Source organism: Patiria miniata, unplaced genomic scaffold, assembly GCF_015706575.1.
Source record: "Patiria miniata isolate m_02_andy unplaced genomic scaffold, ASM1570657v1 HiC_scaffold_26, whole genome shotgun sequence".
Lineage (NCBI taxonomy): Eukaryota > Metazoa > Echinodermata > Asteroidea > Valvatida > Asterinidae > Patiria > Patiria miniata.
Window position 1 is genome coordinate 7,496,072 of NW_024037065.1, and position 144,179 is coordinate 7,640,250.

Sequence of the window (144,179 nt, forward strand, 5' to 3'; positions counted from 1 at the left end):
AAAGTCTGTCCTCTTTGATAGAACCGTATAACTTCTTGTACCGAGACACTTTGGAAAAGTAAGAAACTTGTTGGCGTCCAGCCAAGTGATGAAGTGTTTCCAAAAAGAATGGACGGAGGACTAATGAACTATTATTCGCTATCAAGGGAGACAGATACATCAATACTGGTTCCAGATTTGTTGTGGTTTTTCTTCTGCTCATTTAGTCATTGTGGTTAACAGATCTTTTCACGAACTGTCCAGAGTTGGCGACATGTTTGGTTTTTGTGTCATCCTCTTCCGAAGTCCTTTTTCAACCTTTATAAATGATTGTTACCTTAAAGATCTGTGTGCTTATTCATGAAAGTTTGCAGCTGAATTTTTTTGTTAAATGATGATAGTAGATTTAGTAATGGCAGTCTGAAAGAAAACAGATTTGAGAATGTTTGAAAAGTTTTGGGTTGGGGGAAGGGGGTGAGGCACATGCAGATATATTGAAGTTGAGTGGCCCAAACTGCTAAGGTGACACGTCCTTGGTAGATGTGAAGGTTTTGAGTGATGTTGGAAAATGTGAAATGTGACTTCAGCTGAAGTGAATACCATTGCGTGTGAACGTTTGTGAAATTGATCTGTGTAATGAATGGATACCCTGGGAATGAAATGACTAATGTGAGTGAGATCATGGCACACATTAATGTGTGCTTCCGTGTGTTCTTTTATTTTCAAGCCCCTGCACGCATGAATATTTTGATCTGATGCACTACATCAAAATTTTGAAATAGATATTTTTTTTAACCAATCACATCACTTGTTCTATAATTTTGCATATCAGGTGGTAATGAACTGCCCAATCAGCCGTTCCGTCTCAACTGGTCTTGGATCTCATTGGAGCGCGAGTACTACGAGGTGAATGAGACTGATAGGACTCTGGAGCTCAAACTCATCAGGCGTGGATACCTGGGCGAGACCTCATTTGTCGGTGAGTAGCAGAAAATGTTTTTTTTTTACATATTTAAAACGCTTATTTCAGAATAGTTTTTGTTGTCTAGAGCGTGTATGGAATTAGTTTAAAAATACTGTCTGAGACAATATACAGGCATGCAACTTTTCCTCGGATCCGCTGATTTCCTCGTTATTTACTTCTCATGAATGCCCTTACAAATTAAAAAGTACTGCCCAAAGTCTAGTGTGGTTTGGAGTTTCCTCATTTTTTCCCCCAAATTCCCAGTTGCATGCCTGAATATAACCCATTCTTTTTGTTTGACATAAGCAACAACATGGCTCCCTGATCAAGCCAGAATTTTGAGTTGGCCCAGAATGTGTGATGAATGTTCCCCGCTAAATCCCCAGTCGAAGAGCTCGGAATTCAAACGGAGTGTGCCAAGCCCCGTATCCGTAGCAAAAGCCTCATCAATCAAGTCTTACCTCCGCTCTCTCCCTCCCCCCTTCCCTCCCCACAGGCATCAAGGCTGTTGATGGTACCGCCATCGTCAACGAGGACTTCCGCGGCAAGTCAGCCCGCCAGGTTCAGTTCAACCCGGGTCAGGAGATGGGCTTCTGGCGCGTGCGCATCATCAACGACAAGAGCTACGAGCAGGCCGAGGTCTTTGAGGTCATCCTGCATGACGCTGTCATGGGGGCACTGGAGTACCCCGACCGCGCCCTCATCAGGATCCTGGACTCGGAAGATGGTGAGTTCTGAACTTATCCCTCAGACTTGGGGAAAAATAATCTGTCTCAAAACCTCAGAACCAGAGTTTAGGCGTGATTAAGTTCAGTTGATTTAACCCTAAATGTCTAGGCATGTCTTTACTAGGACTAGGATCCTTGCTGAATCCTACAAAATCCACCACTCTATGGTACAGTCGTACTTGAATTTCAACAGGGCATCAAGCCTTCATGTAGAGCATAACAGTGGCTGGTCCCACGTTTTTTTAATCCTTCGAAATCCTACAAACCTTCTGGTGGAGCTTGAAGAATCTCGGAGGGTTAATATTTAAGTATGCTTAAGTAGTCTGTATACCTGTAGTTAGAAAAAACTATAACTGTGGGTACCTACTTTGTCTGAAGTTCTAGTCGTTAAAGAGTCATGAAGGAGATCATTGAAAAACTATTAAAAAGGAAAACTTATTTTGGAAACAAATTGGAAAGAATGTTGCAACCTGACGCCACTCTTTTCTTCATATATCATCTCAATAAAGGTCAGTCATTGCAAAAATGTTGAAAAGACATGAATCTAGGACTGAGAAACATTTCCAATTTTGTTAGGAACTACTTAGAAAAATTTCTTGACTCTCCATAGACTTGGTACACAACCGCTGAAGTGGCGTCTGGAGACTACATTCTTTCCAATAAATCCTTTGTGTTAGAAAGTAAAAAGCTCCTGACTATGACGAGTATGACCTGGTTGTGTCTGGGTCTTACAACTCAAAAGGGCACAGGAAATAAGACTCTGCATCAGATGATTGTAGAGGGCTTGACTCATCTTGCGGCCGTCATTGTGTGAAAAGAAACCAACCATAAGCCCCAATCAAGGCAGGGAGTAACTGTCCCATTACCGCAGGGAACGCACAATAAACTGGAAGATCTTTTAAGAGATTTGCTTGGGATGGGATTTTAGACTCAAGAAACCACCGTACCAGTGTACTACACTGGTGGATTTTGATGGACTCAGGACCCAACCTTTTTTTGCATGACAAAATTTATGGATTCTGGCAGATTCAGGATACTTTCTAGTAAAAATACCCAAGGGGTTAGGGTTAAAGTGGTGTTATGCAGCCTGGATTTGCTGCAAACATCTAGTTGTTTCGCTTTTTTGCTTGTAAAGCAAGGGGCAAATTGAAGTGTTTTTGTTGGCATCCCAATTAGAAGGGGGTTCAGTATAGGATGATGAGGGGCTTATGAAGTCCTGGTGCATCCTGCCCTTGAGGCTTTGAAAAATGATGAATGCCCTGCAATAAGAGCAGTCCAGGGTGCTTTCAGTTAAAGATGTTTACAGTTCAGGGTCGTTTCAGTTTATTCTCCTGTATATATATATACAGAATTTATTAGGCATTATAAAAAGTAGGGAGATTTTAGTACTGAAATCGCTTTGTGTAGCAGTTGTTCTTTAGGGGCATTTGTAGGGGAGGAAATGGGATTGACAAACAATTGTGTTCGGTAATTGTTTGGGAAGAGGTTAAGGGAGGATAAGTTAGGTAATTGAGTGGGTGAAGTGCCCCCTAGACTGAGGATGGAAAAATCAGAGCCTTCATTTGTGGTTTTTCTATTAAAAGCATTCCGCAGATGGACATCAGCCTTGTTTGGATGCTTAAATTAAAAATTGGAGACTCGGTTGGAAGATGATTAAAAGGCCGCTGACCAAAAAAACCTCTTGTTAAGAGGTGGAAGGAGATGGAATGGGTGAATTTACTTGCATTCAGATCTGTTGAGTGCACAAAACCGAGGGATTAGGCGGGCGTCCAAAAGGAAGAGTGGGCAACAAGAGAATAGGGAATTGGTTGGGGTGGATGGGTGGGGTTAAAAAAAAAAAAAAACCTGAAAGAATATAATGAAAGGCCAGTAGGCAGGAACCTGACTTTTGAACCAATTTGAAGGGTCGATGGAGGCTAGCTGTCTGCCTCCCTGGGCATTTAATCACTGTCTCCTTCGAAAGTTGCTCCTTCTCCCCGGTAATCCAGGTTTTGTCCCCCTTTCTTGGGAGGTTGTTAACCCCACCAACACTATCATTAACCTGGGCCTCAATGAAAGAAGCCATTGTAGTCTCTGTGGAATTTTGCTGCAAGGGTTATTGTTTTGGTATTGAACATAAAATTGACAATTTGGAGGAATTGATGAGAGGAAGATTGGGTGGGGGGGGGGGGGGGGGGTGGAGAGGGGACCAAACATGACTCGGAGTAAGATAATGAAGTTGTTTTGCGTTACTCATTTAACGTTTTGTGTTATCCTTATTGATTGGGTTGAAGCACAGAAATGCACAAGGGCTTTGGTTGAAACACAAACAGGTTGACATCCTAGTGTGGGAGTTGGATGTTGATAAAAAAAAAAGCAAACACTTTTTTTCAGATGAAAATACCTTTTGCAACTGTTGCTCCTTCCTTCCTCCCGGGAAGGTTATAGAAGTCCGAACGAACAACGAAAAGTTTGTAAGGAATTTTTGTTGTACTGAATCCTACACAGTGCATTCCCCGCCAAAAAAAAGAAGCCAACAGCAGTACTATCTACACAAGTTTTTTCACCTTGGAACGTGTTTGAATTTGTTAGTTTGATCCGGCATAAAGTAAACAAGGGGAGAGGAGGGCAAACATATCAAGAGATTCGGGGCGAAACAGTCCAGGAAGAATTGTCTCCCGTTAATGATAACAGTGCGTTGTCAGTTCAGGCACTTGTAGAGATGCCTGCAAATAGACACATCTAATGAACTGGAAATGAGATCCTCAATTTGATTGTCATCCTTTGGAAGGCGAGGCGGGTGCCCGTATTATGAAAGCATGAAAAGCCTGTTCTGAAACGTCAGGTACTCTTACAAAAATGTCAGATGAATTAAAACTCCCAGTGAATTCATTGATACTATGCTACAGTAATTTAGGGAATACACAACAGGAACACCTAGTGTGATTGTTCAAATTATTATTTTTTTTCTTATTTTTTTACTTTACTTTATTTTTCTACAAACAGAATCCTTTGTGTTCATCGATGCCGAGAGCCCCTACATCATCAACGAAGACATCGGCGAGGTGCTTATCCCCATCCGACGAGGCGGTGACCTGTCCGAGGAGATGATGGTCCTCTGCTCAACGATGCCAGGTACCAGACTAGAGCACATTGTGATCCTAAACGGTCCAGATTTAAGGCTTGAAAAGTTAGGCTACAACATCACTTAAAAGTTTAGAAACGGGGGGATTGGTAAACTTTGTGGAATGGTTTTTCCCAACAAGTTGAAGACAATTTTACGATCCTTCTAAGCACGGAAATTTGCTATAGGCACAAAAAATATTTGCCAAAAAAAAACAGGTTCCAAAAGTCATGTGTTGGATATTGATTGTGGCTGGTTCTGTAAGTGGATTTTTTTTCCTTTTCGGCCAAACACTGGAAATTGCGGCCTGGTCCCAATATGGTCTGATGAAATTTTACTTACTGCAAAAAAACTGTAAGAGTATGCGATTATAACACAGTATTAGCACTTGGTGCATATAACTGAAGTGTTAGGCACAATTAGTTGGTGCTCAACATATCTGTGATCTGTGTGCTGTGTGATAATCAGAGATTCAGTTTTCCAGCTAAACTCCATTGATGCGTACTGGTATAATACAAAAGCATTCCACACTGTATTTTTGACAGTGAGCGCACCGATGTTCGGTCAAGTGATTTTCAATACAGTTGTGTGGAAAGACATGGGGATTCAATCATGCAAAAGACTGCATTCTGCAAACTTTCACACAGTTTTCCCTTTTTGTGTTTAGTGATCAACCAGAAAGAAATAAAAACCTGCATTCTTTTTTTTCCCCTCTCGGCAACACCCACACAAAAAGTTCCTAAATTTAAACCCCATTTGCCAATGTTTTGATACGAGTTCAATCTGGCAACAAAATGTATTGCACATTGGCACATATGGTTTCTATTGTCCAAGCAGATGGTCCCACTCAAACGTACTATATTTAATCACCCAATGTGGAATTCAGTTCATCATGAACCTATTCCCTAGGTCTTCAGTTTCATCTCAAAAGGCAGAAACTGCTAAAAGATGACTCATTCTGACATTTTATCAACTCTAAAACAGAGATTCTGCACTGAAAGGATTTAAAGATTGGTTATCACCCGACTTTATTGTCCCAGTTTTTTTTCCACTGATCTGGTGTTGGTAGTCTGCCCTGTAGGCATTTTTATAATATTTCACCGGTCCCCTGTGCTCGACCCAAAAACCCACAACTCTTTTTTGTGTGTGTGGAGACTTATCCCTGAGCTATACTTCAACAAGACTCCAGACATAATAGGCTACAAGGTTTAACACACACTTGGGACGGCCGACAGTAATAAAGTTATTCCATAGAACACAGTTCATTTTTTTCACCACTTGTTCCTCATTATTGTTTTCTCCGAGGGGTGATATACAGGTTTCAGATTTTCCCAAGAGCCCTGAACTGTTGTTTTCCTCATACTTCTCCAACAAGCAAACCTCACAGGCAAATCTCGCAGGCATTTGTTGAATCAAAACCAATTATGGGCCATCACAAATTGTCAAGACTTTTGTTCAGAGCACCAGGGGTGTATTTTGAGGGATATTTTTTTGTTGAGAAGCGTTGGCGGGTGTGGGCAGGTGAAGAACAGGTTGTTTCAATCGAGACTGACTTGGTAAAAAAAAAAAAGCCACCCACCACAAAATGACAAAATTAACTAGTGACAACTTCACTCATTCTGTTCATCAATCGCAAACCTCCAAACCGTGGGAGATTTTTTTTGGGGGGGGGGGGGGAGAACAAAACTTGCATCAAGCTTGGAGATTGCTGTACAGGGGTCTATTCAGTTCTTCAATGAATATTGTTACAAATTTCAATAGCTTCAAACCTTTCCGGATCTAATTCTGGTAGTAATTTCAACCTCCCACACATGTGCATTTTTGGGATTGAAAAAGAGCCAAACACAAAGTGGCCAACAGGAAATAAATTTGACTTTTTGCACTCAGCTATGAACTGCCTCACTGATTTTCAACTAACTTTACTGTTTACATTTGGGTTCAGCGCAGGGTCTAATTTAATGGCCCTGCTGAATAGGTTGCTGAAAGTGAAAGCTTTTGTGAACTGTGGTAGAAAAATGGTGCTTATGAAATGCTTATACTCGTAGGCACTAGATATTCCTACATATTCCTATTATTATTGCTGTTGTTATTTGTTTCTGGTAATGAAACTAAGGATTCCTCAAAAGTGCCCAAGGCACTGTAGCTCGCAAGCCTGAAGAAACCTGTGGAGAGAAGACAATGAGAAGAATTACAGTTTTAGAGGTGGGAGGCAAACCCCAGAAGAATATTCTGGGGGAAACCCACGGAATCAGGTTGGCCCCGCGATGGAAGGCCAGGAAAGTACCGCTACTCGAACCTGACTCCCCAATTTTTAAACCTATTTAAAGCAAACTGTTATTCAGAAATTCTGCTCACTGCTTCGCCTACAATCTCAGGGAAAAGGACAAAGGTTCTGTATGCAGTAAATCTTGTGCATAGTAGCATGAAACATGGTCCAGAACGTGACCAAAATGAAAACTGAAATGTCAAAGACTGAGCATCACATTTAGTGCTCTGTTCACAGTCCGTGTAAACCATGTGGGTTGAACTATGTGACCCTTCAACACAAAACCAGTCAGAAGTATTTTGAGATGCAGCCTATAATACAATCTGTAATGCTTAGAATATTGATGAAAATTGGGAGCTGAAAATACCTATAACTCCGTCAGATTTTGTCTGATTCCCATATTCATTGGAAAGCTTACTCGGTGTCCTTTTCAATGAGCTTAAAATCCCAACTTTCAAGAACAGGTCCAAGTGACTATTTTTGTTGATTTGTTACCTTTAACCTTTGAACCCTTGCACACAGGTACAGCCACCGGTGCCGACCCCTCCCCGGTCCACTCTTTCAACGATTACATCAGCCGTCTTGAAGACGACAATGACAACTTCGTCCGCTTCGACAAGGGCGAGGACCTGGCCTACTGCCGCGTGCTGATCATCGACGACTCGCTGTACGAGGACGCCGAGGACTTCCAGGTCAAACTGACCATGCCCATGGGAGGTCGCGTCGGGGAGCCAGCCCAGCTCAACGTGGTGATCGCCGCCGATGCTGCAGATGGTGAGTTTCAAGAAAATTTGTCTGGGTACAAGTCAATTTAAGCCTTGAGTTGCATTTTCCAAGTTGGCTTTTATTTAAAATGAGAAGTTCAGTTTAGCAGTCGGCGTTTGTAGGTCTGGGTTGCGATTGATTCAGATACTTTTGTTGGTGAAACTTCCTTGGACTTTAGCTTTTTGGGGGCATTAGTTGCTTTTTCAATCTATGTTGAATGGATTTAACTGGATTTAGTTGGGACCAGTGCTAAATGACCAGCGGACACAAAAAGATAAATGAAGTTTAAAGCTCCAGCATTTTTATCGGATTATGTTTTTCACAAAATGAAATAATCTCCGAGCTGAGAAATATGTGACCTACTGAGGAATGTCCCCCAAAACCTTGTTTTGCGTAATCGACGCCTGAAGTCGGATATACTAGAACAATTATGCCAAAATCGATATTGATTGTTTTGTACTTTTGAGTAGCCAAGGTATCCAAGATTCACACTATGAATGTTTGTTCGGGAAAAAATACCCACAAAAATCAGCCATCAGAAAGCGATGACATGTCCTGAAAAGTCAAATTTAGCAGAGAAAACATTGAAGCATTTACTGAGAAAACACTTGGAATTTTTCAGACCAGTCTCATAGGGTTTGTGCACAGGGCGTCAAGTGATGTCCAGGTATGGAACTCTTTCCAACCATTTTTATGACTGCACTCTGACACAAAAAACCCAAATAATTCTTTCATGACAACAGCACATTCTGAAAAAGGCACGAACCAAACCTTCGTTGAGAATAATACATGTAGTATAATGTACATGTAGCCCTTGTAATTCCAGAGGGTTTTTTCTAAGGGGGGCTCGTTTCACATTCCTCTCACACCCTGCGTTATGGTCTACTGGGCCTGTGTGTGTCTGGCCTTGTGGTGACCTTACACCCAAGTATGCCCGCACGCTATACAGCCCTTATTCCAGATCATCCGAGCTTGAATTGAATTCGCAAAAAAAACGCTGCAGGTGTCGTATGACGCTGCACAAGGGTGTGTTATAGAGCTCAGGTGTACTCGGGAAAACTTTGGGCTTGGGATACTGGCTATTGTTGAAAAGAAAAATAGCCTGCTTTGTTTAAATGGAGTATCCTGTTTCGGGACTGTTTTTATTATGCATGCATAGTCTGCATCGGTTAACTGCATGGATACTCAGTGCACAGTGAAACAACTTAGTATTCTGTCTCCAAAGTCAATGCAAATGATTCCTAAAACTGAACTAAAATGATTCCTAAACCCAAAAATGTGAGTTCTCTGCTCGGAAGTGTCAGCATACTTTGTGTTGGCGATCCAAAAATTTGCATCATTGCACAGTGCACGAAAACCCAAAAGTGAGTTTAACAAAAGTACCAAAAACAACCTTCAGATATTGACTCTAAATTCCTTCAGTTTTTGACTGAAAATATCGATTTGACTCGTCGAAACTTTGAATTTAGTTTTGGCATTGCAAACTTTAATGATTTCTTTTTATCTGAAGTTCGGTGCTCATTTCAAACGGAGTGGGAACAAATTCAGTTTTGTAGCAGAAATGACCTTGCCGATAATATTGGCCAAGCCTACACACCCCTAAAAAAAAAAAAATCAGTCAAGCGCTCTGTATAGTACCTAGATTTGGAGGGAAAAAAAATAACGTGCATGTGAACGGACAGCTTGCTCTAAATTCACCCTGTCTTCTGCATTCAATATACTTGCTTGTCAATCTGTCATGTAAAAGGCATAATCCAAATAGAAGATGACAGCCTAGCTACGGCCCCCCCCCCCTCCAACAATGTTTTCCTCGTTTTCAAAGTTTGATTCATGAATCACCACAAAACTTCTGTCATTCCGTTGGATTTGTTCTTTTATTACTTTCTTCCGTAGTTGAAGAATTTAATTTCCATTTGCAAGATTAGGTCCTCCTAAAAGCCGCATCGGGTATTGGGAAAAAACGCACATGACGTTGAGAACAATTTTTTTTGTCGGGCTGGGGGGGGGGGGGGGAGGACCATACGGGGTGGTCTGTATCGGCTACAAATGCGCTGTTGTGAGGCGAGAACTCTAGCGGCCTCGAGTGTACTCTAGCAGAAGACAAATGCATTCTCACTTTCGGAGAGGTGTTTACTTAAAAACTATTGGGTCTTGGCTTTTCTGACCAGCAGATTATTCAGATACAGCCGATTTTTTTTCTCCCGTGTAAATCTGGGTTGAATTTGTGGCATTGAAGGCAAAAAAAATTCTCAACCACGGCAAGTTCAAAAGGGATTACGTGTCCAGTTCCTTTTTTCAGGATGCACTTGTAAATATTTCCGAATCATGCGCCCTTCTGAACAAGGCAAACAAAAATTGTGTGCAATTTAATCCCTGTCCTACTTATTTTCATTACCGACATTTATCTGTTGCTGCACCAACCAAGTCCAAGTTATGAATATAGGCCTAATATCCAAAGCACCTCTGTTGATGAATTTTCTTCTTATCATAACCACCTGTATCGCACAGGTATTAACACAAGAACTAAAGAATGAATGAATAACAACAGGGATTTTTAAATAATTGTGTCTTCAAAAGGGGGATTACATGCAACCACCAAAGACCCCATTCAGACCAATTTCCTAATATTTTGGCGTTCCATTCAATCCACCGTCCCTCCTGTTATTCAGACCTTCTTAGCAAAACACGGCTACACGTGTAGCTCGTCCAACACAAACAGGATTTGCAGAAAGATATTTTCAATACGGACTAATGAAAACTCGCCCCGAGGGTTCTGGTCTGTAGTATTAAACTTATCGCAGGGCAAAACTTGAACTGACCCTACAACTCAACCCAATCTCAAACTTTCGGCTATGTGGCTTTTTTTGTTTGTAGGAAAACTCCCAGGGGCTTTAACGCATGATTTGCAATGTCTCGGATCATGTTAACTTCTTGCCAAAAAAACATCTGCGACATTTCATGTTGTGCCTAAATATTCCCATAGGTACACTGCATACTTCTTGTCAGTGTACATTCCTATACGACCAGTACCCTGTTACTTACCACACAAATTATTATCAGGGCCTGTGAGTTTGGGTTCTTTCAAATTGTAGCCAAAAATAGCCTTCCCATTCAGATTCATTGTAACTCCTACTCATAAATTCACGCCGTGAACTCCAAAGAAACTTAATTGTGTTTCGGGTTTTTTGTGTGTGCTTGGCTATAGGAAGCCATTTCTAAACAAACAAAAAACCAGACCCCACTTCAAAATGCCGGTGGCAATTCCTGGACATCTATTCAGGGGATGCACTTTCACACACAAAATAAATGAATATCTTCAAATGAAAATGCATGTACTGACAAGGTGTAAAAAAGGAAACAAAGTATTTACATCTTTTGAAACTTTTTGTATCTTTTTCTCTGAGAAATGTTCATCATAATTCATTTCCAGTTCCCTTTCATCGGATGTTCTTTGAGCACAATAAGGCAGTGAAAGTTTATGAATTTCAATAGATGACATTTTTGATAAGTTATAGTTTCCCCGACGTCTAGGTACAGGGACAACCTTTTTTTTTTTTTACCCAAAAGGAGAAAGAAAAAAAAAGCTGAGCTCAAAAAGTTGATTGATTGGTTGGCGTGTTTCACCGGTGCCCGGGGATTAAGATATGTGTGGGGAGGGAAGTACGTCATACGGGGTACCAGGGATACGAGGAAAAGGAAGGGGAAAATACTGGCACTGATAGGGGGGGGGGGGCGGATTTGTGGTCCCTGGAGTACGTAAAAATAAGGGGCCGACTTTTGCTTGTTAAATTTGTTAATACCACAGCTAGCCAGTTTTACGCCAGTTTTTCCATTAATTCCATTTGCGTGTCCCTTGAAATATAATGAAACTTCAGAAAGTCAAAATATGAAATAACTGCCATCCACTGCTCAGAAGTTTTGGTGTGCAATGAATGAGCAAAATGCAGGAAGTAAAACGATTTTCCAGAAGTTGATGGCTTTCAAATACTGCAGAAGTGGAAAAACTGAGGAATTTGTCAAAGAAACACACACTGGAGACCTTTTGCCACTATCGCACGACCCCTCTCGATTCAGCGTAATTGGAAAATTAGCCACAAAACCAACTCCGAAATCCGTGGTGATCGCACCGCACACCAGAGGTGTGCATACCGCAATTCAAACATCTCTCTCAACCCCGGCGGGTGGTCGGTAATGCGTTCTGCTTGGGGAGCCGTCGTTATTTTCAACAATTCTTCGTGACTAAACGTAGCAATTTTTGAAACAGATGATTCCAACAGTGAATCCAAGCTGTGAGGCCGTGTTGGACACACATGAACTGGCCGGAGAAGTGTTTTTGCCTACAAAGTTGCAAAGTGACTCAATTAAGGAATCTGTTGGCTAGTTTGCAAATTTGATGTCCAGCAAACTTTGGGAAATACATTTTCATATCAGTTGGAGTGGGGCGAACACATTTGTTTTTTAGTTTGGGCAATTCAATAAAAATCAATTACATTGCTTGATTTCTAACTCAAACAGCACAGCATGGAAGAGACAGCTGGCAGTATAGGAGTCAAAGGTCACAAGGCAAAAGTTGTCCCTGAACGAAAATTAGCTCACATGGCAGTGCTGTCTGCAGAGTTTACAACAATTACTAAATCTTCAACAAATTTGACGTCAAAAGGAATCCAGCTCGGAATGACCGAATCCAGCTGCTGTTGGGAAAATTGATTCCCCACCCAAAGTTTTTGAGACGGGTCTTTGCCTGTGTTTGGTGACCGTTAACCCTGAATTTAAAAAGAAGAAAAAAAAGGCAGGAAATTGGAAAAAGGACCTCAGTCAACGGCAGGCTTAGTCAGTTCATTGGCATGGAGACAGGGGGACCATCCATTCGGTAGAGTGATGACAGAAGTTGACAGTAATTGAATTTGCAGTGCATGTGCAGTCCTGCCCCCTAAAAAACTCCCGACAAAAAATCCAAACTCACATTGTACAAGTGACCCTGAGAAATGTGTTGCACTTTCCAACTGTGTACATGTATGACCAATGAAGTTTATTGTAAAAGTATATTTGAGATTCACATTTGGGAAGTATTACTTCAGAATTGCAAAAAAATAAGAGTGTATTCAGTCTTTTACTTTCTACCCAAATTCCACAGTATTTACAATATTTTTCTCCTAATTCATTCGTCAGCTTATTTGTCACTTCTCATGAGAGTACATTTTAAATTGGCTTCCAAATTTGGTGGACAATTATATCGGGCATTGTTGTTAAGAATAGCTGTAATTAATTCTTTCTATTTAACAGACATGCAACTTTTCCTCGGATCAGCTGATTTCCTCTTTTTTACTTCCCATGTGTGCCATTGAAAATAGAAAAACACTGTACAAAGTCTGGGAAAGATTTGAATTTCCTCTTTTTTGTGTGACTTCCCAGTTACATGCCTGATTTCAGACAATCTTTTGTGGTCTGCACTGTGTTCGTTTTAAAAAGATGTAGCCATGGTTTTCTCTTACAGTCCCATTGTTTCGTTTTCACGTTCCGTACTTTGATTTTGAGTATTGATTTTAAATTTGGTTTGGTCTTGGGTTTTTCTCCCACACAGAACCATCCTTCTACTTTGGAGAGGCCGAGTACCGTGTTGACGAGAGTGACGGATACCTGGAGGTCCAGGTCTGGCGTACCGGCACCGATCTATCCAAGATGGCCAGCGTCACGGTCCGCTCCCGCGCTTCCAACCCGCCCTCTGCCACCGGTGGGTATTATGCGACGCGTCCATTCCCCAGAATGGATTGGGTAGCAGGAGGGAAGGGGAGTGGCTCTTGCAAAAATCATCAAGGCTGTTTGACAGCTTTAGGGTGTAACTTGTCTTTAATCCTTTGAACCCACTCTGAAAGGGTATGAAAGTCTTCAAGGCAATTGTACCTTCGCAACGCCTCTTCCCCATGCCCCTTGAAACAAAAACATTTTTTAACTTTTTGAGATAAACACCAAGCCTTTGACAGTCCTCGCTACGTGCCGTGCTGAAAACTGTCTAGCATGCACTCAGAAATGTACTAAGCATGGGTAACACTAATTATTTATGATCTAAACTTCCTTTGAAAAACATTGTCTTTTATGACACACAGTGTGGTCTGAACTAACCCCCCCCCCCCCCCCCCCCCCCCCCACCCCCACAGCCTCTCCCTTCTGCTGCTTAGGGGAGGGAACATTGACTAACCAAGTACAAGTTGGAAAAAAAAAAGTCTGGGTTACATGTTTTGTCCGTTCAAACATTTTTTAAATGTCAATCTTCGGAGTCCTGTGGATCTTCTTATCCAGAGATCCATCCGCAAATTTTATATTTCCTGTTATGTGTTTCATCTCCGCTCGACACGCGAGTGTCAGCTCTAAGTGAAAAGTTCCGCCCACTAACGAGTGACTTATCGTCATGTATCACGTAACCTTTTTTCTTTCTCGTTCATTTTTATCCTGCTTTGCTTTTTGCCTGGCCTTTTGACCCCATTGTAACAGGACACAAGGTAATGTCACCGTGTTTGTCTTGGCTATTCTCATTTTCTGGGGCAATTAATGGCAAGAAATGGGTTTGGCATCCAGACAGTCAAAAGAGTAGAGTGTGTATCACAGAACAAGTTTCCAGGTGTTTTTTTAAAAGTCAGTTTCAGATAATTAACAAAAACGCCCTTTTTTTTGGGACACCATCAGATGCAGAAACCAAATTTATAACAGCATGTTGCCTTGGAAACCACTGGTATTGCTGTTAGTCGGTCCCCACGACTGCAATGCTTGAAAAAAACCCTGAAAACCCTTATTAAAGCAAATTGATTCTAAAAATAATGCTTAAGTATTTCTCTTCATTCAGGAAAAAAAGAGACGGGTATTGAGAATGTTATGCAGGCTTTTTAGCCTCTATTGCATGTATATGAGTCTAGAGACAAGACCAGGGCCCAACATCATGGCTCTGTTAACCACAGAATTCCGCGCTTACGATCGCCATTCTGTGCTTATGATGGCTAGCAGAAAAATACTGTGCTAACCCTGTAAGCACAGAATTCTTTGTTACAGGAGGTACCCATGCGCATAAGCCAACATTTCTCAATGACCTGTGAAATATGTTTCCCGTAAGCATGAAATTTTCTGCTGTAGTAAGCAGGGATTTTTTTGGAACTTGTAAGCAAATCGATGACACTGGGCCCTGCAGTCAAAATCGTCGGGAATTGTACATGGTTTCTGTTTGGGATTCTTGGGTGCCTCAAAGTTCATTTTTCTTTTTCTTGCACATGTGTAGAAAATATTTCTAGTAGTTTCAGTCGTCACCTTCCTCTGTCTTGCGAAGAGTTGTTTGTCTAAACCCGTCCGTCCCATTTCCACTTTCGCTCATGCATGTAGCCTCTTCCGGCTCCAGAATTATTTATGTTGGTTAATGCATTCCTTTCCACTGTGATTCTGTTTCCCTTTGATGATATCCTATCCAATTTTTCCCTTCTTTTTCTGTCCATTTTGTCATTTGTCGTTTCGCTCCGGTGTTGCTGCTGAAAGTGGTTCACCCCGTACTAGTTTTTGAGTTCTGTCCCATCTTTTTTTCAAAGCAAAACAAAAAATTATTCACTTTTGAATGAGAAATCACATTAATATAAACCACCCACGTTTAGTTATGGAATATTTTACTTAACAAGTTCCAAACTATTTGCGGCCCATTAATAATTCAGACGTATCTTTTTGTCCATTATAAATGCTAAAGCAACTTAAAATAAGTGTAGTTTCAGAAAAATAGGTGGGGGGGTTTGGGGAATTCCACTTAAAGGGCCAAGACATGAGTCTTACTTGGAACATATTTTGTGCAACTTTTTACTCCTTGTAAATGTATGAAAATTATCTGACATCCCTTTTTGGTTGATTTTATTGAAAGTGCACTTCTTTATACATTAAAAAAATGCCTGTGCTTTTCTGGACAAGTGAGGGCGCTGTTGCTGTGATGTCATTTCAGGAAGACACTGTTTAGGGGTTTGCTGTTCAAATTGTGAACCCAAAATGTGCTCATTGAAAGCATTTGTGAGAAAACTTTGTTCATTGACTGTCATGTACTGAAACAACGACAAATAACCGAAACAAATATCACCACAGCTAAATATCCAAAATTCTGACGAATGTTTGTGCTGAAACAGCTGTAACATTGAGTTTTCTGCCTAAAATGACATAACATTTTTGCTCATGAGTATGCAAATTTGCATTTGCATAAAATCTTAAAGGCACCAAAATGCCCTTAAAAATGGCAAAATGAAAATTGAAAATAAGGTTAAATGGGACACAAAGTTGCAGTTACAAGGACTGCATTAAAAAAAATTACATTACATTTCATTGGCACATTACAATGTATATTGCTTGTTAACTGGTACCCAGCTGCGATTTGCTTGATGTCAAAATGAGCTTACCAGTGAAAGTAGTTTTCAAGATTTTTTTTTTACTTCGGTCGTGCTGGCACGCGAACATCACTCGGAACAGGATATGGAGGAAGACATTCTTGAGACCACATGTGGCTGGACCTGTAATGGAAGTGGGCATGATTAGTGAAGACAACTTAAAAATAGTCGCAGGAAATCAGGGGTTGGGGGGGGGGGGGTTCGAGTGGTTCCAGCTAAATTGGGTCAAGTTATCTTTTTTTTTTAGTTTAAATTGTAAATAGAGGGATGCATTTTGATATTGGGGTGAGAAAATGGGCCGGGTCAGAGTATAGTACATTGCAACATTGGTTGCTAAAACCGCTGAAGGGAAGCTGTATACAATAATGTATACGAGTTGCATGCTGGTGACATGCATTGTTTAAGCATATCCGCATTCTGGTTCATCCTAAAGTGCACTGACTTGCACCGAGTGTTCCTTGCAGATACCAAAATCTGCAGGACACAAAGACAATGGACAAGTCATAGACTTGTGGGAAATCTTGTTGTGTCCAACTGAAATCTTTTTGTGTTCAATGCCCCCCCCCCCCCACCCGCTTCATTTGTCTTTTGTCTGTGTCTACAGTATTTTCTGTAAGTTCATGTGTTTTATTTATTTTGATGTGGTGTCAGCTGGGTTCATACTTAGCGCGAACGGCGAGAGCAAATGCGAATATGTGAATTTGTGACATCACACAGGCAAATCTAACTTTTCCTCGGATCAGCTGATTTCCTTGTTTTTCACTTCACACTTATGCCGTTAAAAATTGAAAAAAACTGCACAAGTCTTGTAAAGCTTGGACCTTTTCTGCATTTTTTGTTACTTCCAAGTTGCATGGCTGATCACAGCAAGTTTTCGGACTGTGAATTTGAAAGTCACTTCAGCTCCGACACAATTTTTGCAGCCAATGTTTCGTGACGCCAAATTCGCTTCGTGTGAATCGCCTTCGCGTGAAGTATGAGCATGCATTTAGTCAGACTTAGTTTATCCTCCACTTCCTGTACTTTTCAGTCAGCATGAAATGTTGAGTCTTTTAAGTATCTATGATCTCTTTTCCCCGGGCACATTTGTCGGGACTTGTCATGTACCATGGGATTTTGAGTCACCCCATGTGCTAGTTAACATTGTGTTGAAACAACCAGAAATGTCACATTTCAACAACTATAAGCCTGCAAAGACATAGGTTGTCACACTCTTTCCTTGGAGATTTTAAAGGTCAAATTTTGTAACTAATGTTTTGGCCAACTTTCAAGACTGGTTTCTGATCAATCTGAACTTGCTGTATCAATCTGAACTTGCTGTCTAGACGAATCCACGGGCACGTTATCGCTGTACACCCATGAGGCCCCCTTTCATGGAGAAATGACTGTGCAATGCTATTGTACAAAGCAACTGCCCCCTAATGGATTATCTGAACAATAGCTAGCACAATGCTTTCACCATTGAAGGGGGCCTTCGCGACAGAATTGTTAGCATGCCCAGATTAGTCTATACTATTTTTGAGTTCAAAGATCTGGTGGGACACACTTGTTTTGACCTTCAAAGTTGAAAGCATTTCCCTAGTGACAATTTGGGTTTTTTTTGAACATTTTTTTTTAGAGTGGGCAGTTGATATCAATTACTCGTGTTCCTGTTCGGTCCACAACTTGTCAATCCATCAAGTTTTGCGTGACATTTCAGCCATTGAACTGTTGACCTAAACAACCTCTAAAAAATCCTTTAGAGACCTTCCCTCATTTAAGAAGGTCACTCTTCCTCAAAATATTGAAGTCGAAGTTTAACCTAGAATTTATAGATCACAAGTCCAAATTTTGTTTTTAAAGGAAAATGTTTGTGAAGTCTGGCTGCTTTTAGGTTGGTCAAAGGATTAGGAAAACGAACGGCATTTTGCTTGTCAATTTTCCTACTCTGGGGTTCCCAAAGCACACCAAATCGTTCTTAGAGACCCAATTAGTTGTGATGGAATCCTGGTCAGTCTGTCGTCTCACTGTGACGTTATTTATTTTTTAGGCTTTATTTTTCAGTCAAATTGATCAACCATTTTGGGGCTTTTCGTTTAAAAGGTAAGGGGTATGGACAGTGTAACATGTAAATGACCTGTCAGAAATTTTCGGTCAGTTAAGAGGAAAACGAAAGGAATATCAGGTCAGGTTTAATTACTCGTCTAATTTGTTTGTCAGAAAGTGATTTTTAAAATTTTTCTCTTTTTTTTTTGCGAATAGGTGGTGTGGACTATGCCGGAATCAGCCGCAACCTTGACTTTGCCCCCGGCGTGACTATGCAGAACGTGCGCGTCTACATCATGGACGATTTAGGCCAGCCCCTGCTGGAGGGACCCGAGACCTTCGAGCTGGTACTCCGCATGCCCATGAACGCCGTCCTCGGTGCCCCGGCCCTGTCTGTGATCACCATTAACGACACTATCTCTGATTGTAAGTATTCCACGTTTTCCCCGAGGCCACTTCCGAAACCATGGTTTAGGTTTTTCAGCTTTGGCTTCATCTGTGGCTCAAAAATCATGTGGTAACCTGTAATTCCAAAACCGAAGGAAAAACTAAAAAAAAAAAGCATTTGTTATACTTTTTTTTTTTCAAATTTACTGAAATCATGTGAAAAAAATTCAAAACTGATGTTCCCAAAATGTTTCCACTAAAAAAATTATAACAATGTTAATTTTTGAAAAATAGTGATTCAGTCTGCTTTTGAATTATGCTTTATGTTTATTTGTTGGTGTTTTTTTTTCTTCAGTGCCCAAGGTTGAGTTCCGTGACCTGACCTACGAGATCAACGAAAATGACGGCACGGTCACGGCGGTTATCGTCCGCAGCGGTGACCTGTCCATCACCAGCACGGTCCGCTGCTACACCCGGCAGGGCTCCGCCCAGGTCATGATGGACTTTGACGAGCGGCCCAACATCGAGTCTTCCATCGTCACCTTCTTGCCTGGTAAGATTTATTTTTTCGACGAAGACTGATCCCGTTTTGTCTCTAACGAAACCTTTCTGCCTGTCTACAGGTTTGAGATTTTTCAAACTTAAGTCCAAAATCTGATTTTTTGACTCTGACAGAATGCCATTATCAGTATGGAAACAAATGCATCTTTTAGACCTCTTATCCAATTTTAATACTTTTTTTTCAAATTGACATTATTCCTGTGTCGCATTGACAGCATGTATTGGCAAATTAGATCACCAGCATTGGGCAGGTGTCCACAGAAGCTCAGTCAACCTCGGTCACAAGTTATGTGGGAAATGCACACAAACCAAGGACAGGCAGAGCTCTTGGCCACAACAGGAACGGTGCAATAGGGTTTGGTAGCGCGTCAAAACATCTTCTGCATCTTGGAAAAGCAACTCGTCTAATGGAAAAAGCCACCAAAGCAAAATCCATAAAAGAATCCTTGATTTTTTTGCAAAGCTCTGCTCTATATCGGATTCTAATTGGCCAACCCACCCTAGCAAACTCTGTGGTTAAGACTTCCGCAGTTGTAAGCAGGAGGTAGTGGGTTCGATTTCAACCCAAGCAGCTTTTTTTTCTTAGCTTGTCTTACAGCACCGTCGGTAAAGAGCAAAGTTCAAGACTAGTTGTGTGTGGCTGCTCTATTAAGACTAATTGAGAGGCGGCATAAACATCTCGTATTTCGGCACTTAGGAACAAGGCACTCAGAGACACATTCATGCTCTTCCTGTAGTCATTAATGTTCGGGAAGGGGACCATCAAACTGGTTTCAAATGGCCCACTGAGCATTTCCCCGTTTTCAACCCCTGAGTGCTTTGTTCAAGAAGAAGTGGGTCATGCGTGGAACGTTTTTTTTTTTTTACATCTTTTGCTCATCCGGTCACGGAAGGAAACACATCGATAACAGCTGGCCTGCGTGAGATCACACCGTCCGCATCTGTCGTCAGTAATGTGTCACTGTGTTTACACGCGAGCATGAGAGTGTGTTAGCCAGCAGGCAACATTCAGTGAGCAAGTATTTTTTTTGTCGAGGGTCGCCGCACATTTCAAGAACTTTTAAGAAGGGTTGTTAATAGGTTCTTTCCTTCGAGACGTTGGACTCCCCGGAGTTCCTATTCCGGCTTTCATCCCCCTGGTATTGTGTGTTATAATTACTTCCTATTTTCATGAAGGCAGAAACGAGGGAATGTGCACGTAGTCCTACGGACCTGATTTAGTCGGAAAATAGTTCCGTGTTAAAACAAAAATCATGAAGAGAGCCAAGAAGCTGCTGTTTTTACCGTTAAACTCAAGAAGATGCTTTGTATCAACATATCGTGTCGTAATAATTGTATGTCCTGATAACGGGGAACCAGTGAAATGTAGTACCTGTATATCACATTGCATGGTTAACTGGTAACCTCATGGAGGTACCAAGCTGACAGGTGTTGCCCACTGATTACACGCGTCATGCAAATTAATCACCTTTAACTCTCCGGTTCAGCAAGCCGATCTGTCGTATTCATTCAAAATGTCGGCGTCTGTGAACTGCAAGCCAGTAACCCAATGTATGAGTATTGGCTGGAACATTGGTGTATCATTTTATTTACATTTTATAAAGACAGTTACTTCAATACTGGGCAATTCCGGCATCAGCAAAGGACGTGTAATGTCCGTGACAGAGCCAATTAACCATGATATCCGAATAATGATTCAGAGAAACGATCCAAAACTCCTAGTCTGTAATCTCCTTGACCATTACTAGATGATGGATGCATAAGATTTATACACTTGGCTCTTAAAAGCACCGCCATGGACATTATATAGCGCTTGAATTGCCGCACTGGAAGAATGAATTGGAAAAAAATGTTGCAACCTGACGCCACTTTTTTCTTCATATATCATCTCAATGAAGGTCAGTCATTGCAGAAATGATGATATGACATGAATCTGGGACTGAGAAACATTTCCAATTTTGTTACGAAATACTTAAAAAATTTGCTTGACACTCCATAGATCTTATACACAAAGTGGCTAAGGCAGCATTTTTTTCAATGAATCTTTCATCATTCAGATGTACTTCACAGGAAAATGGTGCTCACCAAATTCATACCCACATGCTAACCTGTGAGAATTTTTAGAACTCTTGGAACGACAAATTGCCTGACATATTTTTTTTCTTCTTTTCATTCCTTTCCAGGTGAGCGTTCCAAGGAGTGCACAGTCCTGCTGATGGACGACAACGTGTTTGAGAACGATGAGCAGTTCCGTCTGGTCCTGGGCAACCCGCGCACGGACTCCGGTCTGCAGGCCATGGTGGGAGAACAGAACGAGACCACTATCACCATCCACGATGTCGGAGACAGTACGTACTCACTTCTAGGGAAAAACGATAAGGAAAAAAGCACAAAAGGGCTCAAAAGAAATTTAAAAAATCCTCCCAAAAAGCAAAAACTGTAGAGACAGTACGTACTCACTTCTAGGGAAAACGATAAGGAAAAAAGCACAATAGTGCTAAAAAGAAAGAAACAAATCCTCCCCAAAAATCAAAAACTGTAAAGAATTAATTTTTGTGTGGCATGTGGCTAAAAACAGATAGCAAAGATACCTGAGATTACCTAACATAAATTTGGTTTGTTATTTTTATTTATTTTTTTGGATCCTATTTCCAAAATTTCTCTGGAGATTCCAAAATCTTGACTAAATTGTACGAGGAAAGCCACTTGTCTATATTTGAGGTTTCAAGTTTAATTCTTGTTCTGTCAAATTTTGTCATTTTATGTTTGAGAGACATAATTGTTTAAGGGTTTTTTTAAATTTTAAACAAGGAAGCATATCTGTAGAAGTGTACAAAAACCATACATTTTATTAGGAAAAACTGGAAAAAAGTTTTTCTCAAATTTTCCTCTTGGCATTTTCTAACTTCATCTGGTGATTTTAATTTTTTTCTTCTTCTGTCCAGGGCCCATCATCAAGTTCCCAGAGACCCGCTTCACCGTCAACGAACCAACAAACGAGGACGACATCAGCACAGTGCGTATCCCCGTCATCCGCATGGGCGATACCACCCAGGTCTCCATCGTTCGCGTCTTCACCAAGGACGGCTCGGCCAAGAGTGGCATCGACTACAACCCGCTCTCCCAACGTACGTACATTTTCGTTTTAAAATGTCCTTGTATGTTTGTGTGCGTTTGTTAATGGTGTGAATCGAGGAAACACACACCTGCAACATCATCAGTGAATCGAGGACAGGAACCAAATCGAGGACGACCTTGATTAGAAAACGTGTACAAAACCAATGAGAGCTGTTGCGAAAAAGTTAAGGTATAAACAAAGGAAAAGGGAAGAGGAACAAAAGAAAATTCTTGATTTACACCATAAACAAATGTGCGTGTCTGTGTCTGTCTGTCTGTGTTTCATGTGTTTACGGTTGATTGTGCGTAGAATCTTGCCCAGCTTTGCCCTTCATCCTGTTCTTGTTAGTGTCTCAAAACGGAAAGCAGAGGTCAGCTTAATCCAAACTGTCAGAAAACGTCATAAAATTTCCATATTGAGACCCGTCACATTTTTCCTGCCAATAACAAGAAACAGCGATTACGTCTTCAGGGCAGGAAGTCAATTTCCTAACGAACCTGAGAGAGAAAAAAAGTCTGAAAACGTTTACCGATTTTGACATCTTTGAGCTCAGGGTGCAGTGGGTAATCGTAGTGCAACACGTTTCTCCCTTATACAACTTATACAACGTTTCTATGGCAGTTAAAGCTGGAGTGTAGGAGTGAAGGTTTTTATCTGGACTTCTCCAGAAGGGGTCGGCCTATCCCCGGACCAACACCCTATCCTGCTTTTTAATTATAACTGAAAAACAAGTTAATTAAGACCTTTCGAGAAAATCACGGAAGCCTTTATGATTAAGTAGTTTAGGAGTGGGTTTTGTGAAGCTGAATAAGGTTGGGCCGTATTTTGGTCTCTGCTTATTGGGTAGGAAAAGCGGTTTAAGGTAATCTTAAAAAAAAAATTCTGTTAGTAGCATTTTGACAATCATCATTTCAGTTTGTTCCCATTCTCTGATAATTCTGACTTATTTTTTTGACAAAGGAGCAAAACTTTTTCCCAGTGGTTTTTAAACCATGCCTCTCCAAAAAACTTTGAACCATTTAAAAAAAAAAAGTTTTTGAAATCAAGTGTCACTATTTGTTGAAATTAGCGTGATCGAATGATTGATTGAATGATGGTAACAAGGTCCCCATGGCTACCAGGATCTGAGGTCGTGACCCTGGATGACCTTAGACCTGTCAGTGTCTATTGTCTTAGACACTGAACAGTCTACCTGTCCCAGGAACTTTGACCTTCCATTCTTTTGATTGGTGGACAAGAAACTGTCAATTTAATTGGTCAGACCTTGTGAACAAAAAACATTCTTTCGCAATCACCAAGAAATGGATGAAGCTTCACTTCAAAGGCTTCAGTCAGAATTTTTCCCGTGTAGTTAAGACTCTTTCAACCCAAATTTTAAAAGCTCTTTCAACCCAATTTTTTTTTCTATGATTCCCTTGAGTGTTTCTCTTCATTTTGCGACAAATAAACCTAACCCCAAAATGCCTCTAAACCTGTTTTCCAGAGAGGGGGAAACACTGTGTGGACGTGGGCAAGTCCACACAACATATCTGAAACCTGGTTTATGTGGACATCTTTTGTTCGGAAGTCCACACAGTGAATGTGTTGCTTGTACATTCCTACCACTGGGATTTTTGAAAGTGGCGAAAAGGGCCATCTACAGTTCAATCACAACCCCATTTAAACTCTGTCCGACCCTCGTGGCTTGTCAGCAAGCTCCAAGTCTGACCTTAACAAAGACCCCCAATCCCATGTCTGTCATGTATTCATTGGCCTTAATACACCTCCAGCTGCCAGTACAGGGTTTGACAAAACAAACAATCCCTAGTCCCAAAGAACTTGTCCCTTGAAATGTCATCAGGCGACCCCCAAAACCCCCCTCTTTTGATTTCAACAGAATCAGTCCGAATAGAATAGTTGAGATATAACTAAGGTTTGCCAGACGCAAGGCAGCTGTCAGAAAAATAAAATTGGCCTTATTTGTTAGGTCTTGAGTGGAAACAGACAGATCTTTTTTGGACAAGGTCTAGTTTGGCATGCCAAATTTTTTTTTTTTCGCTCCAAAGGTCACTCCAGTTTTTGGTTAAAGTTTACTGCGCCACAAATACTCCAAATGCTAATTTCCCCAGAGAGGTTTTAACCTTGATAAGATCAAGTCCTGAAATCTTTTTAAAAATTTAATCAGCATTTTGTAAGAGTGGTCAAATTTTACATCGGAAAGGAGAATTAAACCCATCCATGTTGGGAATTGAATTTTATTGAGACGCTAAGCAGAAATATCTGCTTACGCACAAAAGATGTAAAAAAAACCAAAAAACTGGGTACCAGTCGAGGTAATGTACATTGCATGACATTTTGGCTGGTAATCGTTTTTGCTTAGCAGAATTTGTCTCTGCTTAGTCTATGGTCTATGCAAGTCTATGGTAAGCGGCTGCAGCCGCTACCATAGACGTATGCGTAATTTCAAGCCGCAGTCAAATCATTCTTACACGGCCTACTTTCCGTGCTCATCGATTTCATAACCTTTTACCCCCAATTAGAAGCAGCTCTCCATCGGGCAGTTGGGAATATCTTTGCAAGCATTTAATGCCAGATTTAATGAGTCCCGTCAGTTTTAAATGTCCACGTCTATAAAAAAAAAAATATGGAAATTAAATTATATTGTTTGGCTTAGCAAAAGTACACAAGGGATACGCGTGCTTTAGTGCAAGAACAGCTTTTGAAATGTCATCTATTTTGGTTGCAAACTGAGACAAATTTCATTTCCCTGCCCAAACTGAAAAATGGAATGAAGCATGAGACAGATGTCAGAGCGTATTAATGAAAAAAACAGTGAACAACTTTGTGCCATAACTTGGCAATGTTACAATCTGTACATCTTTGGCAGTTTAAAACTAACACATTCTGGAGTCGAACTTAAACATAAAACGCAAGTTATTAATCCAGATTTTTGTGAGCTGGACAACATTTTAGAAAGTAAATTTAAAATGAAATGAATTCTTCTAGAGTTATTGATTTTAAATGATTTTTTTAGATAGTTCTACTACTAATTCGGTTTTCCTTCCATCTTTACAACTCCTGCAAATTCCTAAAGACAGTAACTGTATCAGAGACTGGCCGGCAAAAAAATAAAGCAAAAAAATTCATGGCATAAAAACCTTAAAGACCTAAATCCAGTCAGTGTTTTTTCACTGGCACCCAGCCCCCTAGTCCCTTGGGTGCCTTCTGGTTTATGCACTGGAGACTTGTTCAATTACAAGAGATGTAAACCAACTATGACCCCAAACTTGTCAGGCCACTGCCAAATAACACGGCCCTGCTGTTTAACCCCATTTGGTTTAGGGATATTCTTCAGATTAGGTTACGTTTTTAAAGGAATCACACAGTCTTTTTTTCCTTCTTTATTGTTTCTTATGTGTGATTCCACAAAATGAGTCTTAAAAGTTTTTTCACTGACTGGTTTTTCATATGCATTAGAGAGAACGCCCTCAGCTTTTCATTTTGATAACAATACCCAGTTTGACATCCTGGTGAATTTTGACATGTGGTGATGAGCAGTATATATGTGGTATAAAACTCTTAATGTTTTGGTACTTTGAAATACAGGACTTGAGTTTGGCTCCAACGTGACGGAGTTGTTCGTGGACATCGAAATCTTGCCGGACCAGGACAGAAACGAGATGAGGGAGGCCTTCACCGTTCACCTAACCATGGACGAGATGATGGTGGCTGAAATCCAGGTAAATAAATAAACAAACAAACAAACAAACAAACAGTTGGCCAAAACGAAAATAAAAGATTGGCAACTCACTTCCACCAATTAGTCAATAATATCCTAAACTCTCTTGGTATGTTTGCTTACAAATCTCCTGAATCCTCAAAAAAAAAATAAACACAGTTATGGAGGTAAAATATGCCATGTTCTCTATTTGGGCAATCCCATGATGTAATGTCCGTGAGGGAGCTTTGAAAAGCTTCAGTGAATAAGCCTGAAAAATGTAGTTGTCAAATCTTTAACATCCATCATCTGGTAATGGCCAAGGAGATTACAGACTAGGAGTTTTGGATTGTTTCTCTGAATCATTAATTAGATATCATGATTAATTGGCGTCATCATGGACATTACACTTCCTTTCATAACGCCTGAATTGCCCGTGTCACTAACGACAATTTGTACATGTTTTTGTGTCCGTCGCAGATGAACAAGGCTCTGGTGTACATTGAGCAGGAAGGCCAGCAGTCTGGTGTCACCTTCCCCTCCGCACCGGTTGTTGTCTCCCTCCTGGACTACGACACCGTGGAGCTGGCCAGGGACTTCCCACCACGCGGTTACCCCGTTGTCTGCATCACAGTAAGTTTCCGTACTCAAGGCTGAATGGATCAGCAATTCGCAGAACTTATTAAAAGACATGTTGATTTTTGAAATCTCAACGATAATTTTAACCTTTCAATATCTCATCTTTGCCCCCCTCCCCTACCACAGCCTTGCAACCCCAAGCACCCCGACTACGCCACCACTGGCTCCATCTGCACCAACGAGGGCGTCAACGACACCTTGACCGAGTTCCGTTGGCTGGTGTCCGCTCCAACGACCGCCGCTGGGGTCACCTACCCACTCAGAGACGTTGAGAGCAACACCTTCTTCACCGACTCCAACATGGTGAGCAAGAAATGACGAGCAGCTTTCCTAACTGAAAGGCATCCCTATCTTGGCATTCATTGTGAATCGGTTATTCTGAAGCTTGTTGTAAAATATCTTGCTCCTGGACACAATAGCTTTGAACCACCTGCTGGAGTTATTTAGACCACTTGTCAGGGGTTCTCATCTTCAAATCCTTTCCCTTTACTCCTCGCTTCTTAGATCACCCTGGACAGCATCTACTTCGGCCCAGGATCCCGCGTCCAGTGCGCTGCCCGCGCGGTCAGCAACCAGGGCGACGCAGGCCGTGAGCACAGCAGTCTGCCAGTCACCATCAGCACAGAGGAGGGCGTCTGCCTGCCACGACTGGCCGAGGCCATCGGAGCCGAACCCTACACCGCTAAGCTGAAGTACACCGGACCCACGGACCTGGAACACCCCAACAAGCTCAAGCTGAGCATCACCATGCCTCATGTTGGTCAGTATCCAAAGTTATTTCAGCCGGTCTCAAAGGGCCAGCATACTGTCCTCGGTCTCACTGAGTCACTGACTCATTGTGTCACTGACTCACCGAGTCACTGATTCACCGAGTCGAGGAGAATGAATTCGCTGTTGAAATTTCCTTATAATGAACATGAACAAAATTACCTTGCCCGCTTAAGGTGCTGCTGGACTAGCCAAACTAGTCTTGTTTATCTGCGGTAAAAGATAAGTTCTTGGAAGTTATGATCTTCTGTTCTTGCCAAAGCATTTCTAATTCCACATGGGATGTTAAAGTTGCTCTGCTTACCGGTGAATTTTGTGCTTATGATCACCAATTCTTTGCATACATTGCTTGCACTTAAATTTTGAAAAATGAACATAACTTTATTAGTCTGAAAGTTGTTTCAACTTCATTTTGTTTTTCTCAAGCTTATGAAAGTGGTTGGACTGTTGAAAAAAAAGGACCTTTAAACAACGAAACAGTTCTAAATTTTCTTCTTTTCCAATTTTTCAGACGGTATGTTGCCGGTCATCTCCACCCGCCAGCTGTCCAACTTTGAGCTGGCCCTGAGCAAGGACGGCTACCGAGTCGGCACCCACCGCTGCTCCAACCTGCTGGACTACAACGAGATCCCCACCGAGTACGGCTTCATCAACAGCGAGACCAAGAACGCCAACGTCATCGGCCAGTCGCAGCCGTACCAGTTCAGCACCGAGATGCGGGGCGCCGCCACGCTGCGCTTCTATCGCAACCTGGACCTGGAGGCCTGTCTGTGGGACTTCACCACCTACTACGACATGTCGGAGCTGCTGAACGAGTGCGGTGGGCAGATCGGTACTGATGGACAGGTAAGATAATCAAATTTTGAAAAACAAAGTTCGAAGATATTTGGAGAAAGCCTCACGCCTTGAAGCTCATCCACATTAAAACAGAATAATAATGGCCAGTGTTCACCTGAATTTCCTAGACCTTTTGATATGCCCACACATGGGCTCACTTTCTTTTTGATGAGTGATTGCAACTGATAAAGTGTCTTGCCCAAGGACACAAACACTTTGATTCCACTGACTGAGCTTGATACCACATTTCAAAGAATGTGCATGATAAATAGGACTCTCGCAGATTTGCAACCCAAAAAAAATCAATAATTTGTTAAGAAGTTTGTTTTGATTTCTAAAATCTGTTTTCGGCTCAAATCAATCCTAATTTCCAGTTGTATCCCAAACTCCAATTAAAATGTTGACTTTTTCTCCCTTGGTCGTGGTAGGTCCTAGACTTGGTTCAGTCCTACGTGTCCCTGCGCATGCCCCTGTACGTCTCCAACGTCTACCACTCTCCGGCCAGCGTCGGCGGATGGCAGCACTTTGACCAGACCTCCAACCTTCAGCTCACCTTCGTCTACGACACCTCCATCTTGTGGCAGAACGGCATCGGGGCTCAGGCCATCTCGGATGACACTGTAACAGGTCAGTTCTGCTCCCCTGGACCCTCTCTCGCTCCCTTGTCAATTTTTTAGAGTTTTTCTGAGTCCTCCAAAATCCGCCATTGTCCACGTGCCACATTCTTTGTTTTCGAAACTTTAAAGGGCATCGATTAGTCCCTTAGTGAAGAATATACTGGCTGGCCTGTAGCTTTCTACCCAACAAAATCTACCAAATTTCTTGACGGATTTAGAAGGACTTTGGAGCGTCTTTAAGGAACAGTGTCATTTCGGCTCAAATTTCTTCAACAAATCGTTAAAAATTAACCAGAGCTATTGTAACTTGAAACTAAGTGGAGACGAAGAAGTGTTGCATTGCATGACATACTTTGAGATCCTTTATTATAAACAAATACCAAACCTCCAGTTTATACTTCTTATTTCTTCACAAGATCTCCTCTCCAAAACTCATGCACTGCTTCAAAAGTCAACTTTTTGCCGAATTTCTTGTCATTGTGTTTTCAATTGATGTTGCATTTGTTCTCGTTCAGGTTCCCTGTTCCCGACCAGCATGCGAATTGACGAGAACGGCCGCCTGGTGGTCAACTTCCGCACGGACGCCCAGTTCCGTGGTCAGTTTGTCCTGGACCACCCGTCCATCAGCGCCACCTCCTCGGTCATCTCCGTGGACCGACCCGACCTGACCTTTACCCTCAACCTAGTCCGGACCGAGCCCACCTTCGCCCAGCCCGAGCAGCTCTGGCAGTTTGTCTCGGATGTTGCTGTACGTATCAAGCTCCTTGTCTTTCACCCTTTCTTTCGCCCTTTCTTGAACAAGACGTGAAAAGAGAAAGAGAAGCTGACAAGAAAGCTACTCCAAGTGTGCTATAAAGAAGAAGACCTCATTATTATGACAATTTTGGGTTTTCCAGGAACTTTGACTTAGTCAAATTTGGGAAATTCCTTGCGTTAGTCCAAAAATGAAGTTAACTCTATTTCTTTTTCTTCTCATTCTTTTATCCCAAATATTCATAGACGTTGTACATTCCGAAGTTCATGTCTTGTTTTTATTACGTTTACTCAATTTCTTTCCTTCTAATTCCTCTATCCCAAATACTCATAATCATTGTACATTCTAAAGCTCATGTCTTGTTTTTGTAACATGAAGTCTTTTTTTCCCCTTCTAATTCTTCTATCCCAACTACTCATAGACTTTATGCATTCTAAAGCTGACATGTTATCTTCATTGCGTTCTGTGTTTCAGATTTCCGACTACAGCGGCATGTACACCATCCGCCTCATCCCTTGCACCACCACGCCCACCCAGGAGTACAGCCTGCCCGTAGTCTGCAACCCCCGCGACATCATCAACTTTGACCTCCCGTTGCGATTCCAGCAGGTCAGCGACCCCGTGCCGGCCGAGTTCAGCCTGAACACGCAGTTCATGCTGCTGGGCAAGGAGATGCTGTGGCTGTCCGACGGCTCCATGGGCTTCGGCGAGGGAACCGATACTGCTTTTGCTCCTGGTGAGTTGAACATTTTACTTGAGCTTGGGACTTTTCCCAAATTGAGGATTCGGATTTGGCCTACGGAGATTTTCTTTAGATTTGTAGGCACCTGATTTGGGGTCTCAGTGTTTCAGACAATATTCTCTGACCGTCGCCAGGGGCCAATTTCACGGCGCTGCTAAGCACAAAAATTTGCTTAGCACCAAAAAAGTCTGGCTTATAAGAGCAGATATCAGCCAAAACTGCATGCGATTTTCATGCTAAGCAAACAATAGCTGAATACTAATCACGAGCAATATACATCACGTGGAGCTTTGGCTGGTAACCTGCTTTTATAAGCCAGACTTTCTTTATGCTAAGCAAATTTTTGTGGTTAGCAGCACCATGAAATTGGCCCCAGGAGACTTAGTTGAACCATGGATCCTCTACACTAGGATAAACAACTCATCTGAGCTTGTGTACAAAATGCACGGAACGGATTGTCTACATGCGTGATACTACGCGTCCGCGCATAGAACAACGATTAGAACATGTAGAACAATGCGAGCCCCATGATCGCCGACAGCTGGCGCCGGCCTACATGCAATCTCGTTGAAATCCGTCAGAAACTTGACTGCAGTCGTGCGACGAGTCTCGCATACGCACACGTACACAGGCTGTATCACGCATGTAACCAGAAATTTGGGGAAGTCATTTATCCTCGTGTGGAGGATCCGTGGTTCAACATTCTCTGTCAGGAAATCAAATCCCATGTTCCATTTTGTTTTGACAAGAAGTCTTCTTGATGATTTTTAAGCCAGAAAAGAAAATAAACCTGACAAGGAACCCATCAAGATTACTATTACTCCTATATATAAAGAAGTATTGGTTCTCGAAGAACCTGTTTTTCTGTTGCAAACGCTGTCTTTAAGAGAATGCTAGACTGTGGTTGACGCTTACACGCAACATTTTGAGACGAGTTTCTACCATCCGTGTATGCCATTAGACGATTCGATATCTGACTTACTTTATGGTTGTTTTTTTATTCCTTAGGTGACACCGTGTTTGGTCGCATCCACGTCGACCCAGTCCAGAATCTCGGAGATGGCTTCAGGCTGAACATTGAGAAGGTCTTCCTGTGCACCGGTCGCGACGGCTACATCCCCAAGTACAACCCAAACAACGGGGAGTACGGCTGCGTGGCCGACTCGCCCAACCTCCTCTATGCCTTCAAGGTCTTGGTAAGTTAAAAACCACAAAACCTATAGACTGATCCAGCCAATGCAATCGTCATCCAGAAGTCGTTATTATGGTGGAACCACAATTAACCAATCGTAGAATCCATCAACGCAGCTTGTGAAATATTGTCCAATCACATGATATACAAATGGACGTGGAACGTGCAAACTCCGAGACAAACAAAACATAACGTACAAAATTCCATAGGCTTGTCTAAGGGCGTTGCTAACACGCAAACGGCGATAGGTCAATTGCACGCAAGTCTTACAGATTCTTAAACCCTTTTCGTAAGCCTTTTGGTGGGGGGGGGGGGAGGGGGAGTAGTTAAGGTTGCTGATTTGTGATCAGAGGGTCAGGGATGCAGAACCAAATGCTGGCCATATTTTGTGTCCTCAGGCAAGCTACTTTACCCTAACCTGCTTCTCTCCACCCAGGAGTATAACTGCCGTACCGATGAATTGGTTGTGCCAGAAACCCATTCGGAATCGAACTTATATTTTGCTTTTCTTAATTTTTTAATTTGAACAGGACCGTGGAGCACCGGACACGATCACTCCCCGATTCAGCGGAATTCCGTTCAACGCTGCCCTGGCCATTGACGACCCGACTGCCCTGGATCTGGTCAGGCAGTCTGGAGCTGACGGCTTCAGGATGAGCAGTGATCCACTCTTCCAGGTACGGACATGTCTGCACCATGCAAAAAAACAAAACAGCCGAGTACCAGTTGACAATAAACATGCCATGACAGTTTGGCTGGTGACCTGTGTTTGCTGAGCTGATCTCTTCCGTGCTTAGCAAGAAAACACCAAATTTGTGCTTAACTACAGCGTGAAATAAATTCTCCCCTGGTGCAGTTACTAGTAATCACAATTGTCGATATTGGAAATCCCTGAAGAAGGAGAAATATCGCGGTTTGTCGCTGATAAACTTGTTACATCCAAAACTCTAAAGTCAAGTTAGTGCATGAAATATGCAAGTACCCAGAATGCCAATATTCACCTGTTTACGTGTTTCCAAACTCAAGACCTCAATATTTTACATGCATTATATCCTTAAATTAAGCAAGAGGCAAATTGTTTTGGGGGTTTTGTTTTGGATATGGGTGTACATTACAGTTGCCTTGCGATTTCTTATCTTGGATCCTCTTTTAGAGTTTTGTGATCTTTCAGAACTGTGAATGAGTTGAAGAGCATGTTGTACTCATTTCTCTGTTTTTGGTTCCTATTTGCAGGTGTCGTCTGGCCGTCAGTGGTACGTGCACTCCATTTTCACCGTGCGCTCGGCCGAGAACAACAACATTGGCAAGCGCAGCGTGGAGCACCACAGCTTTGCCGTGGCTCCGGCGGCCAACAGGCAGCGCCGCCAGGCCATCAGCTCCGTCTCCGGTGACGACAACGACTTGCAGCTCGGAGAAGGCCAGGGCATCAACATCAAGTGGCTCGCTCTGAAATCCAACGATCTGTCGACCAACGATATTGACGACATCAATGTAGGGGGCAAATCGAACAGCGGTAAGAACCCTACCCCTGGCGAAGGCGGATTCCCCGTGGTGCCCATCGTGGCCACCGTCGCGGTCCTAATCGTGCTGCTCGTGGTCGTGATCGTAGTCCTGGTCGCCCGTCGTCGGCGCTCTGAACCCAAACCGGTGATTGTCGCGGCCGGTAATGGTGCCACCAAAGTTGTAGCCAACGGCTCCTACATGGACGACAACACAGAAGTGTGATGTGGTGTTGATGTTTCAAAAAAATCAACAAGCATTATCATGCTGCTGTAGCACATTTTTTTTTTTCCCTTTTTTTTTTTTTTAAACTATATTTCTGTCTGTCTTTTTTAAAACTGTGACGCTTTTAGTCCTGGCTCCCATGCTGTTAAAATTAATTTATATTTGTGTATGAAGTTGTTACATTTTGAGAGCCAATTTTTTTTCTCGCAATTTTTTTTGTTTTGGCAAGTTTTTTTTTTAATATCCTAGGCTAAGAAGGGAGATGAATTCCCTCTTTTAAGATTCTGAGGGTAGACGACAGAAAACTTTCAGAAAAATAATTTCACTTGGTGCTCTTTGCAGATTTGTTGTTTGTGTTTGTTGTATTAATTAATGTAAAATGAATTTTTAACCCTTGTGAGTTAGCAGTTTTTTAATGGGCTGTAGGTTTTATTTTTTATATATTCACACACTTCATGTGTTTGTTTTCCCCGTTTGTTTTATTTTTGCTCTATTTTTGTATCCCGTAGGCTTTGCTCTTTTTTCCTCTTTTAGGTAGGTGCAATTGACTTAATGTTAATTTTGACCTACACCAGAAATCATGTGTCTTCCGATTGTGGGATTTTAAATACGAGACTGTAATAGTATTTTTTTGTTAAAAAGTGGTTTTCAAGAACTATTTTTTTTATTTGTTATATCTGTTTACATCTGTATTGGTTTTGTGCTGCGGTGAAATGGACAGTGCATTGAACATTAGATTTAGAATAAGCAACGAGTTATCATCCATTTTTTGCTCGTTTCGGAAATGCTTGATTGAAATTAACAATTTTTAAATCTCTTAATTAACCGACTGTAAAACGCAAACGTTTCTGTCAGTTTTTAGATAATTCTAGTCCTGCCTGTATATTTTCGTTTCCCTGGTAACGCTGCAACCATCCTGCCCTCTAGTGTCGGGTTGGGATCCATTCTCGCCTATTTAAATTTCCACTTGTAAATAGTAAGTAGTGATCCACAAACCATATTCTGTAATAGGGTGCACGATTTTTTAAAAGTTGTGGTGGAACAAAAGCAAAACAAAAATATGCAAACCAACAAAATAAAAAATAGATGTAAAAATGAAGGTTTTCCACCTTGTGCGTATCTCTGCAGTAGTTATAGTTTAGCACACAGTTATATAAATTAATCTTTAATAATATTTCCATATTTTAAATATTTTTTTAAGAGTGGTGAGAGTGATATTATGACACAGCTTCCAGAACCCCACACGCAACTTCAAGTGACCAATTTGTAAAAGAAAATAACATAATCCTTTAGAATGTTGTACAATGTTTCGGACCTGGTCTTCAGAAATAATTGAATGCCAGGTTTGTTTTTTTTCTGATGAGGCTTCAATCGTATTTATACACTAAAGGGCACTTGCGATAGCTTTTTTCAAAAACAACAATCCCTCAGCAAGCCGCTCCGGATATTTTGAAGTCCGGTTTCAAAAAAGTCTAGCTCGCCATTTCTAAACGCAGATTGCCGTTGCTTGTTGCCTACTATATGACCGCTGCAATCGGACCAAATTGTACAAAACAGAATTCGGTATCCCCGGAAAAAGGGATCTGCATGTTAAAATGCTCATAAACGTAGAAAATTCATACTTTTTAGGGGGGTAATGAATTGTGGTGGAATGCTTGATATTGTAAGCTTGTGAATTAATATTACACAACAATAGTGACTTAACATTATCATATTAAAACAAGATTCCTACTACTAACTGATAATCGAAGCTCTTGTGTATCGTATCACAAAGTTAGTTTTTTTTTTAATAGTTATAAAAAGGTAGAAGGGGAAATATGTTAAGAAAAAAAGCTTAGTTTCTTTTTTTGGACTAAACATGGCCTAGAAACAAAATAAAAATTGTTTGCTGGTTTGTATTCCAGGATGAAAGTCTTCTAGATCGCTTTTTTTTTTTGAAAATCTGTCCGATGGAAAAAAAAGTTTGAACGATGAGGCGAATAGTCCCGAAAAGCCACCTTAAGCCTTGGACTTTAGTCGTTAAGTTATAAATCTTTTGATGGTGCTGTATTAAAAAAAAAAAAAAATAAAAGATATTTTGAGACTCGACTGTTATTGCCTACTTGAAGTTTTCCCACCATGAGAAATAAAAATCACCCCAAAATAATCCTTGCCTCATGAAAATGCTCATAACACACACGCACTCCAAAAAAAATCAACCAAATAATAATTATCATAAGTTACCCAATAATGCAGTCATTTTGGGATTGGAATTTTTCCTGGAGTGATGTTTTGCAATATTTAGTCAGTGATAAAGATAATGAATCGGAGAAAAAATTATTCATTTGCAATGAGTTGTTTTTGTTATTTTAAGTGGTGAGAACGTTTCTGTTTTGGTTATTATTTTTTTAATTTGAAAAAAAAAAAAAAACGCTGTTATTATCGTTAACTGTATTTGGTTTTTACAAAAAGCTGGGCGTGATTTTTTTTGTTTTTTTAACTTGCACGATTTATATTTTGGTTTGTATCATTATTATTGTTAAAATCAGTATGCTGAACGCCCTGTATTTTCTGTAGTGGAGGACAAGATAGTTTTGGCCCCTCCGTACTGTTTGTATGTTACCATATTCTCTGGTGATAGGTATCTTTATGACGACGTGTTACTGTACTAGCATGTACCATGGGGTTTGCTGCAGTGGGCTTATTTTTACTCAATTAAAACAATAGGGCATTGCATTGGCTTGGTGGGAAAAAAAGGAGTTGTCGTCTCCTGTGTATCATTTGTGGTGTCTTTTGGAAGCTGTTTCACACAAGACAAACCTAAGGATGGTGCTACCCCCCCCCCCCCCCTTATACACACACCCCTATCTGGAAACTATATGCCTCATGGAAAATAACAGTGTTGTAGTCGAGTACTTGTACGAGTACTTGTACCTCCGAGTACAATAACGGGTGTACGAGTACTGGTACGTACGAGTACTCGCATTTCACAATACGGCCATACGGCAAATGGTTCATGCGGCGTAATTGGCCCAGGCCCAGTCAGACTGATATACAGACCCACTCACGGCTAGCTGTTAAATGTGTTTGTCCGAATGTGCACAGAGGAAAATCAGGAAATCTCGATTTCTCCACAAGCCAATCAACCATTTCAAAATGAAAGAATCGATAAAATAAGGCCATGGTAAGTGAAGCTATAACATTTTTCCCCCCGAGTACTGCTATTCGAGTACGAGTACTTTAAAGATCGAGTACAATTTCGACATGTCGAGTACGAGTACTTTTCTGCCCGAGTACGAGTACCATGATTTCGAGTATGAGTACTTTGCTGCCCGAGTACGAGTACCGTCATTTCGAGCACGAGTACGAGTTCTCCCAAAAAAGTACTCGAGTAGTACTCGAGTACGAGTACCGAGTACGAGTACTACAACACTGGAAAATAACCATCTTTAACACTCAAACCCAGTGTTGTAGTACTCGTACTCGGTACCCGTACTTGAGTACTACTAGAGTACTAGAGTACTTTTTTTACAGTACTTGTTTTACTTTATCGATACTTTCAGTTTTAAGTGGTTGATTGGCTTGCAGAGAAATCAAAGTTTCCTGATTTTCTTCCGTGCAAGTCCGGACAAACACATTTAACAGCTAGCCGTGAGTGGGTCTGTATATCGGTCTGACTGGGCCTGGGCCAGTTACGCACAAAGGACCATTTGCTGTATGGCCGTATTTGAAAATAGAAGTACTCGTACTCGTACTCGGAATACAAGTACACTTACAAGTACTCGTACTCGGTAACCTAAGTACTCGGCAGTACTCTACTACAACACTGCTCAAACCCTTACAGAAATCCAACCACCATCTTCCCTGCAAATTTCAAGCAATTTAATTTTTTTGGCCAAAATGAAATGCAAGGGGTTAACCTTGCATTTTTAATCAAATTTGGCCTAAAATTTACTTTTCTCCAATCACTCAAAAATTCCTCTAGATGGAAGAGGACTATCAATCAATATTCAAACTCACAGAATTTTGAAGATTTGGGCACAAAGCATCGAGTTGTTACCCCTAATTTTAAGAATTTTACCTCAAATTCATGATGCATTTATTTCTCTTAAATAGCACATCTGTCCAAAAATTGAGTTGGAATGTATTCTAGGGCTCCTTTACGCATCGTCCCTGCAAATTTCAAGCAATTTCATTTCTTGGCCTAAATTCACTAAACAACTGCAAGGGGTTAACCTTAAAACAGTCCCCGAATAGCAAATTTATTTTGGATCAAGGCAAATCCGAGATGTTCGGAGAAGGGTTAATTTAGCCTCAGAACTTTGCTTAAAAATAGTTATTAATCTATTTGCTCACGATTTCAAAAAGACGTTGCTCCATGGAGCACAAAACACTTTCACAGGTATGACCATAGGACTGTCTTGCATTGAAATCGTTCTTGATAAATTTAGAGAAAAGTCAATCTTGTGCAGAATATTTATTCAAATACAAGGTTAACCCCTTGCTACTTTCGCACAAAATTTGGCTTTTTTTTAAAAAGCCCAAAAGAAAACTTGAAAGTAATACAACGGTTATATTACATTGAGAGGCACTTTGGAGGTCTTTTTGGGGGCTGCATCAGAATTTTAGTTTCAAAGGATAACGCTTGGCCTTTTTCAAATGTTGCCTGAAATGCCTTATTGACAACTATGAGCCACCGAATGCATTGAAAAGCATTTCCAAGTGACGTTAGCTTTTACCAATTCCATTTACATTTTAGCTCACATCAGTTGCTTTCAAAACGTCCAAGGGATATCAATAATCATTTATTTTTGAGAAAAAAAAAATGTGCCCTTTCTCGCATTTTACAAAAAAAACACACCAAATGCTTCAATGAAAAAAAGAAGACTTTAAAATAGGTTTGCTTGAGACTAAATTTTTAGGTTTTTTTTATACGACTACTAAACGACCTTTTAAACAATGGATCCCACAAGTGTGGCAATGTGTTTATATTGCATCAAATAATATTTAATATCAAAGGTAACTCAGATTGTGTATAAAAAAATATGTATCCATTTTTTAAACATTTAAAAAAAAAAATCATGACACGTACATAAAATTGTTAAATATAATGTCTGTACTGGTCGTAATTCTCAACATTGAAAGACTGAACCCTGCATTTCCTTCGGCAGGAGAAGTTTACAACGGATGCAAACAAACATAATCCATTAAATCATTGAAACATTAAAATGAAATAATATTACACATTATTATTTATATCAGGCTTCCAGCAGTAAAAAATCAGCGTATTGTACGCTTTCACAAATGTTCCCGGATGTCTACAATAATAAAGTACCCCGTTGACTGCAATAACATTATTATTGCAGTCATCCAGGCATTTTCGCTGGTTCCCGCTTGATCAAGAGCATACAAAGTCACAACTGTCAACCGCTCAACAGAGCGTAGCGCGCACGTACCGTTGAACACGGAACACGCCGCGCGCATGCAGCGTGCAGAAGGCCAGGCCGACCACCGTTGGAAAAACCTAACTATTTTTACCAAATTTACCATATTTTTTTCAGTCCAAATGATTTGTTTGCTATTGGTTCCATGTTCATGAACGGGTGCAGGCCAGCTAGACTGCTTTACCTTACAATTTTCCGGCATTTTTTTTTATCCATTTCATCTTTAGTGGAGTCAGGGAACCAGACTACTTGAACATTTTTGTTTTTCACTGTTTTTCCAGCATTTTCGAAAAACTTCAAACATGTCAGTGTAACAATATTTGATCTATTATACTAACCCCTCAAATAGTTCATTTCTGAAAATTACAGCAAAAGCCAATGATGTACATTCCCTTTAACATGCCAATCATTATTACCCCTGTTCATCAAACCAATAAACACTTGCATGAAGTGTCCTCCGCTCCCTGAAGGTATACAGACACGGGTTCTTAGCTTCAAGTTAAGTATACAGTACTGGGCTTACCAAGTTCCAAGTGCAAGCCTATTTCACTTCCCAGTGAAGAGATTTGATCGTAGTAAAGTATCCTCCTTGAGGACACAAGCATAATTATATAAATTGTACATGGAATGTGAGGCCAAAGAAGCCATTGCACTTTCTTTTTGTATTGTTGACAGTATGTGCGGCAGTAAATTTAACTACAATGAGCAATTCTAAGAAATACATCACTCTCTGCACAGTCAGGGGTGTCAATCGCTTCTCAAAAGTGGGGGGGGGGGGACATACGTTGATCAGAACTGATGCAAGCGCGAAGCCCTTACGGCGTGGGGTTCGGGGCCCGCTTAAAGCTACAGTCCATCATTTGTAATTTGTGCATTTTGTTCGTTTGAAGCAACAAAAGAGTTCAAAATCTAATGAAGGATACTGAGCAACTAACCTGATGAAGTTTCAGCTAAGCTTCAGCTGTACATTCCGAGAAAAACAGCATTCTAAGATCTCAATTTCAAATCAAAAGTTACTGAATCATGTTTTGAATTGTTTTGAATTGCAGCTATACGCGGCGTCGCGCACTGATCTGACGAATTATACCAACCGCACGCGCGTGTGCGTCGTTCCAATACTTGTGCGCGCTGCGCTGAATAACAAAACGAACTACTAATTTAAATTTTCCTACGGTGCTTCTTAAGAATCACCATTGGAAATGCCTTCTTTCGTTGATTACTTCAAAATGACAGCTTCCCAGAAAGAATAATTTCACAGGGAGTTTAGTCCCCTTACTATCTTTCAACCAAGTTTGTTTTTCAACAGTAATTACGCCAGTTACTTTTCGGATGGCTGCAAATGATGGACTATAGCTTTAAGGGCCCCGAAAAAATTGCATTCTAGATGCTCTGTGGTGTGATCTGAAGCAATTTCTTACCACTTTTCTCCATGCTTTAACTAATATTTTCGTAGCCAAAGATAATTATTTGAACATCGTTTTCGAGGTTGGAGTCATTGAATTGGCTACCAGAATTCTGAGCTACAGGCGTGGGGTTCGGGGCCTGCTTAAGGGCCCCGAAAAAATTTGGATTCTAAATGCTCTGTGGTGCTATCTGAGGCAATTTCTGACCACTTTAACCAATATTTTTTCAGCAAAAGATACATTGGGCCCTGTAAATGGGACATGAGTTCAAAAATCTGGGGGGGGGGGGACATTTGATATTGTGTCCCCCACCCTTCAAAAAGAGGGGGGGACATGTCCCCCCCCCCCCCCCCCCTGTGGAAGATAGTGCAGAAAATATCTGCTTAGGCACAGTAAATATTTACTTAGCAAAACCGATTACCATCTGAAATGCCTTGTAATGTGTATTGTTTGGTAAACATTTGCATTTGATATATGCTTAGCACATAAATTTGCTATGCAAAAGTTTCTTCTCCACAATTACAAAATTACAACACCATCTGCAAATGGTGCCCACTAAATTGGGTGTTGCCTGGCCGATTACATGAGCCAAAAATGGAGTAAAGTCCCTTGAGGTAAATTAATTTACAAAATTCAATCCAAAGTCAATTCCAAGCACTACGCTGTCTGCAACTAGAATTAGTCACAACAGAATCCTGGAACCAACACGGGAAGTATCAAGCGTTTTTGGCATAGAAAGCCCCAGCAGAGACACAGGGGACCGTCTGACTTGTCAACAAGAAGTAAGTGTACATCCTTAGTCGACTAAGGATGCATATTTACTTGCCTGAAACAATTTAGCACTGTCTATCTTAAAAGTGGCAAAACTGTGTTATGGCCAACGGGGACAGTTAAAAATATACCGGTTTAATTTTGAGGGAGCTGAGGAGCTTGTTGGACGAGAACAGCATACATTCAGAGTCCATTTTATAATACCTCACACATAGATTCTGTATCTTGATTGGCTGAGAGTGAGTCACATGGCATTCGCTATTTTTACTATCTAAAAATAAAAAGTAAGTAAAGTCTGTCCCGAGCCAATGTGGCTCATCAGGCCGGTGTTTATCTCCGGTTTCAGTAGCATGAAACAACTGAGAATATTTCTACTCCCCCTGGATGGGATGCTAGTCCATCGCAGGTTACTCCCCAGCTAATGCCGGTACCCATTTATACTCCTGGGTGGAGAGGGGCAAGTGGGGTGAAGTGCCTTGCCCAAGGACACAATATATGACCAGCGGCTGGATTCGAACCCCGGACCCTCTGATCACGAGTCACGAACCCTAACCACTAGGCCACACACTCCCCACACTGTCTACTCTTACGTAACTGTGCATGGCCAAAAAGACTGTACAATGGCTGCAAAGGTACTATGCGTGTAGCTAGCAAACGTAGCAACCAGTATGCATGTGTGCAGATGCATACAGGTTTGCATGTTGCGCGTATTGTTCCCAAGCACTAGCGCTACATAAGTGGGTTCAAACATCTCATGAAGGGGTAGTTTCGAAAAGTGCAAATAAAATTCCACCTCATTTGATATTGAACTAGAAGTAAATTTATTTTTTTGATCTAATTAAAGGGAATATACAACATTTGCTTTTGCTGCAATTTTCAGAAATAAATGGATTTTGAGGATTGGTATGTTATAGCAAGTATTGTTAAACTGAATTGTTTCACTTTTTGGGCTTGAAGATGCTGGAAAAACACAGAAAACCAATCATGTTCTTGTAGTCTGGCTCCCTGAACCGACTTAAGATGAAACAGAGCAATTTATAGTCTTTGGGGAATCGTAAGGTCAGAAAATCAGTCTAGCAGGCTTGTACTCCTTCACAGGTGTGTAATCAATTGCAAAGAAAATGTGGAATAACTAAATATGAAAAAATTAGGAGCAATTTTTGAAAAAGGACAGTTTTCTCCAACGCTGGTCGGCCGACCAGCGTTGGAAAAGTACACTTTTTCTTGAAAATGTCAGCAAACCAGGAGCCACGATTTTACAGGATGCTTTAGACTGCCATTCCCTAACAATCCAGTTAGGTATTTCGTGCTAATTTGATCATTTCGGTTTTTTTGATGTTTGCAAATGTTGTATCTTCCCTTTAAATCAATCATTTATCTCTTAAAACCAAGCAGAATCGGTGGGTGAGGTGTAATACAACAGATATTGACTGCTTGAATTTGTGTAGTAAAACTAGCCACCCTTGGTGAGCAATGAAGCTTTCCATTTCCATCAGACCAGAATGCTCCATGAATCATCTCGGGAGGCTAGTTTTACTGCACCACTCCAAGCAGTCAATTTTTGTATAATATCCAACCTCCAAAAATAATTCAGTGATATAGAGATACATTGATTCTTTCATACATGAAAATTAAATAATTGAGGTAATTGCGTGTCACAAATAAGAAAAAACAGATAACAAATATTAGAAATTGTAAAAATAAAAACAAAAAAAATATAAGACGGAACATCTGAAAACTAAAGGCGGACAATCAAGTAGCTGCCATTTAAAAAAAACAAAGGATGACCACTTGTTTGAAGAAAAATAAGTACTTTTGATAATAATCTGCACAAGAATGTCCTGAAAAACAAACTTGAGCCTAAAATGTATTAAAAAAACCCAATTTTCTCACACAGACATAAACAATAAATAAATCAAAAGTCAGATCAAAAATTCCTTAATACTGCATCAAAACTTCAGACTGATTTCTGAATTGGATTATAATTCGAGTTTCATAACAAAGACTAAGATGCAAGGGCGGATCCAGAACACAATTTTTTGGGGGCCCAAAAAAATTTTGGTCCCCCAAAAAAGTGGGTCAAAAAATTACGGCGTGGGGTTCTGGGCCCGCTTAAGGGCCCCGAAAATTTTTTGGATTCTAGATGCTCTGTGGTGCGATCTTGGGCAATTTCTGACCACTTTAACCAATGTTTTTTGAGGAAAAGATGGTGGTGTACTCATTGCCTGCCCTTACTGCGACGTCACATAATAAAAAAAAAAAAAAATTGGTTTCGTTTTTGGGGGGGGGGGGCCATGGCCCCCTTTGGCCCCCCCCTGGATCCACCCTTGCTAAGACGTGACCACAAGATCTTAAAGTTTGAGTGTTTATGATGCTCATGCCATTAAGAATTGATTGGGACTTACCTGAATCTTGTACACGTACACTCCTTAAAGGCTCATTTCTTTTCCAAAAATGTGTCTTAAGACGCCTTTTCCATTAGTAGTTCATGTTTAATTCTGCAAAGTCGTGAATGGGTGCGCTCAAGGGTTGATATGATGCACACGGGCGCTCGGTTGCTATAATTCATAGGCTTCAGTGCATGACATCGCGTAGCTGCTATCGGCTGAATGAGAACGTGTCCCAGACGCTGATTTGGGGCGGAATTCAAAACATTTGGCAACTCTTGACTCGACAACTTTTTAATTGAAATCGAGATCCTAGAATATTGTTTTCTCGGAATAAACAGCATTCACTGAGCTAAAAACTGAAGGTTACTTGTTCAGCGCCCTTCTTTAGATTTTGAGCACATTTGTTGCAAATGCACAAATGGCAAATGATATACTCTACCTTAAAACACTAATTGCCATCAAATAAAATTCCCGTGCATTGTTAAAAACTTATCTGTCTTTTTAATGCGTTATGATGCAAGCGGCCTATGAAACAGCTTGTATGTGTTGTTGTAGACCGACGGTAGTTCGTCGATGGCTATGTCGACCCGGTCGAAGCCCTTCCTGAGACCGCGCAGGACCAGCTTGCTCATTCGCAGTGTCAGCGGGGAGTGACCCTCCCGGGAAGCAGCGATGTCAGCGACTCTCATCCAGCGCGCGTCCTCGAGTTCGGCCGGGCAGATTTGGAGGTCAAAGGTCAGGGGCGCCAGACGGCAGACGACGTAGATGTCCGAGCAGCCAAACGCCCCCGGGTGGTTGTGTTGCTGACGGAACGCTAGGATGGATTTGAATTCTAAATAAAAGGCAAAAGCTACAGATTTACCAAATATTTTTAAAAGGAGGAATTAATGGCTCTAATTTACTTATAAATTAGTGAAGAACTGTTTTGAATACATTGTATGCTGCAAATGTGCAAACTGGGCCCGACAATCATAGGGAGAGTGATATGGCCCACTGGTTGAATGGTTCAATTCATGTGCCATGATACGTTGGCTCAAATCCCGATGAGCAACATAGTGCAGTCCTTTGGCAAGCCACTTTACAACAATTGCCTTTCTCCACCCGAGAGTGTGAATGGGTCTCATGGCTTGTTGAGCAGGGGTATTGTGAAGCGCTTTGAGAGCTACCTTTGGTGGAAAGCACACATTATTATTATTACTGCATGGAACACAACCACGGATTCAAAATGGCCTCTGACTTTTTTGAGCAAATTTTAGATATATAAAAAAAAGGTAAACACACATATTTGGGCTCCCAGCACAAGTACCCCCTCTATGGTAAGAAAGGGAGAGTTGGGAGAGACCACTGGGAGAGACACTATGGTTATATGTGCACACTCAGAATCAAATAAGTCGTGCATACTTCTCGCTATAAGCATGTGACCAGTACGCACACCCGGCGTTTCCTGTTCACAGGGTTCTCAAAAATAGTCGAAGAGCGCCCCCTCTTGTTTGCGCACAGAGCCCATAGGGCCAATTTGTTATCTAAAATCCTGTAATCACAGGTATGTTGCCAGTTGGGAACAAAATTTTCACAGATATTTGTCTTGCAGAGCCACTCTTTGAAATGACACTTATTCAGACTGCACAGGTCGCTGTTACAATATTTTGAGGATGCATAAATAGGATATCCCTATAACCGTAAATTTGCAGTAACAAAAATGGCTTAGAGCTTCATATGGCTGCTCATCAATGGAGGGCACTATTTTAACTTGCCCAACAAATATCTTACAAGACGGGAACAGACTTTCAACAAATTTTCAAGTTTCAAGACTTCAGTGTTACATTTTAACTGCTGCTTCTACGAAATGATACACATCATTGGAAGTGTGAATGTTACACCTGGACTATCTCTGTTTGATGGGACCCGGTTTTGCTAACGTGTTGATTTTAACCTGGGCAGGCAAGAAAACGGTGTGAAAAGGCTTAAAGATGGAAACAGAGAGCTGGAGTTGAAGCCAAGGTTTGGAAACCCCCTATCAAATAATTCTTTGGCCTGACCTGTCTGGAGTCCTGTCTCCTCCTTGACTTCTCTCATAGCTGTGTCTTGGATGTCCTCTCCTGGGTTTGACAGACCACCAGGAAACTTCCATCTTACCAACTGAAGAGGGAAGATAGACAAACAAACACTGATCATATTTTTGAATTTTTTTTAAAAAGGTGATAAAGAAGAGCTCTTGTAAAGATATCGTGTTTTAAAGACAGTACATAAGTTGCAAGAATTTGAAAAATTATACACAGAATAGAAATTATGTGATTAGGCAGTGCACATTTTATAAGTCATATTTTTAAGACATACACAAGGCAATGAAATGTTCACAACATTTTTATGCTAAAATTCTAGTTATTGTTGTTGTTGTTGTTGTTGTTGTTGTTGTTTTTGCTCACCCTGTGTTTATCTTGAATCATCAGGACCTCTTCTGTTTCTTCATTTAATACAAAACCTGCAGCAAAGTTCAAAGAAATATCTCACAACTCTCTTAAATCTAAAAGTTTAAATAAGAGAAGATTTACCTTTGCTCATGTGCATCAAAGTACAATGTTGCAACGATGGATTTTGGGGAATTTAAGATTTAGTGTGCATTGCGCGAAGTACTGTTAAAAACGTATTGCTCATTTCAAAACTGGGAGATAACATCCTGTGTATGGTAAGGCCCAAAAAAAAAAGTCTCCGGTTTCTGGTATGCGCGCGCGTCGCCGTAGCCATGCGCGTCAGCAAAATGAAAACAGTTTTTTTTTCAATAAAAGATGATGTCTAAAAACAGCCAAACTCACTGGTTTGACTGGAATCCTGATGCTGCACAATTTTAACGTGTTTTTAGATGGGGTTATGATCGAGAATAAGCTTTATGTGGCCTCTCCGGACTCCCATATATTTGCACTAAGTTTAGTCGGGCACCATTTGCAGTCATCAGCCGACATCTGAAGCAATAAAGACAGGTAAAAAAAAAAAAAAGCCGCGTCGCCGCACCACTTTTTGGGCAAGCTCCATACCAGAAACCGGAGACTTTTTTTTTTGGCCTAATGGTACCTAGGTCCTTTTCTGAATCTCTGAATAACAAAATGAATGCCCTTCTTGCAGTATATTTAATAGGTCATTTAGCTTGAGGCTGGATGACTTGTATTTGACATGTGATTGGCTCATGATCGACTCGTGATTGACTCTTGATTGACATGTGACTGGCTTGTGATTGACTCATGATTGGCTCGTGATTGACTGGTGATTGGCTCGTAATTGACTTGTGATTGTCTCTTGATTGAATCTTGATTGACATGTGACTGGCTTGTGATGGACTAATGATAAACTTGTGATGGACTTATGATAGATTTGTGATTAACTTATGATCGACTCATGATTGGCTCGTGATTAACTTGTGATTGACATGTGACTGGCTTGTGATTGACTTGTGATTGACTTGTGACTGACTTGTGATCGACTCATGATTGGCTCGTGATTAACTTGTGATTGACATGTGACTGGCTTGTCATTGACTTGTGAGTGACTTGTGATTGACTCGTGATTGAGTTGTGACCGACATTGTAACTGGCTTGTGACTGACATGTAACTGAAATAAGAATGACTTGCGAATGACTTGTGATTGACTTGTGATTGACTTGTGACTGAATTGTTAAATACCGGCTTGTGACTGGCTTGTGACTGTAATGTGACAGACTCATGATTGACGTGTGCTTGACTTGTGACTGACCTGCGCTTGACCTGTGATTGACTTGTGATTAAATTGTGATTGAATATGTGTAATATATTGTGTCTGCCGCCCTGCTAAAATTCAAGACTGCGGGGAACACTGTACATGTAAACTAAACTCTCAACATCTCACCTGCCACTCCGACCTGGTGCGAGGCGTAGCTGGGCAGGCGGCTCACATCCGTCCGTAACCACCGAGACATCACCACGTGGCCGTCCCGGGCATGATGCAGCTCAAACCCCTGCCTGGTGGCCAGAGGGATCAGGTGGCAGTGCTCCGTGGAGAGCTTCAACCAGACGGCTGTCCGACCCTCCACCTGCCACTGTGATAAAGACTCTGGTCAAATTGACGGGGAAAATAAGAATGAAAAGCTCAATTTTCAGGTGAAAGAGTACTGGATTTGAGAGCTGGCAGTTCAACAAATAATATCATTCAGGAAGCATTTTAACACGACTGGTACAAAAATAAGAATAACAAACATATCTGTCAGGCGTTCTGGCAAAATGAGAGAGAACTGGGTAGAGGTCCAAGAGAGGGTTTGTGGGTATCAGGAAAGAGACTTAAATTTTACTTACAGTACTGTTTGTTGCACTTCAATGGGCCTTATTCACGAGTTGGCCATTTTTGTCGAGTTCCCTGAACGTATGTCATTAAGTGTTAACTGTTCAATGGGATGGAGCCAGACTATTTCTGCAGGCACAATGCAGCCTTATTTTACTGTATTTTATTTAAACATAAGGGAATTTTTATTTACAAATTTTGAATTATTCATTGAAGCAGACTGGAATTAATTAGGAATTAACTTGCATTCATTTCTCTTTGCAAGTCCAAAAAATTTAGATTTTACCTCACTCTCAATTCAATATGGCCGACTCATGAATAAGGCCCATTGACCATTCGGTTGAAAAGCTATGGCTGTTTAAAGTTCACGTCAAAAAATATAAAATACATGTACTGAGAAAAATCTCTTTAAAGTTTCAGATTTTATATTTGTGAAAATGAAAGATGCCAATTTTTCTTCCGTTAAAACTCTTTTATTCACCATTCTGATACTTTTTCTTTCAAATATGTGTAGTGGACATACGTGTATCAAAAATTACAAATATTAAGAAATCTGAAAATCAAAAAAAAAAAATCCATTCGGTTTTGGCATTTGTCTCATTTTGCAAGAACGCCTCACATATTTGAAATAAAAAAGGTGCTTCTAGTTAGAAGGGTTCTGTATGAGAGCGCACTTGTTTTATTATGGACCCCATGCATGCAAGGCCAGATCCAGAACACAATTTTTTGAGGGGCCAAAAGTGTTTTCGTTCCCCAAAAAAGTGGGTCCAAAATTTGTCCGCCCCAACTTTAATACGAAGAGAAAGGGGGTGGGAGCAAATGTATTGCTTTTGTTGAGTTTTGTGGGTGCCCAAGTGATTTCAATTTGAAGCCCAAGACTAGACTGGTACATGTTCAACTTTTTCGAAAGACTGACCTCCTCAGTAGTCTGGTGGCAGACTATGGAGAGATGTGTAGAAATAGAGACCAGCACAAGATATTTCTTTTGGCACAGTTGATTGATGCAGCACTAAAGGTTTTTTTTTTTTTTTCATGTACCAGTCTATTTTCTTGTGTTGCACGTTTTCAGTACCTTAAAGGGAAAATACAACATTTGCAAACATCAAAAAATAAAACTACCAAATCATTTTGAAATACCTTGCTGGACTGTTAGTGAATGACAGTGTAAAGCATCCTGTAAAATCATGGCACCTGGTATACTGTCATTTTCAAGAAAAGTGGTATTTTTGTATCAATTTCCAACGCTGATCGGCCGATCAGCGTTGGAAAAAACTGGCTTTTTTTCAAATACTGGCCCCAGTTGACCATCGCACTTGTTTGCAATCGATTACACACCTATGGACGGGTACAAGCCAGCTAGACTGGTTCCCTAGGCCTGATCTTACAATTCCCCAATGTATGTAAACTGCTCTGTTTCTTCTTAAATGGAGTCAGGGAACCAGATTACAGGAAAATGATTGTTTTTCTTGGTTTTTATAGCATTTTCGAACCCAAAACCTCAAAAAAGTCAGTGTAACTATATTTGCTATATAATTCCAACCCCCCAATTCCATCCATTTCTGAAAATTACAGCAAAAGCAAATGATGTATATTCCCTTTAAGTAGTGAGACTCTCATACACAGTATTGAGAGTCCCAAATTTTCAGACTACCTCCCTACATACCTGATAAAGAATGACTAAACGCATCTGTGCCTACTGGTTCACAGTTCTTCAGACGATCGTCGTTGCCAACATCCACATGGATGCAGTTGAATCTGTCCTCTTTGGCGACATTCAGGAGGGAGGTGGTGGGAGACACACAGCAAAGTCTCCTTGAGACGCAGGATTTATGGCACTTAGCTGAACTTTTGAGGACGTTGGATAACTTGCTAGAGGCAACCGTTCGGAGGATGGATTGGCAGAACATGGTGATCACACTGTATAAATAAAAGAAAAACCCTTGTTATATTTGCATTACAGCACGAGTCAGCATCTTTATCTCAAACCTGAACAGCGTGTAGCACTGAATGTGTAGTTTATCAGCATCTTGTTATTCATTTTTTAATAAGTAGGCCTAATTATTAATTGATACACATATATATAAACAAACATGAAGCCAGCAAGTTCCTGGAAAGACAAAATTCAAATATAGGGGAAGCAATAATGATGGAGAAAAACTTCGTTTAAAAAAAATGGGGAGCACTGATCAAATCTTACAATCATGCACACTCATGGCCTAATAGTGTACAAGTGCCCCATTCACACAAATGGCTACGCCTCTGGCGGACACATACGTTTTATTATTAGCAATACAATTTTCAACAGTTTTCAAGGGGGGGGGGGGGGGGAGGGGGAAGGGGAGGGGAAAGGGGGGGGGGTTTGACACAAAAACCACCCCCTCTGCGCCTGGCCGGCTATATCGTATATTATTTTGGGGGGGGGAGGGGGGTAGACTGTTCGCATGCGACGTCACCTTCTAACATTCGCTAATGCAATTTCATTTTGAGGGGGGGGGGCCATTTGTGGGTTTTTTTTGGGGGGGGGGCTAAAGAACAGGGGTTTTTTTGGGGGGGGGGTGGGGTGGGTAAATCCCCCCCCCCCAGCAACCCCGTAGAATCGCGCCTGAGCCTCAGTGCAAATGTTCCCTCCTTTTATGCTGATTTTCATTTAGTTTGTCCTTTGAACTTCTTAATAGGGTGTTATTGTTTTTTAAATTATAGTTTTGTTTTGCTTAAAACTACAAAGGGTAATGATGTAGTAACATTCAACAAAGGGTCTGACACAAATATGAATGAATGTAGTCTGAATGAATAAATATACATGACCACAGAGGTCTCTAACTTCAGCCTTTGATGCATATTTATTCGTAAAAAAAAATAGCAAGTAAACCTATACATGTAAATATTAAACGTTAAAATGTTACTGATATTAGTACCGGTAATACAGTATTTTGCATCATTGATTAAACTTAAGAAATAATGACAATGATTGGCAACAATTAGAATACAGTGGTTGCGATTTGTGTAACTGGTGGGACCAATTTTTTGGCTGATTAAGATAAAATAAACAGCGATTAATTGTACTTGAAATTTATGTCAACTGTCTTAAATATTAAACATGTTTTCCAGATGGAGGGGAATAACCGTTGAAAACAATTTCTTCCCCTACAAATGAGCATACAGTAGTCTGCACTGAAATAGTACTCGTTTAAGATTTATATGAATATAATCTAAATTTCAAATCATTTGAAGTGTCAAAGGAGAACACGGAACATGTCATAAGCCTTCATAGTCAGTGTAAATCATCAAAGAAACCAAAACTGCTGTTAAACTGGAATATGAGAACATGGTACGATATATGAAAGGGAAGGTAACATTGGTCAATACCTCTAACATATACAACATTCCTCTCAGCACAGAGTTATTAACATAGTTAAACCATTGCCATGACGTCACACTATTGTTAAAAGTGTGGATTCGGATCTACGAATCTGTTTCACTGGTCACAAAGTGTGGATTCGGAACGACGAATCTTTAGTAAAGTGTGAATTACGAATCCACACTTTGAACACGTCGGACAATATTGTTCTCCAATACTGAGCATGAATAGGACCGTCTGCGTGAAAATTTGCTTTCCAAAAATTATAAATGCATCTTCACTGTCAGATTCTCCGCCGTCACTGCAAAATCTACTTTTAGTCAGAAGGAAATCGTCGTCTGAACTATCCATGTTGACGTAAGGAACCTATACACACAAAATGACTTGGTTCTACGGTAGTGGCGATATACATGCTAAACACGCCAGGAAAAAAATGTTGCAACCTGATGCCACTTCCGCGCTTGTATACAAAGTCTATGGAGAGTCATTTCAAGTATTTCCTAACAAAATTGGAAACATTTTGTCAGTCCCAGATTCATGTCTAATCATCATCTTTGCAACGAATGACCTTCATTGAGATGATATATGAAAAAAAAAGTGGCGTCAGGTTGCAACATTCTTTCCAATACTTCTGTTGACGCAATACACTCGCAAGTCGAAGAATACACTCGCAAGTGTGGATTCTTAATTTACGATTTTACTCGCGCTTCGCGCCTCGTAAATTCTTAAATTACGAATCCACACTTTCTCGTGTATTCTCCTTAACAGAATGGGCCTTTGAATAGCATCTTGGAGGACAACGCTAGGCATAAGCAGATCATCTGCACACACATAACAATTACAAAACAAAATTCTTCAAGGATGTCTTAATGCATATAGTCTATTTGATCAACAAGACAAAAAAGACAGTGAACATGTGAATTAACAAGAGGAATAAACTGTTTTACAAATTACACTACAAACTGAAAGTTTTCTTGGGCTTCACGTCAGTGCTTTAAAAATAAATCCACCAGCATTGTTACAAAGTAATACACAGACTATTTCCCATCCCCTTGCTGGAACTGCAACTGGAAAGCACCCGCTACGAAGTTAACCGTTTACACTTCAACCGTTGGTTGTGTACGTCTCTAACAATGTAAGTGGGTGAACAACAACTCCTATATATAAGGGGGTGGGAAGCAGAGTGGTGATTCAAATTTTCTTTTAGTGACAATCTCATTCCATATTTAGATCATACGTCGGTGAAGGGCAAAACCTAATTTGAATTACATCACCCCGACGCAAATTCGATCTTATGAATACTTTAATTGCTGTACCCGCTGCTACATGTACATCAGATTCAACCAGCCAACCGATCCCACAAGCTCGATGGTCCAGTTGTAAGACATCTGCACTAAAAAGCAGGAGGTCGCAGTTTCGAGTCCCACCGAGTGATATTTTTCCAACTTTCACTCGAGAAGTAACACACTGAGTGTACAGTGTTTATTGGTCGGTGAAGGGCAAAAACTAATATTGATTTACATCACCCCAACACAAATTCCATCTTATGAATATTTAGATCACATACGAGATGCTCAATTTTTGCATTAGTTAATAATTCTCAATATCCGAGTCATCACTTTCGGGTGAAATGTGCTGATCTTCGCTTGGAATATTTTCACAGTATGTGCACTTGCACAAGTCTGTGCAGGGCAGGTTGTTGCCAAGACAGCTACACCTGCCTTTTGTGCACTGGCTTATTGTACATGAGCAATAGGCTAATGCTAGCACGTTATCAGGGGCAGGGGGAAGATCCATCCAGTGGATTGTGATAACATCGTCGATGATGTTCCATCCTCTTCCATGTGGAGATGGCACTTCGGGACGTGCCTCCAGGGCCCGCTTGTATATGGCTGCCTGGTAGTTAGCCCTCTTTACATGCAGGTGCAAGGCATCCTTGTTTGGCGGCATCAACGTCTCCATCACAGTTCCCAGCTGGAACAGGTTGTATCTGCAAGTGGACAAATTTTGAGAAAAATCCGTTTACTTTTTTGACAGCAATTTTCAATTGCAAGTTGCATTTCTTTAATATGCAATATAACCAAGTTAGGCCAAAAAAAGTCTTCGGTTTCTGGTATGGAACTTGTCCCAAAAGTGGTGCGGCGACGCGGCTTTTTTCTTTTTTTGTAAAGTTGTTTTTTCTTCAAAGGTCGGCTGATGACTGCAAATGGTGCCCGACTAAATTTAGTGCAAAATGTATGGGAGCCCAGAGAAGCCACATAAAAGCTCATACTCGATCGTAAGCCCATCTATTAAAAAAACACCATAAAATTGTGCAGCAGCAGGATTCCAGTCAAACCTGTAAGTTTGGCAGTTTTGAGACATCATATTACATTAAAAAATAAAACTGTTTAACTTTGCCAATGCGCATGGCTACGGCTACGCGCGTGCAGACCAGAAACTGGAGCCTTTTTTCTTGCCTTAACTGACCATAAATTAGTTTTCAATTAGTTTAGTTTGGGGATTTCGGTTAAATTTGAAGGAAACCCGAGTTATTATCTTTTGGATTGATTTACTGAGCAATTTATTTGTCTGTAACTTGAATTCACAAAGCAATACTGTCCTCCATTTGAAGAGAAACAAAATACGAATCGAAAGCACTTTTTCATCCACACACTACGCTGAAGTTAACTAATGATGTGCAAACCTGACCCGAAACCAAAACCAACCCGACCCAAAACCGACTTCGGGTCGGGTCGGGTCAGTTTTGGGTCAGGTTGGTTTTGGTTTCGGGTCAGGTTTGCACATCATTAGTTCAGCGTAGTGTGTGGATGAAAAAGTGCTTTCGATTCAGATTTTGTTTTACTTCAAATGGAGGACAGTATTCCGTTGCGAATTTAAGTTACAGACAAATGAATTGCTCAACAAATAATGAATGAATTGTCCATCTTTTCAGTCGGGTCGGGTCGGTGTCGGTTTTGCATTTACATTTTTGGGTCGGGTCGGATCGGTTTAGCCATCTTTAGAAACAAACGAAATAAACTTAAATAATCCAAAACAGTTGAGAAATTCAGGTGATGCAATATTATTGACAGTCACTGTGAAAACAGCCCATTGTGTGGTGTGGGCACTGAGCGCTTATCAAGTTCCCACGGTATTAATTTCTCCAGTCGGATCGGGACTGACAGTGAAATAGATAGATTGCAACAGTTTTCATGATACCGCATGGTGACCATGCGTTTGTTGAACAAGCGGAGTAACTCTCGATCAACCCACTGAGTATGACAGAGAGAGAGAGACGATGGTTTTTGCACAATAATTCATGCCACGTGGGTAAGGGCAGGCACAAAAAAGTGATCACTTTGTCCAAGCAAGGTATTTGTTTTTTTGGGTTTTTTTGGGGGGTCGGGTCGGTTTTACCTTATTTTTTGTCGGGTCAGGTCGGGTCGGTTTGAGGGAGTTAAGAACGGTTTCGGTTCGGATTCGGTTTATATCTCTAATGTTTCGGGTCGGTTTGGCCTGGTCGACCCGACCCGATGCACATCATTACGCTGAACTGAAATGCAACATTTGGTTACAGTCACTCAACAAGCAGGTGTATTGCTTTCTGTGGTTGAATGTGACATGAATTCACAAGCTACTCATGCACGTTGAACACTTACCTAGCAATGTTCACATTGGTGCAATCAAGCTGTCCGTACAGGTGGCAGATAAACTCTTCAGCTCCCGAGATGACATCGGCCGTCACAGTGAAGTCGTCACCAATTGCTCGGAAGACAGGGTACGCGTTGACCTCCTTTAAAGGTAATATACATTTTCAAATATTAAAAAAAAAATTGAAAAATTGAAAAACCGTACTTGACTGTAAGTGAATAATAGTGTCAAGCATTCTGTGAAATCATGGTACCGATGAACCATCGTTGGAAAATAAAACTTGACTGTTTTCAAATACTGCCCTCAATTTACCAAATTTAGTTAGTCCTCATTTAGTTTGCAGTCAGTTACACATCTGTGAACAGGTGCAAGCCAGCTAGTCTGGTTCCCTGACCTGACAATTTCCTAATGTCTATAACTTATTTCGTTTCATCTGAAGTAGGTTCAGGGAACCAGTGGATGCATACAAAAACAGTTTTGTCTTGGTTTTTCCAACATCTATGAACACTTTAAACAGGTCACGTATTACAATATTGGTATAAAATACTAACCCCCAAAATCCATTCATTTCTGAAAATTAATGCAAAAGTTAATGTTGTATGTTACCTTGAATGCCAATTTGGCAGGCGTTGTCTTTCCTTTCCCCCGGAACCCACTTGTGGAGTCACAACCGGTCAAACAATGCAGACCGATCAGCATTTTCGTTCTCTCTGCTCCGAGAACGCGGCTCACTTGTGAGATGTTTACTGTGCGCAAATTCTTTCCCCTGCCGGTGTGAAATAGCAAAGGTGACTCTATAGAGCTGCTGTGATGCAGAGCCAAAATGAAAACATCAGCGTCGGGACTTTTGATGATGATGTTCTTCTTGGGACTGTTGGGTGAGGCCTGAGAGGAGATGAAAGCACAGTGGAGAAGCATCCGGGTGTCTACCTCCTCATGTCGACACTCCAGTTCTGGCACAGTTTCACTCTTGACCTCGCCATTGACATTATACAACACATGGCATTCTTCTCCATGAGCTAAGTAGACCTTCACATCCTTCAAGATGGCCGACGATACTTCCTTCCATATTTGGAACATGAAGTTCACGAAATTGTCTTTGTTGCGACCGAGTCCGAGGAATTTCTTCCACTGAACAGGTACTGGTTTGTGTCTGACATCGGAAATTTTGTTACTCCATGTTCTGCTCCCAGCTCTGGGGTTTCTCTTGGCATTCCTGATGCTAGTTGACAGATACTGGCCGGTAACAAAATGAATTTCTTTCGAACCAATTTGCGATGCCAGACTAACCAGCTTCACCAACAGGCTTTCTGCCAGCAAACCCCACGTCTTGGGGCGTTCACAGGGCCGAAGTGTTTGCAGCATTGCCGTGCCATCCACTACCCAGATGGATTCCAATGGAATTGGGCTTACCGGTGCAACCCCAGCCAGTTCCTCAACATAATGCATCAGGTCAGACTTGGAGTTCTGGTACAGATGGCCACTCTCTGTGGCTATAGGCAGAGGTACGGGCCCAAGACTGAAAGACAACACCTCTCTCATATCGGCTTTCCTTACTTGGCTTGTTACTAGCAGACGGGTAAAGAGATCACGGTTCGCCTTCAATACCACTTGTTTGTCATTGACTCCCAGGGACACTTCTTTACCCTGATTTGAGAATGTAAGCAGCTTGTTCTTCTTCAGTGGGAAAAAGAACCCCACTTGGCCACCCTGCAACCGCTCCTTGATGAACTGTACACATTGTTCCTCTCCAAGGCGCTTGGCTTTCAACAAGTCATCTCTCACTTCATCGCTTGCCGCAACACCAGATGAAATATGAATCATGTCCATTCCCTCACATTCAAAAGGATTCACCATGTTTGAGACGGTCTCTATGACCCGCTGTGTAGCCTTCTCGTCTTGTTGATTGCGAGAGACATCTAGATCCTTGCGCGATCTTCCTCCACCACGTATTTGGCCAGCCATCTCCTGACATTTGTGAGTTATACCCGAACACTGATGCTGTGTCAAGTGCCATCGCTGTTCTGCCCCCGTCTTTCTGGAGATCCCAGTCAGTCCTCCTTTGGACTTGGAGTCCCTGTTGCAAGTCTCCTCTATTAGTTGATCGCAGGGAATCTGAGAGAAGGCACCCTCATCTTGCATCTGGACTGCAAAGTGTCCCATCATCATTTCACAGTGAAGGTCGGGATGTGTCGTCTCCAGAGAACACATTTCGAGCCAGTACGCAGCCCCGTACCTGGAGAAGTTCACTCTGTCGTAAGCAAAAAACCAAGGGAGCATACTTCTCAGGCTGGAAAGATGCAGCTGCCAGTCGCCTTCTCTGCTGGCTCTTATCAGCATCAACAACACTTGCACCATAGACGTATAGGACATCCAGAAGGCAAACGTCTTGTTGACTCTGCAGGCCGCTTCAATATAATTCTTGTACGACTCTTCGAGTCGCATTAACTCATCATTCTCTTCGCTTCTCAACCGATTGGCGAAACCTGAACCAAGGCTGACATAAGACTGCCGCATTCCGTGAAGAAGTTGATGTACCGACTCTTGCTCCTCATCTTGCAGGGTGCCAAGGTAAGCATCAAACATCAGCCGATGCAGGGCTTCACACACTATCTTATGAGCTCTCATTGCCCTGTTGTAATCGTGACCACCCATAACTCCATCTATGGCACCCTCTGCAATCAAACCTGACTCAACCATAACATCCCGTAAACTGCCATCTCCAAATCTTGTACCAAGGCAACCCAGAAAGGACAGGCAGGTGTGGAATACACCCAGTCGGACAACCAACCTCTTGGTGAAGATTTCGTCTTGCCATTTGATCTGCTGGGCCATTGCATACATCGCCTGATCGAACACTAGGACAACTTCACTCAAGTTTAGCTTGTCTGCGTACTCTAAACTTCTGAGGAGTATTGCATACACCGTTTCATGGTCAGTAGGGCTTGCCTCGACCACAGGCAGATACCGGACCAATGCCTTGGGAGGATGCATGGCACCTTGAAGTACAGTGTTGAATCCTGTCCACCCGGGGATAGTCTGGCCTTCGTTGCTGCACCGTAACATGAAGTAGATCTGATCCAATCTGCTTGCATGTTTCTGATCCTCGATGAATTCACGCTCCTCAACTTGAATTCCTGTGGCGAATGGATGTGGACCCTGTTGCTTTCTACCGAAATAAGACGTACAGTGTGACGGCGCTGTCTGGGTTGTCTGTTCTCTGGTTTTGGTCTGTGGTTCATGAGTACCGGATGAAAACGGGTGATGGGATGACAAATAAATGCCAGGTTGAACGATGATTCCAGAGGTGCTATGGGCACCCTCTGCAATCACACCTGATTCAATCATCTCATCTCTCAAACCGCCAAATTCTCCAAATCCTGTACCAAGGCAGCCCAGAAAGGGTAGGCCTACACCCTTCCCAGACAGGGTTTCCCCTCCAAAATCAATGTTATCCCACACCAAGGTAGTAAACGCCCCTACTCTGACATCATCTGGAATGGGATTGTCACCCAATATCAACTGCCTCTTGGCCAAAGCTGTGTCATGCTCCAGCACAGATGTCACGGATGTGCAGTGGCCTAGCCCATTTAACAAGCGAACAAGCTGTGCAGAGCTTGACAGGTGTCGAACGGCCATTGACAATGCAGTGTGCTTCGGTGTGGCCAACTTCCCTCTACTCGACAAGTACAGCACATCCTGGCATACTGACAGCAGCTTTCGGTGGTCTTGCTGCCCTACCTCGACCCGGGAAGTTGCTTCAGGTTCGTCAGAGAAGCCTGTCATCCATGCCATGGCATTGTACAGCTGGTGGGGGACCAGCTGTTCACAGTGACGCAAGGTCAAGTCATCTGCAGTTGGTGGCCAAGGTAATTCGACGGATGGAGGTTCCTTGATGATTTTATGCAGCTCTGAAGATGCAGTGAACAAGGTGTGCGGATTCGCTTGCTGGTGACCAGACACCTTGTGATTGCTTGATGGCCCTGGTCTTGCCTCAACAAATCTGGAGTAGGCCTCCCCAAACGAAGTCTCAGACAAGGTGTCTGTCTCTGAGCCAAGTGCAGCCTCAACCGATTCTTCTCTGGCAAGTGTTTCACAGTAGACTAGGTCTCCCATGCCTCTCGCAGTGCTGGGTTGAAACACAAGCTGGGGAAAGGTGCTCTTCAGTCTCATCTTGAGATTGTCTGCCAGGTAGTTTTGGCAATCCACTCCTTCCAGGTCCCTCACGTACTTGACAAATATCCGTCGCAGTGTGGTGAGGCACAGAACTTCCTTATCCCGAATCAGCCGTTTTCTGATGACATCTGAACAGAACTCGTCATACGCATCGCTGTATCTCTGAGACATCGCATCGGGTGGGTCGGGGGCTGGATGGACCAAGAACCTTGTGTACTCTTGGTAGCACAGGCGATGGTAGCACACCTCAATCGCAAGAAGGTCCTTTCCCTCGATCTGTGAGAGCAACCCTTGATCTTCTTTTTTCCTCGCCGCTTCCAGAAGCTTCCCTGCAGTGAGCGTCTGGCATTGGGAGAGTTTGTCAAGCACGGTTTTCTTGGTCCTCTTGTCCAAACCCCACCTCTGTTTTTTGTTGCAGATGATGCATATACGCGGCAGTGTGCAAACTTTCCTCCTTGTGGGCTCATCGCTGCATTCTCCTCCGTCTCTTTCCTCCGTGTCTGAATCTGAGAACATGGGGGGAAAAAAGTGGGGATGTTTAATTATACGGAGTGCCTGATAAATTGAAATCTGGGGAGATATTAACCCTAACTCCCTAGCATGATTTGCAAGGAACCATACCCATCCTGGCAAATCCCAACTCCATATGGGAAACTGCACACACATGTATTTCTGACCTTGATTCCGGAGGTGGGCCAAACCCAATGCAAAAGACTGTCAGTTTAGGGGTATTGTACCCATCCTGACAGATTCCAACAAAACATGCTGTTGGGGTTGGATGGGTTGAGTTCTGTTAGGGCAAATGGGGAACACTATACATAAAAGAGAAAGCAAACTTTTTTGACAGATATGCTGCACGCCACTCTTAGACATGGCACCCCGGCTTCGCCTCAGGTGCTATGCGCCCCTCGGGTGTTCAAAACGTCATATCCAACATCACAGCAGTCAACAATTGTTAAATATACTCCATAAATAAAACAGCCATGACTCGACAGAAAAAAAGGAAAAGGTACCTTGACTTTCATGTTGTCGTTTCTGGGCGCGTCTCTCCGCACGGCCTACATTGGATACATCGCAGAAACGTTTATAGCACTGCTGATGGTATCCAAATGCCTGTAAGTGTAATTAAGAAAAAAAGTTCAGAAGCATCGCACATTAATCTCATTTCAAATATTTCACAATGCAAACTACAATGTATTATATAACACCCGAGTAAATCCTTGTCATTTGATTGGAGTATTGTAGGTCAAAGATGAAATGTTTAATCCAACTCAGCTTCGCCGGGTAGTATGGAACATTCTGTCTTTAAACTTATGAAAATATTCTCACCATTGCACTCACAAACATTCATTATTTGTATACTATTCTTGGCATTGTTCAATAAAGGGAAATTAAAAAAAAAAAAAATTGGAAGAAAATAAAAATACTGAGGCAAGGACATAAAATACTGAAATATGCATGAGGACGCTATATGAGCTGCTGGCTTAAGAACGGAGAAATGTTGGACTAGTTCATGGCTACTTTACACTGGAAACACTTCGTAACATAAATTATTACTGAGCAAATTGCGGCTTGAGTTGAATGGCACACCTTGGAGTATGACTAGCACATCTGCTGACCCAAGTTCAGTGCGATTGTGTAGTTACTGGCAAGGTGTCCTGAACTGCACAATACCCCTCAAGCCGCCAACTAGTTTAAGTTAAAGTGGATTTTGTTCTCTTAAGTTTAAGGGAACCGGGCCCGTTAAGTACACAATCGCCAAGTTCAGGACCAGAAGCAGATATTCGTATTCAATATTAATTTTTTCCCAAAAGTAAGAGTTTCTTCCTTTACTTCAAATCCTACAATTAGTTGAGGAAAAATTTACTTCATGTTTATGACCAGTGGCTCTTGATAACCTCGTATGTCAACAATGCCATGTTTAGTACAACAAAAATAACACATCCTAAGGAAAACAAATTCTGAAATATTCCTATACCTATTTTAAAAGGCAACCTTATTAGGTTCAACCCGAAGACAAGAATAATTTACATGAACGAACGTTAGGCATATGCCTACCTTTGACAATGATTCTGGTACATCTCCGTCCACGTGCATGCCGATGTACAACTCCGCTTTTTCGACAATTTCTGCTTCTGCCGATTGCTCCACCTTCTTCCACCTACTAGCACAAGCGAGGAATTTTTTCCAGCTTTTTTCAGAGAAAGACAAAACCCTCGATTCTGCGTCCGAAACATGCATAATACACTGCTTTTCATCCGAACTGCCGTCGTCGGAGGAGCTTGTGGCGTCCGCCATCTTGCTGTCTAGAGGTGCCTACGCTTGCTCTTGCTTACGCCGCCCGCTATTGGTCCGTTCACCACAAACGTGTCGCATTGATTGGTCGTTGGGAAAATAATGACGTAATTCTTCACTCGGAATTTGTCAGCGTCGAAACGGAGAAAATCTGAAATTAAAGGGAATATACAACATTTGCTTTTGCTGTAATTTTCAGAAATGGATGGATTTGGCGGTTAGTATTTTATCCCAAATATTGTTCCTGACTTGTTTGAAGTTTTGTGTTCACAGATGCTGGAAAAACCAAGAAAAACAATCATGTTCCCTCACTTGACATGAAACAGAGCAATTTATAGACTTAGGTAAATTGTAAGGTCAGGGAACTAGTCTAGCTGGCTTGTACCCGTTCATAGGTGTGTAATCGATTGCAAACAAAATGCAGACTAACTAAATAAAAAATGGGGGCAGTATTTGAAAAAAAGTCAGTTTTCCAACGCTGGTCGGCCGACCAGCATTGGAAATAGCCACTTTTCTTGAAAATGACAGCACACCAGGTGCTATGAGTTTACAGGATGCATTACACTATCATTCACTAACAGTCCAGTAAGGAATTTCAATATAATTTGGTGTTGTTTGTTTTTCTGATGTTTGCAAATGTTGTATATTCCCTTTAAATGGTAATTTAAGCAAAGACTGGTTTACCAATAAACTGTGGGTTATATTTGTGAGTGCAGTGATTGCCTTGTCATGAAACAGTCGTTGGTGCATCCCCCGATCTGCACGCGGAGTTTGTTTATCAACGCAGGTCACGGTCATGTCCCCTGCGCTTTGCGTACGTGTTTGTACATACGTCCATAGACAATACGCTGCATAAACACAGTCACTCACATTATCGAATGAATCGCTGTGTGATGTCTGTGCTACAGCGGTTGAATTTCACAGATTTGCAGCCAACAAATAATCTGGAGTATCATTGAAGCTCCATTAGGCCAAAAAAAAAAATAAGTCGGTCTCTGGTCAGCGCGCGCGTCGATTTTAATCATGCGCGTCGATCTTTTTTTTTTCCAAAATGTTCCGCGGTAGCTCCAACAGCGCCCTCTATTTCCGCACCTCCTCAATTTTTTTTTACCAAAGAGCACCAAAGAATGGGAAATTGCACCAAGGCAAATGATCGAAAGCACCAAGGCAAATTATGGAGGACACCAATGTACATGAGGACACCAAAAAAGCAAAATAGTATCCCACCTTGTCTGTACAATCCAAGCTTGAAGAAAAAAAAAAAAAGCAAAAAAAAAAAAAAAGCTGCGTGGCCGCGTCAATTCCGGAACTTTGGTCTGACCAGAGACCGCAAATTTTTTTTTTTTTTGGCCTTACTTCATCTTTGACATGTGGCCGTGGAGAAGCCAGTACGTGCTTTCAAAGGTATTTTGTCAAGTATTTTGCGTGATTTTTGGCAACTGTTGTGGCAAAATTTGAAAATTCTAACTTTGAGATTGCTTCCGTCGTGAGGCGCTAGTAAGACAGACCAAAATCCCAAATGTCAAAAGGGGAGTTCTAGCGCCCCAGTTAGTGGGTCTACATGCATGTAGTCGCCAACTAGTTTGGTAGGTCAAATAATTTAAAAGTGGATTTTGTTCCCTTTTACTAGGAACCGAGGAAAGATTTCCGTAAATAATAACAGGTTCTTATATAGCGCTTTTAACTAAGATCAAAGCACTTTACATTATTATTACCCCTAATCATTGGGCCAATTAAACATTCCAACTTTTTTCAAGCTCCAAAAGTTGTATCCTTTATGGTTACATCCTCCACTTTACCCTCTCTACTCACACCCTCTCCTTTCCTTTATTCCTACATGTATTTCATCGAGATTCAAATCTTGGACTCTTGCTTGAAAGACAACACTTTTACCGCTAGACCAAGCGAACGATCGCTTTACAACATGTACAATGATCAATCTTTTGATGTATATGAAGTATCCATTAAAATGAACTCAATATTCATGAGAAATTAAATATTCATAATGACGTATTGCACTATCATTGGCTGGCTCATGCGTTGTCATGGTTGTCAATGTCATGCGTATAACGTACCGCTGTCTTCCAGACACTTCCATCAATTTGACCGGCTGCCTCCAACTTAATTCTGCAAGGCACGTGCATCAAAAATTTGCAATTGCCGAGATGGGGTGAAGTCGAGATGGGATGAAGTGGGGATGGGGCGAAGTGGGATAGGGCGAAGTGGCAAGGGGGCGATGTGGTTCCGGTTAGGGGCGAAGTGGCGGTCGTGTAGTGTAGGGCCCGGTTCCTAAAGGGAACAAAATCCACTTTGAAATTATTAGATCACCAAACTAGTTGGCAACATTCTCAATCCTATGTCATAATAGATAGCAGGCAGGGTTTTGGTTTTTTGAGGGAAATTTGGGGGTAAAATGACGATGACAGCGCAGCGACAACACGCAACCCGAAAATAAAGATGGCGTTCACCGCGCGATGTACCGTGAGCATGCACAGCGCGCTGAATCGCAAGGCACAAACCGCAGGAGAATTGCGATTTCTACCCCAAGTAAGCAAGAGAAACTGTTCAAATTGCAAAATGGGTGTCATTAGTGATTAGAATTGAGAAAAGTCTGCTTTTGATTGTAAAGGTGATTTTTGAGCAATAAAAAACATTTTGACTCCAATTTGATCAAAACAAAACAGGGGCCCTATACTACACGATCGCTGGCGAAGTGACTTGGGGCGAAGTGGAAATGGGGCGAAGTGACTGTATTAAAACATGGTGAACTTAAATTGTAATCATGCCTGTAAAGCATTTACCACAACTCCACGAGACGAATGTTGAAGCAAGCGGTTGAAACGTATTCCCTCCACCCTCACACACCCGTCCCTCTGTTTGCTAGCACAGATTGGACGTCGCCTTTATAGCATTACGACTTAAAACAGTCTGCAAAGTACCCGAGTTCCGATGGCCGTTCCGATAATGTCAACTCAGTTCATTCATGGGCGCTGCCATGTTTGCGAGATTTCACGGTGATTAACTTGCAATCTCGCGATTTTGTGCGAGATGTTGGTTAATTGGCACTGGTACTTGGCGGCGTCAACCAGCGACCACGGCTGCAATTGCATGCGCATGCATAGTCAATACACAAACTAAACATGAATCAGTGTCAGTGGGCAAAAAAAGTCAACATGTAAGGAATCGAGAAATTGTTCCTCGAAAAATAATCCAAAACAATAAAACTTACAACCTTTCATACCGGCAACACATGCATTTATTTATTGTTATTGCAATTTGAAGATATGGACCCGGTGCCTTCCTATGAAGAGGTGAGTTAAGAGATTTTTTACAGGTTTAGAAAACACTGCGAGTTTTTTGTACTGAAATTAAAACTGGAACTTCCGGAAGTGAATTTATCTACTATCAGTTTATCTATTATCCAAGCTACATTTCATCATTTGCAGCTATCCAAAAAGCAACTCACAAAATTATTGTTGGAAAGCGTTGCAAGCGTTAGGCCTACCTGCGCAGATTATGGATGGTCGAGGATATTCTTTTAGCCTATGGCTATCTACTCTAGACTAGTCTAATTTAATTAGATTGTTGATGTTTTTATTGTTATTTTTTAAATGTTAATGATAGGCCCCCCCCCTATATATATTTTGTTTTGTTTTAATAAGGTGTTTCACGAAAATATGGGCCATGTTGCCTGCGGGGCAATTTTACAGGCGTTGCCGTGTACGCGTGTTCTTTCTGCCCCATGAACAAGATGGCGCATAGGGCCTATTTATTACGGTGAAACACCTTATTAGAATTATCTTACTGTTTTGATATTTATGTAAAGGAACCAGGGCCTTTATGGACAGCAGTTTTCTAACTGATAAGGCCACCCCGTATAAATATGACAGCAAATAAACCAAATAAATAAAGCATTTGGTTTAAAGATAGTAATGATGGGACGAAACTCCCTGTGAAATTATTCTTTCTGGCAAGCTGTTGTTTTGAAGAAATCAATGAAAGAAGGGCTTTAAGATAAGCCTGAAGATTAAAACTTAAGCAATTGCATTGCAACTCGCACGTCTGAGCGGCAAGACGCCACAGCTTTGGGGTCATCACTTCTTTCGTTCAAAATAGCTGCCATCCACAGACGTTTTATGTGTGCATATGGACTCCAGAAAGATCCCTTAATTTCTCAAAAAATTTGGTATAACGTAAGGGCATCTAATTAACCCGGAGAAAAAAACTGAGACATCATAGAATACAACAATCTGTAAACAATTTGCAATTTTTTTCGGACAAACTAGTTTGGAGAACCAGATGTTTTGCCACAGTGCAGCAGGCCACACTAGTGGGGCTAGGAAATACTTTTAGGAGATCTGTCAATTTTCGATTGAATGATTAACCCCGATCGCCCTGAATCCTTCAAAATACTCTTTGCCAAAGTGGAGGAATTTGGAGGATTGAGGTTACATGGCAAAAGTGCGTCACTGATTTCGTTGGATGCATTTTGTCAAGGTCTTGCGCCGGACCTTGTGTTGTTTTGCTCAGCCATGCGTAAATAGGCGTGGATTATGCTTGAAATCCTCCGTACTGCTTCAGGATGTCACTGGCCAAGCCTCAACATATTGACAGTCACTGCCGCAGGATTTTCAAGGATTCAGGCAGTGGTCACCCCTCCATGAACCATATTCAAGAAATAATGGAGAAATTTGCAGGATTGAGGCTATAGGCCTATGCTATTTTTTCCATGAGGCCAATTGGAGGATTTTGCAGGATTGAGGCTACATCCTCGCAAAAAGGCGTAGGGAGTTAGGCTTAAGTTTACATTTGTTTCATCCAACAATTCCGAAGGAATGTTGCATCTTGATCCCACTTTTTTTCATCATCTGTAGACCTATATCATCTCGATGACAGTCAGTCATTGCAAAAATGTGGGGGGGGGGGGGCGGAGTGGAAAAACATTTGCGATTTTGTTAGGAAATACTTTGAAAATGCTCTTGACTCTCCGTACACAACGGCTGAAGTGGCGACTGGATACTACATTCTTTCCCACAATCCTAGCTACTGAAGTGCTTCAATCAATGTCTGAATTTAAGACTGGGAAAGAATGTAGTATCCAGAAGCCACTCTCTTTTCAACATTTTTGCAATGACTGACCTTTTATATTGAAATGATGTGGGAAAAAGTGGCGTCAGGTTGCAACATTCTTTTCAAACCTCTAGATGGATTTGCAATGGCACATTAATGTTGTAATTTGTAATCGGGTAACTAATATAGCCGCTGAAATCAAGTCACTGCTTCTGTTAAACTGTGACTGTATATCTATTAATCCTAACTCCCAAGCATAATTTACTAGGAACCGTACCCATTCTGGCAAATTCCAACACCCACGTAGGAAATCATACACACACACTGTTGGACTTAGTTTCTGGAGGTATGCCAAACCCAGTGTAAAAGACCATCAGTTTAGGGGTACTGTACCCATCCCAACAGATTTCAACAACACCTGCTGTTGGGCTTTGATGGGTCGAGTTCGGTTAGGGTTAAAGGGCACCCCCCAAAAAAAGGACTGGCATCGAAATAGTAACGTCAAGTACCGGTAACAGGTAGTGTCTTGTTCTCAAGATGATTGTGGGTTAACTGTTATTTCCGTTTATTTGTCCTAGGCTTGTAAGGATGGAGAGCAGCGCATCCAACATGTGACCCTAGCGTTGGTGGTACCGCCCCCCTCACCGGCCGACACTCAGCCTGGTACCCCAACTCACAAAGGTATGTGTTCTGGGGATACAAAGTGGTACCAGTCCAACAGAATGTGAAGTAATGTTGTGCAAACCCGAAACCGAAACCAACCCGACCCCGGCGACCCGAAACCGACTTTGGGTCGGGTCGGATAGGTTTGTCCATCTTTTCAGTCTGGTCGGGTCGGTTTCGGTTTTGCATTTACATTTTGGGGTCGGTTTGTGTCGGTTGAGCCATCTTTTTAAAAAAAAACGAAATAAACCAAAAACAAAACCAAAACAGTTAAGAAATTCAGGTGATGCAATATTATTGACAGTCACTGTGACCGCAGCCCATTGTGTGGTGTGGCCACCGAGCACACTGTCAAGTTCCCACGGTATTAATTTCTCCAGTTGTAACAGTTTTCATGATACCGCGTGGTGATACCATGCATTTTTTCACTAAGCGGAGTTACTCTCGATCAACCCACTGAGTATGAGAGATAGAGACGTTGATTTTGCAAAAGAATTAATGCCAAGTGGGTAAGGGCAGGCACAAAAAAAGTGATAACTTTGTCCATGCCAGATATTTTTTTGGGGGGGGGGTTGAGTCGGGTCGGTTCGGGTCGGGTTTACCTTATTTCTTGACGGGTTGGGTCGGGAAGGTTTCGGGGGAGTTAAGATCGGTTTCGGTTCAGATACGGTTTATATCTCTAATGTTTTGTGTCGGTTTGGCCTCGTCAACCCGACCCGATGCACATCATTAATGTGAAGCTGTGTTATCTTAAGTACTTGGCTACAGCCAAAAAATGTTGTTTCGTCATCAGCTTTGGCTTTGCCTCCAACTTCTGAATCACTGAGAGACAAACCAAACAAAAATAATCAAACTTTTGGCTTCATATCAGCCAATTAAATGGGCCAAATACATAAAAACTAGTATTTCTTATAAGCAGAAGCACCAAACAAAAGCAAAAGCTCATCAAATTGAAGCAAAAGCAAATGCTTAAAAACATATACATAACCTTTTGCTTTGCCTGAACGGCTTTTTCTTATTCAAAGCTGATTTATTTCTGCAAATGATTTTTGTTCCTTTTAGATGAGGAGGAGCTGAGTATGCCTAATGAGGACCCACCACCTTACGAGGAGAATGACGACGTTAAGAAGCCCCTGACTTCCTCCTCTGAGCAGAGCTGGACACAGCCCACGCTGGAGGAAAAACTGGTCCAGGCCGGGCTACTCAGTGTAAGGATCATACAGGCTGGCGTGGATATATTCAGAATGAAGTCCGTGTGTAGATGGCGTTGTGTGACCAGTGGGAGTGACGCGCACGCACTTGATCAGGCGCGTGTGGCGCAAAGAACGCATGGCGATTAAAACGTAAACAACTCCTTTTTATGAGGATTGGCGCGCGCGTACTGCGGGATGTCACGCAGATGCAACTGTGGTGAGTGCGTTGTGAATTTAGGACTATGAAATACCGACTCACTGGTAGTATTGCGCATGCCTACATGTACGTGAGAATTGTGAACGTTCAACCAATAAAACGGTAAAAGGCAGTGGATTTCATAGGAGTCCATATTTCATATGACACTGGAAAAGTGTTTAACACCAGCCAGCCATGTCTGTATCATCCGTTTAAGACCGACCACCTGACGGGCTCTCGACCAATGGGAGTGGAGGATGCGAGAGCTACCAGTAAAAAGGGGCATATTTAACGCCAAAAACTCCACTAAGTAATGCAACTATCGAAGTTGGAACAGGTGGAGTGATTATGATCAAACTAACAGGTGTTTTTTCTCTGTTACAGGAAGACGATCTCAAGGAGGATTCTGGCTCCATGCTGGGTGGTGACTTGATGTTTATTGTTGCATTTTTCAGTAAGTTCACTCAGTACATTGTACCTATGCAGTGATAATTATTGCATGCCTACACAAAGTCCCCGTGTAGGTGTAGCAGTGTTGTGGTTAAAATTGCTTCCTGTGAAAATTATGGTCGTTTTTTTTCCCTCAACTTTCACGATTTACATGCCGCATGACGGAACTTCACACTGTTTTGATTTTTGGGGTGTGTATTTATGGGTAGTACGGGAAGTGGGTACCCGATTGAAATATACCGGGGTACTCGTAAAATAAACCCAACCCCAAGATTTAAATCTCAGAAGTTGCTGAACAGATTGTTCACAAAGATCGCATGATAACACCACACTGTTGCGTCAATACAAGATACAAGTGTACAGCGAGCTCAGTACAAGGTGTCATTTACATCTTTGCAAGCGTCGTTAATGTGAATATGTTGTTTTTTCCATGCAGCCGACATTCATAACCTAACTTTTTCATTGTTTGAGATTTTACTAATTAATATGTAAATTACGGGTACTCGATTCAATTATCTGGAACCAATTCCTGAAATCAGTGGTCGGGTACTCGGGTAACCGGTTTCGATGTGCAGTCCTATTTAAATTCATAAATATGGTAAATAAATCTTACAAAAAAAAAAATTTAAATGCAAATTTGTTCTTTGATGTTGTATCTCAATTAATTGGGTACAATTTTTAGAGCAAGGGGTAGGGCATACAGGGTGAGTAAAAAAAAACCGGAAACCCAAATGTTGGGACCACTGTTTTAGTGAAGTTCTGCATGTAGCACTTTCGAAATCTAGGATATGAAAGCCCCATTCCTAAGCTTTCTTTTAGTACAAGAATCATTTTAATCACTCATGTACTTTTCAAGTTACAGAATTTTAAACACAACCACCGTTTTAAGGTTCTGTCCACGGATCACAAAAAAGTTCAGTGTTCTTTCAGCAAAACGAAAACAAATCACATAGGGATGTGTGTGAATTGTTTTCGTTTTGCTGAAAGAACGCTCACCTTTTTTGAGATCCGTGGACAGAACTTTAAAACGGTGGTTATGTTTAAAATTCCGTAACTTAAAAAGTACATGAGTGATTTGAATGATTCTTGTACTAAAAGAAAGCTTTTGAATTGGGCTTCATGTCCTGGATTTCGAAAGTGCTACGTGCAGAACTTCAATAAAACAAGTCCCGACATTTGGGTTTCGTTTTTTTTTACTCACCCTGTTTAGTCATATTTCAAATGGAAAGTGTTAATTTTATACTTGTTTCAGAATGGAAAGGCTAGAACAAGTTTTTTTTTTAGTTCCCAAGTTTTTAATTGATTTCATCTTACGTCCGTTGATAATTTTGTCTTGATTTTTCTTCCCAGTTGCTTTCTTGTTCAATTGGATCGGCTTTCTCTTTGCCTACTGTCTGAGCGCTAGCGTGGCCGGACGGTACGGCGCTCTGTCTGGTTTTGGCGCATCCATGGTCAAGTGGACACTGATAGCTATGGTAAGAACGCAAAGAGTAGAGCACTTTGAATGGGCACGATGTGATCATTTTAGTAAGGGAATAAATACATGTATGTGCTCTGCCGGTTTTAAACAAGACGTTTAAAACCAGCTTGTGGCCTGGACGTTGATAATGGCCCGAGCCAAAGTTGAGGGACATTTTTGGCGACCAGGCCCCAAGCATACTTGCCAAGCACATATTTATTCCCATTCATAAATACCTTTTCGGTCAAAACAAGTAAAAAATTATTCATTTCCAACGATTTTGTTCAACAAGTATTACTTCATGTTTTTCTAGCTATGTTATGGTATGTGCCTCGCGCAAGTATTTTTAAACAAGTCCTTATATGGCGCATACTGTGCAATGTGGTGCAGAACGCAATACAGACTGAAATATGGACTGACTGGTAGTATTGCGCATGCCTAAGTGAAGATTGTGAACGTTCAACCAATGAAAGGGTAAACGGGACCAGACTTCATAGGAGTCCAAATTCATGTGACACTGGAAAAGTGTTTAAAACCAGCCAGCCAGTGTTTTATCAACCGTTTAAAACCACCCACGTGATGGGCTCTCGACCAGTAGGAATGGGTAACCTGTCTTTAGTACTTTTGACTGCGTATTTAGAAAGCTAATCAACCAGTATTGGTGCTCTAGGTGCTGCATCATTATTACCCCTGCTCGTTGGGCCAATGAAACATTCCAAACACAATCTGACTTCCCCAGGAATTACACAGCTCAATGCTACCCTTTTTTGCACAAAGCAGCTTAATTCAATCACAGTCTCTGCCCTCGCAGGTACACATTTAATCTTGGGTGGGGAGAGGTAAATTGCGACAATGTGAGTTGCCCATGGACACACACACACCCTCTCATGCTGAGTGGACTAAAGCCCACAAGCTGCAGGACTACCCACAGATCTCGAGTCTGTGCTCCATGCCACAAGGCCACGGCGCTGCACATCACTTTGCATTCTGAGGACGTGAAGTTCCTCAAAAGATATTTGAAATGACATCCAAGTTCTTCCAAATTCTCATTCCAAATTGTAACTTGTAACAATTCTAGTTTATTATTATTTATTATTTTATTATTTATTTATTCTCATCATGTAAAAACATGAAACTTGTCTCCTCGTTCTGCACACAAATATGATGTATAAAACACTTAAAAACTTCACATTAAAAACAAAAACAAAAACATATTACATAAATGTACAAATAGGCGTAACAATATAAGAACACTGACAAGAGTAGACGTAAACAGAAATAGAATAACAAATTGAGCCTAATTAAATAAATAAATAAAATATCTGGATTGATAGAGCTATTATGTATAAAGACGAAAAATGGGAAGGACACAATGGCAAGCCGGGGGGGGGGGGGGGGGGATTAGAAAGCCAGGGGGATATGAGCGGGGGAAAAGGAAACAGGGAAAGGGTTGAAACTTACATGTACGAGGGGTATAAACACACACATTTACATCACGATTTAAAAAGCATAATATCTACTATAAGTCTGATTAAAAACACGAGATTGCCCTGGGTAAAAAATGTGTCGTGTTAACGAGATTTCAATTTACTAATTTAACCCGACACAAAATGGGTAGATGTGTGAGGAGGGGTGGATAAGAATATTATGAGATAAGACAGAATAAGGGCTAATCTGATTGCTCTAAAAACACACTACAGCACGATTATAAAAACAGCATTATCTAGTATAATTCTTGTTAAAATGTGAAACTGCACTGGGTAAGAATGAAAGGTTGTGTCGTGTTGTACGAGAGTTCAATTGACGGATTCGACCTGACCTGTTTTGTACTATGAACGAATGGAGTGGGTGAGTATCGTCTTGCATAATGGTTCTCAGTTTGGATTCAAGAGCATTGTGGTACATTGATTGAATGTCCAAAACATCAACACCAATGACCCTGCTGGCAATTTTAGTGATCCTTTTCAACTTGTTCGAATTCACAACAGTCAAACCATTAAACCAGGCGATACAACAAAAAGACATGACGGACTGTATGACACTCTGATAAAAAAGCAACATAATATCACGATTAACATGAAATAATTTCAATTTCCGCAGGAAAAAGAGCCGTTGACTAGCCTTGGCACATAACTTAAGAGTATTCACATTCCAATTCAATTTACTATCAATGTACGTCCCAAGGTACTTATACTCTGTCACAATTTGGATTTCATCACCACTAATAACAACAGGTTTGATAACATTCTGATTTTTCCTAAAATCAAAAACAATTTCTTGCGTCTTCTGCGTGTTCAATATTAGGAAGTTAGTTTGATGGTAGTTTGCATCGGAGAGATGCAAATTTCATGTCCCGTTTTGCCTTTTATGTGACCTGATAGTGAGTAAGGGACGACAACCTTAATATATCAGAAGCTAGTGACAAGCTTAAAGCTACAGTCCATCATTTGCAGCTATCCAAAAAGTAACTGATGTAATTATTGCTGAAAAGCATACTTGGTTAAAAGATATTAATTAACTAAACTACCTGTGAAATTACTCTTTCTGTCAAGCTGTCATTTTGGAAAAAACAATGAAAGAAGGCCTTTCCGACGATGCGTCTCAAGACGCATCGTTGGGAATTTCCGTTATTAGTTCATTTTTACTTCGGCAAAGCTTGCGCAACCGTTGACATTACGTACACATGTGTGCGGTTGCTATAATTCGTCGGATCATTGCGCGACATTGCATAGCTGCAATCGACTCAGTGACAATGTGTCCCGGGCGCTGAATTCAGGCCCAATTCAAAAAATGACTCAGCCACTTTTGATTTGAAATCAAGATCTTAGAATATTGTTTTCTCAGAATATACAGCATTCACTGAGCTAAGACTTCATCATCGGGCGAGTTGTTAAGCACCCTTCTTTAGATGTTTTGTTGCTTCAAACGAACTTAATGCACAAATTACAAATGATGGACAAATTACAAATGATGGACTGTACATTTAAAGATAGTTCTCCGTGTAAAGTCTCAAATATACGTTTTACTATTGATGTAAGCTTGGCTTGAGAGTCTATTGCATTTCAGGTTTCAGTTTATTTCCGTAATATTGTAAAGCCAGTATTTTACTGGGTTTACAATGTAAACAGTACTTACAATAATTTATAATAACAATTACCCTATGTAATTTGTTATGTAATTTCTGGATCAAAAGCATTTGAACTTATAAAATAAACAATTTAAAGTTAACATTATTTGTTTCCCTTGTTGTTTCAGTATTCAGACTGTTGCAGCATGTATCTGAAGGAAGCCACATGCCTGCTTATTGCCCTTACGCTCAGTGGTAAGTTTCAACTTTCAATAATTTCACATCAAGCTTGTATCAAAGACTGGCAATTTGATTCAACTTCCTGATACTGTTAAGTTTGTTTGCTGCCCTCTATAGTTCATGTATGTTGAACTTCTATACACTGTTAAAGATGAATGCTGCCCTCTAGGCTTCACACTTGGCCAGGCTATTTTTTTTTTCATGTGAGGAAATTAGACAAAACTTGAACACTTAATGAAAATACAGAAAATACGAAATTGTGAATGTGACACTTGCAACTTTGATATATTAAACTGTTAAATGATATGAATGTTAACGCTCAAAGTTAGACGGGGCGTATGTATCTGTATGTTTTAAGTGCTTTCAATGTTTTTTTCCTTGTGGGACATTCATGAAGTACAATTTAAGTGTCTGCTGTCAACACATTCAGATCTATGCACACTGCAACACAGAATACACAAGATTCATTAACCCAAACCTTCCCAAATCCTCCAAAATCCCCTTCGAAAATTGGAGGGTTTTGCAGGATTGAGGCTATAATGGCAAAAGTGTGTGGCCACTTTGGGGGATGCACTGTGTCAAGGTCTTGGGCCGGATGTTGTGTTGTTTATGCTCAGCTTTGCATAAACTGAGTCCTAGATTATACTGGAAATCCTCCACACTGCTCCAGGATGTCACTGACTCTGCCTCAACATATTGACAGTGATTGCTGGGGGATTTTGCAGGATTGAGATAGTGGTCACCCCTCCATGGACCACATTCATGAAATAACAGAGGATTTTGCAGGATTGAGACTGTATGCTGTTTTACAAGGAGGCAGTTTGAGGATTTTGCAGGATTGAGGTTGCGTCCTAGCAACAGTGCCTAGGGGGTTTTAAGCGATTCACCTTTCATGCAGAAATACTTCAATTGGCTACAAACAAAGAAATGCACTTTGTGTGTTATACATTTATGGCGTCAGAGCATATGCTGCAGAATATTCAAGATATTCCGAGCTTTGTCTTTGAAGGTTATGATAATTCATTACTGTGGGATTCAAGTTGTCGACCTCCCCGTGGTGAATCCTGTCAACTGGCGCAAGTCAGGCGAACGACAACTACCAGAGTTAGTAGAACTTACATCAATCAACTTCTTACCACTCGTCTACACTCGTCTACACGATGGATCGTCAGCCACAACAGACTAGAACCAACCCGCAGCACGTGCCCTCATCAGGGCAGGCACCTGCGGATGCCGTACGGGCTGGTATCTCCCTGCTGCAGCTGAATGTAGAGGGCCTAACCAAGGCCAAAATCATTATCATTGAACATTTGATGCAGACCAACAAAGTCAGTGTTGTCCTGTTGCAAGAGACCCATATGAGCGACAGCGCTCGTCTTAAGATCCCTGGATATACCTTAGCAGCTTACACTGAAAGCGACATCCATGGGATCGCCACTTTTGTGCGGAACTCGGCCAAGTGGAAAGCAGTAGCAGCCTCTGCCTCCGATTCTGACCTGGAATGGACAGCAACTCAGGTGGAAGGTGTGACTGTAATTAACGTCTACAAGCCACCCCGAACCAGACTACTAGTAGACTCCATCCCAACATTTGATCAGCCCTGCATGTACGCTGGAGATTTCAACTGCCAGAGCACGACGTGGGGTTACCGCACGACTACCCTAGATGGTTCTGCTCTCGAAGACTGGGCCTCAGCCTCTGGTGTCCACCTTCTGTATGACTCGAAAGAGCCCGACAGCTTTCGCTCTGGTCGATGGAACACAACATCTAACCCTGACCTAGCCTTTGTCAACCTGAATGGTCCGTCCCCACACCGTTCAGTTTTGGACCCTTTCCCCAAGTCACAGCATAGACCATCACTCATCATTCCGGATAACCCTGTTGGGCCAATCTCTTCCAGACCCGTAAAGCGATGGAACTTCAGAAAGGCCAACTGGAATCAGTTCAGAGAACTGGTTGAGTCTGGGACAGACACCCTCCCTCTTCCTACTAACGGGAATTTGGACAAAGCCTACTCTGCCTTCTGCAAACTTCTAATCGACTCGGCTAAGCATGCTGTCCCTCGTGGATTTCGTCGCAGCTATATACCGGCTTGGGATGAAGAGTGTGATAGATGTTACAATGCATTTATACATTCTGACAGTGATGAAGAGAGTGCCACACTGGCCACAGAGCTGACAAAATGCCTAGATCAGAAGCGGAGGGAACGCTGGGAAGAGACAGTCCAAGGCATCGATTTCACCCATTCTAGCAGGCTGGCTTGGATGACCCTTAACCGTCTCACTGGCCGCAGCTCCCGTCCGAAGCATTGCCCTGTCACAGCAAACTCCATCGCACATCAGCTGCTAGCTAATGGCAACTTTGAGAATGCAGACAAAGACCACGCCCGGATTGTCAAACAGGAAACTTCAAGACTCTGGAATGCTCCAGGCGTAGATGGCTTCCTTTCCAAACCCTTCACATCTGCTGAGCTCGCACTGGTTGTCTCCCAACTGAAATGTGGGAAAGCCCAGGGCCCGGATAACATCTTCCCAGAATTTCTAAAGCACTGTGGTCCCAAGAGCCTGGACTGGCTCCGTGAGTTTTACTCGACCTGCCTCACTGGATTGCACATCCCGAAGATCTGGAGGAAATCTACTGTTATAGCCCTCCTGAAACCCAACAAGCCAGCAGATAATCCCAAGAGCTACAGACCGATCTCACTCCTGTGCGTGCCATTCAAGCTTCTCGAAAGGCTCCTTCTGGCCCGACTCAATCCAGTGGTTGATCCCCAACTTCCGGATGAGCAAGCAGGCTTCCGTCATGGTCGGTGTACCACCCATCAGATTGTCAAGCTTACCAATGATATCGAGGAGAGTTTTGAAAAATGCAACAAGGCAGGCGCTGTTCTAGTGGATCTCACTGCAGCTTATGACACAGTGTGGCATCATGGCTTGACACTAAAGCTTCTCCGCACCATTCCAGACCGCCACCTAGTGCGGTTCCTCGCAACAATTCTTGCGAACCGCAGCTTTGTAGCCAAGACCAGCGATGGACAAAGTAGCCGACCACGTCGCCTACGGAATGGGGTGCCCCAGGGATCAGTTCTGTCTCCCATGCTCTTCAATATCTACATCAGCGACCTACCTTGCACAGCTTCACGGCAGTATGGCTATGCAGACGACCTGGCATTGCTGTATACTGATAGGAACTGGAACAAAGTAGAGAAGGCGCTTACGGCTGACATGGAGCTACTTACAGACTACCTCAAGAAGTGGAGACTCAAGCTGAGCGTTGCCAAGACTACTGCAACTGCCTTTCATCTCAACACCAAGGAAGCCAATCGACAGATGACTGTTCTTCATAACGGGACTCCCCTACCGAACAACCCCCACCCAACTTACCTTGGAGTGATACTGGACAGACAGCTGACATACAGACAGCACCTTGAAGCCCTACGAGCAAAAGTGTCGGCAAGGAACAACTTGTTGCGTCGCCTGGCTGGTACATCATGGGGTGCATCAACATCCACCCTTCGCACAGGAGCTCTAGCCCTGGTTTACAGCTCTGCTGAATATGCTGCGCAAGCGTGGTGCAGGAGTACCCACACCAGAAAGCTGGACTGTGTACTAAATGACACCATGCGGCTCATCACTGGATGTCTCCGTCCTACACCCACAGATCTCCTCCCAGTCCTCGCTGGAATCGCACCACCAAGGCTACGCCGCGAGAATCTGACAGACAAGCTCACAACCAAATCCCTTGCCGATGATGACCACCTTCTTCACAAAATTACGACAGAATCCCAGGACCTAGGTGGCCAACGCCTCCGATCACGTCGACCTTTCTCCCGACATGCAGCCGCCCTCAGCAGATCCGACTTTAGCCTAATACAAGAGTGGGAAAAGGGCTGGGAAGAGACGGTTCGCCCAAGGCAGTTCACTGTTCCCCCTGGCACCAAAGCTCCTGCTGGCTCGGAACTACCCCGGAGGAAGTGGGTTACACTGAACCGGCTGCGAACTGGGGTTGGGAGATTCAATGCCAACATGCACCGCTGGAAACTCCGGGATTCACCGGCATGCACCTGTGGTGCAGATGAGCAGACGGCAGATCATATATTATACCACTGCCCCGACCTCCAACCTCCTGACGGGATGACTGATCTGTCGTGCCCAAAAGACGCACAAATCAACTGGCTTACGCAGCTCCAAGAAATAGCCTGATGTACAGTACTACTAACTCACACGAAAGAAGAAGATTCATTACTGTCCCATCTACCTCTCTGTACAGAGGAACCATTCAGTAGGCCTTTTCACATTTTGGTTTGGTAGACCTTTTCACATTTTGGTTTGGTAGGCCTTTTCACATGTCCAACACAGAGATTTGGGATAGCATGAAAAGGCCCTACTCTGTACATGTAACGGCTGCCCCGAATATTCCATCATCAACCGAATATTCCATCATCAACCCAATATTCCATCATCAACCCAATATTCCATCATCAACCCAATATTCCATCATCAACCGAATATTCCATCATCAACCAAATATTCCATCATCAACCGAATATTCCATCATCAACCAAATATTCCATCATCAACCAAATATTCCATCATCAACCAAATATTCCATCATCAACCAAATATTCCATCATCAACCGAATATTCCATCATCAACCGAATATTCCATCATCAACCGAATATTCCATCATCAACCGAATATTCCATCATCAACCGAATATTCCATCATCAACCGAATATTCCATCATCAACCGAATATTCCATCATCAACCGAATATTCCATCATCAACCAAATATTCCATCATCAACCGAATATTCCATCATCAACCAAATATTTGTATAGCTTTTTCCGGTTTGAATTTTCCTAAAGAAAAAATACACATACACGGCTGTGATTTTATTTCAATTGTAAAGTTGCATTGCTTAATTATTGTCGAGTGCCACTTTTTTGTCGACAGTTATTTTATTGTTCTCATCGCTTTGCACGTAGCAGGTTAAAGCTCTTGGCAGGTACAAAATACTGCAGAACACTCGAGCTGCCCACAAGATTGATTGCTGCATGCAACATTTAACTGGCGTGCTTTGTGTGCATGCATTTTTTGACAGGCGCAGCACACAGCTGCAGCTGGCATGTGTAAACCTGATCGGGGAGTTTTGAATGTTCAGTCAAACACAGTTTTGAATAATCGAATACTGCAGCTGGCACGTGTAAACTTGATCACGAGTTTTGAATATTTGGTCAAACACAGTTTTGAATAATCGAATACTGCAGCTGGCGCGTGTAAACCTGATCGGGGAGTTTTGAATGTTCAGTCATACACAGTTTTGAATAATCGAATACTGCAGCTGGCATGTGTAAACTTGATCGGCGAGTTTTGAATATTCGGTCAAGCACAGTTTTGAATAATCGATTACTGCAGCTGGCGCGTGTAAACTTGATCGGGGAGTTTTGAATATTCGGTCAAGCATAGTTTTGAATAATCGAATACTGCAGCTGGCACGTGTAAATTTGATCGATGAGTTTTGAATATTTGGTCAAACACAGTTTTGAATAATCGAATACTGCAGCTGGCACGTGTAAACCTGATAGGGGAGTTTTGAATGTTCAGACAAACACAGTTTTGAATAATCGAATGCTGCAGCTGGCGCGTGTAATTTGATTGGCGAGTTTTTAATATTTGGTCCAAAACAGTTTTGAATAATCGAATATTAAATTATTCAAAAATGGACCTCAGTTAATGTACATGTTTACTCGTTTATAAGAGCAAGCATGATGAAGTTAGCTGCGATGCTCATGTAAGAGATTGCAGAAGACGACAAGAATGTTATCAGGCTTCATCATCAACTCAGCTTCGGGAATGATAAGTGGTAGGAGTTAATGTCCCACATAAAGACTCTTAGCTGATAGTCAGAGTGCTGGGCAGAAAGAACTGTGCTGCAATGTAGGGTTGTATATAGGTAACATGTGAGGCATAGTCACACAGAGCCAAGGGGTGGCCACTTGAGATAATAAGCTCAGACCAAAAGTATAAAATTTGTTTAAGAAAACAGAATAGGAAGAGGCGATAAAAATGATAAATGATGTTGATTTGTCCCATATAAGCTTACAAGGTATTATCTGCTGGTCTTTGTGCTGGAGTGTGCCAGTGATTCAGGTGTTCGGGTCTGTGCTCTATTGTTAAAGGGAACGCTATAATAATATCGGGGGCAATTTTTATAGGACTAATATAAGGCACAGTGTAGTAGGATCATTTGCGTTTACCCCGAAAGTAACATTCCGAAATATTATCAAAAAGCTTACTTAGACTAAAAGATTGTACTCGTGCTAAATACTCTGTGAAATTATTTCTTCTGGCTTTTTTAGAAGGAAACAAGAAATGTACCGGTAGGTGATTTCCAACAATCAGTCAAGTGACTGATTGTTTTGTAGATTGAATCAGAAATGATGTATTGTACTGTGGGCCTGAACAGGATGACTATAATGGGTTCTGATTGTATGATGTCAAAGTACCATGCGACCATCCGGTTTACCGTGATTGGCCACCATTGCAGTAGGCAAGCATTTTTAGCATCCTTGTCATGTGTTGTAAACTAGAGAGTAGGGCAGATTTTCAGGTACATGTAAAATAACCTCAAATTCCTTTTTCAAAATGGCATAATGGTCACAATCTGCGCTGTGTACTGTTGTCATAATCGGGCCAACCCAGTACTGGGTCTTGGCTCTGCGTTTTGCCCACAGTTTTTGCCATCCATCACAGCTTTGAAGGTTTGCCTACTACCCACTGCATACAGTGCTATACGATCTTTGCCTACTACAATGGCGATGTCGATTGTCTGATACCAAGGTGTAGGCCATGTCACGTGGGTCAGTGAGATCTATATCACTGAATCAGACGATTTGCCAGAAAGATGTAAAATGGACAAGGATCAAACTTTCTCTAAGAAAGAGAATTTTTTTTTCTAGACTTTTAGAAGTTCTAAGGTGATATGTAGCATTCAAGTGGTTATTTTGTTTGCTTGGTAAACAGTTACTTTTGATGGGATCGTTCGTCTTTCATCATCGTTTCAACCATCAAGCGGAAACCAAATTCACATGTTTTGAAGTGACTTGAACAGATCAAGATGCTCTTTAAAGGGAATATACATCATTTGCTTTTGCTGCAATTTTCAGAAATGGATGGAATTGGGGGGTTGGAAATATATAGCAAATATAGTTACACTGACTTTTTTGAGGTTTTGGGTTCGAAAATGCTATAAAAAACCAAGAAAAACAATCATTTTCCTGTAGTCTGGTTCCCTGACTCCATTTAAGAAGAAACAGAGCAGTTTACATACATTGGGGAATTGTAAGGTCAGGGAACCAGTCTAGCTGGCTTGTACCCGTTTATAGGTGTGTAATTGATTGCAAACAAGTACGATGGTCAACTGGGGCCAGTATTTGAAAAAAAGCCAGTTTTTTCCAACGCTGGTCGGCCTATCAGCGTTGGAAATTGATACAAAAATACCACTTTTCTTGAAAATGACAGTATACCAGGTGCCATGATTTTACAGGATGCTTTACACTGTCATTCACTAACAGTCCAGCAAGGTATTTCAAAATGATTTGGTAGTTTAATTTTTTGATGTTTGCAAATGTTGTATTTTCCCTTTAAAGGCCGAGCGATAAACCCAGCGTACGTCACAGCCTCCCAAATATCTGATGGCCGATGTCTAATTGATCGCATATAATGATGAGGCACACCGGGCCCGGCCAATCCGCTTATCTCTTGTCAAAACATTCTAGGACTGTCCGGCGTATTAATCATTCCTCGGCAAAGTCAAGGAAGAACAAAACAAAATTAAAAACTCGCATCTGATGGGAAAACCAAGCGGACTGTTTACTCTACCGGGCCAGATTGCATCCGTGTTATCTTGTAATTCAGGTTAATTTATTTCAGCCGGGGTTTGCTAAAACCCTTGGCTGTGAATTATTATAAATTGCTCGCAATAATTTTTTTTTTCCTTTCTTAACTTTCATGCTTGATTTGTTCTTGTTTTTTTTTTCAAGTATTAGTTTACATTAGGGTCTATCCATAGCATATAATGGCCCGGCAGCTATGCAAAAGTTGAGGGCCATTGGAAGTAGGGGTAAACATCCCAAGTTCTTTATAACGTTTGAAGTATTTCCGTACCCCGGTTATTTGTCTCTTTAAAAAAAAAAAGACTTGACCAAAATAGCTGCATGTGTTTGAAATATTTTCTACCCGGAGTGCGACCGGTTCGAGAGATTTATACCGCTGTCACGTCTTATTGTCTGCAGAAATATGTTGTTTATGAAATTAACCTACTTTTGCGGGGGAGTGGTGCACGAAGTACAATGCATAAAGTGGAAAATTGGTCTACATTTGGTGCTTGACTTTTTAAAACAACAAAAGCAAAGCTTGACATTACAGGCATGGGAATAAACTCGTTGATCCTGCATATAAAAGAACCTGTTTTTGCAGCACGCAGTTGGTGATATATATTTGATGAAAGTCTTAAAGGCGTCTATAACTTTTGATTTATGTAAGAGCGTGTCAATGACCGGTCAACTTCTCCTTGTGTTTTCGGTTTCTGTTCTTCCCTGGCATGGACTCAAGTATGCGGGAATTACAACTTGAAAAGACTCCCTGCACCTCCCCCTAGTCTGAGTATCATCCGCTATCCACGTAGCCAAGTCTCCTGTATAACGTCTGATATATCTAAGCATGCGTGACGTCATTTCATTCCGAAATCAGGACTAAGATTGTGATTGGTCAATTTTTATGCCGCGTTTTTGTAATACAACAACCTGTACAAAAATGCTACTCATCGTGGGCGTGATGTTTAAATGCACGCGGGGAGCTCAAATTATGCGTGCATAGAAGGCGCCTGCTGATTGGTCAGTTTCTCGAGGTCATAGGCAGTCTAGTTGCATAGTTAATCGCCGAATCTGTTTATGAATAATAGACCATGGTCAGCTTCGCCAGGGCCAGGGTCTATTACATAGACTAACCTCCCCACCCCCCCCCCCCCACCCCAAAAATCACTTTCACCGTGAACTGAATTTTTATAGCTTGGGCAGTTTTCCAGAGCAGTTTTGTTGGTGTATTTAGACCTTTGAAGCCAGGTTACTTTCTGAACCTCCAACACTTGGAATGTTGTAAGGGAAAGGGTCATTGCACTTTCTGTGCGGTCAGAAAAGAAACGGTGGAGCTTGACAGACAAATATTACGTGTAGTTGCACGCTCTTGGACATGTATGCAATAGACCTTTAATACACATGAAGCTGCATGTACCGTATCTTTAAGAGGGGGCATTCTTTGTCTTTTGAATTTTGATACAGTGAATGTTTTACTCAGCATTTTGGGGAAATAGAAAACCATTTCCCTGACTGACTATCATTTATCCGTACTCCTGGGTGGAGAGAGGCTACGAAGAGTTCCATACTGGGCCAATACTCATATGCCCTAATATGACCTGAAAAGTACCAAAAGTTGTCAATCTGATGAAGAAACACTATTTTTTAAGGAACTCGTGCAAAAATTCTTAAAATACTGTTTCTGTCATGGCCCATAGACTTAGTGCAGGAGGTCTGAGTGGTGGCCCAGTATGGAATCTTTCCGAGGCCACAGTTGTAGTAAAGTGTCTTGCCCAAGGACATAAGCACCATGTTTCCTCTAAGGGTTCGAACCCACGTACATAAATGCACATACCATGGCACACAGATCGAACACTGTGACAACGGCACTCTGTATAAAAAAATGTATACATCCATGAAAAAAAAAGAAGTGATTCAAACATGGTCACAATAAACTTTTGAAACTAGACTAGACCAGACCAGACCAAACAGCCTAAACTATGCCAATCGTTAGAGCAAGGATAGGCAAAGCTTGTCAAGTATTCCGGAAGTCTCCTGAGCCTCCCCACCTGTCCCAACACCCTTTGACTTTGGGGCAGGTGTTCGCATCCTGGAGTTGATGAAAACAGGTGGCCGAATAATAATAATAATAGCCACATCAAAAAAAAACCAAGAGAGGCCCTGGTAGAGGGGATTGGTTTGGCGAGAGTAAGGGGGAATGAAGATGCACCATCTTTTTTTAGACCCAAGGTTGTTTTTACTGTTGGATGTTTTTATGGGGTAGTTTTTAGGATGGGGGGATCAGGCAAGTATTTATGGCTGATGAGATGGGCGGTGCGCTTTTTTGGTTCCCCTGATTTAATGTGAAGTCTTGATGATGTGGGAACTGCTGGGTTTGTTGGCTGTGATCATAAAACTGCTGAATACGAAGCAGCGTAATGCACCACGGTGATGTTTTAGGAAGGATGCGTGTATTTGTACATCAATTTATTGGCCGTGTTGAACAGCTTGACTGCGATTGATATTTCCTACATGGGTCGCCCCCTAAAGACCCATTTTGATGACCTTTTTCGGGGCGTAGTTCAGCCCCTTTTCTTGTGCCTGTATCAAGTGAATTCTGCCTTGAATTTTAATGAAAATCATTTAAATTTACTCCAAAAGTGACAAACCCATTTACATGTATTATCAAAAAGCTATCATACCGGTACTAAATACCTCGTGAAATTGTTCCGTCTGGCTTGCTGTCATTTTAGAAGAAATCAAGAAATGTAGGTGATTTCCAAGAATCAGTCAATTGACTGATTTTTGTTACGACAAAATCGTGTTTCGCGATCAAGAGGTTGTGCATGGCTCTTCACTGTTTTCTCGAAAAGTGTAATATCCACTGAGCTGAAACTTCAACGGATTAGGTTTGCAACATTCTTCTTTGGATTTCCAGTAATTTTTTTTATTGGAAACAAACAAAATGCATGAACATCTACCTACATGTATACATGCATGCCTTTAACTTGTTGATCCTAAATGGATTTGTAACTGTAAGTTCTATTTACAAAAAACGGAAGAAGATCCACATTTTTTTAAGAGGGTTATTTGACAAGGCGAATGGGCGTGTCATATGCAATGAGTCAAATATCAGCCACTTATCAGATGTTGAAATATCAATTTTGTAATTTTCAGTTACTAAAAAAAATTCTTATCTATTGTATTCTGTGTCCACAGGTGTGTTAGTGTTCGGCCGCGGCATCTACATGTACCTGAAAATCAAGCGTCAAATGCAGGGCGGGAAGCGTATACAGTACGTGTACTGGCAGAACATGTAAGGAACCTAGGAGAAGACCCATGCACGTAGGTGACAAGTCTGCATCGGATTTGCATGACACTTATTATATTATTTAAAAATATAATCAAACAATTGTTCAGTTACGTTGGTCAGATTGGTTGCAAGTTGTTGTTTTTATCCCTTGTTCTTATATTTGTCCAGTCTTGGTCCCAGACTTCAGGAGTAGAGGTCGCTAACACCAAGATGAATCAAATCTAATCTTCAGAGATTTGGCAATGCTACCTGGGAGATTCTGAGCATATCTCATGCGCGCTGTACTCGAGACAATGAATGCATATGAGGGATGCTCGGGGGTGCAGACCTGTAAATAGGCCAAGAATTGCCTATGTGGGCCAAATCACAATTTGTATGCCCTCAATTTCTTTCCTATTAGAGCATTTTGTGGACCATGAACTTGAATGTTTGTAACAAAAAGATGGGTGGAAGCCATGCATCGGAATGGGAGTTAGTATTTCTGTGAAATTAGGATGAAAATGGGCCCGAAAATTGCTCCATTTTGCAAAGGAGCACAGGCATCCTTTTTCCAATGGCGATGGGCCACAGGACTACTTTTAGGGGTGAACATCTTTGCATGGAATTTTCTCCCCCAAATCATCGGATTACCACCCAAAAAAATTGAACAGAAAATGAAAGATGATGAAATAAGCTTTAATTTGATGGGTGCCTCAAACACCTTAGAGAGTTGTCAGTATTTGAAATGATTGTTGGAAGCACGCGTAATTACCACTGAGGTCTATGGGAGTCGATTTACAGGTCTGGAACCTCAGGCTAGCACTGCCAATATTCCCAGGGCTGATTCATCTTGTCGACAGCGACCTCTTACAGCCGGGTTGGCATTTACTGCGCTTGTCAAGGGCCGCTGTAATAAAACTCAATTCAAGTCCTGGACCGAGGCTAATATTTGTCCTACTAATTGAAGACCAGGTGCACACAAGAAGGTGCGAAGTGATAACACAGACTGCAATCCCATTGTGTGGAGTGTGGTTATCTTGGACAAATTTACTCATTTGATAACGGTTTGGTGACCAACCTGATTTTTTGTGCACTCACCCCGAGTGGACCACTGTGATTAGTTTCATATATAGTATACAAGTTTGTGTTGCACTCTTAATGTTTTAGTGGATTGAAATGAGGACTACCACAAATTAAAATTATGAATACTCAAGAATTTTTTGTATTTCTGTATTGAAAACAAAATCAGTGGAAAGAGTATTGAGTAGTCTGTTGCATTTGTAAGTTAAATGTGTAAGGAATGAATTTCAGTCTGTGATGGCAAGTTGCGTAGTTTTTAACAGAGTGAAAAGGGAATTTTATAAAGTCGCAATTGAATCAGGCACTCTTTTGTTTTAAGTAGATGGATGGTGGGGATGTTGTTACACAGCGTGAGAAGGCATTCTCTATATTTAGACGGCATGACAATTGTAGATTGATATGGTGGAGTATAATTTAAGCAGCTAAACCTGTGGTGCATGTATATAATGTTCACAGCGGCTTACTGATCTTGGTGGGTGAAGGCGAAATATTTTATTTCACAATATATATCTTCTACTTGCTTTGGAGCAGGGGTTTTTTTTGGGGGGGGGTGTTTTCTTTTTAGCATCAATGTCAGGTTCTGGATGCTGCTGGCAACTTTTTTCTATGGCAATGCTGAGAAATTTCATTTGAGTAATTTGTTTTTAAAAAAGTATTGCGATTAATCATTTAATTAAATTATATACTGTACTGCAATTTTTTGATGTGATATTTGGGGGTTGCGAACTAAGGTAGGTTGTGATCTTTCATACAAAAACAACTCTTGCATCCTGGGACGAGGGCAGTTACATGTAACAATAGGTTTTAAACAAAATGTTTCGCAGGTGTTTTTCATTTTGCCTGACTGGGACTGTCTGAAATATTGATTTAGTGTCGACAATTAATATCCATGACTGAGTATTGGCCATTTAATAACTGGCAAAGAACAACGGTAGCTTTCTAAGAATAGCACAAACCATCCAGTTGTGGTAGACACACACACACCTTCTATTTCTGGACACGGAGACTACTTCTAAGGTGAGGTCCGGACCCGGTATTTGAATTCAAAACACTAGGGAACACATCTGTCTCCGGGATGTATTTATTTGTCTGGAACATTTTCTTTGGGTCGTTTTGTCTCTCAAATTAAACTGTCTGGGCTGAACTTGACCCAAGGTCTCTTGTTTTGACTGCTATTATTTTTGAAGTGCCCTGCGGGTCCCCCTAGACTGCTAGATAATTATTACCAGAGGAATGTGGGTGAGCCGTAAACAATGACTTGAGAAATAACGATGATTAAATTTAGAGAAGGAAGGGGGTGATATTGAAACGAAGAGGTGCGCCTACTACATAAGATAAATATTTTGAGTCTTTTTGAGGGTAAGAGCAGACTCAACAATGTCGCTCCCTATTTTAATTTTTTTCCCCTCAAGAGTTTCAATTTGGAATTTGAAGGAGAAGAGAAGTTACAATTGATCGTTTGTTATCGCTGGCACTGCGAAACGGTTTTGTTGACAGATGTAACATTTCTGGGTGCATTAAGGTTAGTGTCGAAAAGATCTGAAAACAAGGTGATTTGGAATTGGGCAACTGAGAAAGATCGTTTTAATGAAAAACACACTTGAATGAGTAAAGTGAAAAATGCTAGTCTCAATTACTGTTGTTATTTATATTTTTAAGGTTTAATATTGACAGGTTCAAGTGGGTGGATATGGTGTATTGGTTCTCTTTTGAAGATTGCTTTATCGTGTACATACATTAAATATATTTACTCATCATGTACTTTATCATGTAATTCAACAAATAAGTAGTAGCATATGGGCCATTCTATGAGTTTCGGATCTAAAGATTTTTTTTTTCCTGTCCCTTGTTAACTTTTTACTTTGTAATTTTCCATTCAAGTATCATTAAGAATGACTTCAAACAATTAATTTATATGCTGGGTAGGTAGTTTGCTATTCATAATCACTCTTCGGGGACGCCTGCTTCAAGGAGAGCGTCAGAGATATAAAATCATTGATGTCAGATGTAACAGCGACCCCAAATTAATGACCCATATACATACGTACTGCGGTCAACTCTGCTGGATTGGTATTTATTATACAGAAATTGTGTATTTGTAAGAGAAATGCTTTTTAATCATTTTTTTTAACTGACAAACGAAAAACTAAAAAGCTCTTTTATTTTCAACTCAAACTGTTGTGTAGGTAGTGGGGTGTGCCATTTTTTCTCACTGAATGAATGTATTTACACGTAAATTATGATTAATGTATTTTGGTGATGAGGCTTATGGAGCCGTGTCCATTTATGTGGTGCATCTCAAAGCGAAGGGTGTTTAAAAAATGTAGGATTATTTAATATCCAAGAAGGCAGAAAAAGAAAACTAATCTTTGTTGAAGATGAAGCTTTGTTAACTGTAAACAGTTCACAATTTAATAAAGATCTATCTAATGTAATTTTATGGCAGTACCATTGCTATACAATTTGTGTCCATAATATTGCTGTATTTGTGTCAATCAGGGATGTATAGTTGAGTCCAGTCGCAAGTCCAGTCGCAAGTCCAGTCACAAGTCCAGTCACAAGTCCAGTCACAAGTCCAGTCACAAGTCCAGTCACAAGTCCAGTCACAAGTCCAGTCACAAGTCCAGTCACAAGACCAGTCACAAGTCCAGTCACAAGTCCAGTCACAAGTCCAGTCACAAGTCCAGTCACAAGTCCAGTCACAAGTCCAGTCACAAGTCCAGTCACAAGTCCAGTCACAAGTCCAGTCACAAGTCCAGTCACAAGTCCAGTCACAAGTCCAGTCACAAGTCCAGTCACAAGTCCAGTCACAAGTCCAGTCACAAGTCCAGTCACAAACTTGTCCATTCACAAGACCCTAAGTAACAAGTACATTATACATGTAAGTCCAGTCACAAGTAAATCACAAGTAAATCACAAGTCCAGTCACAAGAAACGGTAGATGAACAATAACAAAGGAATGCTTTTGTCAAAGCTCATTTGAACAGCTTGTGAGTAGAATTGGGACTGGAGGACTTGTGATGGACTTGCAGGGACTTGTGATAGACTCGACTACCGGTACATCCCTCGTGTCAATCACGTCAATCATAATACAAACAATTAGGCACGCTAATGATCACACTACACTTTTTTGAGTATTAATTTCACAAACTCTTGACTGGACAATGGACCAGCCATTTGCATTACTCCTAAAAAGGCCATATTCCTAAGGTATTCTGGGACTGGAGAAATCTCCCCATGCCTTTTAATCTGAATCCCAGAACCTCCGCAACACAACCCCCGTATTGAACACAGATGCTTCCCAATATAGCAAAGGTGTCACACAGTTCAATCCTGTGAAATGGATTTATCTGTCCACCCAACAAACCCCGATCCTATGAGTGGTGTCCCCCTGCGTGTGACACCGATGGCCCCCAGCTTATTATCCAACCCTCGACATGTATCTCCCCATATGGACAAAAAAAAACAACACCGAAATACGGTGAGGCCAAATCGTGAATCCAATCGGGATGTTTTTCCCACTTGGAAAAAACACTACAAGGCTGTATTCATTGATGGAAAGGGGGGGGGGGCGTGGGAGGAGGAAAAAACTGATTGAGTTCGCATGAGCAGGTTCACAACATCCCTTTTATAGTTAACCAGTTCCACAGGTACCACAAACAAAATATTTTTGCCCCCCAAATAAAATGATTTTCACAGGTGTTTTTTTGGCATGTTTTGTTGTGAAGGGAGGAAAAAAAGGTCTCATCTCCGACATCTCCGGTTGGAATGAGAGGGGGGTCTCTGTCTTAGGACCCACCGAGTTCCCAGGAGGAACAAGGCTTCTGTGCTGGATTAAAAGAGTTTCCTGTTTAAACCGTTCCCCGAGATGGGAAAACACGAAAGGCTTCTTGTATGAAAACTTTGTCCTGGTTTAGAGCTTGCCATCCTAGTGTGTATTGTGCTTGAGCTGATTGGTTTCACAGAAGCAGAAGTTAGAAACATCTTCTAGACTTCTAGCCCCTGTGTTCCCCCCCCCCCCTCCAAAAAAAAGGACTTAAGAATGTTGGCACAGGAATTTTGATAATTTCCCCCGGATGTTATCGCAGGATGTCAATTCGATCAGTGCATCCGTACATGTAATATTCGGAAACAGTTTTTTCGTTTATAGGATTGAAAATATACAGTGACTAGACTTCATATATTTATTATTTCCGGAAATATCCCTAATTTCTTTCCATCTGTTATGATGTGTACTAGACCACTTACATGTTATCAAATTATATACATTTTTTTGTCTTGCCATAACCAGGCACGGATCCAGAGGGGGTGTGTGGAGGTCAAACACCCCCCCCCCCCCCCTCGCTCCGAAAAAAAAAAAAATCCGACAATTATAGTAATAATAATTACCTAAATATGCAACACTCAGACACAGAGGCGTAGCCAGTGGGGGTTGGGGGGGGGGGTATTTGCATGCTATTGTGCGATAGTGGGCATGATCGTCAGATTTTAACAGGGCCCCGTTTGGAAGATGGTACCCCCCCCCCTTTTTATTTAACGAAGGCCTAGTGTCCAGAGAAAAAAAACTGTCTACAGTTCAGCACTGATTTGCTGATTATAAAAAAAATGTGAAGGGCCTGAACCCCTCCCCTCCCCTGTAAAAATTCCTGCATCCACCCCTGAAAAATCTATTGGATTGAAGAAAGGAGAAAACATTGGAGAGAGAATGTAGGCAGATACTTGTAAACAAACGGGTTCAGTTCAAAGATGGATCCAGGGGGGTGCCAATGGAGGCCTCCCCCCCCCCTATGGAAAAGGTGTCAATTTTTATATTTAAAAAAAAATTGTTCAATAATCACAATTTGGCTGACCAGTTGCTCCTCCCCCCCCCCCCCAAAAAAACCAATTGGTTCTCAATCCGCCCTTGATTCAGGTCTGGATTCAAAGTACAGTACATTTGTTTTACACATTCCATCGGCTTTAGAAGACTTTGTTTCTCACAGTACCATTCCAGCCATACAGAACTTCTGAGTCAAAGCAGTGTGAAAGTTTCTCGCTTTTCAAATCCAGTGTGCGGGATGAGGATTATGACGCATCACTTTCCTCCAAACAAAACCATGTTCACACCACCGCAGAGAATGTCGGGCAGTTACAAGACAGCTGCCTCAAAACAAATAAACTGTCAGTCACTTGGATGATGCGGAGTCATATTTTCTCCTGCCTTGACACTGCACTGCTCTGCACTGCTTCTCATAAATGAGTGTTACCTATCCATGACTTCATCTACATGCAGGATCATTTGCAGTTAAAGGGAATATACAACATTTGCAAACATCGAAAAATAAAACTACCAAGTTTTTACAAAATACCTTACAAGGATGTTGGTAAATGACAGTCTAAAGCATCCTGTAAAATTATGGCACCTGGTGTCAAGTCATTTTCAAGAAAATTGTATTTTTGTATACATTTCCAACGGTGGTCGGCCGACCACCGTTGGAAAAACCTAACTTTTTTTCAACTACTGCTCCAAATTTACAAATTTTTTTTGTCCAAATTTTGTTTGCTATTGGTTACATGTTCATGAACGGGTGCAGGCTAGCTAGACTGGTACCCTTACCTTACAATTTTCCGACAACTATAAAGTGATCCATTTTATCTATAGTGGAATCAGGGAACCAGACTACTTAAACATTTTTGTTTTTCTTGGTTTTTCAAGCATTTTCGAACACAAAACTTCAAACATGTCAGTTAAACAATATTTGATCTATTATACTAACCCCTCAAATTGTTCATTTCTGAAAATTACAGCAAAAGCCAATGATGTACATTTCCTTTAACCCAAATGTAACTACCGAATTATCATCCAAAAAGCTCACTTGGATTAAAGATCGTACTGGTACTAAACACCCCATGAAATTGTTCCATCTGGCTTGCTGTCAGTTAGAAGAAATCAAGAAATGTAGGTGATTTCCAATGACCTCTGAACTACCGGTACATGTAGCCTTGTTCAAACTTTTCACACTAGAGCCTCTCAACCCGGGTTGAACTCAACCCTGGGGAAACACAGTGCTGCCCCGGGTTGAGTTGTTTTTTCCCCCCAACCCCGCATCGTTCCACACTTGTTTCGTGCAAACCGAGCTTATTTCTCCCAGCTACTTCTGTTTTGAACCCTGGCGGGAGTTTCAACCTGGGTTGAAAATATCAACCCTAGTCTGGAGCAAATGTTGATGCAGGGTTGGCGCAGGGTTGAACATTTTCAAGTGCGAAACACTACATGTTTTCAACCCTGCGTCAACCCCGAGGTTTTTGTCTTGGTGTGAAAAGGCCTCTTGAAGACCTTGAGCAGAACGGGGTCCTATTAATTAAACAGGGGTTTCGACACAGGTTAGCTGTACTTTTGGGGTTTGAGCCTCTTAACCCTGCTTCCAACCAGGGCTGACTCTGATTCTTGCTATAAATGTGAAAGGGGTTCCCAAAATCTGGAGGGTCCAGCACAGAGATTTTGGAAGGCCTGTTGAAGGTGCATCATTCACTTTCACACAGCTGTATACATACATGTACATTCTGTATGGGCCAATGCAGTATTTCATAAATAGGAGTCCAAATTTCATATGATGCCGGGTCCAACACTGGGATGTTGGATGTATGAAAGGTTCTTAAAGCTATAGTCCATCATTTGTAATTTGTGCATTTTGTTCGTTTGAAGCAACAAAAGGGTTCAAAATCTAATGAAGGATACTGAACAACTAACCTGAAGAAGTTTCAGCTAAGCTTCAGCTGTACATTCCAAGAAAAACAGCATTCTAAGATCTCAATTTCAAATCAAAAGTTACTGAATCATGTTTTGAATTGTGTTGAATTGCATTTATACGCGACGTAGCGCACTGATCCGACATATTATAACAACCGCGCGCGCGTGTGCGTCGTTCCAATACTTGTGCGCGCTGCGCTGAATAACAAAACGAACTACTAATTTAAATTTTCCTACGGTGCTTCTTAAGAATCACCGTTGGAAATGCCTTCTTTCGTTGATTACTTCAAAATGACAGCTTCCCAGAAAGAATAATTTTACAGGGAGTTTAGTTCCCTTATTTTCTTTCAACCAAGTTTGTTTTTCAACAATAATTACGCCAGTTACTTTTCGGATGGCTGCAATTGATGGACTATAGCTTTAAGAATGCATCACCTTGGTGCATGACCTACTCCCCCACCTTTTCACCACTGTGGGCCAAGTTTGGTTTGCCTTCACTCAAAAATACTCCCACACATCTAACGGACATTTTCTGACACCCCGGCTGTCTGCGTTTCCAGCTAAAAAGCCTCTTAAGTGTATTTAGGTTTGCCTCCCACATCCAAAACCAACAAATTCTTTTCTTTGTATTCATACCCCGTCTTGAAGTAATGCAATAGAATATTCCCATTAAAGTTTGCTCATCCCGTAATCTTCAATGCATATTTGGTTGTTTCCTTCCGAACAAATTTTCAATGTGTTGTTTATTTTTTTATACAGCTATACCTTTTTTTTTATTTTGGACTTTTTCAACCCTCTGAAAATACCCTGTTCTTTTTCTGCCAGAAAAAAAACAGCAATTTAAAACCAAATGTATTTTTGGGGGTGCAACTCAGAAATTTAGTGTGAGGAGTCAACTTTAAGATAGATTACAAGAATTAGGAGCCCAATTTTTCACAGAGGTGCACCACGGCAAGATTTGAATTTGGAAATTTTTGTTCAGTGTATAGTTTTTACCATTAAAAAAAACCAATTTACAAATATTTCTAGGAAAAACACTCAAAACACTCTTTATGTTGTTTATTCGTTTTAACGGCAAGCACTGCATACCAGTACACCACCACCTTTTCCTCAAAAAAATTGGTAAAAGTGGTCAGAAATTGCCTCAGATCGCACCACAGAGCATCTACACTGGGCCCTTAAGCGGGCCCATACCCCACACCAACATTTTTTGGACCCACTTTTGGGGTACACCAAAAAAAGTTTGGGACCCCCCCCCCAAAAAAAATTGTTCTGGATCCACCCTTGACTCACACCTGCCATCATGAGCAAGCAAAACTACCCCCTCTCCAGAACAGTCCAGGCAACATCCCCTTTGACTGAGAAGCTTGACATGAGATCAGTCACAGGTTGATTAAAGGAATGTTATGTGACAAGGCAGATTTCTGGCTGCAAAAATCAACTCCGGCTGTGGAGCCAGAGTTCCTCCTTACCAGACCACTTGTAATTATGGATGGCTCCTTTTGTGGACTCAGTGACTCCTTTTGAAGCTCTAACTGTTCCCATCTTTGCCAGACCCTGAGGAAACAAGAAAAAAAAACAAGACAAGGTACTTAGCCGAGTGATGCTGGTCCCAGAGTGCACCAAAAAAGTCTATCCAATCGATTAAGAATGGCTGTTGACTGGAAATCGTTTTCATGCATCTGGGCTGTATAATGGGCCAGATTTAGCCCATTTATTTGCATTGCAGGGTAATCCTGTACGACAGCACTGCCCAGCTCGCTTCAATAGTCTACATTTCGATGCCAGACCAATTTACCTACCTGGGTAGAACTGCAGTAGAATCGTGTCAACGCAGCTTATGAAATATTGTCCAATTATATGATATACAAATTGACGAGAAATGCGCACAATCTGAGACAAACAAAACTTAGTGTACAAACATTCCATAGGGTTGTCTAATAAGGGGTGTGGCTAACTCGCAAACGGTGATAGGTCAATTAAGGGTTTCTTGGCAATGGGTGTCTGTCTGGTTACTGGCAAGGCACCATTGATCATGCCTGCAGTCTTCTTTGGAGACTCCATAGTGTCCAGTCTGGGTTGGAGCTCCCAGGATGGAGGGGAGCAGTGTCTAGCCTGACAGCGGGACTGCCAGACCCTCAGGTCCAGACTGGTCAAGTTATATGGCCAATTAGCGTCCAGCCACTGCTGGACATTGCAAAGTCACAAGTGACAGTCAGTTCGTCAGTCAGTCGGGTAGGAAGAGGACTGTAAGGCTGGCCCCTCTAGAACAGCAGAAAGTCCAAATCTGAACTATTCATGACCAGTTGCTAAAGGCATGGAGGAGTTTGGTGTAGTGGTCAAAGAATGGGACTATGGCAAAAAAAGTGTGTGTTTATGGTAACTTAACCTACCTGCCAATCTCAAACTTACAAAAATGTACTTTATTGGCACTTTTAGCCATTTCAAAAGAAGAAGAAGCAGTTTTTGAAAATAGAATTGTCTTCCCTTAGCAAGTTTTGTGTCTGTTAAAGGTACTGTAAGTATTATGCACAAACCAGTAGCATCTTCACGTTAGCGTTAGGCGCCGGCGGTAATGCCCCACCCAGCCAACCATTGAAGGGGTACTTTTACCACAGACCATGGTCCGTGCTTGTACACAGTGTCCATGATCACATGGATACCCAAAAAGCAAGGCCGTCGACCCCACCCACCACACAAACTCTTCCCATCACCATAAAAACTAGGAGCCTGCGCCATCTGGTCTATCATAAAGCACACCAGTTTTGGAGCCACCCCTCCTACCAAAGTCCAGCAGTGACTGGACGCTAATTGGCCGTATAACTTGACCAGTCTGGACTGAGGGTCTGGCAGTCCCGCTGTCAGGCTAGACACTGCTCCCCTCCATCCTCCATGCCCAGACTGGACCTTATGGAGTCTCCAAAGGAGACATGATGCTATGGATGCCAAGCCAGTAACCAGATAGGCAGCTATTGCCCAGAAACCCTTAATTGGTCCAGCATCTAAATTACACACTGGCCCAGCAATTAAGATACCACACTGCAGAAGACTGGATGTCTATGGTCTAACCTATAGCTTAACCATTAACCAACTCCCTTGTCTATACTGTCTCCAACTTTATCAACAGCCAACCTCCGGATCAAATAGAAAACACATTTTTGTCGGTGCCCTTCCAGTGGTTTGGGAGTGTGGCAAAACTTGTTGTTCCAAAAGCTCACTGATGTCATTATTAATTTGCTGGGGGAAAATTGTTGTGGTATTTAAAGGGAATATACATCATTTGCTTTTGCTGTAATTTTCAGAAATGGATGGAATTATATAAAAATATAAAGCAAATATAGTTAGACTGACTTTTTGGAGGTTTTGAGTTCGAAAATGCTATAAAAACCAAGAAAAACGATCATTTTCCTGTAGTCTGGTTCCCTGACTCCATATAAGAAGAAACAGAGCAGTTTACATACATTGGGGAATTGTAAGGTCAGGGAACCAGTCTAGCTGGCTCGTACCTGTTCATAGGTTTGTAATCGATTGCAAAAAAAGTGCAATGGTCAATTGGGTCCAGTATTTGAAAAAAAAGCCAGTTGTTTCCAACGCTGATCGGCCGATCAGCGTTGGAAATTGATACAAAAATACCACTTTTCTTGAAAATGATAGTATACCAGGTGCCATAATTTTACAGGATGCTTTAGACTGTCATTTACCAACATCCTATTAAGGTATTTCGCAAAAACTTGGTAGTTTTATTTTTCGATGTTTGCAAATGTTGTATATTCCCTTTAAGCTGGATATTTTTTTTTTAAGTGGTCCAAGAAGTATGAGGGTCACATTCCACAATACACTGTGATTAGATTAACAGGAAATGAAGTAATTGAAGAATCCAGATTCAAGGTGAAAATGTACAATGCACTTTTACCCAACCCCCCCCCCCCTCCAAAAAAATGTAATAGGTCAGGGCAATTCCAGCTTTATGAAAGGAAGTGTAATAACTGTGCCAATTAATGAAACCAAGGATTCCTCAAAAGCGCCCTAGGCACTGTAGCTCGCAAGCCTGAAGAAACCTGTGGAGAGAAGACAATGAAAAGAAGTTACACTTTTAGAGGTGGGAGGAAAAGCCAGAAGAATATTCTGGGGGAAAACTCACGGAATCAGGCAGGGACTGAAAACCCAATCCACATATTGGCCCAGGCGGGATTCGAACCTGGGTCACAGCGGTGGAAGGCGAGGAAAGTACCGCCAGGCCAGCCTGACTCCCCAATTAACCATGATATCTAATTAACGATTCGGAGAAATTATCCAAAATTCCAAGCCTGTAATCTCCTTGACCATTCCTAGATGATGATGTACATGTATTTAAGATACATTTTCAGGTTTATTTACTGAACTTTTAAAAGCTCCATCAAGGAATTTACACTGGAATTGCCCATAAGAACCGCTTTCTATTATTTCACTCCTTTTGCCACAGCTGTCAAACGTAACATGCACACAAATTTCATGCCTGTAATTAAATCTATTAATTCTGGTGATGCTGACGAAAATGCCTGTGTAAACTTCAGAACCTGGTTGCACAGCTATGCCAGCCCTGGTACAAATTCTCCAAACTAAATTTGTTGAGGTGTCGGATGACAAGTTACACACGCAAGACAAACAGCGCCAGAACCGGACATTCTGCGAATCTTATCACGTTTCCCGGCAACTTTTTTGGCACAGCATCTTTTTTCATCACCGCAGCAGCGAAGAACAACAGAAACAAGATGTATGCGGTTGTTAGAGTCCTTTGATTTGAGGATGCATGAGGAATAACAGACATTCTGCGAATCTTGTCACGTTTCCCAGCAAATTTTGCACATCATCTTCATAACCACAGGAGCATATACAAATTTAAACAAAAAAACAAGATGAATATATTTTGTTTGAGTCCTTCGGTTGGAGGATGCGTACAGAATAGCAGACATTCTGCGAATCTTGTCACGTTTCCCAGCAAATTTTGCAAAACATCTTCGTCACCGCAGAAGTGCCTGAACAAGATATGCAGGCAGTCGTTACAATCCTTCCCTTGGAATGGAAGATGCACGAGGAATACCACGTACAGCGACAGTGTCCCGAAGCCAGCCCAAGGCATGCCTGTCCATCAACGTTTTTACATAATTACGGCAGTTGATGTAAACACCACGGCAGTGGGGTGACCCTTTCTTATGGGGGGTGACAGTGGTATTTTGGTCAACATAGCATCTTCTTGGCCCTCAGCCAGCCCTCCTTCGCACAGGATGCGTATTACAGACCTCCCCCCCCCCCCCCCAATTGTAGCCCAAATCTGACAATATCCGTTCAATTTTTTTCAACGTCTTTTTCTCTTTTTAGGGTAATGTTTTCCGGGATGATTGATCTAGCATAGATCAAGGCTCCTTGTTGATGCGAATTGAATCCACTACAACAAGGGTGAGAATTTAACCCTGGAGTCTTGCCCTAAAATGCATGGGAATTTCTGTGAGGTTGGAGGAATTCTTTTTTTTTTTTTTTCCTTTTTCTTTTTTCTTCTTCTTTTTTTTTTCTTCTTTTTTTTTGGAAGGGGTGAGCCTCAAAGTCACGCTGCAGTACAGAGTTTAGAGTATAATATTCCCATTCAACTTCAAGTGACTGCTTAGGCCAAGGGGCCCGATGGTACATTTTGGACTCTTATCCTCTTTGAGACAACTTCAAGAGGTTTTGGCTTCACATCCGTGTACAGTAACAGAGATAATACAAGCAAATCATACTTAATCAGACCACAAACTAAAGATCATTGTAGAAGTTTACTTGATTTTTATCAGAAAGCTCTTTGGGTTCTTGAAACAATTTTGAATCCCTCATTTAAAGACACGTAGGCCTATATCTTCTTTCTTTTTTTTAAACAAAATAGTTCATCGGGTACAGTTTAACTGGCTTAAAGCCACCTCCAAATTCTCTATTAAAGGTAATATACAGCATTTACAAACATCAAAAAGAAAAACTACCAAATTACGTGTATTATAAAATACCGGTACCTTACTCGATTGTAAGTGAATAATAGCCTCAAAAATCCTGTGAAATCATGGCACCTGGTGTGCTGTCATTTTCAAGAAAAGGGCAATATTTGTTTCAATTTCCAACGATGGTCAGCTGACCATCGTTCGAAAAAAAACCATACCTTTTCAACTACTGCCCAAATTTAGTCCACATTTTGTTTGCAATCGCTTACACATCCGTGAACGGGTGCAAGTCAGCTTGTATGTTTCCCTGATCTGACAATTCCCTGACGTCTATAAATTGCTCCGTTTCGTCTCGAGTAAGGTCAGGGAACCAGACTACAAAAACAGTATTTTTTTCTTTGTTTTTCCAGCATCTACGAATACAAAACTTAAAAACCGGTTGGTACAACAATATTTGCTATAAAATTCTTACCCTTAAATCCAAACATTTCTTAAAATTTCAGCAAAAGCAAATATTGTATATTACCTTAAGACCTTCCCCAAATCTTTATATGACAATTGCTAACAAATTTCCATTTATTTGTCATGTACACAACTGAACATCAGGTTCTTCAAAAGCGATTTCTGGTACTTTCCAGAAATTCTGGAAAATTCTGGGAATGAATCAAATCCTTTTCCCCTTTCTGTTTGGTTTGGAACTGCACTAATTCCTCTGCTTTTATCTCACTGTAAAGTTCATTCCACTCTCTGATATTGAGTGTACAGACCCTATAGAAGGGCATAATTCTTCAGGCTGAAGGCTAGTCATGTATACCATGTATGTATCACAGATGCTGATGTAGCTGTAACTAAACCAAAGACTCCTCAAACAAACCCGGTGCAAGACAAGAGCGAGTGAACTGCACTTTTCTCCCATTTTTAAGTGAAATCCCGATTTAAACCCCTTTAGTGCAAACTCCCCCAGTCACGGTCACACACACACACTGAACAGGTAGGTTCTGTCAGTGTCAACTGCGCGGAAGGGAGAAGAAGAAAAAATCAGGGAGCAAAAAGGGGATCAGTGTTGTTTTGACAGGAGAGTCCCGCATTCCCCGCCACTGGGGTTTCCTTTTAGCGCTGACCGTCTGGTCTTGCTAGGCTACTCCCAAAACATCTATAGGAGGTTGAGCTCAGGTGAAAAAAAAAGCTGGAGGGGGAGAGATAGGTAGAGCAGGCAGACAGGTGGGCAGTTTGAGTGATGGACTCAAACAAGGTCTGTGGTCGCTTTAAAGGGAAGATCTATGCAACATTTCCAAACATCAAAAAACAAAATGATCAAATTATCACAAAGTATCTTACTGAATTGTTAGGGAATGACAGTCTAAAGCATCCTGTAAAATCGTGGCTCCTGGTGTGCTGACATTTTCAAGAAAAATTGTATTTTTCCAATGCTGGCCGGCTGACCAGTGTTGGAAAAAACTGGGTTTTTTTCAAAAATTGCTTCTTAATTTTCGTATTTAGTTATTCCGCATTTTGTTTGCAATTGATTACACACAGGGTCTGTGAAGGGGTACAAGCCTGCTACGACTGATTCTCCGACCTTACAATTCCCCAAAGTCGACAAACTGCTCCGTTTCATCTTAAGTGGGGTCAGCAAACCAGACTACAAGAACATGATGTTTTTCTTGGTTTTTCCAGCATCTTCAAACCCAAAATGTGAAACAAGTCAGTTTAACAATTTGCTATAACATTCTAATCCCCCAAATCCACTTACTACTGAAAATAGCCTCAGCAAGAGCAAATGTTGTACATTTCCTTTAAATAGGCTGCCACATGAAAAACTTTTGGGAAATTCCAGTATCATTATGAAAGGATGTGTAATGGCCGTGACAGAGCCAAATTATCAGGATGTCTAATTATTGATTCAGAGAAATGATCCAGAACTCCCACTCTGTAAGTTTCTGAACTTAGATGATGGATGTATATGATTTGAAAAATACATTTTTCAGGTTTATTCACTGAGCTCTTAAAGCAGTGGCACGGACATTAAATAATGCTGGTCAGCTCTGATGCTGATATCACTCAGAGTTGTGTGTAGTCTGGTCCATCACAAGCCAAATAACAAGTCCATTATAATCCAAAGACACAACTTAATCACAAGTCCATCATAAGTCAAAGAAATTTTGCAAGAAACGATTCAAGTAACAAAGGATGAACAATGATATGTAGGAATGCTTTGTCTGCTCCATTGCTGAGAGTTGCGTGTAGTCATGCCTATCACAAGTCCATCATAAGCCAAACACGCAAGGTAATGACAAGTCAATCACAAGTCAAAGACACTTGAAGTCAATCACAAGTAATGATTCAAGTAACAAAGGATGAACAATGATACACCGGTACATGTAGGAATGCTTGTCTGCTCCATTGCTGAGGGTTGCGTGCAGTCATGCCTATCACAAGTCCATCATAAGCCAAGCACGCAAGGTAATCACAAGTCAATCACAAGTCGAAGACACTTGAAGTCAATCACAAGTAATGATTCAAGTATCAATGGATGAACAATGACAATGGAATGGTTTTGTGTAAGTCTGCTCCACGATGCTGATGTCACCCGGAGTTCAAATTACAAATTTAGACACAAGTCAAATCACAAGTCCATCAGAAGTTCATCAAGTCAAATCACAAGTCCATCATACAAAGACACAAATGAAATCACAAGTCTATCATAAATTCATCACAAGTCAAATCACAAGTCAATAGTAAGTCAATCACAAGTCAAATCACAAGTCCATCATAAGCCAAAGAAACACTGCAATCACAAGTATCGATTCAACAATGACAATGACAAAGGAATGTCTTCGACAGTCCATTTGGATAGCTTGTGACTTAATTGATACTGATTATGATTGACTTGTGATTGACCTGATAGGACTAGACTACAGCAGCACTGATATCTTCCATGCCACCAACTTATTCAGGCCTCTTTAAAATTAGCCATCAATCCATTTTATTTAATACTTGGTCATATGAATGAGCCCCACAATACGATGACTAAGTTACAGTTTTGGCCTAGAAGTATTGCCATTATTCCACCTACAAGCTGTATGAGAGGCACTCGCATAATGAATGTCAGCAAAAAAATCCTGAGAAGTTTTGTAATTTCCTGTCCAAGACCTCAGCTAGTTACTGAGACGATTTGAGAAGAGAAAGAGAAAACAAGTGGCAGATTCATAACCACCAGTCTCTATCAAAATAAAGGCCTTTGTTTTCTTTTCTTCTATGTACAAGAGAAAAAAATGGGGCGATACTAGAGACAAAAATGGGGCGATGTTTAAAATACAGAATTTTTCACATATTTTTGGTGAAGTTGGGGGGGGGTGTGTTTCAGTTAGATATCCGATGGTGTGAAATTGAGGGGGTCCATCCGTTCATTCAGGGCAGAGTTCCTGGACCAAAGCCAGGGGAGCCGCTGGTGGGCAGGTGTGAGGTAGCAAGTCGGAGCGGATGCCCTTGTTTTGACAGTTTTTCCCTAGGCATCCTGGGACAGGCACTTCACCGCTGGTGACTGACAGCTCACTACACCACACCACTGGCTGGTCTATGGTCTAAGCTAACATGTCGCCTGGTCTGTCCGTACCCGGTACCCAGCTAGGGTTCATGTTGGGACTGGTGGTGGGTTGGTGGGTTGGTGGTTCAATGATCGAGAGGTTTAGGAAATTGGGACTGACTCCAACGACCTTGGGAACCTTCTGCCCTCAGATTTTTGACCAGGGAGGACCTGGCTTTGACCCTGTCAACTTTCTTTTTTTTCAGAGAATTTTTTTTCAAATACTAAGAAATATCAAATTGTATTTCCGGTATGGAATAATCTGGAAGATAAATGTACAGGTTTCAACCCAAGGCCAAACTAATTAACTTTGTGAACTGCAGGACCTTGATATGGGCAGGTGGAATGCAAAGGCGGCCTGGTGGCCTGGGCAGAGAAATCTCTGTGTAGGACCCAGGTCCAACGCAGAGATTTTCGATAGTGTGAAAGGCCCTTGACATTCTACACTCTCCTTCCCTATCCATTCTGTGCCTGTTGGACATCCCGATGAAAATTAAAACTGAAACCATAAATGTGGACAAAGTGTGTATCACTGACTCGCTCTAGCTTTTGTACCTTAACGATAAAAAAGAAATCCCCAAAGCTTTTACTGCATGTCTTCAATAACAGTAATCCATGTACTGTACATATATGTACTGTACGTCCATCCAAGAAAAACTGAGAGGTCTGTCGTCCGTTCAAGAACAGAGCAAAGAGCTTTTCCACTTTCTGTACTTAAAAAAAAAGAATACTAAGCATGCTTTGCTATGTGTGCAAAAAACCTGATCAGACTTTTGCAAAAGCCATAAAACAAAGATCAACACAAGACATGACAGGAATTCGCCATTGTGATGGTTTTCAATTTGTCCTTTAAAATTTTTTTCAAAGCCTGAGATCAGGTTCTCACCCGTTAGTGTTGTGCTCGGTGCACTTCTGAACCCAATCCGAGTGGGGAGAAAAAGGGCCCAAAAAAAAATCCACTTGTCTCTTTTCTTTCTGATTTCTGTCACCTGCTTTGTCCATATTACCACAGCTGTTGTAAGTCACCTCACCGAAATACACAACAAACACGCTGCAGTCTGGTTTCCCTTAACGTGCTTGCGGTCAACACGTGAAACCAAGCTGAACCAAAGTGACATATTTTTTTTCTTGAAAAAAAATCGAGGGGGGGCGGGGGAAAGAAAAAATTTAATTACAACAAGATGAAACAACAATTGTGGGAAGTTCCTTCCTGTGTGAACCGGTAAAACGTGTGTCACTAATGCAGTATAATTTAACAAGCTTAAGAAAAAAAAATTTCCCCGGAAGAAATTTTCTCATTATTTTCCCTGGTTGTGTTTTTAACTGAAGTTTGCGGTTTGACGTCAAGGAATCATTATCCTCATTAGAGGACTAATGTTTTCCCGGCTAGTGAAATTATGTGGTGAACCGTACATTTTTTGGATCGGATATTAATGTTGGAAGGGGAAAGGTCCACTAACCGAGGTTATTAATAAATGCTTGAACTTTTGTCAGAAAAATAAAAAATAACTTGCTTTTATATTGTCAATGTAAAAATGGACATTTCCTTCGCTAACAACTAAGTTTCGTTTTCTTCTTTTATCCTTGTAGATTTCATTTATCTTTGAGAAATTAGTTCAGAGTTTCAAATATTTCAATTTTCATATTACGAAATATAGCCGACTCAACAACAAAACTGTCCATACTTTTCTAAACTATCTTCTTTTTTTTGTCTAAAAATGCAATGTAAATCAACTGAATTGCCTTAAAAATGCTTTAAGGGAAAACCGTGCCCTTCGATCTTTTCCCCAGTTTTACATTAAGGAAATCTGGATACCTAAGTAACCTTCCTTGTACACATGTACGTGTGAGACATTCTGGCAAAATGAGACAGAACTGGGCAGAGGTCGAAATGAGGGTTTGCTGGTATTAGGAAAAACTATAAAATTCTCCTTACAATTCTGTTTGTTGCAGTTCAGTCGGACATTCCGTGGACAAGTTATGGCTGTTTAAATATGGCATTTACAAATGTATCGACATGTCAAAAAAGGTAAACTAATGAGAAAAAGGCCTGTAAATTTCCCAGTTCTGCAGTCATTAATATAAAAGATGCCATTGTGTTTTCCTTAAAAGCACTTTTATTCCATGATTTTTATACTATTTCTTTAAAATACAAAGATTACAAATATCAATAAATCTGAAAGTTGAAAAAAAAATACTTGCTCCCATTCCACATTTTGTATGAAGCCCGGGAAGGGACAGAGTGGAATTTTTTTTATTGTAATTTGCTAATTCGTTCCCACGAATTACTAATTCGTTCCCACGAATTACTAATTCATTCGCACGAATTGCTATTTCGTTCGCACAAATTGCTATTTTGTTCACACGAATTGCTATTTCGTTTCCCACGAATTGTTAATTCGTTCCCACGAATTGCTATTTCCAGGGGTGTGAGTGACCACTGATAAAAATAGCTGAAAACAGCTGGGAAAAGGTGTAAAAAAGCTGAACTTCGGAAATCTCCTATACTTTTGTACACAGCAAGTGAGGGAAAAAGCTGAAAAAAAGGGTGAAATCCAAACACACAAAAAAGCTGAAATCAGCTTTAAAGCTGAGATTTCACACCTCTGTATTTCGTTCGCACGATTTCCTAATTCGTTTTACGAGAACGCCTCCCATTTTTTCCCTTTTTTATGTTCTTCACCTACAAGTAAATTTATCTAACCACATTTCCAAAAAGGCACTACATCTTTACTTTCTTTAGTCTCCCCCCCAAAAATGATTACTGTTGGAGAAATTCTCAACTATCTAAAGGACAGTCACCAGGCGCCACTAAATTGCATTTGCAGATTCTACACACACAAAAATGATAAAATCTTTAAAGACAAGACAGGATTCAGGAGAGCCTGATGCATGGGTCTTCTGTCAAATAGGAAAACCAGAACGCAAACTTTGGCAAGGAGTCCGGACTACAAAATGGAAATACTGTTCGGGGAGCCTCGCTTGACAGAGAGGTGCATTCTCTGTTCATTGGATCACTTCCGCTCAAGGACGGGGTAATTTTTTTCCCCTTTTTTTCTAAAATAATGCCATTAGCAGACACAATTTTTGTCAATTTATAGCTAGTCTCTAGTATAGTGGGAGTCTGTGGACACCATCATTTTGACTTTTTTTTGTGTCAGATATACACATATATTTAGGATTGACCCTCATTTTCACTAGCGGATTTTGGAGAAACTAAAGTTGGCAACATTTATTGTAACATGAACCGAAAAATGCACAGGTTTGTTTTTTTTTTTCCAGAGAAAGCCAAGATTAAAAATGATTGTTCCAATAACTAACAAATGAAATTAACTAAATAAATGGCTTAGTACATGTAGGCTAGTTATAAAATGTGACTATTGTTTTCACTACTGTTAAATTATACTTAAGATTTGTGTGTTTAATATTTGTGTTTTCAAAATATTAAACACACATCCTATTCAGGACACCACGCTGTCCGATCGTAGTTTCACCATTCCGGGTTGCGCCTTGGGAAGGGCTAACATTATGAAAGGAAGTGTACTCTGTGACAGAGCCAATTCACCATGATATCTAGTTAAGGATTCAGAAAAATGATCAAAAACTCCTAGTCTGTAATCTCCTGGACCATTAGTAGATGATGGATGTATAAGATTTTTATTTAAACCTTTTCAGGTTTATTCACTGAGATTTTAAAAGCTTTTGTCACAATCATTACACAACGCTGGAATTGCCCGGTTAAGGATAAACGGATGCGAGTGCGCGAGATGATGATGAGACCGGACCACAACGGCAAATTGATTCAATGCAAAAATTTGATCCTTCCCTGAAACTCCTCCTGGATACTTCATTTAAATACTTGCATTTTAGAGGGAGGTGAAAGAGAGTTCAGCCGAAATTTCCACAAAACCGCAATCGTGTATTTTGTTTGTTAACTCCCCCCCCCCCCCCCCTTTGCACGGAAGCATCATTCTCACACGCACAGCCATCGTTAGGCATGCTGAAAAAGCATCTTCCGGGAGAGGGTCAAGCGCTGCCTAATCATGGGCCCATCTGGAAAAGCGGGCGGGTGATGACTCAGTCCCGAAGTCCGAGAATTTTCCTGCTCTCTTTTTTTTAAAAGAAAAACCAGACAGCGGAAAAATTCCGCTAGCAATTTAGGGAAGGGAAGGTTAGTTTTTCCTATTGTGAATCACTCTAGCATGTGTGTGTGAAAATGAAACAATTTGGAAGGTATTTCCCCCCTCCCTCCCCCCTCCCACAACTAAGAAATTCTTTTCGCATAAAAAAAGGAAGGTCAAATGGTCTCTCCACACTGTTACAAAAGATAATCGTACTAAAGTAGTGCTTATATTGCGCTTCCATCATATCAACAATCTCAAAGCTGCACAATGATTACCCCGTTCATCAGCCCATAAAACAAATAATGAATGTTTCACATTTGTGCAATGGAAAGAATAATTTTGCTCAGTGACATTTGCAGTGTCTGTCGCCTCATGAAATTATTCTTACCATTGCACTCTTAAACGTTATTTTTATTTGTCCTGGTAAACCATTGTGGAGAGACCCAAATATCTGTCCCAAGAAAAAGAGCAGGTATAGGAAAAGCCTATTGTGACCTGGATGTATATTGTTATCTTTTGCAATAAAAATTAAATTTTAAGGGAAAATGACAAACAAAAATATTCTCAAAGGCTATGGCTATCACTTTCAGCACATCCTTCATTGTTAACTTTCAAAATCTGAGCACATCTTGTTAAAGATATAGTCCATCATTTGTAATTTGTGCATTTTGTTCGTTTGAAGCGACAACAGTGCTCAAAATCTAAAGAAGGGTACTGAACAACTATCCTGATGAAGTTTCATCTCAGCTTCAGCTGTATATTCTGAGAAAAACAGCATTCTATGATCTCGATTTCAAATCAAAAGTTGCTGAATCGTGTTTTGAATTGGGCCTGAATTCAGCGTCTGAGACACGTTCTCAATGAGCCGATTGCAGCTACGCGATGTCGCGCACTGATCCGACGAATTATAGCAACAGCGCGCGCGTGTGCGTCGTGCCAATGCTTGCGCGCGCTTCGCCGAATAACAAAACGAACTGCTAATTTAAATTTTCCTACAGTGCGTCTTAAGAAGCACCATTTGAAGGCCTTCTTTCGTTGATTACTTCAAAATGACAGCTTGCCAGAAAGAATAATTTCACAGGGAGTTTAGTCCCCTTACTATCTTTCAACCAAGTATGTTTTTCAACAATAACTACGCCAGTTACTTTTCGGATAGCTGCAAATGATGGACTATAGCTTTAAAGTTAAGGCCTTCCTTGTCAAATATTCCAGACCCTGTTTCTAAATATCCTGTAATATACGACTAACTACACATGTACATTACAAATAGCATGAAGATTCATGCTATTTAATATGAGGAAGTTACAATAGCAATTGTGGTGTCATCTACCAGTATAAAAAGTGTGGTGTTATCTACAACATCAAACTGCAACATGGAATGCATTGGGGATATGGGGAGGAGGTTGGGCACCAGATTGAAAGAACACCACAAATCAGTTCATCAATGAGCCGATTGCAGCTACGCGATGTCGCGCACTGATCCGACGAATTATAGCAACAGCGCGCGTTGGGCACCAGATTGAAAGAACACCACAAATCAGCTCATCAATGAGCCGATTGCAGCTACGCGGAATGCATTGGGGATATGGGGAGGAGGTTGGGCACCAGATTGAAAGAACATCACAAATCAGTTGTTGAGTCAGACCGAAGTCAGCGATATCCGATCATATGCGTGCCTCAGGACACACTATCGACTGGACTGGCACATACCCCTCACTGACCAGGAGGCACCCTTCCTATCACTGGAAGATACGAGAGGCAATCTATGGTACATCCGCCGCCATAAGCCATCAACGAACTGTGACAAGGGTTACCAGCTTGTTTACCAGGCGATCTTACAGCCTCGTAATCAAAAAGAAGCTACAGTAACGTCACATTAAAAAAAAAAAGGCAACTGGATGGTTACCAAAAGCTCTGATAGAACTTTCTCGTAAGTGCTGGTGGAAAAAAATCAAGTAAGAATTATCACTACATTACAATATTTGTCCAAATCGACTCGATAAATTAGGCCGACTCCATTAGATTCAAAAACATAAAACATGTGCGGCACTGACCAAGGCACTTAGAAAAAATATAATATTTTAAACTTAAAAATGGTTTCAATTTGTCAGAAGGGCTCGTTTAAAAATTCCAGACTCGGTTCCAATTTGTCCCTCGGCACACTGGAGGTACACATTACACGGTAATTCACAGGAGGCCCTGTCGCTCATTTCGGCCCCCGGTTGCACTGAATTATGGCCCCGGGGTGTCATGAGTTAAACCATTTCATTTACACATTTCAGGGGGGGATCGTTGTATGATATTACTCCCAGAGAGGGCTGGAAATGTCTTGAGGCAGCTGCAAGGAGTTATGATAGATGGGTTTCCATTCTTTGAATTATGGTTTTGTTTCCTTTCGGAATGCCAAGACAAGAGGTTTTTTTTAACTGTGTGGAAGTCCTGATGTGGTCTGATGTGGGCACTGCATATTTGTATCCCTTTTGAATGTTCATTGCAACACCCCATTTTTTTGGGGGGGGGGGTTGAGGGTGAGAGGGGGGGAGGGGAGAGGGGAGGGGCGCCGCTTTATTAATTATTAAAGATCAGTTATTGTATACTTTCAAGAGGATCCAGGACTACATATATTACAGGGCTGCTTCCAAATAACTTGGATATGGCTGGCTCATCAGCTGTAGTACACACGTGTCTATGGGAAGAGGCTTCAGTAAGACTCAGCCAAAGGGCACGGCCTAAGCCAAATGGGTGGAAGGAGCACATCCCTGCCCCTGCACACTTAAGCTTTTGTCAAGTCTTGACTTGGTCAGTCCGTCGTCAACTTCTATTTTCTAATCTGGCTTCCACGCCGAGGCCTCTTCATTGAGATATCGCAAGCCGAAAATGTCAGAAACTATGTGAGCCGAGGGAGGCAAATGATAATCCCTAATTTTCAGTAAAATGACCAATATGACAGACTTTGTGACAAATTGTATGACGTATAGGAATATGACAAAATCAGACAGGTCCACAAACGAACATATACGCAGCAAGTTGTAAGGGTTAGCCTTCTCCCCATGACCCCGTCAAACAGAACACTCCCCCCACCCCCCCCCCCTCCCCCCCCCCCCCCATTTCCTGCCAGCTTACATGTAGCTTGATGGATAAGCTTTCCCATGGTGCACCTGGCCCTCATGAATTTAAGCACAAATCCTCTGTGGAATGGAGGATACATTGTTAGCGATACGGAAGCTTGTCACATCACAGTGGCTGTTATAAGCAGGATCTCTGGATTTAAACGAAACACGCGACTTTAGGGCCTTTCACACTATTAATCCAACACGAAAATCCTGGGCACCCCTTTCACACTAGTGAAAATCCAACATGGTCCGGAAGAAGTTCTGTTCCCCCGCCCCCAACGGTTGGGGAGGGGGGGGGACCAGAACTCCCTAGGGAATGTGCCCCCAAGTTAGGAGATTATGCCCCCCCCCCTTCCCCCGGGAGAATTCCCCCCCCCCCCCATAGTCTACGTGTAAAACTACCTTGATATACTGAACTAATCTTTATTAGTGGTTCTAATGTTTCTCTTCACGATACTCGTAATGTTTCTTGACAAACTAGGAGTGATATAATTTTCATTTCCTTTAATTTTTTTTATCTAGCAAAATGCCTAGAACTTTAGAAGCTGTGCACAAAAATGAGCGGGGGACTATAATGTATAAGATAAGTTTTGTAAAGTAATTCCAGTGTGTCGGCTCGTGGGGGACCCGTCATCCCCTGGGGACATATTATCCGTTGGAGACCATAATCTCCGTTGTGCAAGGCGGACAGAATAACCTAGGATAAATTGTCTCGGGAGACACAATATCCTAGACAAGCCAGGCAAAGTTATGGGAGAGGGGAGGGGGGAGAGACAGAATCTCCGGGGGGGGGGGGGGGGGAACAGAATATTCGTCCACACCGGTACTCTACATGGATTGGTCAGGACCAGGGTTGAGAAGCTCTATTCAGACAGAAAATCCAAAATCTACAGCCGACCAGTATGCACACCAGTGTGTGAGTGTACCGGTAAGTGTGAATAGTACGTCTTGCCTACCCATTTTTTTTTTTACGACCTTTCGCATTTAATGAAAATATTCCCCCTTCAGGAATCGGCTAAATTAGTCTTTGCTGGACCATAACTCAAGTGGATCGCATGTTCAAAAAAATAAACAGACCACTTATAATACAGCTCCACACAGAAATTACTCTACCCTTTTTTAGTTTCAAGTCAGCCGAGTAAATGCCGTCTGACAATTGATGTTCTTGCTGGTATAATTGCCTGGCTACTATATCATTGGAAATCCAAACTAGACTGACAAGTTGGCGGGCAGAGTATTTTTTGTTGCTAAATTGGTGATCATGGACGACTAAGAAAGATTTCCCAGTTCACACAAAGCTTTCAAAGGAGCGTGTGTCTGCATGTATTTAATTTTAATTCTCACAATCTTTGATGTGACTTAAGTCCGGTGCACACCTTTACAATTGTACCGGTTCACCGGATCATCGGGCCATCGTACAGAGGTGTGGGCTGAAAATTCGGACCGATCTCACCGTGTACCGCGCGCCCGGATGAAATCAAACATGTTTGATTTTGTTCACATCCAATTTCACAGGATCCAATTTCACCCGAGGCAATATTTATGTTAACCAATCAGATTCACAAAGGAAGTCACATGATTGTCATCATGTGTCTGGTCATCATGTGACTGGTCATCACATGACTGATCATCATGTGACCGATTATAGGAAGGAATCGGGCATGTGTGTGGGTAATGTTGCGGTCCAACTGCAACGGTGAAAAAACCTTACCGGTGATGGGCTGATCCAGTGAACCGGTAACGGAAAGGTGTGCGGCAGGCTTTACAATGTATAAATTTGCTAAATGTAGGACTATCAATCAAGTTAAGGACCAATAAAAGAAATAGCCTCATTTTCTTTCCTAACAGTGAAAAAATTCAGACCTACAGTATACATGTAAATACTTGTTAGAACTTTAGATTACCGAAAATCAAAAAAGTGAACGGATATCAGCTGCCGAGACTCATCACAAACCATAATCAGGAGAATAACGACAAACAAAAACAAACACTTCCAGTTTTCAGACATTTGCTTCAATGTCTTCTTTGTTTAATTTTAAAGTTGAACAACAGAAATTGACTGGGGCGGGGTTTGAACCTGCGACCTCCAAATTGCCATTCCGGTGCTCTACCAACTGAGCTCTCCATCCCTATGTTGGCGGTTCTCCATTCTGTCAATGTCCTTGTTCAAGGGCAGCTTTTTTAAAATCATATTTAAACCTAGTATAACCTAAGGTCTGGTGGAACCAGATGGACGACTGCTCACACTACAGAACATCTTTAAGAAGCTAAACTGGCTCTCATAATATCCTCAGTTGTGAAAGTTCTCCTTGACCAACACTGACTGTCAACACACAGCGTAAACAGTGCCCTCTCTTGAAAAAGAGAGGGCAGCACAAGATGTGCAACACACACACACAAAAATCACATTCTGGCCCAATCACTGGGGACTGTGTCGGTGAGCAAGTACATACATCCCCAGCAGCACAACATGATCATAGGAAAAACTGTGTCAACATTCAGGATGGATCCATTCAATGGAAAAGCCACATGTTGGGACTTCCACAGCCAATGTGATATCAATTTTCGACCGGGATCAAAACTAAAAACAGCTCAGAGGAAATGGTGCAGTGACTACATGAATCCAGGCATACACTCCCGAGGCCCCCTTTAATGGAGAAACCATTGTGCATGCTATTGTACAAAGCAACTGCCCCGTGACGGATTGTCTGAACAACAGCTAGCACAATGCTTTCACCATTGAAGGGGGCCTCCGTGAGAGAATTGATAACGTGACACGATTGGTTTATACTTCGAAGTGCATTGCACACACTGACTCTCTTCTTCAATGTTCTCAAACTGTATGGACTTGTAGGAGACAAGGACGACTTGGTGCAAGAAATTGAAACAATACACCTCAAGATTATCCAATTTTAACACCAACAACCGATGACCAATCACAAGAAACACTCAACATAGAAATTGAAAGAGGCTAATTTAAACTTTAAAAAAAAATGAATAAAAGTACAACAAACTGCTTACTGACTGGATTAACCTGAAATGTACAAATCAAAAAGTTAGAGGGCCAGATATTTCGACACTCACAGTGTCAAGGGTAAAAACAAAATGGATTTCAATAAAATCTCAAATGTTTAAGCATTTGAATTAGTAAGGAGTTTCCAGTTTGGAAACGAAGGCAAACCACTTTGGAATCCTTGAAATACAGGATTATCTCCGACACAGTTTGTCGTCGTCTTCTTTTTTAACAAAAAAAGGAAGTGAAGGTTTTCAGTTTTTCCAGTCCAGCCTCACCACAAAAAGTCAATATATTTCCCATCAACTATTCACCACCTCATATGAAGAAAGACAAAACTGACATCCTCACCTACATTTACAATGTATATTACAAAACCAAGACCTGCACAATCAATTAAAAAGAGAAGGCCATTAGGATGTTGACAGTTTCTACAAGATGCGTTATTGATTGGCTTTTAAATCTTAAGCAGGTCCTTGCTCAATAATTGGTCAGGGTTGATGCCAGTGATACAATCAGTACAATAAAGCTCTTGTAGTAATGAAGTTAACAACATTGTACACCTTGGTCAGGAGCAACAACTGTCCGCTGTAAACCCCGCCCGCCAATTAGTGCTAGTGTTTGTACCGTAGCTTCTGTGAGCCTGCTCAGCTGTACATGCGGTTATAAATAAGAGCCGTGAGGAATCAATTTCTGATGGGGGGCAGAGAGAGCTGCCAATTACCTCATCCCGGGGCTGTCAATCTGTAATCAAGTAGCATGCCAGGAATTGGTGGGATTCATCATCTTGGTGTGCAGAGGAAGCCAGGAAGTCAGGGGTCAAACTGTCGGCTGGCTGTAATAACACTACCGTAAAATTCTTTCTCATCTCACACATGGGGGACTGCTTTGTGCAGGTCCGAAGCTACACAGGGAAACTCTTGAGTTGGACCAAAACTGTCCGTACTATAGATTGCAGAAACAATGTTGGGATAAGATGTTATAATTGGCATGCCAGCTCAAGACTGCAGATTTCAAAAAACAAACTTCCGCAGGATTCAGCTTTAAGTAAGACTTGAGAATTGCATGACAAGTCAAAACATTTTAGGTTTTCTTTTCAGAACCACACAAAGTAACAAAAGAGATTCATCTACATGTACCGGTACATGGTGCTACCCAAACTTAAAAACTAGGATGCAGCTTTTTGTAAAAATCCCAAGATGTGCACACCAAAAAACGTACAAAACACGGAAAAGTGAACAATTTCTGTATATAAAAATATATTCTTTTAATTCCAAGCTTTTGGAGATATTGATTACTTAAATTCCTTAACGCTTGTCAAAGTCATGTTGAACAGTGAATATCCACTACATGACACATTTTATGAGGTTGAACATTTGTAAACTTTATAATGGAAAAGGAAATTTAAAGTTTCCTTAAAAGAAAAACAGATAATTTTAAAAATGCATACCAGTGGCCATTCATACTTGTATACAGAACCCTACATGCACATCTCTCTGTAACTTAACTTCTCTGAGAAGACGGCGAAATAATGACATCCCGCATTGCAATAACTGGATTGCCAGCGCCTGAGCCAAATAAATCATTGACAGGAATCAAATAAATACGGACTAAAAATACCGTGCATTTCTGGATAACTCTGACAATGTGTTGATAGCCCATGCAGTGCCCAAAGAAGAAAAAAAAGGAAAAAAAAGCAGCGGTTTATAAGAACGAAGGAATGAAAACAGGCACAAACCAAATTTGTAGGGGGGGGGGGATCACAGTTAGTTAATCTCATGTGCTGGCCGATGATTAGCATCTCAGGGACAGGAAAAGGATCAGGCCCTGAAAAATTAACAACCGGATGCACACATGTAATTGGGTAGGTAATCATAACGTACATATGTTGCGTTTTATTGGTTTGATCTGACTGACAACGTGAAGGTCCCTTAGCATTGGTGGCATACCAGCAGTGTGCAACTGTTGGGAGAGGTGTGAAGCAGATGACAGAGGAACTGTGGGACTAGTGTGTGTATCAGCAAGCGGCCCGGGAGGTGCACATGATGAATAACAGGGGTTTTCGGTGATGACAAATTTGTCAAAAAACATTTGGAAAAGCCTGGACCTGCTGGTGAAGATTATCTAGTGTAGAGCTGAAAAACGTCTTTGAAAACGGTACAGGTAGCTGTGTTTGGTTCATAATTAAAAGAATTGCAAGCAGGGAGGGGCGTAAAAGTTGATGATTGTGGGGGAGGGTAGGATATATGCATGATTTGTTTAAGTTTGTTTTTGTTTTTGAATAACCCATGCTTTTTCTTTTCTTATTAATGAATCTGAAAGTCGAAGCTGTTGCTTCTTAAAAGTAACATATGCCACCTGAGAAAAATATTTGTAGGCAGGAGTGTTTTCAATCAGGCAGGGGTTTAAACTTGGCATATTTTCAACGTTGTTCAAGAAAAAATATCTGGGAAAGCTTCGATCCTATGAAGAGGAGGGTTATGGAAATAACTGCACCTATATACATAGGTATACTAAAGACCAAGCAATAAATCAAGTCAATTACAAAGGCCCCCTTCAATGGCGAAAGCTGGTGCTAGCTATTTTTAAGATAATCTGTTACGGGGCAGTTGCTTTGTACAATAGCGTGCACAATCATTCCTCAATTGAAGGGGGCCGTGTGCGTGTGCGTGTGTAGTGATCACGTGCCTGGATCACTGATCTCTATATAAAGACTGGATAGCGGATATGCATACAACATTCACACAGTAGACTTTGCATATTGACCAATTCGCCCCCGGTCTCACGAAGATGGCCGCGTATAATACGAACGTTCTACGCGTAAATACGCGCGCGTTGTATCAACAGTTGACGCGCATTTTGGTCACGTACACATATTATGATGTTCTAAAAGGGACACATTTCCGTAGTGATTATTATTTCAAAAACGCCGAAAAAGTGATTTGCGGCATTATAAAAGTAACCACGACGTTAGAAAAATTGTAGTAAACCTTGGTCAGTTGGTCAGTGGTGGTAGCCAAAATATAAGTCAAGTGAACCGCGACGTTACAAAAGAAATCATGCTGTCTATAAAGACGGCAACTTGTCCTTTGTAGATCACCAGACGGTCTCACCAATATGGCGTCAAATTCATTCATTGTGCGGCTCTTTATTAGCTATCCAGTCTTTATATAGAGATCAGTGGCCTGGATACATCTAAATACCGGTACTACATGTACATGTATCCTGTTTTCTAAAATAGCAAGTCCATAGCAAACAGGTGTATCAACTATTACATGTACATGTCCTTCATTTCCTCTACATGAAATTGATGTCCCTCAAAATCAGACAACTTGGTCCCCTGGCTCCCTAACACCCCCCCCCCCCCCCCCCCCCAATCAAAAACAGAAGTCCCAGACATCCACTGCACCACTGGGCAGAAATAATAAGTTTATCCTAGATCGAGGTGATGACAAATGACAAGGTTACCGTGATGACAAGTTTGTGGGAACTCCAAAATTGGCTCTTTCAAAGCTCTTGCTGCAGCGATGGCATGCAGCAAGCCATGTGCTGATGAAGGATAAATGCTCACCCTGGTCTTAACATGCATGTGCTGTACCAGGAGAAATTTGAAAAGTTGGCAGTTTTTTTTATCCGGGAAAGACATGTTTTTCAAAGTGGCTCAGGTTTAAACCTTAAAATGGAATGACAAAGATGTACTGAAATCATTATATCTGGGTCATTCTATAAATTTAGGGTCCAAAGTGTGACAGTTTTCTGTCCCTGTTACCTTGGTACTTTGTAATTTGCCATTCAATTGTCATAAAGAATGACTTCAAACAATTTTTTATTTGTTGGGTAGGTAGTTTGCTACTCATAATCACTCTTATAGGACAACTGCATTAAGGAGTGCATCAGAATTATAAAACCATGCATGTCAGATGTGCTAGCTACGTAATCACTCTCAGAGGACGACTCCGTTAAGAAGTGCATCAGAAGAACCCTAATGTGTAAAACCGCAGATGTCAGATGTAACAGCGAAAGGAAAAAAAAGTGGGCCCCTAATTTATACAATGATCCACCTCAAAGTGAGGCAACCAGGGAATGTTTGACTGAACAGGAATTCGAACCCCAGACATCTTAAGGCAACAAAGGTAGGGCACTTGAATGGTTTCTAGCAGGTTGCAGGTTCCAATCTTCACTAATTTAAGTCAAATGTGTCCTGTTCACATTTTGAAATTGCAAGTGTTCTAGTACATGTCTTACTCTAACTCACTTTCTTGAATGAATCCTTAACACAATGGTGATTGACTTGTATGGTTCCTCGCAGGTTTCGGGTTCGAATCTTCCCTCAGCCAAAATCTGTCATCTGCACATTTCAAATGATAGCTTCCAAATAATGTATGACACATGTCCTTTTTTTATGAGAGTCGCCAATCACAAGGCACTATTTAAGAGCCACTCAAGGCAAGTGCAAGTTGCAACACAAGAAAACATATTACTTCAGGGTCATTCCATGCCAACTCAACAAATGTTGCACACCATCACCTCTTGGATTTTTTTCTTTTTTGGTGTACTGAAAGATACTTAGGAGAAATACAAATTCTGAAAATTTGGGGTCTCTACGACTTTTCGTTCTTGCACAACAGCATTTTGAAATTTGAGGTGGGCGGGGCCAAAAGCGCGTCGCGTCACGAAATTCAATGTTTAAAGGGCCATATATTTAAAACTATACCCCCCAGACATTTCAAACTTGGTAATCTGGGCTATTTTTTGCTGTAGATTTCAAATATTTAAACAGAAAGAAAGTAGCTTGTTTCATTTTTAAGTTAGAGGGGCCCCAAATGGCCCAAAACTCATCTGGACCAATGTTCGGGGGGGTGTAAGTCAAAAATTGAAAATATTTTTTTCACCAATTTTTTTGCCTGTAATAGCCCCCAATTGAAACTACTTTCGTGTAAAATCTTACACTTATATTAACTTCATTGAATGAGATATAGCCCTTGCAAAAAGCAAATTGTTTATTTTTACGATAACTTGACCCCCCGAAAAACCAACGTCAGACATTCCGCACCAAATTTTGCTTCACATATGTTTGAGGTTGGTCCTTAGTGAAGTCCTCTGAAAAGTTTCATGTTGGTGTCGAAATGTCTTCAGTGGATAGCTGGGCTTTATAATGAGTCTATATCTTATGATGCTGGTTCCGTAACATACAAGTACACGTACCGGTACCTAGAATAACAGCAGTCGGTACATAAAGAACAAGTTGGGTATGAAACTTAGCTTACATTTGTACATGTAGACTTTTGATCAGTTGATATAATTGTTCACAGTTTCACAGGTGAAATTATGCATTCCTTGTGATGTAGTTTTGATGAAGTTGAATGAGTTGCATGATGGTTGGCTCACTAAGTTTGTATTGCCTTCCACCGCTATGTAGAAGTTCTGGTGTTGGTACGCAACACAACACATCAACAAATGGAATGTTACATTTATCCTCTCTTTGTGGCCAATAGAGAGTATTTGTTGATTCCGTCCTGTACATGAAGCAGACATACACATCCTCATGAAGTTGTGATACATCTTCTACAATAGCAATGTACCAAACATCATCATAGACCACACAAACATATTTTCCTGGGTTGAGGTTAGCTGCTACAATTGGTGCATGATGAGTTTGAGCATACATGCAACTCCTTGGATGAACTAGGTTTCCCCTTATCCATAATGAAAACTAAGATCAATCAGGTTTAACCATAGACCCTCTACTCAAACTGAATCATTTCTCTTTGGTTCAGGTTAGTGCTATACTATGCTATGCAAGTGAGAACTGGTTAATTACTACAATGTACATACATGACATGCATGCTGTGTGATGAGCACATGGAAAGAATAAGACTCTCAAGTCATTTAACCTAATTTGCATATAATGCACACGTAGGTCTACAAGCAACTGTTTATTGAGCAGGAAATGGGTAGTCTTGACCCAAGTCTTTCAAAAGTCGGGGGATTTTGTTGTGCTGGTTCCGTAAAATACAAGTACATGTACATGTACATGTATGTTACGGAACCTGCAGCATCATAAGATGTAGACTCTTTATAAAGCCCAGCTATCCACTGAAGACATTTAGACACCAACATGAAACTTTTCAGAGGACTTCACTAAGGACCAACCTCAAACATATGTGAAGCAATATTTAGTGCGGAATGTCTGACGTTGGTTTTTGGGGGGGTCAAATTATCTTAAAAATAAACAATTTGCTTTTTGCAAGAGCTATATCTCATTCAATGAAGTTAATATAAGTGTAAGATTTTACACGAAAGTAGTTTCAATTGGGGGCTATTACAGGCAAAAAATTTGGTGAAAAAAATATTTTCAATTTTTGACTTACACCCCCCCGAACATTGGTGCAGATGAGTTTTGGGCCATTTTGGGGCCCCTCTAACTTAAAAATGAAACCAGCTACTTTCTTTCTGTTTAAATATTTGAAATCTACAGCAAAAAATAGCCCAGATTACCAAGTTTGAAATGTCTGGGTGGTATAGTTTTAAATATATGGCCCTTTAAACATTGAATTTCATGACGCGACGCACTTTTGGCCCCGCCCACCTCAAATTTCAAAATGCTGTTGCGCAAGAACGAAAAGTCGTAGAGACCCCAAATTTTCAGAATTTGCATTTCTCCTAAGTATCTTTCAGTACACCAAAAAAGAAAAAAATCCAAGAGGTGATGGTGTGCACCATTGTTGAGTTGGCATGGAATGACCCTTCAGGAAGAAAGGCACATTGTAAGTCATTTTCTTTCATGATTGGTGAACGAAGAGATTTCAATCGCGGAACCCTTATACGACAACCAGAAAAATGAATCTTTCCATGCATAAAGTTCAAGTCCAGGAATGGCAAACCATCATTACAAATGCAGTGCCAAACTCTGTACCCAAAGTACCATACACAACTGTGCATGCACCTTTAAAAATGAGGCCAGAGGTTCAAATGTACATGTACCTGCAACATCTGCAACCTTATGGTGCAATAATGACAACAAGTCACTCACAAGATTTCTCAACAACATGACAATTTGGGTTTAAAGGAAACCACGTTTCACTTAACGCCCAAAACCCCCGGGTTTGCGGTCGATCCTTTCATTTAGGGTCCATTCCATTAATCCCTCCACACAGAATGACCCCCAGTGTTTATTTGTGATAACACTTTGGCCCCCTTTATGGGTGAAATCAGGCAGAAGGCAGGTATGCCCCAGATCCAGGCCGCAGATAAAAAGGTGGACAATGGTTAATTAACTTCCAAACTAATGAAAGGGGGTGGAAGCCATCTGTACTTTTTTTTTATTAGTCACAGTTTCCTGGTGCTGGGTACTGGGGTACACCTTGGGATCCAACAACCAAATGGTTGTTTTTAGGGGCGAAAAAAAGTGTGTTAACTCAAGCAGAAAATAGTTCTCAATATTTAATGGCAGGGATGGGCTAATGGTTGCACATGCATGGAGATTTTGATTGTCACATCATTTAGCAAATTTGCTTCCGACTACAATAAGCATGCCTTTCGCTGTGCTTTTTGCTGGTCTCCTTGAAATGGATGGAGACTCTGTTAGCCAAAAATCACTTACAGTTACACCATGAAATTGGGCCCAGAATTTAAAACTGATCCCGATTGTTCAAACCACTTTTCCCTTTTAGATGTTTTACTGGCTACAACAATATAGCCAACTCTTATCAAAGCGCGAAACCTACTCTGCAAAAAGATACAACTAAAAATGACAATGATTCCATGAAATCATCTCAAACTCTACTTTGTGGATTGATTTAGTTCCAACTGTCTCAGCATTAATATTCCTGCTATTTACTGGAAAGTCCAACAGGATATCACAGTCTCAAGAAAAAAAAAAGTTTTATCTTGTCAGGTTAAGAACAGACTTTACATTTAAAACCTGTAAAAAAAAAAAAATCTTTTTCCTCTTTTTTTTTTTGACTGCCCATTTGGATTCATGTTTAAAAACGTCCCTCCCATCCTGAGGATGGGAAAATCCTGCTGTACTGAAACTGGTATTTGGAATTTATATGTCCATTATGTTCAGCAATCACTAGAAAAAGTAGTATACACAACAGTATTTGTTGTTTAAGGCTAATAATGCTACATGTGGATGGTATACATAATTTTTAGACTATTGTTTTATCTCTTCAATCTCACCTTACAGTATATCTCAATAATTTCTTAAAATTCTGCAAATTACAACCAGATTTCAAAAGATAGGCTCTCTGAACAAAGGAGAAATACATCACTGGCAAATGAATCTTCAAGTAGTGTTCTTAAAGGGTTCATGAAGTAAATTTTCTTAGGAACATATTTTGTGCAACTGTCTACTCTTCTTAAAGGTATGAAAAAAAAATTGACATCCTTTTTTTGGTTAAATTTATTGAAAAGTGCGTTTAAAACTTTTCCATGCTTTTCCGGACAACCGAGGACACTTTCCTGTGATGTTATTTCAGGAAGACACTATTTAGTTTAGGGGTTTCTGTTCAAATTGTGATCCCAAAAAAGTTGCTTATTGAAAATATTTGTGAGAAAAGTTTGCTCATTGGCTTACTGCCATGTAGGCCTACTGACACAACAACAAATCACCAAAGGAAAGAAACTTTACAACAGCGAAATACCCAATATTCTGGCAACTTTTGGTGCTGAAACAGCTGGAAAAAAACACACTTTTGCTCATGAATATATGGATTATAGCATTACCATAAAAACGAAAAAGGCACCAAAATACCCTTGGAAATGGCAAAACAAAACAAAATGAAAAAAAGGTTAGGCCTACAAATGTAAATAGGACACAAAGATGCATTTCCAAGGATTGCATTAAAAAGATTACACTGCATGAGCCCTTTAATATCACTACTTTCCATTTTTTTGCGTAAGACCCTAGTCTGTTTGTGAAATTCAGGTACATGTAGGCCTACACTTTCTTCTGATGTGCTAAAATACAATTATGGCCAATTGATGGCACAAATTGGGACCCAATTTAACACTGTCCCATTCAATTCATCTGTCATTGTAACTTCATTTGTCATCACTTCCATGTAAGTCATCCAGACACTATCCACAAGAAAATTGACGAATGGAAATGCCTTCGACACCTGACATGGAAATAAAAGGTAAAAGTGTTGTCTTGTCAAAATCTTTTCTTCACCGAAGGGCAACAGATAGAGTTTCCCCACAGGAGCGACCGTGAAAAGAGATAGTGTCCTTGCGCCCGGATAAGCCCCACATACATATTGCCCAACAAACTTTTATTTATCCAGTTCTTAGCTTGGGGACAAAAAAACTCTTTGATGAGACTGGCTAGTGGTTCACAACAGGCTACCCCGATCCCCCCAAAAGCAGTCAGGCAGAGGCCAAAAAGTGCCAGACTCCTGCGACATTTCGTGTTCCGGCTTTTCACGGGTAAACTATAAAAACTCTCCCTCGGTGTGTCTGTTACTAGTGTTAGGGGGTATACAGGGTTGGGTCCTTTTGTGAAATGGTGAATGAAGATACGAGTTTCTGGCAGGGTTGAGCCTGAGGGGGATAGCTGGGGCTAGAGAGAGAGAGAGAGGGGGGGGAGGGAGGTTTCAGTCTTCCTATACAGGGCCGTCAATGATGATGGTAACAAAAGACTGGCTTGACAAACACTATCATCAGTGCAGGAGTACTCTTGGTCCAAATCTGGCTTCAGATTTTATTCCCCTTAATGTAGCCCATCCCTGACAAGCATGGTAAAGCTGCCGGGGCAGTAGAGCCTATGAACTAGATGCATCAAATCAAATATTGGGAAGCTTGGCAGTGCTACCCCATACTTTTTCTCACTGGTTCTCAGCAGATTTTTGCACTACGTAAGTGCGTACATTTGCTCGGTGGTATTTTCAGTTTGACAACTCCATAAAAAGTGGGCCTGGGAATAACAATTCACAACTCTTTTTTCTCTTTTTTTTAGATAAAATTTCAAAGTTGAACAAAGAACTTGGCTGGACCAGGGTTTTGAACCTGCGACCTCCGGATCACCGTTCTGGTGCTCTATCAACTCAGCTATCCAGCCCTACGGTCAGAAGGCCCTTTTACCAATGACACTGACAAAATTGGGAACCGCCAACAAAGCGCTTGATAGCTCATTGGTAGAGCACTGGAATGGCAATCCGTAGGTCGCAGTTTCAAACCCTACTACAGTCAATTTCTTAATTAACTTTTAAATGACTGTAATGAACCTGTTCAGGTTTCCCTATATGTTTGTTACAAAGAAAATATTATATTTTAAGAGAGAAATCCAAAAGCCCAATGGGAAAGAGACAGGGTGTTAGAATGCGGAGACAGGAGCACTGACCCCTTTGTTTACTGATGTGCCTCATTTTTTTTCTTTCTTAATAGTTGGATCCACCCCTGGACTCCACCCCCTGCATACTTCCTCCCTCTTTCCACTTTCCCCCCAGCAGGCATGCTACAGGTGTAGTTAATTAGTGGGAGGATTCCTAGCTCCAAAAGCTGTCCATTTGTGGGGATGCATGGGGTCTCATAAAAAAAACTGAACACCTGACAGAACCCCCTAATTAATGACAATTTGAAAACAGGTGCAAATTAGGAAGAGGAGGGTTCAGGGAACTTTGACACATGCATGACTACATTACGGGATCATTCACACTGTCCAAAATGACCATGTTGGATCCAGGGCCCAATTTCACGGCGCTGCTAAGCACACGATTTTATGCTAACAGAGCCTCCATCTATTTCATGGAGACCGTAAGCATAAGCATAGCAAAAGGTACGCTTACTTCAGAGGAAATATTTGCTTAACTTAGTGACGTAACAATAGAAATCTCCATGCACGCACGACTGTTAGCACATCCTCGCCGTGAAATAGTGCTTAAGGTTAGCACATTTTTCTGATATGCTAAGCACAACTTTTCTGCTAACTGTTAAGCAGCACCGTGAAATTGGGCCCAGATCACACCCTGAGATTTCTAGAACCTCTTTTTTTCACAAGAAAGAGCAAGAAACCTTCCAATGCTTCTACTCAGGTCCGGCGCTCAACATGGGTAAAATTCAGACCTGATCAGTGTTTTGGTTGAGAGGATCTACATGTACACGGGGAGACCATTGAAAAACTATGGCCAACCTGTGGACAAACCTGTGTATTAAAAGTAATACCATACGTTTTGCAAACATCAAAACACAAAACCACCACATTATGAAATACGTGCATGTACCTTACTTGTCTGTAAGTGAGTAATAGTCTCAAGCATCCTGTGAAATCACCCAGTGTGCTGTCAATTTCAAGAGAAGTGGAATTATTGTATCAATTTCTAATGACGATGGAAACTTTTTTTCAAATACTGCCCCCAATTTTTCAAATTTAGTTAGTCCACATTTTGTTTGCAATCTGTTGCACATCCGTGAATGGATAAAACACAGCTAGTCTGGTTCCCTGACCTGACAATTCCCCGACGTCTATACAAAATGTACATTGTTACGTTTTGTACGACCAGACTAGTACAACTTAAGAACAGTATTTTTTACTGGTTTTTCCAGCATCTTTGAACACAAAACTTGAAACAGGTCAGTGCAAAAATATTTGCTATAAAACTCTCAGCCCCAAATCCATGAAAATTGCAGCAAAATCAAAGTACCTTGTAAGTCTCTGAATTGGTTTTTGACTGAGCAGGTTTTCAGCGAACATGCGCATTAATCCATGGCAAGAAACCTTGTTTCACTGCAGTCAAAATGCCTACGCCCCTCCCCAACACCGAAGGCCAACTTTCCTTCACAAAAAAAAAATGCAGCTCTGCTAAAACGATCCTGCTTTTGTTTTACGACAGTTTCCACTTGAAATTAAATGCCATTTGAAATTTAATGACAACCAAAAAAAATGAGAGTACATGACTTATATCCCTCCCAGCTGATGAATTAAAATTGGAAAGTAAACGAAAAGTAATTGAAACTTGAAAAGAGAATTAACAAAAAACCAAGGTCTGTTGCAGTAGGGGATAATTGTTTGAGCAGAGATTTGAGATTACATTTTGATGGCATGCGGGCCTGCAATGTGAAGCACTGGGCTGGAACATTGAAGGGCACATAGGAGCCATGCAGGGTATTGTAGTCTGGGGGAGACTCCAGACTGATTTCTTTCCAGGCAACAAGAGTTTTTTTTTCCCTTTCTTGTTTAATTCCTTCATTTTGTATGTCACTTCAATGGTGAAAGGCAAATAAACGGTCATAAAGTTTGGGTAGATCCCCATCAAGAAGTCACAAATATGACAAAATATTGCGTGCATGCACTTTAAAGGCAGAGTGTATCATTTGTCATTTGTGCATTTTTTTGGTTTGAAGCAACAAAAGTGCTCAGAATTTAAAGAAGGGTGCTTAACAACTAGCCTGATGAGTTTTAGCTCTGTGAATGCTGTACATTCTAAAAACTCAATTCAAAAGTTCCTGAGTCAAGTTTTGAATTGCCCCGGAATCGGCGTCCGGGACGTGTTCTCGTTCATCCGATAACAGCTACACGGTGTCACGCGCTGAACTGATGAATTATAGCAACCGCACACGTGTGCGTCTTGTCAACGCTTGCACGCACCCACTCACGGCTTTGTCGAATTAAAAATCGAACTACCAACGGAAATTTCCAAAGATGCGTCTTTAGATGCATCTTTGGAAATGACCTTCTTTTATTGTTTTCGTCAAAATGACAGCATGCCAGAAGGAATAATTTCATATGGAGTTTATTGCCATTACTATCTTTAAAGTTAAACCAAGTATGCTTTTCATCAATAATTTTGTCTGTTACTTTTGAGATAGCTGCAAATGATATACTCTACCTTCAAAGGTACATGGGATCATTTGCTCTTTGTGCATTTTTTTTTCCAGTTTGAAGCAACAGATTTGCTCAGTATCTTAAAGCCCAGTTCATACTTCACGCGAAAGCGAATGCGAGCGAATTTGACGTCATGAAACATTTGCTGCGAAATTCACCCGAGTTGAAATATGTTCAACTTTACGAATTCGCAGCGCGAATACTTGCCATGACGTCACAAATTCGCATTCGCTTTCACTTTCACAAGGAGTATGAACTGGGCTTAAGAAGGGTGCCTGACCACTAATTTGTTGAATTTTCAGGTCAGTGGATACTGTAGATTTTGAGAATACAGCTGAGACAACGTCTACACAATATCTGGGGTTTCCTAACTACATTTCTTTGCTACACGTATACATATATGCACAGAAAAAAAACTTCCTGTGGGCACATTTTCTGAAAACAACCTTCAATGACTGTTTTCTTCCAAATGATACCATTTTAGGCGGAATGATTTCACAGGGTATTTGGAACCAGTCCTATCTTCACTTTGAGCGAGGATTTTCTCGTCAAATCTGAAAGTATGTTTATGAGTAATTGCATACGTTCCTACGTGCCTTTAAGATGGAACCACACATGTATACATAGCTTATGTAACTGGAATTTTGCAGCCCCCCCCCCCCCAAAAAAAATAAAATCATTGAGCAGAAAATGCAAACAATGGAAAATTGTGGACAAAGTATTTCTCAGGTCAGTTGGATGGGAAGGCTTGGTCCAAACTGGCAAATTGAACAGAGCCATATGCAGGCAGCGGTCCAAGAATTGCAAACCGTTGTGAAAAGTGCCAAGGTTTTTTTTTTTCTTTCTTTCTTTTTTTTTCCCTTCTCTTTTTCTATTCTGGTTCGCTCTTTTTCTTTTTTTTGATCGAGCAACCCTGGGAAAACTGCCATGAAATCGGAAGTCCCGGTGAATAGCCGGCCCACCGGCTTTTGTTGTGGGGAACACTGCCTGACTCAGGTGATTAGTTCCAAATCTAATCCTGTTGCAGCGGTTGTCACTCAGGCAGAAAGGAGGCCCTATTGTTGTGGGTATATACAGGGAAGGGTTGGACAGAGCGAAGAGGGAAGCTGGGAGAAAGCGGGGGCTGTTTCCCTCGGCGCAGTGAGTTTCCTTCCATGCATAAAATAGAAGGCTAACAAAACTCTTTTATTTTTTTTTACGCCAACGCAGAAATCACACTGCTGGTTAATTTTTTTTTATATATACTGCGCTTGTTTCTGAGGGAAGGAAAAAGGCAATTGGTGTGAAGTAAATGAACTCCGGTTGCAGGAATTTGAAAAAAAGATAGGGAGGAAAAAAAGTAAGCGCCTGTTAACAGTTATGAGTCAGCCTATTTACAGTCTGGGAAATTGAGGAACTGATTACGACTCAACGCCGGATGCTGGGTATCAGCAATACGAAACGTAATCAATCATTTAGTTATTTAATCTTCATTAAGCCACGTACATGTATCATACACATGTTTCTAATAACTCCAGTGCGTGGGCATCCGGCAGAGCCTAACCAACACTACACACGCACACACACGCACACCAGACTTAGTGTAATATGTTTAAACTGGGATTTTAATTGATCAAGGGGTTCGAGGGGGGAGGGGAGGGGAGAGGGATTATCTCAGTTCCAGGCCCTGTCTGAGGCTATTCAGGGATTATGGTAAACACCTACGGAAAATCAGAGCTAATCCTTTGGAAATTGAGGATAAGATTCTGAGAGAGGGAACCAGGGGGAATATAGGTCAAACCACGACAGGGTAGTATTTTTTTTTTTTTATTGAAAACCAGCCTTCATGTGGGAAACTATTAGGCCTGTCTGTACCACACAATGTACAGTAATATATTCAATGTGTACAGCCACTGTATAAAAAGCTGGCTCAATTGCTAAATTTGAGAAATGTTTAAAACATACCTGTGAGGTGGTCGACTGTTTTGTGTTGGGGTTTTTTGTTGGTCCCAGATGGGCCAGCCAGCCTCCTCTTTCACCGCGTTCCCACTTGAATTGGAAAAAGGTGGATCAAGATCCGGCATTTTGGTGTGATCGTTATCTTACCGCAACGAAACCGCAAGTCGCGTTCCCACTTATGCTTGATCCACCTTTTCGTACGGAAATGTTGGGTCCGAAAGGTCACTGAGTTCGGAATTACGCGCGCTCTGTGTGAGTGCCATTGTTGCATGGTTGCATGCTAGGCCAGGATGGGTCAGTTTTTAAACAAGCACTATCAGAATTCACAGACAAAAATTACGCGAATTCACCAACATAAATCACGGATCCGTAGAGGAACCGTGCGTGCATAAATTAACAGGTGAAATCCAACAGAGCCGCTCATTGTGTGACATCACGGCAGAAACCAATGCATCGATAAGGGATCCCCTGGTTCTGAAGCTTCTCATTGGTTAGAAACGGTCACATGATGTACTACGACATCATTTTCCAATTTTCTATAATCAATACTTCAGATTGTCACCTCCATACGTACCGTGTATCGGCACTATTCTCATCGCATACTCGTAAGCTTTTCCATGATTCTGTGCCAAAGTGAAGTCTTTTGGTGAGTGCGGACTCAGAGTCATTTATGGATGGAAAAATAAGTAAAATTTCAGGAATGAAAAAGGTTTAGTAATGGACGAACACGCAACAAAAATAAGGCCTATAGTGTAGTTTTAGGATACCACGTGCGCTTTTGCATGCGCGGTGCTAGCCCGTAGTTCAGCGGTTGTTTATTGTGCATGTTGTATACGCTGGAAATGTTCACATGAGCTACACGCCTGAAAACGTGTTTCTTCGTTCATGAGACCGCAACATTTTCGCGCCACTCGTGCACCGGGCGGATGTTAACAGGTCAAATTGCCGGATCAGATCCACCTTTTGCGTTCCCATCTGATCGTGATCCGGCAATTGCCGGATCTGATCCACCAATTGGGGGATCTGTATCCTGGTCCAGAGGTGGATCAGAAAAGGTGGATCTGATCCTGATCCACCTTATAACGGTTAGCGTTCCCACTACACACAATTGCCGGATCTGATCCACCAATTGGGGGATCTGATCCGGCAATTTGGCAAAAGGTGGATCAGATCCACCAATTGGTGGATCAAGTGGGAACGGGGTCTTTGTTCCTCACTGACTTAATGACTGAATGACTGATTGATTTATTGACTGACTGACTGACAAACAGACTGATTTACTGACTGACTGACAGATTGTCACTTGTGATGAACACTACTGGTAGTTCCTTATCTCACTGACTGCATGAATGTTGTGACTTCCACTGGTCTGAGAGTTAGCTTTACGAGGCCCACGTACGTGAAGCAGTGTGTATATGTACAAATTAGTCTGGCGTCACTTGTTTCATGGACTTTCATGATACATTCGTAGGCAAAAAGTCAAGTCTCCATGCGAACTGCCAAGTGGATTTTTCCAACCTCGTTCCCCATGGGTACGATCTTGCTGCGCCATGTTGTTTCCCGTCATGCCTTGCGCGATCTTAACTGTGTAATTTAAATGTGTCAAAATATGGCACATTATAATTAGGCTGCAGTTTATCCGTTTTACGTGCCGACGCCATCTTTAAATGTTAAAAGTTGTGATTTTGCAGAATCAATCCTTTCAAACATAACGTTTGGATGTTGCGTTATTTAGCAAAGATTTGTATTAAATGTACGTACCCCTTTCGTGCCTTTACAACCACAGATACAGGGTTTTTTTAGCGAAAAACGAAGCTGCCATAATCCATATCGTACAGGCATCGCGACTTTTGAATAACAATTTTTTTTCGTACGTGACGTTACGTGCATTATGGGCGCGCCCGGCGTGCAATCTTCGAAATGCACGCGCAGTACGCTGTGAATAGCCAATCAGCGTCATTTACATGTACGTCATCATCACGGCCAGGGGTTAGTGTAAGGAACGCGCGCACGCGCCCATGGAGTCGAGGCTGGGATTTTTCATTTCCATCAAGTAACCACCACAACATATTCTACGAACTTTTAAGCAATTCTGAATCAAGTGAATAGAATTTTGTGCATTCTGTGGCATTCGGTAGCTCACCTTACCTAACTACACTCAACCAAAAAAGAAAGTCCCCCCCCCCTTCCAATAGTCTAACTCAAAAACTACTGGGCACATCTTGCTCAAATTACAACTGATCAGTACAGAAATTCCTTAGCAATCCAGCCATACTCTTTATTTGGCCCAACACAGTGATAATGTGTATGAATTAATGCAATTTATGACAAATGATCCCGAAAACAGTTGCACTTTTGTATACGTGCAAGTTGTGGTTCACACTCCCCTTGCACGCATGTACAAAAGTGCAACTTTTTTTTCGGTACCATTTGTCATAAATTGCATAATTCTGTACACATTATCACTGTTTTGGGCCAAACAAAGAGTATGACTGGATTGCTAAGGAATTTCTGTACTGATCAGTTGTAATTTGAGCAAGATGTGCCTAGTAGTTTTTGAGTTAGACAAAAAGTATTAAGGGGGACTTTCTTTTTTGGTCGAATGTATTTGTCAATTTGAAATGTACAAAAAAGTGGGCTGACTTTCAAAGATTCAACTCGCATAGGCCTATGACATTATCAGCGCAAACGGGACTTATTCTTAAATTAAATGTCCTTTGGGGATTTAATGCACATCAGTACGCGGTTTCCTTTCTCTGTGAATTGTATCAGTTGCATCAAAAGTCGCACTATAAAGATACAGTTGGAGCGTATTTCGCAATCACAGAGCAGACACAAATTTCCCAAATTCCTCCCAAAAAAAAAAATGAAATTTAACATAAAGCCAAATTTATGATGCTGAGGCATTGTGTACACACTGACTACACAAATAAACAAGCTGTTAAAAAAAAGCACAAATCATTGGGGAACTCCCGTTATTTATTTAAACAGGAAGTTGCTGAACCGTATTACAAAAGAAAAAGCAAGGCAGGAAGGAAAGAAGCCAATCAAACAGCAAATAAACAGACAAAAGAACTTCCGGCGACAAACCAACCAGCTATAACCAAAGATCTCAGAAGAATGAAAAAAGGGGGAAAAAATGCTTAACATTAGTGAGCCAAACACGTAGGCCATCTCCACCAAGGGAACTTGTGCAGAAGTGGTGTACTACCGTAACTGGTGCATTCTAAATACTAAATAATTTGTTGATAACAAATCACAATTTACAGGCAAGATGAGAAAAGTATAAACCCCATTTCTACACAAAGTTGTCAATTGATCAGATGCTGAGATCCATTAAAAATAACATAACGATCAAGATTGCGCCCAACACAATTTTAATCATACTCATGGTTTTAAACATGTAGTTTTACAAGCAATCTTTATAAATACGTACCTCTTGCAATGAATAATACAGAAGACTGCTAGGTTTGAATAATTTTTATTATTAAATTTATTTCTGGTAATGAGACCAAGGATTCCTCAAAAGCACAACAGGCACTGTAGCTCGTACGCCTGAGTAAACCTGTACAGTGGAGACAATGAGAAGAGTTTTAGAGGTGAGAGGAAAACCCCAGAATATTCTGGGGAAACCCACGTACATGTAATCAGTCTTGGACTGAATACCCAGTCCACATGTTGGCCCTGGCGGGATTCGAACCCACGTCACAGCAGTGGAAGGCGAGGAAAGTACTGCCACTCCACGCCAACCTGATTCCCCCATTGTTGAATTTACCGACCCACTGACTTGCTGACTTACCGACTTCAAGTGAATTAGACTGGAGTAAGTCTCGCCTCGGCCCGAAAATTTGACTTTGCTGGCTCAGAGAGTCAGCCTACTCTCTTCCTTGTTCCTGTCTCACTGACTTAATACCGACTCACTGACTGACTGTCACAAGTTTGCGAATGGGAGACTTTTGAGACGCTTGGTGACAGCAAACATACCGGTCCTTTTCTATTGTTTGCGTCATTTTGAGCATGCGCACATTACATTACCTTGAACATGATGTTAACAACTGAAAAGGACCGATGTGGTTGCTGCCACCAATCGTCTCAAAAGTCTCCCATTAAGCTTGCTCAAGCCTCAGGTGCCATGGCGCAAAAATTAGACTCAGGTGACTGCCTAGACCTCTCGGACCAAATTTGACTGGTACCAGCTTTAACTAGGCTTGCCGAGTCTGGTTTTTGAGGATTTCAGAGCTCTTTGCTTGTCTAGTTGGCATTTTTATGTGATCTGTACAACAATTAAAGTCAACCCCAACTCCCTTTGGGCTTGTGCAAAACTGTATTAAAAGTGGGGGATTCAGGATTGCTTTAAATCAAAATGTGACAATCCGTGCACGCTCAAAAATGTTTTCATTTCAAATTCAGAAGTTTTCAGCAAATAATTGAAACCAAATGGGAGCACCACAGGAATTTACTCTAATAGCCTTCACTTCAAGGAAGCCATCCTCCTTTCTGAAAAAAAAAAATAATGAAAAAAATTCCAATAAATGGTCACCCTGGTCCCTGGTGATGACAATGAGACCAAACAACAGGTGCTTTCAGGATGAGAGATAAATCTTAAAGTCCCTGTGGACCACCAAGCCCCCCTCTGCATACAAATTGCCTCGCACCTTCCCCAATACTTGTTGAAAGGCCGGGCATTAAATGCTAATTGCCCAGGATATTGCCAATAAACTGCCTGTAATTGTACATTTCCAAAAAGGTGTCAGATTAATTACTGCTTAAACAGGACACCTGTTGAGGCCTGTCACTCACACAGGCACACACAAGGGCCCCTGAAGCACTATAGCACTTGCTGAATCTAATGACTTAATTGGGTTGTTGTCCAATGGGCTTGTTTGTTTTCCCGAGGTGTCCTCACCAGGAGGAAACAAGGGGGGTGCTCCTTCTGAAATAATAAAGACATGTTTTCCAACTTGGGGGAGAGATGTGAAGCAGGGGTCGGAGAAACCAAATAACATCAGCTCTGATATGATCAGTTCCGCTAATTATCAGGAAGGAGTCTGATGAGGGGAATCTTTTCAGGATTAACAAGCCAAGTTCAACATATTATTGAAGTTGGAGGTGAAGCTTTGAGGAACCGCAGTCGTGATTGAATCTTCCTAACAAAACAAGGCATGTTTTTTTTCAAATTGGGGGAGATGTACAGCAGAGGGTCGGGGAACCAAATTAATCAGTTCTGATGTGATCAGTTCCGCTAACTATCAGGAAGGAAAAGGGTTGATGGGGGAATAGGGGAAATCTGTTCAGGATTAACAAGTCAAGTTCAACATATTTTTCTGGAGTTGGGAGGAGGAAGCTTTGGGGAACGGCAATTGAATCCTGATTGAATCTTCCTATGGCTGGGAGGGAAAGCGGAAAACGGGGGAATTTATTTTTAACTGTTTAGATCTTTAAAGGATTACAGCCTTTGTAGTTGGGGGTAAGATTATTGGAAAGCTAATCATCTTCAACAAGTGAGTACTGAGTTTCAGATGTTTTGACCATTACGTACCATTTAGGCTATTGGGAGGGCATTTGAAGGGATTTTTAATGTATACCGGTAATGCCCTTCCCAAAAGGGAGTTGCTTGACTGTCTATGGGGTGTCATCATCACAAATTGCAATAGGATCTCAAGGAACAGGGACAGCCGGTCAGTTGTTCAACTATGGTGATAAATTAAAAAGAGATACATTTGCACATAACATGCATTATGTACGTACATGTACCGGTATGTATGCTATAATACAGGAGAGGGGGTTGAACATACATACATTTGTATCTGTAACACTTCAACATATATGTAGAGCTGTTGGCATTGATGTTTGTCCCTTCACAGCAGACTTACGTTTACAAGTATTTTCGTGTTCAGTACAACTAATTTTAAAAGCACTTCACACTATTACCCCTGTTCATCGGGCCTCGAGACCCCTTCTCTGCAGTACCTTGAGATCAGAGCAATCTATAGTCTCTACCCTCACAGGTATCCATTTATACTCCAGGGTGGAGAGAGGCAATTGCAGTAAAGTGCCTAGCCTAAGAACACAAGCACCATTTTGCCCACAATAACAATTTTGCCAACAAGACTAGGTTGTGGGAGAGGGTCAAACACTTGCTCCTACAGCTACATACATGTAGAATTTTGGTCAGCATTTCAATTTGGTTTGTCCAACTCTGTCTTGAAGTGAAAAACAGAGCGTCAAAGTTGCTCAAAATTACCAAACAAAATGGGATGTTCTAAATAGCATACAGGGTGACCAAAAGCATACCCAGACATCCATCTGGCTAATTACAAAGTCTTGCCCACAGCTTCCCCCTCCTTGAATCACCCTTGGTCACCCCCCCCCCCCCCCCTCATTTCCTCAGTGGCTCTACTTAACTGTAAACATTAATCGATCAAATTATAGTCCAAGTATAAAAGAGGACAGTGATCACAAGCAGAATTGGGGAAAAGACTTGTCAACCAATTCTGAACCTGTAAGGTCAAATGCCAGAGGAACTTTTTTAGACAGGCAACTCTCTCCCCTTCCCCTTTTTGACCTTGTTTGATATTTTGAGGGGAAATTTGGTTAGTATCATGGGAAGCGGGGTGGCAAATATCGAGATAATAAGGAAGGCAATATGCCAAACCATGTCATATCAGTTGTGCTGACAAATTTAACCTGTACGTAAAAGAAAACACTATACCGTACAAGTTTGCTGATGAAATGTGCCCATGCTATTTTGCCCCCTGATAACAAATCTCTACACATCTCAGTTTCAGTAACATAAAATGTCATTTCAGAATGACTCGGACTGGTTTTTGATATAAACCCATTAATTAGTCCTTGTACTGCCCAAAAGCGCCCTGCCTATTACTCGTTATACTGCCCCAAACAGCCCCAGCATGCTATGATATTTAATGGATTCATCAAGGAGCATACAGTGTAGTACAGTATCAAACAAATGTGCCAACGGCTTTCAAGATCACTACTTTTTTCACGCATCTTTGCCTAACTGATGGCAGGGGCAGATCTAGTGGGAGGTGTTTGTCTAAATTCCCCCTTGGACCGCATTAAATAGAAAAATCATGCACAAAAATGCTGCACACGCCTGCTACCCCACCCCCAACCCCCACCCCCCTTAAACCTCCCTCCCCCTTGAGCCCAAACTGGATCCGCCCCTGGACAGATACCTGAACATGTTACTCGCATGCAGTGAAGGTCCCCTATGCATGTCACTTATGTGCATCCCACTGTGACAAAAAAAAACCCAGCCGGTACCATTATCATGCACAAATATGGATCATGTTTCTCTCAGTGACACATGGGCCCTCAGGATAGGGAAATTCCTGATCCTGATTACCAATGAACACTTCCTCTCAGGACGCTGACAGGGGCGCCTCAATATAATGGGACCTATCTTTACACGGGCTGATTAAAGGGATCCGGTGGGTGAGATCATGGAGCCACAAATAGAATGATGTCATTCACTATAAATAAGTCAGCTGGCGATATGATTGGCACTACCAATCTAAAACAGAAAACACACACAGTGCACCTGCAAGGTAGGTAGGCCCCTACCTTCTAAACAATCGCAGATTTTTTTTTTAAATTTTACTCTCTGATTTCCTGAAATGAGAATAATCAATTTCTATTACAGTTTTAAGCATGTCTATTGGAAATTTGAAAAGGCCAGTGTTGGGAAAAAAATATTTGTGCAAAATACACAATTGTGTAAACACTAACAGCTTTCTCTCTTAATTGATTAATGAAAAAAAAGTTTTTATCTTGTTGTTGGGCGTCTCTAAGCTTTGGCTCAAGGGGATTTTTAGCTTTCAGGAGGGGGCCTGGGGGAGGGGTTACCAGGCAACTGCAAAGGGGAGGGGGTTAGATACCTCCTCCCCCACTGCTAAGGATCCTTCCAGGCTCCTGCACACAATTTGAATTCAAAAGAGTAAGAGTTGGGAAAAGATATTGCAAATTACAGAATTGTACCTAACAGCTTTCCTTTTTGATTAACTTTCCTACTATTTAAACAGCACAGACAGGCATAATTTTCATCCACTTCCCCTGCTATACTTTTAACACAGGCTAGTCACCAGCAGTCAGATCATTATGTCTAGCAAGCGCTGTGACTAGTCAACAGACCATGAACAGACAAAGCAGGCAATTTAAGTTGTGGACACAGCCGGCTTGTCAATTACCCACAATCAAAGCAAAGCAGCTGGGAATGGTTAACTGTTGAAAACAGTCACTTGATTGATTTTGACTGAGAGGACAACTTGGCACAGAATATATTTTTGCATAGGAGGGTTAATTTATTAACAAAGTGTGATATTCTTGTTGGGCGTCTTCAAGACTCCTTCTTTGGCTTACAACCTCTCAGAAAGAATTCATATAGGTACTCAACATTTTCTGGTATTCACCGAAAATATGGTGTATTTCCATCGGAATTTGCCTGTTCATCATTCAGTTAGTACTTAGTCTGTACAAAGGTGCGCTGACACTAGTTTTTTAATTTCAAGACTGTAACTGCTATATTGCCACATTCTTGTATCCATTTTTAATACGAAAACTCAACAGACCCTTAAGACCGGTGCATATATTCACTGAGCACTGCAAATAAACCTCCAAATATACATTTCTCTGCGAAAAGACGGGCGAGCAAATTTACTTTGACTCCCCAAAGAAAACATTGACTCATTTCCCTCCCCCCCTTTCTTGATTTTGGAAATTCTTGGCCTACCTACAGGGGATGTAGTGTGTCAACAACATTTTATAATTACATTTACATCCTGTGGACAAGCCCTCGAGATTCGGCAGTATGTTACGAGTATGTGGCATGGAGTTCCAGTTGTGCAATGCTCGCCTGAGCTGCACATTTTTTTTTCATCAGGAAAAAAATTAAGACTATGACCAAATAAAGCCAACACATTACTTTTTAAAGTTGTGGTGAACTGTGCTTGATACTCGATATTAACAAATTTCCAATCTCTTCGAATCTGATTAATTTACCAGATATCCCAATGAGGAACAGCGGAAACATTTTAAACATTTTGTTAAAAAAAAAAGACTTTAAGGTAAATCTCATAATTACGTTTCATGCACTATTGTTTCCAATAATAACACCGTTCAAAATCCAAAGAAGAATGTTCAAAAGCTAAACCCGTTGAAGTTTCAGCTTGGTGGATATTACACTTGTAAGAAACCATGCACAACCTTATGATCATGAAAAACAATTTCGTTCATAGCACTCTTTTATGTCCAAAAATTCCTTCAATTGACTGATCTTTGGAAATCGCCTAAATGTCTTGATTTCTTCTAAATGACAGCATGCCAGATAGAGTAACTTCACAGGTGTACATGCCAGTACGATCTTTAATCCAAGTATGCTTTTTGATACAAATGTGGTGATTACTTTGGGATAAATGCAAATGATCCCATATGCCTATATTTCCACTGCAGGAAAATACTTCATTAGTTCCAATGCATTACAATGTAATTCCAATGCAAAAGAACTGAGTCCACGACTAATACTTTCCAATTGCTGCTCACCCAATTCTTAACAATTTCTGAGTTTTGAAATTTAGGGACAATCCACTGGGAAACCCACACTCAAACAAACTTTTGCTTCCGCTGTCGTGATTGTGTAACTGCAAGCGCACGCGGTCCTCATTTTTTTTTTTATATAAAGCCAGATTGTCATTTGATAGGTCCCGGAAAAAAACATGAACTTTGAGATGATCCTATTAAGCCGCGTTTCCGGAACCTTGTGTTTTCACACCGCCAGTCACCGGTGGTTGTTGTTTGTTTGCCCACTGCACTTCTGTAAACACCGATCTTTAGCCTGATCCCAGCTGGCATGATTAAGTGCGAAGTTGTTTTGATCCAGAAAAAAAATCCACCAGCCCAAGAAATTATAATAAAAAACTTATAATAACAATAGTCATAATAATAAAAAAAGGGGGTCAACTGAAAAAAAAAGGAAAAAAATAGACGGTTTGTTGGTAATCTGGTGGATAATGATATTGTATGTACAGTGAATGAGGAAATGGTCGGAAGTTGTAAAGTGTGGGAAACTGCCTGCTGTGAGCCTCCTTCAAAAAGCTGGCTAAAGATAACTGGTAGTGGGCTGCCCTGGTAATGCAGCTACTAAAAATCTGGGGTTTCTTTTGAATCAGGCAAATGAATAAGGCACACAGTCAGTTCATTTGGGCAGAGAACATATAATTTATGCACATTCGTGAACACTTTCAAATGAAGTGCATACGACTCAAAATGTTGCCATTATATAATCTATAGGCCCTACCCGGGCCTTTTTCTTAAAGGGAATATACAACATTTGCAAACATCAAAAAATAAAACTACCAAGTTTTTACGAAATACCCTACTAGGATGTTGGTAAATGACAGTCTAAAGCACCCTGTAAAATTATGGCACCTGGTGTCAAGATATTTTCAAGAAAATGGTATTTTTGTATACATTTCCAACGGTGGTCGGCCGACCACTGTTGGAAAAACCTAAACTATTTTTCAACTACTGCTCCAAATTTACAATTTTTTCCGTCCAAATTTTGTTTGCTATTGGTTACATGTTCATGAATGGGTGCAGGCCAGCTAGGCTGGTTCCCTTACACGTACCTTACAATTTTCCGACATCTATAAATTGATCCATTTTATCTTTAGTGGAGTCAAGGAACCAGACTATTTAAACAATTTTTGTTTTTCTTGGTTTTTCAAGCATTTTCAAACACAAAACTTGTCACTTAAACAATATTTGATCTATTATACTAACCCCTCAAATACAATGTAGTTCATTTCTGAAAATTACAGCAAAAGCCAATGATGTATATTCCCTTTAACAGGCAATTCAAATATTATGAAGGAAGTGTAGTGTCAGTGACAGTGACAGTGCAAATGAATCACGATATGCCCCAATAATTTATGATTCACAAATGATCTAAAAACGCCTAATCTGTAATATCCTTGACCATTACTAGATGACGAATATGTACAAGATTTGAAAACTACATTTTCAGGTTTATTCGCCGAGCTCTTAAAAGCTCAGTGACAGGCATTACATAATAATGATAATTTGGGGGCTAATCATCCTTCTTTCAGTGCGGGGCTACAACATGGTCGAGCAGAAGGCATATAAAGGCGCCTTTGGCAGCCGCCATATGACCCATGTATGACCACGGAGCACACCCAGAGATCGGGGTTGATTTTTTGGCGGACGACGGAAAACCGGAGAACCCGGAGAAAACTTATCCGCGTGGCGCAGGAAAGAATCAACGCCCAACTCTACTCACACAGGGCCCGAGCCGGGAATCAAACCCGGGCCACAGTGGTGAGAGGCAAACGCCTTACGCACTAGCCACCCATGCCACCCACATTGTATGTAACATAACACTGGAATTACTGGCACCCTAACTTATAAACGGATTGCTTTTCAAATTCCTCCAATGGTAGATGTACCGGTATGTATCATTTCAGAATGATGACCACTGCTGTTATTAATCTTAAATTACACGGCCATTGCAAAAAAAATCTGATTATACTGACAATTGGGTGGGAAATAAAAAGGGAATATTATTTTTTTGCGAATGGTTTTATTAAAACAAAATGTACAATGTACAGCAGACTTCATCTTCTTTTGCCCTCTTTTCAAGGACGATGCTACATGACTTGGATGCGATTTTTTCCCAGGTAATTCATAATATCAAGAATGACGCTTGGAATTGGAAGTCGAATAATACTTTCACACGAGTGTCCTCTACACGTAGACACCATGTGATCGAACACACTTCCTTGTGTGATACAACACTATTACAGTCTTACATTTTTTTTTCTGTCCAGCTGTTCTCATAAAGTTTTTCCCTAAATTGAATTACTTGCATCACTGTGAGAGGGGCTGAATACAAGTGTGAGACCAAATTGGGTCACTCCTCCTTTTATTTTATTGGAGGGGGGAGGGGGTTGAGATCACACCTGGTGCCCCTCATTTTGTAGCCGGTTTCCCAGCCTTGACCACATGCCCCCTCTATGTGGCGCAGTGACTGATTTGCGTTGGCCCACGGTTGTCACTGACAACCCCGGGTCGGGTTGCTGGTGATTGTCCCAGGGACGGGGGGGGGAAGCGTTGGGAGTCTGCGATATCTTGTGCCAAGATATATGGTTTCCTAAATATGACAAATAATATCAAATTGCCCCATTCTTTATTTTGTTTAGGGGGTATTAGCGGGAGCGGGGGAATTCCACCTGGGTCATTTTGTCAGGTGCACCACTGGGCCCGGTGATGTCAGGTAACATGAGTGCGATGCGGTTGGTTCCATACCAGTTATTTTTTTTCAGTCTTCGATATGTGTACAAACATGCCAGAAATATCCCATGAACAATTTTTTTTCCTGGCAATTTTTTTTTTTTTCATTTGAACTTTGCCATTTTTAAAGCCACTTGCAAGAGCATCACAATTTCTTGACGCTGATGTCAAAAAATACCACAGTCATTCTCAGTTAAGTCACACCAAAAAAAAAACACAGGGGTAACAAAAATGCATGTTTGTTGTTATTCATGCACTTCCAGAATTTCCTGGAAATTTTTGAAATGTCACAAAATGTTTAGATACCGGTACACTTGTGTAGCACATGTTATTTAGCATATTGACTTCTAATTCAGTTAAGAGAGGAGACTTGACTTTTCAACCGTTGATTCATTCATCATTTCTCCTCTATAAAACTACACCCATGTCATTAGTAGAATAAAAAAGTCCTATTTCTTGTCAGCTTCAACAATCCATTAAGATCAATTTTACAGGTTCCGGCATAAACCCCCCACAACAAAGCAGATGCCATTTACAAAGCAAGAACCCCATGACCCAACATATAGAGCCCCCAAAAAAAAAAACCAAAAAAAAAAAAAGAGAGAAAACATTTTGAATGATGTGCCATCACCCACTATCACAAAGGCCAAACCAATGCGCCACTGGCGCCGGGCTTCGGAAAATATATTACCGTCCATCGGTTGACTTTAGCGAGGCTCCTACACCTCTGTATTCAAAATGCCTTGAAGTTTGCTGGTGGAGCCCATACTACTCAATGTCATTTCCCCGTATGACAAAAGGAGGGGAAAAAAAGCCGGGAGGAGTTTACATTATAGGCATGCAAAAAAAACAAACGCCCTGTATGGAGCCAATTCATATACTACCTATTGTCGGGGTCGGCCGACTACATTTTAATGACAGCCCTTCTTTTCTTTCCTGCCCCTTTTCACTCTCTGTCATTCTCCCCCCTCTTCAGAATACTACATGATGAATCCATCCGCTACCCTACTTCTGTCAAACGTCAAGACTGCAAAGTCGGTCGGGAGTGCACTGTGGTTTTCTTGTGGAAGGGGAGGGGGGGCTCTCCATTTTCCGTTATTGTTGAACTTGGGTAAGCATGGCATGAAGAATAAATTGATGAAATTTTTTTTTTCGAAGTCCTGGTAAAAATCACGAGAAAACCTGGAGGGTGTTTGATGTCAACCAAGAGCAATTCACACACAGGTGACATCAAGCCACCAAGGATGGCTGCAAATTTGCCTGCCACATTTTTGCTGTAACCTTAGCACAAATGTACTCCCAAATTAATTTCAGGGGGAAAAAAGACTTCATACACTTCATACACTCCACAGGCCTCTTCAACAATGTCCACTCCGTTTGACAAAATATTAATTAATCATTAAAAATCTGGCTTGGCATCATGTGCAAGAGGGGCAGGAATGCATTAATAAAAGTCACTTCTGGCAAGGTCGGGATGGTTCACTTCAAGAGTGCGTCGTAATTACAATGCGGTGTTGATGTATTACACACAACTATACACCAGGTACCAAAAACACTTTCCACTGTCAAAATCTATGCTGAAAAGGTTTTCAACATCATTCACCAATTGCCAACTTTTTTGAGGTCCTGTTTGACCACAAACTAGAATTCACCGCTTGTGGCTTGACAAATCTGACAGCAAGGGTACCAAAAGGGGAAAATTCTCCCTTTTTTTCCCCCTCATACGGTACATGTAACTCGAAGCCATGTGAAACAACCCCAACATTTTGTATCTCCCACTTTGTGACCAGATTTGCCGCAAATAAACTTTATACCGCCATTTTGGACGGGACTTAGAATGAGACCAAACGTCAAGAAAAAAATATAGCCTACAAACTCTAAACCCACTCACTGAAGAACTTGGATAAACATGATTTGCTGTTGTCTCGGAAAGAAAATGCCTCCTACCGAGTGCATTTTCTATAATAATTGTTTTTTTAATCCGATTTATTTATTTGTCCCTTCACCCCCCTCCCCCTCAAAATAGTCAAAAGCACTGAATTGGGGCAATCATCCATAGGGCACACCTGGGACCCAAAGAACAACATTTTTCGGAAATGCACGCTGACTGCTCTAGTGATGCAGAAAAATCAACCAGACATGAAAATGGGAATTATAGTCTTCCTCTGGTGGTCATGTCACTCCGCATTTAACAAAAGAGAAAAATAGAGATCAGTTCCTTCACGGGGAACTCGTAAAAATCTGAAACAGGAAATGAGATGGTGGGAAAATTTTGTTCTCTGATTTCACAATAATGCCTGAAATAAAACGGATGAGAGAACTTTTTTGCAAGTTCACTCGAAAAAAAAAAAGTGACAGAGTGAAGGCAAAGATGTTTTTCAACTTGATGCTGCATGGTCCAACATTGATATTGAAATGAACAAAACCAAATTGGGATGGGAGAATGTTTATCAAGTTCACTTTTTTTTTGATGAGATGTTTTCCAACTTGATGGTGCATGGTCCATCATTTGTATTGTTAAAACAAATAGAAATCATGGATGATAATTGAGTTTACCGATTTTGTGAGTTTTCTTTACACATTATAGTCCCTGTACTGCCCCAAAGCGCCCTACCTGTTACTCCTCATACAGCCCCAAACCGCCCCATATGGTGTTATGGAGTACAAACAGTGCATTATTTATGTAATACGAGTGCTAAAGGGTTAATTACACCTTGGTCTAAAATGGTGGGATGAAACACTTGTAGTGTGGGCCACATTCATAATGTACATTTACATTGTACATAGTACACGTAGGCACCTCTAACTGTCTTCATGGGCACACAGACAAACTTAAAAGGGTCCTACTCACAGCCACCCCAGCCTCCTGTCAAAAATGTGCCTGAAAGGTGTTAAGCAAATAAATCCGTTTTATTCCGAGCCAACCAGAGTTCAATGGGTTAAAACTTAAAGGGGCTCGCTGGGAGGGGACTGCAGCAATGCACCCATGACTCACACAACACACCTAAACCGAATCGAAAACTTGAGCTTTGCACAATTCCCTTTAATAGCGTCTCTATGTATTGCTTTGGTTTTGATGCACCAACACTGTGTAGTAACTTACAGCTTTTTTTTTTTTTCAATTCACAACCAGCCTTTCTGGATGGCACGTATTTGCCAACTCCCACCCCCCACTTTAATTTGGCAGTAATCCAGGAAACTTCAATCACCCTCTTCCTCGTTTCCTTTCTCTCCCCCAGTGCCAAATTGCATCACATTAGTCAACACTATTACACCGAGCGGAGGTGAGATGTCGTTATTGCACCAGCGCCTGTTATATTCAATCCAATGCCATAAATGCCACACGGGTTTTCCTGAATGACTACACATAATAAAAAAAACCAGGGGGAAAAAAAAAAAACAGAGTAAACTACTTACCGACAGGGACCTTGTAAACAAACCATTCTACAAACAGGAAGTCCGACCTGAGCACACAATCCCTACACAAACACAAAAATATAATATGCCACGGCACTTCTATTCAACCGCAAACTTTTTTTTTTATTTGCGCTGGGAGCACTCCACCGGACACAATAGAATCCAGAACTTCATTTCAATATGAATATGACTCAGATGGATAGAGAGAGAGAAAAAGCAGGGGCAAAAAAATGAGCGCAGGTACTTCAGGCAGTCAGGCAAAGGGTACAGGCCACAGCACAATCACCGTCTGCAGTGTGAGAACGCCTGAAGTGATGTACACACATACACACATGCACTAATACAACCCCAGCCAATTTCCCAGGTGTTACCGAACAGGCATGGGGACAAAGTAGTAATCAGTGGTGAACAAGTTGGCCGCTTTGGAAAAGTCTCCTGTATCGGTTTTCTAATGCACGGCCTATCTGGGATCCCGAGTGACGTTCAAAGAATAGAAGTCAACTAAAAGCCAATAGATCGAGAGGGGAGTGCGGGGTTTTGGGTCAACAGCAAGCAGCATACAAATTCAAACACTAATATTTGGGAAAGACTTAAAAAAGAAGTCAGGGCTGGGGTTATAACAGCACGCTGGGAAAGATCTCCCTGCCTCTCTGGACAATTTAGGCAGGCAAACATGTAGGGACTTGGCATAAACTGAAATCGGAAGCTGAAATTCATCCCATCACAAAACCCAGGACGTGATTTATGAAATTGACACTGACATAACTGTCGTGGCTCAGTCTTGCAGAGAGTGCACGAACTCTAGGCCTATATGGGTTGTATTAAAAAAAAAAAAAAAAAAGGGTTTGTCATTCTCTGCTGTGTGGCGGTGTGAATTTGACTGATTATCATGAAGGTTTTTATTGCTGCATCAACCTACATGTACATTCAACTGGACAAAAGTGGAAACCACAGAATCACCTGAGCCCTAGTCAACCTAAACCGACCTGAATAGTGCAACAAGCTGAATATGAACTTCGCACGTGTATACACGTACATGTATATGTACATGTATGTGTTCCAAAGATGTAAACATAAAATAACCTACTGCACCATTTCTTGAGTTCTAACTGAAAAAAGGGAAACGTGTAATTGGATGACATTATTAAAACCAATACACTTCTATAGATGTGTACTCAAAAGAGGAAAAATAGTCAAACTTTAAAAGCAAAAACATATGCAAATGTTAAACACATAACATATGGGAACTGCTCATCAAACTTCTTCCAAAATATGCTGTCAAATCCAACAAAATCAAGCAATCATCACGTCTGCATTTCCCACCAGAATTCAACGAATTCGGCCTTCGTTGCCTGTCGCCTGTGCAAAGAGCAATTCTAGACCAGCTGACTGAACTTGATTTCCCCAGATATATCAACCTCCTGCTTACTATCTGCCTGCCTAGAGCTGAGTGCTCAAGTAATGAGGATGAATGTCGGAAGCAGAAGAAGAAGATTACAAACCTTGACGAGGATGCTTTTCCTGGAAATCCAAATCTCTAAACTGGTAAAACGAAAAAAAACTTACAGGTCTTGT

At 41.3% G+C, this 144,179-nt stretch overlaps 4 protein-coding genes across 4 annotated transcripts; 2 read left to right on the forward strand and 2 right to left on the reverse strand.

Annotated features, from left to right (window-relative positions):
- The first annotated feature begins 813 nt into the window (after positions 1-813).
- On the forward strand, positions 814-36,001 carry LOC119733636 (extracellular matrix protein 3-like). The gene is made up of 20 exons (XM_038207040.1): positions 814-958; positions 1,440-1,670; positions 4,657-4,785; positions 7,563-7,814; positions 13,387-13,536; positions 18,443-18,652; positions 18,969-19,166; positions 21,358-21,522; positions 22,120-22,302; positions 25,878-26,011; positions 26,470-26,622; positions 26,755-26,931; positions 27,133-27,388; positions 27,908-28,242; positions 28,662-28,860; positions 29,366-29,598; positions 30,079-30,340; positions 31,355-31,542; positions 32,069-32,215; positions 32,772-36,001. Exons 2-20 carry the CDS (start codon positions 1,529-1,531, stop codon positions 33,261-33,263), a joined length of 4,005 nt encoding a protein of 1,334 aa, XP_038062968.1. The 5' UTR covers positions 814-958; positions 1,440-1,528; the 3' UTR covers positions 33,264-36,001.
- Positions 36,002-43,759: 7,758 nt separating this feature from the next.
- LOC119733926 (nucleoside diphosphate-linked moiety X motif 6-like) lies at positions 43,760-49,463 on the reverse strand. The gene is made up of 5 exons (XM_038207287.1): positions 49,220-49,463; positions 47,128-47,331; positions 45,677-45,732; positions 45,290-45,389; positions 43,760-44,082 (listed from the first exon to the last, which is right to left on the reverse strand). The coding sequence occupies exons 1-5, from the start codon at positions 49,461-49,463 to the stop codon at positions 43,760-43,762; spliced, it is 927 nt and encodes a 308-aa protein (XP_038063215.1).
- Positions 49,464-52,431: 2,968 nt separating this feature from the next.
- On the reverse strand, positions 52,432-64,061 carry LOC119733637. Its single transcript, XM_038207041.1, has 6 exons — positions 63,820-64,061; positions 60,782-61,169; positions 59,737-59,836; positions 55,154-59,229; positions 54,556-54,689; positions 52,432-52,904 (listed from the first exon to the last, which is right to left on the reverse strand). The coding sequence occupies exons 2-6, from the start codon at positions 61,019-61,021 to the stop codon at positions 52,505-52,507; spliced, it is 4,950 nt and encodes a 1,649-aa protein (XP_038062969.1). The 5' UTR covers positions 61,022-61,169; positions 63,820-64,061; the 3' UTR covers positions 52,432-52,504.
- An 84-nt stretch (positions 64,062-64,145) lies between these two features.
- LOC119733639 (NEDD4 family-interacting protein 1-like) lies at positions 64,146-88,030 on the forward strand. The gene is made up of 7 exons (XM_038207042.1): positions 64,146-64,329; positions 66,667-66,769; positions 67,814-67,959; positions 68,525-68,594; positions 69,941-70,065; positions 73,305-73,371; positions 84,433-88,030. Exons 1-7 carry the CDS (start codon positions 64,303-64,305, stop codon positions 84,531-84,533), a joined length of 639 nt encoding a protein of 212 aa, XP_038062970.1. The 5' UTR covers positions 64,146-64,302; the 3' UTR covers positions 84,534-88,030.
- Positions 88,031-144,179: the final 56,149 nt, after the last annotated feature.

Excerpts from the sequence above, each read along its gene's own strand:
- LOC119733636 (XM_038207040.1), top strand. The coding sequence starts at position 1,529 with ATGGGCTTCTGGCGCGTGCGCATCATCAACGACAAGAGCTACGAGCAG. Across the intron at positions 22,303-25,877 it reads CTACAACCCGCTCTCCCAAC|GACTTGAGTTTGGCTCCAAC; the intron begins GTACGTACATTT and ends TTTGAAATACAG. Across the intron at positions 29,599-30,078 it reads AGTTTGTCTCGGATGTTGCT|ATTTCCGACTACAGCGGCAT; the intron begins GTACGTATCAAG and ends TCTGTGTTTCAG.
- LOC119733637 (XM_038207041.1), bottom strand. The coding sequence starts at position 61,021 with ATGGCGGACGCCACAAGCTCCTCCGACGACGGCAGTTCGGATGAAAAG. Across the intron at positions 59,837-60,781 it reads TACCAGAATCATTGTCAAAG|GCATTTGGATACCATCAGCA; the intron begins GTAGGCATATGC and ends TTACACTTACAG. Across the intron at positions 52,905-54,555 it reads ACCAATGTGAACATTGCTAG|ATACAACCTGTTCCAGCTGG; the intron begins GTAAGTGTTCAA and ends GTCCACTTGCAG.
- LOC119733639 (XM_038207042.1), top strand. The coding sequence starts at position 64,303 with ATGGACCCGGTGCCTTCCTATGAAGAG. Across the intron at positions 66,770-67,813 it reads TGGTACCCCAACTCACAAAG|ATGAGGAGGAGCTGAGTATG; the intron begins GTATGTGTTCTG and ends TGTTCCTTTTAG. Across the intron at positions 73,372-84,432 it reads TATTGCCCTTACGCTCAGTG|GTGTGTTAGTGTTCGGCCGC; the intron begins GTAAGTTTCAAC and ends CTGTGTCCACAG.
- LOC119733926 (XM_038207287.1), bottom strand. The coding sequence starts at position 49,463 with ATGTTCTGCCAATCCATCCTCCGAACGGTTGCCTCTAGCAAGTTATCC. Across the intron at positions 47,332-49,219 it reads GTTTAGTCATTCTTTATCAG|AGTCTTTATCACAGTGGCAG; the intron begins GTATGTAGGGAG and ends CAATTTGACCAG. Across the intron at positions 44,083-45,289 it reads GGAGACAGGACTCCAGACAG|AATTCAAATCCATCCTAGCG; the intron begins GTCAGGCCAAAG and ends CCTTTTATTTAG.